Genomic DNA, 138,903 nt, shown 5'->3' with positions numbered 1-138,903 from the left:
AGTGAATGTGACTGAGCTGCAATACCACCCACAGCCTGTGGACAGGTGGGGCGCTGTTTTTTAAAGAAAGTTGTGATGTTTTTCTAATCCCGTATAATGCTTCTATAGGTTTCCATAAATGAGGCTAATATGGGAGAGCCCTAAACACGCTTTAACTTTTTATTCTACTTTTGATTCCACCTCTATCGTACAGCCATGATTCACAAGATCAGCTTTTGGGTACTGATTCATAATGTGGAGTTTATTTCAGAGTTGGTGGTGTTAATGAAAATATAGAACTTTTTTAATCCAATCATCAGCATGCAGTTTTCATATTAGAACTATATGGTTGTGTGAAATGCCAAAGATAATACTGATCTGATTACTGTGGCCACAATGCCTTTACTTAATCCTAAAACCTCTTTTACATAACATCCTATTTTTTTTTATGTTAATCGTATACAAATATATTGACAGATTGTCTATGATGCATCTAATCCATGTCCTGTGTGTACACCTGTTGCTCATTGAAACTAAAGCATTTCACATCTGTATTTTTTTATTTTTATTGGTATAAATGCATTTTAAATGCAAAAAAAAAACAAAAACATTGGATTGACCATTTAATAATAGAGGATGGTGCAGGATATCCTCTGCTATTTAACAGTATAGCTTGGCACATACAGGCTGGCCTTTTTATCGAAGTGCAGATTTTTTGCTCTCCACTTCAATAGGGTGGAGCTGTAATACTAGATACAAAGTGGCGCTCTTTCTATGGGAATAAGCAGACCATTTTTTTTTTTTTCTCATTCTGTTCACATCTGCATTGTTTTTCTGTTGGTCTGCTCCAACATAGGGGCAGAGCAACGAAAATATTGGATACCAATTCTGTTGCCCCAGGGATACCACCGGCGACCAACGGGACCCATTGACTTAATGGATTTTGTTGAGTTTCCATCGGGGTGTCCTCTGCTTTACCAGGAACAAAAGCCCAGCATGCTCCGCTATTGTTTCTGGTAATTTTGGCCGGATCTGCGACAGACTTCTAATGGAGTCCCCAATGCAAATGTGAACGAGGCTGTATCCAAAACCACTTTGGTTATGTGAATATACGTTTGTGCACTGATCCGTATGGGAATGTTCACTCTTAAACCTTTAAAGAGGGTGTGTTCCATCTATAATAATGTATTGGAGCAAACTCTCCTTTGGGCCAGGCTTACTTCATCATGGTTTCATTCACAGTTCTAAAGTTTTCCTGTGGATAAATCCTTATTCTTCCCTCTGACGTTGTTTTGGGGTAAACTACATTTTAAACTAGATGTGTGAACCTGTTGATATTTTTTATTGTCTGGTATTCTGTTGCCTTTTGGTGTTGAAAACCTGCAGTGACACTTTGCCTTAATATGATCGGTCCAAAGGACTATTTTCTTTACACTGGGCTGCAATATATACAGAGGTACACACACTGTACTACCCATTACAATTACGGCTTATGTGCCCAGCCACACTTGAGGTAAACAATATTAAGTTCACAAGTACAACCACCCTTCTACAATGGTTTTTCATAACACCTCGGTTGTTCTGCTGTTTTCTTTTGTCCTGCATATTTCTTTATGTAACTTTTTTTTATTATTTTTTTGCTTCTGTGAGAAATGCCAATAAAAATTTCAATTATTTTGTTTGGTGGTTTCCTGTTTTTGATTTGACCTATATTTATTTGTATGTTTCAATGCATTTACATGCTGTCTCATGGCACCTCCACTGATTAGTTGTTTTGGAGGGGCCACGGCGCTCCTTCATTCCTTATCTGCCTGTAATGTGAATCGTCTACACACTTGTAGTGGCGGTTCTCAGTATTACAACCTCCCATTCAAGTGAATGGGAGAAGGCGCTAATACTGTGAACCGCTGCTGCAAGTGTGTTGGTGATTCACAGTACGAGCAGTGACCGTAATTAAGGGAAAGCGGCGCTCATATGAGTGCTGCGTTCCTTTCAAGATAGCTAATCGGCGGAAGTCAGACCCCCACCGATCAGATATTGATAGCCTATCTTGAGGATAGGCAATTTCTTATGATTGGACAACCTGTTTTAACCACTAGAATCACCAAGCTTTTTATTCATATTTTATTAAGGAAATTATATGACTAGCTGTTACTAAGGGCTTATTCAGACGAACGTATAATACGTCCCTGCAACGCGCATGATTTTCACGTGCCTCGCACGGACCTTTGTTAATCAATGGGGCCGTTCAGACAGTCTGTGATTTTCACGCAGCGTGTCTGCTGCGTAAAACTCACGACATGTCCTATATTTGTGCGGTTTTCGCGCATCACGCACCCATTGACGTCAATGGGTGCGTGACAATCACGCGCAGCACACGGAAGGACTTCCGTGTGATTAGTGCAACAGCAGTAAAAAGTATGTAAGTTTGTAAACAAAAGCACGTGGTGCTTTTGTTTTCATTCAAACAGTGTCATAATGATGGCGGCTGCGCGAAAATCACGCAGCCATGCATCATACGGAGCTGTTATGTATCTTTTGCGCGCGCAAAATGCACACGCTCGTGTGAATCCGGCCTAAGAATGAAGGGAGAAGGATTACTCATGACATTACATTGTCAGGGATCATTACTATGTATATTGTTTGAAAAATATTATCCTCACACATATGTATATACATTTCAGTTCTTTGTGTAATATACTGATATATAATAAGTTCTTTGTTCATGTCGGACACACCTATGGAAGACACCGCCCCCTGGAATGCAAGAAGAGTGAGTCTGAGAACTTACAGCTGAGAAACCGGTGGGGGCTTGGGCACTCCCACATCTCTAGGGAGGAGGCATGTGTCTCTTTCTTTGTTTCTTTGTTCTGAATAAAAGTTTCAGTTTTCCTCCTGGCTGACTGAGGGAAAGATGTCTACCGACATTTGTCTGTGTGGTGTACTTCTTTCCAGGCATGCCTTCAGCTTTCAATTTACAGAGGTGGTTATTCGGTGTGAAATACAGACTTGACATTTTTGGCACCCGACGGGGACCTCACTCGAGGAAATATCGAAATCCCGATAACCGACAATCACAGGGTGAAACAGAGGACCCGAGATTGCCCACTGATAAGGAATTTGATCAACTCCGCAAGCACGGTAAGTCAGTTGATTTTTATAAATCTTCGACTTATCTGTGTTAGTGGACAGTCTTGTGGCGATCTGTAGATTTTTGTTGATTTCCTGGATTATCTCAGGCGACAGGGGCGATTATTTTCCACTGTGAAGTCGCAAACCTGTGAGACCTTAGTCGCGCCCGACTAACCATCCTCTGGGTAATTGGGGACTAGATAGAAAATATAACAGACCGGAGAGCTATAGACTGAGATTTTAATATTTCCAGCGAGTCTAGATAAAGATTGTTATATCCTAGCGAGATGTAATAATAAATACATTGCAGACTAGGAATTGTAATATTTCGGCGGACCGGAGGCTGTAGACTGAGGAATTGTAATATTTCCGGCAAGGCCTGGGAGTCGTTGACCGAAAACTGTTATATAAATTACGTGTATAATTTAGACTATTAGGCATATGATTTAGTGAAGAGAAGGGAAGCAGTATGTGAGTAAAATGAAGAAATTGATGGAAGTGTGTGGAATCCATAGAGGAGTGCGGCTGCAAGCCGGAGATTGGGCAAAAGGTATTCTGGAGAACAAAGGGAAGTTGGAAGGTAGTAAGTTGATGGAAAGTGGTTTAGAGGGATTTGCAGAAGAGGAAGTTAGGAATAAGAAAGGTATTATATTATGTTATATGTATTAGAAAACAAAAGAACAGCCCCCACCTTATAATGGCTCTGTAAGGAGCAGCCCCCACCTTATAATGGCGTCTGTACCTCATGTCGAGTGTGTTGTTTCCAATGGGAGAGGCTGCCCCCCCTCCCCCCCCCCGCCCCTGATGTGGCCACACCCGGCCCAACCAAATCAGTATGAAATAATCGCCTTTGTTAATTTTGTCATTTGTAACACATGCCTCTGCAGTGTCTTTTCTATTTTTAGGTTCCATTCTAGTGTGCGGGACGCTGTTCACTGATGAAACAACACGTCGTCATAATATAGAGATGGTGACCGACAGATTGGACTGTTACAGATTATGTGTTTGATGTTTTGAACGTAGATAATTCCTATACAATGGTGTGATGAATGTTTGCAGATACGTATGTTGTTTTGCCGGCATTGAAAGTGTTAAGATTGTGAGACTAGACGCTGTGAGTGTGTGACCCCCCCCTGCGGGATGCTGTGTTTGGGAGGAGGAGGAGGAGGAGGGGGGGCTGACTGGGTGCAGTCTGCAGGGCTGATGAGACAAAGGGATTTCAATATGCACTGCTTTGAGAGAGATATGTCTACAAACCTAAATAAATTTCTTCTCTTTGCGCATGCGCTGTTTATAAAAGTTACGATATTTGTGTTTTGATGCTAATTCAGATGTATTAAACTATAGATACTGTGAGACACAGGGTTTTGAAAATGTATGTGCTCCCCACCGTTCCCTATTTTTATATACAGTTTATTGGTTTGCAGTAATGTTATCAGATATAATATTTTTGGTTTTATTGAATAACTAACTACAATTGTTTTGTGTTTGATTTCACACATGAGTTATGTCATTGTAAAGATAAAATGTATTTTCGTCAGGAAAAAAATCATTTTTTTTGTTCCAGGCTGTTGTGTATTACAGGGGTTAAACTAGTGCCGCACAGATAGAGTGCCCGACTTTGTTATGTTGAGATGTAGTTTTGAACTCTGCTACATTACTTTCGCAGAGTCCACAAAGGGGGGAATGGTGAAGGGACTGATCAGGTACAATTTTGGTTTGTTTTGAATTAATTTGGTTTCAGGAGATCTAAAAATGTGTATGAGACCCCAATGAGTAATCCAGATTAAATGTGTATGAGAGTAACCTAAATGTTGAGGTTTTTCTGTGTACATGGTACCAGATCTTTCCACAACAGTAAATATGGCACTGTGTATGCTGTGCTGTAGTCTCCACCCAATATGAGGTATTATGTAAAAGACCATCCCCCTCCAGCAAATTTACACAGGAGGCAGAGGTGATGTCACCCACACGAGTCTTTATGGATTTAGATGGGGGAGAAGGCAAAACAAAAATTGTCTGGATATTGTTAATTTGATGTAAAGTTTTTAGGAATTTTTTATTTTTTGTTTTTGTATTAATCAAGTATTTGCAGAACCTGATAAAAGTGAGATTTTCAAAGTGTTCTGGATTATCAGATGAGTGTGGAGAAGTGTATAATATTTGGTTTTATTTTAGAGGATGAAAACGCCCCCCTTTTGAAATGTTCTATCTATATGTGACGTGGGTTTTTAATGTAAATTTGTAATGTAGAAATACTTCATACTGTATGTACAAGACAGGATACGAGGCACCAGGTAAAATACCCAGAAACCACTCTCACCTTGTTCATCTCAAGGAGCGGAGCTGGAGGTGCTCGCTGAGGCTGTAACCTGGAAGAAGGTAAGACGGCCGACATTTACACTGACTCTAGGTACGCTTTTGGCATTGCCCTCAATTATGGACCCATTGGTAGTAGGAACTTTATTGGATCATCGGGTAAGCCAAATGAGAGAGCAAGAGAAGACAGACCTGACAACAAGAGTATGTGCAGCCAGGTATCAGTAAATTGGCTTGTCCCTGGATACAATAATTCCACCGCTCGGATTGTAGCAGAGTGCATGATGTGCGCACTGCATGACATAGGTAAAACAGCAAAGGTACCTGTGAAAAGTGCAGCCCGGCCAGATTACCCGTCCCAGCGAAGGCAGAACATACAACTACCCAAGGTAGAAGTGTATGACAATGCTCCTGTGTGTAGACCTGTTCTCAGGGGGGCCCTGAAGCCCGGCCTGTATTTTCCCCACTGCAGATGTTGTGTGTAAGTGACAGGGGAACTGTTATCCCAAGTATTAAACTGATGTTTGTACAATGATAAGATGTCAGCAGTTCTCTAGACGTTGTCCCAAGGTTAGTTTGTTTAATAACTGTGTTTAAGAAGGGTTGTGGGAATATTAAATACTGAGGTTAAGTTTTATGTAAAGTTCTGGATGAGCCTCAGCATTGGACTGTTGGATGTGTCAGATAAAAGGTACAGAAGCGGAATATTCCCATTCGAAAACATATTTATTTGTTTATTTTTGTTCTTATTGTGAAAGGGACATTTTAGAGCAGAGTGCTGTGCTGTGCTGTGCTGTGCTGTGCTGTGCTGTGCTGTGCTGTGCTGTGCTGTGCTGTGCTGTGCTGTGCTGTGCTGTGCTGTGCTGTGCTGTGCTGTGCTGTGCTGATCAGTTTTAGTTACTGACCAGTGTGAACGTTTAACATAAATCTGTCATTGTTAATGTTTTTCTTCAAGTTAATTATCTGATTAGGCTATGAACAGCTTGTTCTTCACAGGAAGAGTCCAACTGGGAGCGGAAGGCGTGAGAACCAGATTCTAACAGAATGTGGATGGATAAAGGAAGGTAAACCGGTAGTGCCCAATGCATTCTTGATGGCACTTGTATTGATGGTGTATGACCTTACATATGCCCCAAGACTGCAAGGATCGATGTGGTAAGATCTAATTGGTATGTCCCAGGCTTTACAGCTGTTGCTGCTAAATTCTGTTAGAGCTGTTTGATTTGCCTACAGAACACTCCTGGCAGACCGGTGCCAACCTTATCATACCCGGCTAACACGAAGAGAACCGACCTTGAGAGGCCTTCCCAGGTAGAACGAACCAGATTAGAGTAAGAAAAATTGGTTTGAGACACTTGTCAGATAAACATGTGGAATCTGTGTATGTTTCTTTGAGGTGGAGATGTTCTAGGCAATCGGCTGAGATCAAGGTACAAATCCTGCTGAAAGTGTATCGCCAAGAGCAAATGAAATGTACCCAGTAATCACACATCTTCTAGGTGCCCTGTCCATTGTAACAAAAGTTTTTTTCCTATATATAAAGGTGTTTGATGTCATTTGAGGGCCTGACATTATTGTATGTACTTAGAACAACGTTTATAGTGTACGCGGATGATGTCATCAACAGATTAGTATTTATTTTAACAATTGACAAGAGTTGGGGGTCCCCAGCAAGTGCCAGTAAATATGAACTAAAAGACTTTTAATATGATGAACTCCATTACTGAGATGCGGCAGGCACAGCCTGAGCCACTACAACGCGTTTATCATGAACTGACGGCAGTGTCACAATTCTAAGCGGCCGCCCAGACAAGTAACTTGCCAGAGGAAGAGTACAGATGCGGTGGGTTTGTGATAGTCACAATACAACTCCACTAATCCGCCTACGTGGGATCTCACCCCAGGCTCACAGCAGGAGGTGCTATGTACAGACCGGTGACGTAAACTAAAGGAGACTATGTCGGACAGATGAGAAGGACCAAACCAAGTCCTGATGACATCAGCAAAGATCAAAGTAAAGACCTGAGTGAATCCGTCAGCAGGATCAAGTGTTTTGATAAGTGGCTAGGAGGGGGTAATAATAACTCCCCCACTGGACACCAACGTAGTCTGACTCCACAATTGTGTGGGTTACCCTGAGGGTGACAGTCAGTGAAGAGCAGAAGACAGGAGAAGAAGGGGATGATGGTGTACAGGACTGGCAATGAACTGATGGGACCTGAAACCTGAGGGTGATAGCATGAGATTGGTGATAGCATGAGATTGATGATAGCATTATGATTATTAGTTGAGGCCCTATTGTTTATAATGTCCAAGGTTTATAATTATAATGTGTGTAAATATGCCACGGTGCTGCAAATTACAATCTGAGAAGTTTTGTGTGAGGTGAAGGTCACTGTGCTGCCCATGACCTGTTATATCTTCAGGGGTAAAAGTCCCATTAGGACAGTAAGTGACAGTGCGACAATTATTACTGTTAATAAAAATGTAGACCGGATTAATTATATATATATATATATATATATATATATATATATATATATATATTACAACCAGCAGCGGTTTGTAGATTATATCAAGACAACCATCCTGTATCCAGAGGAGAATAGGGAAAGTTAGGACCACTCCGACACCTTGTAAGTCCAGGTACAAAGGGGGGTTACTCATCAGGAGTAGCTCGTCTCAAGCTGGTGAAGAAATCCAAAACCCCTACCCGCCTGGTTTGAGTGGTCAGTGGTAGGTTGCTAGGCAAGACTCAGGGATAGAGTAATAATATTTTTAGGGGGGACTGTCAGGGATCATTACTATATACAGAAACACCAAAAAGTTATCCCTACATGCTATAATGAGACCAAATCAAACGTATCTTAGAAAAATACAAAATGACTTTATTGAAGACAAAACACAGTTGATCAAGACACTTACCACCCATAAAAACAATGTACAGACAGTACAAAGACAATAGACAGTGTTGAATATAAGGCAGGGCAAACAATGGTAGTATAATGCATACTATATCAGACTATAAAATATGTATCATGAGTATAAATATACTGATATCAATCACCACAGCAAATGCCTATAGTGTGACCACAAAGAATGTAAGGTAAGTCATGGAAAAGAAAAATCACTAGGACCTCAAGATACGCATACCAAAAACCCACCATGAGCCATTCCACTGCCACAACACTGTCAAAACATCCCAACGCGCGTTTCGCACCTGGCTTCGTCAGGGGGTGCTGGAAGAGTGTGACCAGAGGATTTAAATAGAGGGTACACAGCTGAGCAGTGTACCACACTTACTTGTCCATAGGATGTTCAGCTGGCGCCTGCACGAGGAGAGGCGGCACCTCAATCACGCAGTACACGGCGTCCAGAAGTGAGCAGTGTGTAACTGCACAGAGCCGAAGTCCATGTTGCGCCGTGAACTACGTGATGAACCGCCCCGCGCACGCGCACAACAACCACAGACCACCGCATCCATCTTGGAAAAGGGCAAGGCGACCGCAGTTGCCCATGTCCAAGAATAGAAGCGGTATGTATACAGGAGCGCTATTGACAGAAAAAATATATACATTTTATACATTTACAAAATGACAAAGATATTATAGATGAGAGCATATTTGGACATTTCAAAATATAAATATATCATGGATCAAACATTGGTTCCGACAGATAGAATTCTGGCAACAGCACATCGAGCAAAAATGTAGATGAAAAGAGTGTACAGAGGGGGACCCAATGCATGCCTAGGAGCCCACTGCACACAAATCATAGACGTTTGGGGTGAAATATCACTATCTATATATATATATATATATATATATATATATAACCAAACATCATACCAAATTAAATAGATGGAACAAAAAATATATAAATAAAAATCAAAATAAAAGGATGTATAGAAATATATAAGTTAAGATGTGACATAAGTGGTTTGAAAGTATGTACGTGAAAAGTAGGTAAATATATTTAAACAAATATATATAAAAGATAAGTAATCATATATATTATAAATGCATAAATACTTATATGTGTATATGACCACATGCATGCACACATAAAAATGAATAAAGTAATATTTAATAAATGTGCATAGACGGACCAAATAGGTCACAAAGAATGTGGAAACATATGAAAAATAAAATTAGGAGTGCAATTAAAGCACAATAGTGTAGCTTCGAGGCAACAAAAATAATGAAAATAATAAAAAAATGTGAAAAGACATATGGATAGAAAAAAGCATATGATAATTAAAAAACGTGTTCGAATGAAACATCCATCAATGTTATAATGCATCTATGAAATGCCAGAATATAGAGACAATCCACTACAAAGATAACTATACCAGATCATGAGCAAAAATATCGCTGTTACTACCTAATGCGATCATCACATAACCACAGAATCATGAAAAGAAAGGTTAGAAGAACCAATCACTACATAAGAAATATTAGCAGATGATATTGACACCGGAACCTCGTTTGTATCAGAGAATATGAGATAACTATTGTCATGTGCCTCCAATGCAACCATGCACCTCTATATAAACATGCGCCTCCAATATGACCAATACAGTCCACTCTGAAAAGACAAGCAAGCAGAAGTTAGATAATCCTCCCTACACACAAAAGGATAAAACATAACAGAGGTTGGCACCTACTAGAGATTCTCATTATAAAAACGGAGCGAAACTGATCATTTCATTTAGCCCCTTAGGAAAAACGGTTTGTAAATTCACAATCCATTTACATTCACGTTGGGCAAGGATTCTCTGAACATTACTCCCTCTGTTGCCTAGAGAGATCTTATCAATTCCCCTAAAGGTGAGAAGTCTCCAATTACCTTGGTGGTGGTCACGAAAATGGCGAGGTATCTGTTTTAGTTTGCTTAACTTTTCAGGATCATCAGTTTTCATAGCACCCTTTATGTCCCTTATATGTTCAAGGATTCTCACACAAAGTTCTCTAGAAGTGAGACCCACATATATTAGTCGACATGGACAAATGGCATAGTAAACCACAGCAGTTGAACGACACGTGATGTTATGACAGATCTTGTATTCTCTTGACCCAGAAGAATCACTAAAATGCAGAGATCTAGTCATGAGGGAACATGCCCCACAGTCACCACAGGGGTATGATCCCCACTTTGGTCCTCTGGAATTAAATATAAATCCTGAGGTAGGAGCTACATAATGGCTCTTGACTAACATATCCCTTAGATTACGTGATCTACGTGAAGTCATAAGGGGATAATCTGATAGCACTACACTCAGGTCCATATCAGTATGGAGAATTGGCCAAAACCTCTCAAAGATCGATTTTCATTTCTCTCCATTGGGTATGTTTCGTTCCAACACGTTTTTTAATTATCATATGCTTTTTTCTATCCATATGTCTTTTCACATTTTTTTATTATTTTCATTATTTTTGTTGCCTCGAAGCTACACTATTGTGCTTTAATTGCACTCCTAATTTTATTTTTCATATGTTTCCACATTCTTTGTGACCTATTTGGTCCGTCTATGCACATTAAATATAAATTTATTCATTTTTATGTGTGCATGCATGTGGTCATATACACATATAAGTATTTATGCACGTTTATAATATATATGATTACTTATCTTTATATATATTTGTTTAAATATATTTTTTCATATATTTACCTACTTTTCACGTACATACTTTCAAACCACTTATGTCACATCTTAACTTATATATTTCTATACATCCTTTTATTTAGATTTTTATTTTTCTTTATATATTTTTTGTTCCATCTATTTAATTTGGTATGATGTTTGGTCATACAATCTTATATATATATACCAATGTTTAATCCATGATATATTTATATTTTGAAATGTCCAAATATGCTCTCATCTATAATATCTTTGTCATTTTGTAAATGTATATATTTTTTCTAACTGTCAATAGTGCTCCTGTATACATACCGCTTTCTATTCTTGGACATGGGCAACTGCAGTCGCCTTGCCCTTTTCCAAGATGGATGCGGTGGTCTGTGGTTGTTGTGCGCATGGGCGGGGGGGGGGGGCGTTCATCACGTAGTTCACGGCGCAACATGGACTTGGGCTCTGTGCAGTTACGCACTGCTCACTTCTGGACGCCGTGTACTGCGTGATTGAGGTGCGCCTCTCCTCGTGCAGGCGACAGCTGAACATCCTATGGACAAGTAAGTGTGGTACACTGCTCAGCTGTGTACCCTCTATTTAAATCCTCTGGTCACACTCTTCCAGCACCCCCTGACGAAGCCAGGTGCGAAACGCGCGTTGGGATGTTTTGACAGTGTTGTGGCAGTGGAATGGCTCATAGTGGGTTTTTGGTATGCGTATCTTGAGGTCCTAGTGATTTTTCTTTTCCATGACTGTTACCTTACATTCTTTGTGGTCACACTATAGGCATTTGCTGTGGTGATTGATATCCGTATATTTATACTCATGATACATATTTTATAGTCTGATATAGTATGCATTATACTACCATTGTTTGCCCTGCCTTATATTCAACACTGTCTATTGTCTTTGTACTGTCTGTACATTGTTTTTATGGGTGGTAAGTGTCTTGATCAACTGTGTTTTGTCTTCAATAAAGTCATTTTGTATTTTTCTAAGATACGTTTGATTTGGTCTCATTATAGCATGTAGGGATAACTTTTTGGTGTTTCTATGCATGGGGTCCCATATATGCAACTATACTCATCGATATATGACCTTGAATTTATAGGTATTCTTTTTTGGTTTAATCATTACTATGTATATTGTTTGAAAAATATTATCCTCACACATATGTATATACATTTCAGTTCTTATTATATATCAGTATATTATACAAAGTTCTTTGTTCATGTCGGACACACCTATGGAAGACACTGCCCCCTGGAATGCAAGAAGAGTGAGGCCCCATGCACACGACCGTGTTCGGTCCGTGATATACGGTCCGCATGTCGGCTGCATGTCCCGGACCGAACACAGTGCAGGGAGTCGGGCTCCTAGCATCACACTTATCTATGACGATAGGGGTCACTGCCTGTCCGCGGAACTACTGTCCCGTACTGTAATCATGTTTTAGTGTGTGACAGTAGTTACGTGGATAGGCAGTGACACCTAGCGTCATAGATAAGTATGATGCTAGGAGCCCGGCTCCCTGTACTTTGTACGGTCCGGGACAAGCGGCCGACATGCGGACCGTATATCACGGACCGAACACGGTCGTGTGCATGAGGCCTGAGTCTGAGAACTTACAGCTGAGAAACCGTTGGGGGCTTGGGCACTCCCACATCTCTAGGGAGGAGGCATGTGTCTCTTTCTGTGTTTCTTTGTTCTGAATAAAAGTTTCAGTTTTCCTCCTGGCTGACTGAGGGAAAGATGTCTACCGACATTTGTCTGTGTGGTGTACTTCTTTCCAGGCATGCCTTCAGCTTTCAATTTACAGAGGTGGTTATTCGGTGTGAAATACGGACTTGACAACATCAGTTTGCTTCACTACTGTTGGTCAATCACTGCTCATTGCTGTGTCGAAACCTAGCTGTAAAGTTAAAGGGAAGGTGTCATGACATTTTTTTTTTTTTTATTTTTTTTTTATCATATTGCTTTTAGTATGATAACATAAATTGTATTTATTTGTGTTCTACTTTTTACTTTTGTTTCCCTTTACTTCTCTATGGGGGCTGCCATTTTTTTTTTCATCTGTGTATGTGTCGATTAACGACACATACAACCCCATAGAGAATGCGTATGCTGCAGCGTATGCGGTCTCTGTGGGAACGGCGCATGCTCCCACACAGACCAAAACTAAGCTCGTTCGCAAAGCGAAATCCGGCGCCATTTTCATGTGGACCGGAAGCCGCTGCCGGACAGTAAGATGACGGCTTCCGGCCATATGTTCAAGGAAGCGAAGGCGCAAGGAACAGGAGCGGAGGCGGCAGCAGCAGGTAATTTATGTTTGTGTACGTGATGTGTGTATTATGTTCGTGTTATAGTCTGCTGAGCACTGTATCTAATCCTACACTGTGCAGTTGCTCAGAAAATGGCGGCACACGGTGTTGGAGGTTTGAAGATTCAAACCCCTCCCCCTGGCACTAGCCAGAATAAGGGAGGGTGGGGGGGAATTGTGTGAGGACACTAGAGAGAGAGAGTGTCTCTACCCCAAATTTGCAGCATAAAGCAATGAGGTTGCTTTACCACAGTGACCATGCTGCAATTTTGCGAACTGCTCCCTCTAGTGCCCAGCACATGGAAATGTTATAAATTAGAATCTAATTTATAATATTTCCTGACTTTAAATTAAAACAATGTGTAATCACTTAAATAATTGTTTAAAAAAATTTCGAGCGACACATTCCCTTTAAGTACTCTTCCTGCAGGAAGTGTTTGTTTTCTGCTACTTTATGTTGCCTGAGCCTGTTGAAACGTATTAACAAGTAATAAGTAAGTGTAATTACTAGAGGTGCTGGTGCCTTTATAGCCATGGCATTACATACATAAAATTCCATGAACCTTGTTTGTGCTTGATGTAAATCTCTACAGCAGATCTGCTTTCTGGGGCCATACGTACTACTGGGTAATTTTATATCTTGTCCACTCAGTTTGCAGATTTACACTTACCCTAAAATATTAGGAAGTGGTATAACTAGTAGTGCAATAAAGCTTCCAATACACATTCGATTATATTGTAGGTGGATCCGAACTGTCTCTCGATGGCAGATGTTGAGAAGGGGTGGAGAAAGAAAGGAATGGGCGTGTTGGGTTTCCACATTAAAATAAGCATAAGGAGTTTAATTATGTTAAGGCCATAATCACACGAGCGTATTTCACGTCTGTTATGCGTTTTAAAACAACGGATGTCACATAGACCTATACAATTCAATGGGGCCATTCAGTGTTTTTCATGCAGCGTGTGTCCCCTGCGTGAAACCTCACGGCATGTCCTATACTTGTGTTTTTTTGCGCATCACGCACCCATTGAAGTCTGCATCATTATGACACTCTGTTTGTAAAGGACTGCAGCTTGTGATCAATTCTGTGAAAGCTGTTTCACCAACATCTAGGGTGCCTTAGTTTGAGAAGCACTTGTCTAGGCACTCAACAGGGCTGGGTTTTGTGGGTTAGGCCAGGGTAATAGAGGATAAGGCCTCATGCACAAGAATGTAGCCATGTGCACGGATGTGATTTTCGGGATGGCCGGCTGCGGAGTGTCGCCTGCAAATCGTGGTCTGTCCATGTGGCCGCGTCCATGATTTTCTATGAGCCTGGACTGCAGAACACGGCCGTAATAAGATAGGGCCGTTCTTTCTGTGGTCCAGGCTCCTGGGCCATGCACGGACCGTGGAAACCATGGTCGTGTGCATGGGCCCATAGTAATGAATGGGCCGCAATTCTTCCGTGGCTTTTTCGGGGAATTGCGGCCACAAAAGCACGTTCGTGTGCATTGGACCTTAGGGTTAGATGGCATTATTACATTTAAAAATTCCTATTGCATTTTTGAGGATTGTGTTTCTCTGCCTCCATGGCTAACCTTTGACAGCATCTAGATATCTGGCAGAAAAATGGGGAAGCAATCTGATTTATGCCATAAATGTTTTAGATAGGAAGACTTCTTTTACATATAGTAGTGTGCCAATGTTAATCATTTTAAGGCTATAACTTGAATATGAGGTGTAGTTTTGGGAACCACTGTATTAAGGCATTAGAAGGTACTTAGAAGATTGAGTTCAAGGGTAATATATGAAGAGTAGAGAGATCTGTTCTGCACAAAGGGTACTAAAGAATGGAGAAGAAATACAAAGTCATAATAATTATCCTTTTAAACTTTCTACATAGTGTGAATGGTGTATTATGTACTTCCCTCTATAACCTCAGAAGTCTTGCTGTGGCCTAATGCTTTTTTATTTCTTTAATAACTTGAATGGTTTGGCCATTTCCTCAATTTCTCATACGCTAAGCTCGCATATCCTTTTATTCTCAAAATCGAATTCTAAATTTGGGTGGTACATGGTTTCCTTTCCCACCCACAGTAAGGGTATGTGCACACAACCTCTTTTTCAGACGTAACGGAGGCGTTTTACGCCTCGAATTACGTCTGAAAAAACGCCCCTAATACGCCTACAAACATCTGCCCATTGCTTTCAATGGGAATTACGGTGTTCTGTTCCCACGAGCCTTTATTTTACGCTTCGCTGTGAAAAAACGGAGCGTAAAAAGAAGCATGTCACTTGTGGCGGTTTTTGAGGCTGTTTTCTCTAAAACCAGAGGCTGTTTTCTCTGAAATCAGCTCCGTATTTTTCAGAAGTTTTTTGTTAAGCGTATGAACATACCCTTAGGGTATGTGCACACGTAGTGACCAAAAACGTCTGAAAATACGGAGCTGTTTTCAAGGGAAAACTGCCCCTGATTTTCAGACGTTCTTTGAGCAACTCGCGTTTTTCATGTCCGATTTTGGAGCGGTTCTCATTGGAGTCTGAGAAAACGGCTCCAAAAACGTCCAAAGAAGTGTCCTGCACTTCTTTGACGAGGCAGTCATTTGTCAGCTGTCAAACCACGGCGCGTAAATTACAGGTCATTGGCACAGTACGTCGGCAAACCCATTCAAATAAATGGGCAGATGTTTGCCGACGTATTGAAGCCGTATTGTCAGACGTAAAATGAGGCATAATACGCCTCGTTTACGCCTGAAAATAGGTCGTGTGAACCCAGCCTAAGGGTATGTGCACACGATAACTGGCTTTTACGTCTGAAATTACAGACTGTTTTCAGGAGAAAACAGCTCCGTCGTTTCAGACGTAAATGCTCCTCGCATTTTGCGAGGCGTCATTGACGCCCGTAATCTTGACCTGTTCTTCATTGAATTCAATGAAAAATGGCTCAAATTACGTTTCAAAGAAGTGTCCTGCACTTCTTTGACGAGGCAGTCATTTTACGCGTCGTCGTTTGACAGCTGTCAAACGACGACGCGTAAATGACAGGTCGTCGGCACAGTACGTCGGCAAACCCATTCAAATGAATGGGCAGATGTTTGCCGACGTATTGGAGCTGTATTTTCAGACGTAAAACGAGGCATAATACGCCTCGTTTACGTCTGAAAATAGGTAGTGTGAACCCAGCCTAACATTGCACAGCTATCACAATTTCTGTCCTTTATTTTCCTGTCTCGTCTGGGTTATCATTGTGTATAACAGTCTACTTAATGCAACTTCCATCCAAAAGAATCGGTTTCCTGCTTTCCCCTGATTGGATGTGCTCCCATTTTTGGCAGGAAAAATATAAGCTTCACAAGAAGTGAAAATACATACGTACGTGTGAATGCATCTTGGGAAGGGAAACTGTCCTTGATGCCCATGATTATGAAATTTATATTGAATTATATCTATATAATAGGGTGGGTACAGTATGGCTCAGGACACCTTAGTTGTGTGGCTTCTCACTCCCATTGTCAACAAGTGTCTGGGATTCCTGGCACTGCTCTAGAATGCCATACTTCTGCCCGATGGAATTCTTTAATGTTGAGATTGCCACAGGAAAAACCTACCAGATTTTTATTACTGCTAATTGGGTGTTAGTTGAGTAGAAAGTCGTTTAGAACAACAGTGGAGATCACTGTATTATTGAAGCACTGTCTGGTGTATTCGGGCAAATATGCGATTATTTTATTGTCACTGCTATGTGACTTAGTGTGCAAACCTGCCGTAAGCACAATGGTATGGGAATTTCATGAGGATTGTACTACTTTGTTTGCATTACTAGTTTACTTATTCCATACAGCAGTGCCCATATATATGCAAGGTGGCACTAAAATTTCAAAACAATCCAGCTATGTCATTAGGTTTAGACCATGACTTCTCAAACTTTTTCTGTTGGTGCCTCCCCAGCCCGAGCATGATGATGTGGCTTGACGACCAGTAGTCCATGGCAAATTAAGAATTTGGCTCCAATTTATCTTTCATTTGTCTCCTAAGCCCAGTATAATATTAACATAAGTATGAAAGGAGTCTATTATATTGCTAAACGAATAATTGCTCCAACCAGAGAAAGGCCTGTTCAGCTTATGATCACTTCTCCGTTTGAGAAGCACTGGTTGAACAGGGTTGGTTTTGGGGGTTGGATCAAAGTAATTAAAGGTTGGCCTTAGGGAGGTGGAGCCTAGCCACTGAAGTAGATGGCTACTTGAACCGCTCGCTCCTGAGGAAAAGTGGCTCATAACAGCACACAGCAGAGCGAACGTTCTAAAGCTTCACTACCCATTATACTCTCAGCCTGGTGACCTGTCAATCTCATGCTGACTATTGGGGTGTTTTTTCCTCAAATATATGGGAGACTTTCCATCTGCGGCCTATCCCTTGGATGCCTGCTTGCGTCCGAACTCGACCTTGCGCGCTCCAGGCAGCGCTACCGCCTCTTCACGCTGTTACGGCCTGTACTTTGTTCCGATACCACCTCTATACAGGAGGACGAGATAAGATTGAGTGGGGGCAACGGGCAACATCCAGCGGACATAGCATTCCAGAGTTTCCTTGTGCAAACCGCTGCACCAGACAGATAGGGGTCTCCCTCATCTGCCATTAACGGCTCCCTACAAAGCAAGCTGCCGTTTGCCTTTACACACCTAGGGTATATTTACAGGGCATCTCTGTGCTCTCCGATTCAGCCATTGTCGCCAGGAGAAAAGGGAAACCTGCTGCTCCCAGGAAATTGACTGAATTTTTCAGCAGCTCTAATCCTAATCTGGAGGATCCTTCTTCACAATCCCCATTTCCTCCACAACATCCGCCTGAACTTTCAACCTCACATAGTTCATCATTGAACTATATATTGGATATATAGTTCATCATTGAACTATATATTGGATATAACCTCAGGTGGTATCCATGATTCTCTTCTGGAAAAAGAAGTGTGTTCGGAGGATTACAAAAGGAAAACTGGTTTCATCTGCATCGCCACAAAGTAAAGGGCCTGCACTGAAAAACATAACCCCAGCAAGAGAGATGTCATCTTGCAACCTACTATTCTTAACCCTCAATATGACATTTCTCAATTCCCATCCTCTGGGGATCCTATTACTGTGGACACCCTCAAGGACATGCTTGTTATCCTTCAAAATTGCTTAAATACCAGCAAGGCCTTATTGGTTCGCAAACTAATATTAACCCCTTCCCGACATTTGACGTACATGTACGTCATGGAAAGTACTGACTTCCCGCATCTTGCCGTACATGTACGTCAAACGTTTGGCACCGGCTCAGAAGCTGAGCCGGTCCCATCATCACCGGATCTCAGCTGTATCTTACAGCTGACATCCGACTGTAACGGCGGGGACCGAAATTAGCTTCGATCCCCGCCATTAACCCCTTAAGTGCAGCGCTCAAACGCGATCGCTGCACTTAAGGTGTTTGCAGCTCATCGGAACCCCAGTAATGAAATTGCCGGGGTTCCGGTGGCTGCAATGGCAACCGGAGGCCTAATACTGGCCTCCCGGTCTGCCTAGCACCGAAGCCGGTCAAGATCCGCCCGGCGGCGGAGCCTGATCGGCTTCCGTAGCTGCCGGCAAGATGGCGCCGGGTCAGGAGCTGATCCGGCGTCATCAGCTGTACTGTACAGCTGACATCCACCTGTAACGGCAGGAACCGGAGCTAGCTCCGATCCCTGCCATTAACCCCTTCGATGCAGCAATCGAAAGCGATTGCTGCATCGTAGCGGTTACAAGCAGATCGCCAGCCCTGACAGGCAATTGGGACTGGCGACTGCTGTTATGGCAACAGGAGACACAATGGTCTCCTGCTCTGCCATTACGGAAGCCGATTTAGGCCCCGCCGGGAGGCGAAGCCTAAACGGCTTGCTGTCAGTGAATGACTGACAGATCTAATACATTGCACTACATAGGTAGTGCAATGTATTAGAAAAAAAAAAATCTGACCGTTGGACCTTCAAGTCCCCTAGTGGGACTTGAGAAAAAGTGTAAAAAAAGTATAAAAAAGTGTAAAAAAAAGTGCAAAAAATAAAAGTTTGAAAACAATAAAAGTTTCAAGTAATCAAATAACACACAATCCCCCTTTTACTCTTATCAAGTCCTTTATTATTGAAAAATAATAATAAACCATATGTATTTGGTATCGCCACGACCGTAACGACCGGAGGTATCAAAATATTATATTATTTATTGCACGCGGTGAACAGCGTAAAAAAACCCCGTAAAAAACGTTACCAGAGTTTCTGTTTTTTAGTCACTTTGCCCTACAAATATTACAATAAAAAGTGATCAAAAAGTCGCACGTATCCAAAAATGGTACCTATAAAAACTATAGCTCGTCCCGCAAAAAACAAGCCCTCATACAACTCCGTCGACAAAAAAATTAAAACGTTATGGTTCTCACAACTTGGCGACAGAAAAAATACATTCTTTTTACAAAAGTAATTTTATTGTGCAAAAAGTTGTAAAACATAAAAAAGTTCTATAAATGAGGTATCGCCGGAATCGTACTGACCCGCAGAATAAAGGTAACATGTAGTTTATAATGCGTGGTGAACTCTGTATAAAAAAAAACCAAAAAAAGCTGTGCCAGAATTGCGTTTTTTGGTTTACCTGGCATCCCAAAAAATAGGATAAAAGGTGATCAAAAAGTCACATGTACCCCAAAATGGTACCAATAATAACTACAGCTCGTCCCGCAACAAACCAGCCCTCATACCGCTACGTCTATGAAAAATAAAATTAGTTATGGCTCCAATAAGTCAGGAAATAAAAAAATATGCAGTTGTGCCCGAGGAGAACATTTCTTCTGTTTCAAGAGGCGATTTATCAAGGACCTAAAATTAGGGAACCAGGAAGGGAGGGCCCAATCATATCCGATGGAAGCGACGGTGCCCGTATTATACCAGGATAATACTTTCCCAGCAAAATTCCCCAAACTACAAAGGCGCGGAGTGTGGACCAAAAGGGGGATAAGAAATGACACCATTTATCAGTGCGACACCGGCCTGTGCAGAAAGGATTGCTTCACAGCGTAACACACATCTATGGATTATTTTTATTTTTTTATACCACCTGACTATGCCCCTTATATACTCCGCCCCGCTTACATGTACCCCCACATTATAAAACACCAGCAATACTCAAACAAATATAGTACCAAGCAAAATCCGCTCTCCAAAAGCCAAATGGTGCTCCCTCGGCCCTGAACCCTACAGCGTGCCCAAACAGCAGTTTCCTTCAACATATATGGCACCGTCATACCCGTGAGAACCCTTTTAACAATTTTTGTGGTGTGTGTCTCCAGCGTCATAAGCTGGGCATGACATATTTGCCACTGAATGGCATATCTAGGGAAAAATATAAATTTTTAATTTGCACCATCCGCAGCGCATTCATTTATGGAAAAGACCTGTGGGGTGAAAATGCTCACTACACCCCTTAATAAATGCCTTGAGGGGTGCAGTTCCATAATGGGGTCACTTATCAGGGGTTTCTTTTTATTATTTCACATCTGAGCCTCTGCAGTTGTGAACCAATACTTTGTAAATCGCCAAATTAGGCCTCCACTCCGCATGGTACTCTTCACTTCTGAGCCCTGTCATATGTCCAGACAAAAGATTAGGGCCACATGTAGGGTGTTTCTAAAACCGGGAAACACCGCATAATAATTAGAGAGCTGTCTTGTTATGGTGGCACAAGCCGGGCACCACATATTGGCATATCTATGGAAAAAAATCCCATTTTCACTCTGCAACATTGAGCGCACACTAATTTCTACAAAACACCTGCAGGGTTAAAATGCTTACTACACCCCTTGGTAAATGCATTGAGGGGTGTAGTTTACAAAATGGGGTCACTTCTGGGGGGTTTCCACTGTTTTGGGCCCACAGGTGCCCAGAAACCAATCCAGCAACATCTGCACTCCAAATGGCGGTCCTTCCCTTCTGAGCCCTGCCGTTTGCCCAAACAGCAGTTTATGACCACATATGGGGTATTGCCGTACTCGGGAGAAATAGCTTTACAAATGTTGGGTTCTTTTTTTCCTTTATTTGTTGAGAAAATGAAAAAATTTGCGCTAAAGCTACGTCTTATTGAAGAAAAAGGACTGTTTTTATTTTCACTGCCTAATTCTAATAAATTCTATGAAACATCTGTGGGGTCAAAATGCTCACTACACCCCTAGATGCATTCTTCAAGAGGTGTAGTTTCCTAAATGGAGTCCCTTTTTGGGCGTTTTCATTGTTTTGTCCCCTCAGGGGCTTTGCAAATGTGACCTGGCCTCCGCAAATCATTCCTGCTAAATGTGATCTCAAAAAGTCAAATAGTGCTCTTTCCCTTCTAAGCCCTGCCGTGTGTCCAAACAGCCGTTTATTACCACATGTGGGGTATTGTTTTACTCGGGAGAAATTGCTTTACAAATTTTGTGGTGCTTTTTCTCCTTCAGTCCTTCTGGAAATGAGAAAAAATTAGCTAAACCTACATTTTCTTTGAAAAAATGTAGATTATTATTTTCAGGGCCTACTTCCAATAATTTCTGCAAAAAAACTGTGGTGTCAAATCGCTCACTATACCCCTAGATAATTTCCTCAATGGGTGTTGTTTCCAAAATGGGGTCACTTGTGGGGGGTTTCCACTGTTTTGTCCCCTCAGGGGCTTTGTAAATGTAACATGGCCTCCGCAAACCATTCCTGCTAAATTTGAGTTCCAAAAGCCAAATGGCGCTCTTTCCCTTCTCAGCCTCGCCGTGTGTCCAAACAGCCGTTTATTACCACATGTGGGGTACTGTTTTACTCGGGAGAAATTTCTTTACAAATTTTATGGTGATTTTTCTCCTTTAGTCCTTGTGGAAATGAAAAAAAATTAGCTAAACCTACATTTTATTTGAAAAAATGTAGATTTTCATTTTCACAGCCTACTTGCAAAAATTTCTGCAAAAAACCTGTGGGGTCAAAATGCTCACTATACCCCTAGATAATTTCCTCAAGGGTTATAGTTTCCAAAATGGGGTCACTTGTTTGGGGTTTTCACTGTTTTGTCCCCTCAGGGGCTTTGTAAATGTGACATGGCCTCCGCAAACCATTCCTGCTAAATGTGAACTCCAAAAGCCAAATGGCGCTCTTTCCCTTCTCAGCCACGCCGTGTCTCCAAACAACCGTTTATTACCACATGTGAGGTATTGTTTTACTCGGGAGAAATTGCTTTACAAATTTTGCGGTGCTTTTTCTCCTTTAGTCCTTGTGGAAATGAGAAAAAAAATCGCTAAACCTACATTTTCTTTGAAGAAATGTTGATTTTAATTTTCACGGCCTACTTCCAATAATTTCTGTAAAAAACCTGTGCGGTGAAAATGCTCACTACACCCCTAGATAATTTCCTTGAGGTGTCTAGTTTCCCAGATGGGGTCACTTTTGGGGGATTTTGACTGTTTTGGCACCACAAGAGCCCTTCAAACCTGACATGGTGCCTAAAATATATTCTAACAAAAATAAGGCCCCAAAATCCACTAGGTGCTCCTTTGCTTCTGAGGCCGGTGTTTCAGTCCAGTAGCACGCTACGGCCACATGTGGGATATTTCCTAAAACTGCAAAAACTGGGCAACAAATATTGAGTTGCATTTCTCTGGTAAAACCTTCTGTGTTATAAAAAAAATTGTATTAAAAATGTATTTCTGCAGAAAAATATGAAATTTGTAAATTTCACCTCTACTTTGCTTTAATTCCTGTGAAATGTTTAAAGGGTTAAGACATTTTCTAAATGCTGTTTTGAATACTTTGAGGGGTGAAGTTTTTAAAATGGGGTGACTTTTTTGGGGTTTCTAATATATAAGGCCCTCAAAACCACTTCACAACTGAACTGGCCCCTGTAAAAATAGCCTTTTGAAATTTTCTTGAAAATGTGAGAAATTGCTGCTAAAGTTCTAAGCCTTGTGAGGTCATAGAAAAATAAAAGGATGTTCAAAAAACGATGCCAATCTAAAGTAGACATATGGGGGATGTTAATTAGCAACAATTTTGTGTATTATAACTGCCTGTCTTACAAGCAGATACATTTAAATTGAGAAAAATGCTAATTTTTGCAATTTTTCGCTAAATTTTGGTGTTTTTCACAATTAAATACTGAACATATCGAGCAAATTTTGCCAGTAACATAAAGTCCAATGTGTCACGAGAAAACAATCTCAGAATCGCTTGGATAGGTGAAAGCATTCCGGAGTTATTACCACATAAAGTGACACATGTCAGATTTGAAAAATGAGGCTCTGTCAGGAAGGTCAAAAGTGGCTAAAGAGGGAAGGGGTTAAAGCCATTGGAGATCGCACAGAGCACTTAGAAAGGAAAATGGAAGAATTCTCACAATGAGTTAGTAGATGCACATAATGCGCTAGAAGAGGAAGTAAAATGGCTGAAGACCAAGGGCACAGATGCAGAAGATCGGTCCTGGAGGAACAACCTCAAAATCAGAGGCATTCCAGAGGAAGTACTACTGCCGGACCAGCCTAAATTCATAAAACAATTGTTCCTCGCGATAGCTCCATCTCTCTCTGAATTGGATTTAACTATTGACAGAGCCCACAGGATTCTTAAATCCAAACAAGCACCCAGAGATTGTCTGGTAAGGGTACACTTTTATCACATAAAGGAACATCATATGTTCGCGTCAAAGAAAGTGTGGAAGCTTACCTGCCCCCTTCAACTCCATTTCTATCTTTCCGGATATGTCTGCAGCAACATTGCAAGCTTGTAGAGACCTGTTCCCGATCACCAAAGCCCTGCGTGATCACAATAGCAAATTTTGCTGGGGATTCCCAACTAAACTTCTAATCTCACAGAAGGGTACTGCTCATGTTGTGTACATGGTAGAAGACGGTATATCGCTACTGTGACGATGGAACAGCTCCCCTTCTAAGACCTAGACGTCACCTGCGACTGTGGGGTATTGCCAACATATGTTAGCACAATACATTATTTCTTCTATCTCAGGAGTTGTATATATTGTATTACATGATAGTGTTTGTTTCTTAGGTTATATACATGTTTATTTTTCTGCTTGTAATATGTTTCTGATCCCCTCCATGGCTGCTACTAGACTCACAAGTATTTGGTTAAAATTGACTTGCCATTTGTATGGTGGAGTTGCACTCCCCATAGGATGTTATGCCGCGCTGGTACTTCCATCTCCTACATCACGCATTTTCTCTATCTGGAAAAATGGAAATAAAAATGTCTTCTGATTGTTAGGGGACTTAATAGCCCAATCAAACGTAGTTTACTGTGGCATGTGCTTCTTGCGCATGAAACGCTTTTCCACATAGATAAAAGCCTCAATTCTCAAATAAAAGGTTCCCACACCTCTTCACTGCGTCCTGTCAAGCTAAACTAAAAAGGGGTACTCAATGCCGTTAAAGATACTGTGGCCGTTACTCTTAAATCTTGTACAAGACCCACAGGGCAGATATCTAGGTATAATCTGCGATATTAATAACATTACTTATACAATATTTAATGTATATTTTCCAAATAAGAGACGTAGTCCATATCTCAGGTCTATGATCTCTAAGATTAAGGCCTTTGCTAAAGGTCTTCTCCTCATAGGTGGAGACTTTAATTTTATTATTATTGACGCTTCACTAGATACCACCTCTGAATTGAGAACTTCCCCCAACTTTTTCCTCTGTACTTCATGGAAGGACTTTATGACATATGGATGTGCCAGCACGTTGGAGAAAGGGATTATTCCTTTTTTTTTCCCTCCCTACACAACTCTTACACCAGGGCTGAATTCTTCTTGCTTTCCATTAGAACACTTCTACAAGATCACTCCTCCTCTATAGGCACCATCACATGGTCGGATGATGCACCCGCTTCCTTAGCTCTAGATGAAAAATTCTCATCCCCTCCTCCTCCTATATGGTGGAGATTGAACGAATACTTATTAAATCACTCTTACCACCAGCACACCTTGAAGGAACATCTAACTAACTTTTTCTCTGGTAACACGGGCTCAGTGGAGGACCCTCAGGTCTTATGGAATGTCCATAAGGCTTTCATGTGGGGCATGCTTATTAAAGAGGCTCTGTCACCAGATTTTGCAACCCCTATCTGCTATTGCAGCAGATAGGCGCTGCAATGTAGATTACAGTAACGTTTTTATTTTTAAAAAACGAGCATTTTTGGCCAAGTTATGACCATTTTCGTATTTATGCAAATGAGGCTTGCAAAAGTACAACTGGGCGTGTTGAAAAGTAAAAGTACAACTGGGCGTGTATTCTGTGCGTACATCGGGGCGTGTTTACTACTTTTACTAGCTGGGCTTTCTGAAGAGAAGTATCATCCACTTCTCTTCAGAACGCCCAGCTTCTGGCAGTGCAGATCTGTGACGTCACTCACAGGTCCTGCATCGTGTCGGCACCAGAGGCTACAGATGATTCTGCAGCAGAATCGGCGTTTGCAGGTAAGTCGATGTAGCTACTTACCTGCAAACGCTGATGCTGCTGCAGAATCAACTGTAGCCTCTGGTGCCGACACGATGCAGGACCTGTGAGTGACGTCACAGTGCTGCACTGCCAGAAGCTGGGCGTTCTGAAGAGAAGTGGATGATACTTCTCTTCAGAAAGCCCAGCTAGTAAAAGTAGTAAAAACGCCCCGATGTACACACATAATACACGCCCACTTGGACTTTTACTTTAAACACGCCCAGTTGTACTTTTGCAAGCCTCATTTGCATAAATACGAAAATGGTCATAACTTGGCCAAAAATGCTCGTTTTTTAAAAATAAAAACGTTACTGTAATCTACATTGCAGCGCCTATCTGCTGCAATAGCAGATAGGGGTTGCACAATCTGGTGACAGAGCCTCTTTAAAGCAGGTTCTGCTCCAGAAAAGGGAAGGGGAGATTTGAGACCTATATACAAAAATAACTGATACTGCTGCGGAAAATAAAGTCACTCCCTCTCCATACCTAACTTCAGAACTCGGTAAGTTGAGATTACGGCTACAGACATTACTTGTTTCTCAGCATGATCTGATTATTACGGGGATGCAGCTCCAGTCTTGCATACACAACAATATGGTGGGTGCATTGTTGGCTAGGCAGATAAAACAGGTAAACCCTAAAGGCCCTTTTTCCCGTTAAGCGGCCGGTGCAGCGAGCGCCGATCAACGAGACATTGTTTATCGGCGCTCATTTGCTCCTGTCACACGGAGCTATGGAAGGGGACAAGCGGTCGTTACTCCGATTGCTCGTCCCCATACACTATTTTCATGTCGGCAGCTCGTCTCCCTGTTTACACAGGAAGATGTGCTGCCGACAACTATACGTTTTTACTTTTTTAAATAGATACGACCAGCAGATGATCGAGCGTTTACTCATTCTTCTGCTGATCGCTACCCTTTTTTACACCGGGCAATTATCGGCAACGAGCGTTATATGAACCGATAATCGTCCTGTGTAAAACCCCCTTAAGTCAAGGATGGCCTATTTATTAGGGCATGACCACACATGGCGGAATTCCTCCGCAACTGTCCGCATCAATGCCGCACCTAATCCGGGTTGCGGATTACGGCTGCGGATCTGCACAAAATGTGCAGAAAATTGATGCGGACTAGCTGCTGCGGACTGCGGGAAAAGTGCTTCCCTTCTCCCTATCAGTGCAGGATAGAGAGAAGGGACAGCACTTTCCCTAGTGAAAGTCAAAGAAATTCATACTTACCGCCCGTTGTCTTTATGACGCGTCCCTCCTTCGGCATCCAGCCCGACCTCCCTGGATGACGCGCCAGTCCATGTGACCGCTGCAGCCTGTGCTTGGCCTGTGATTGGCTGCAGCCGTCACTTACACTGAAACGTCATCCTGGGAGGCCGGACTGGAGACAGAAACAGGGAGTTCTCGGTAAGTACGAACTTCATTTTTTTTTACAGATACATGTATATTGGGATCGGTAGTCACTGTCCCGGGTGCAGAAACAGTTACTGCCGATCGCTTAACTCTTTCAGCACCCTGGACAGTGACTATTTACTGACGTCTCCTAGCAACGCTCCCGTCATTACGGGAGCCCCATTGACTTCCTCAGTCTGGCTGTAGACCTAGAAATACATAGGTCCAGCCAGAATGAAGAAATGTCAAGTAAAAAAAGCAAGACGCATCCGCAGCACACATGACATGTGCATGACAGCTGCGGACTTCATTGCGGAACTTTGAATCTCCATTGAAGTCAATGGAGAAATTCCGCCATGAGTCCGCCACTGCTCCGCAACAGACAGAGCATGCTGCGGACACCAAATTCCGCTCCGCAGCCTATGCTCCGCAGCGGAATTGTACGCATCGTGTAAACGAACACTGCTAAATTAAAGTGAAAGTCAATGTAGATACGGCTCCGCTGCGGATTAACGCTGCGGAGTGTCCGCAGCGGAATTTAAGTGCAATTCCGCCATGTGTGAACCCGCCCTTAGATTCTCAGGGCAATATAGCGATAGACCCAGACTCATCGCTAAGCAGTTTCATAAATACTACAACTCCCTTTATAATTTACGACTAGATGCCGAAATGCACCAGCCATCAAATATAGAAATTCAAGAATTTCTTAACTCCATCTCTTTTCCTATGCTATCATCTCAACAGAGGGAATCTCTATCCTCTCCCTTTGCTATCTCTGAAATTAATAAAGTAATTTCAAACCTTAAGCCCTTCAAAGCCCCAGGACCAGATGGTTATACAAATAGTCACTATAAATGTTATTCACAGACTCTAGCCCCTCATTTATTAAACGTATTTAACAAGTCCGCTTAAGAAGGAAGTTTCCCTATGGAAATGTTGGCCACCACTATTGTGACGCTTCCTAAACCTAAGAACCCACATCTGCCAATGTTCACCCAAATGCCTTGTTGAATTCAGATCTAAAAATTGATGCCAACCTGCTGGCTAACCGACTTATACAGGCCATCCCCTTTCTGATCAACCCTGATCAGGTCGGTTTTGTGGCCGGGAGACAGGCCCCTGACGGAACTGGCAGGTTCATTTAATTTAATTCAAAGAGCAGAGGTCTCTAGAACGCCTTCTCTGTTTCTAGCCTTGGATGCAGAGAAGGCAGATCTTAGATAAGTTTGGGTTGGGGGGCTATATCAAATCGGCTATATTGGCCCTCTATTCCAACCCATCTGCTAGAATCCTATCCTCTGGCTTTATGTTGGATCGTTTCTCCATCACGAATGGGACACATCAGTGTTGTCCCCTCTCCCCTATAATGTTTGCCATGGTAATGGAACCCTTTGCAGAAAGGATCAGATCAGATATTAACATTCATGGAATTGGAGTGGGTCATGACAGCCACAAGATTGGATTGTACGCAGACTATTTCATATTTTCCTATGTAAAAACCTCTCGTCTCCCTGCCTGCATTTCAGTCTGTTCTGTCAGACTATGTCAAAATATCATACTATAAGGTAAATTCTTCCAAATCCCAGATTTTAAACATTGGAATAGACAGTCCTACACAACTGCTACTGCCTTCGCAGTTCCCTTACAAATGGCAAGACAAATCCCTTAAAGAGGCTCTGTCACCAGATTTTGCAACCCCTATCTGCTAGTGCAGCAGATAGGCGCTGCAATGTAGATTACAGTAACGTTTTTATTTTTAAAAAACGAGCATTTTTGGCCAAGTTATGACCATTTTTGTAGTTATGCAAATGAGGCTTGCAAAAATCCAAGTGGGTGTGTTTAAAAGTAAAAGTCCAAGTGGGCGTGTATTATGTGCGTACATCGGGGCGTTTTTAATACTTTCACTAGCTGGGCGCTCTGAAGAGAAGTAACATCCTCTTCTCTTCAGAACGCCCAGCTTCTGACAGTGCAGATCTGTGACGTCACTCACAGGTCCTGCATCGTGACGGCCACATCGGCACCAGAGGCTACAGTTGATTCTGCAGCAGCATCAGCATTTGCAGGTAAGATCGATTTACCTGCAAACGCTGATGCTGCTGCAGAATCAACTGTAGCCTCTGGTGCCGATGTGGCCGTCACGATGCAGGACCTGTGAGTGACGTCACAGATCTGCACTGTCAGAAGCTGGGCGTTCTGAAGAGAAGAGGATGTTACTTCTCTTCAGAGCGCCCAGCTAGTAAAAGTATTAAAAACGCCCCGATGTACGCACATAATACACGCCCACTTGGACTTTTACTTTTAAACACACCCACTTGGACTTTTGCAAGCCTCATTTGCATAATTACAAAAATGGTCATAACTTGGCCAAAAATGCTTGTTTTTTAAAAATAAAAACGTTACTGTAATCTACATTGCAGCGCCTATCTGCTGCAATAGCAGATAGGGGTTGCAAAATCTGGTGACAGAGCCTCTTTAAGTATTTAGGCATTTCTTTGACGAGCCCCAGTTTTGAATTGTTTAGCAAAAACTACCTCTCCCTATTACCTAAAATAACGCACTTGCTTGAGGTGTTCTCTGAACCCATGATTTCTTAGGCTGGTCGCATAGCTATAGTTAAAATTATCATATTGCCGATTATATTATATGTTTTTCGAATTGTGGTTATTTCTGTTACAGCATCCTTCCTACGTAAACTTCAAAGTTTGCTTACTAAGTTCATCTGGGCTGTGAGGAAGCCTAGGATTTGCCTCTCTACCATGGTTCGACCATGGACTACTGGAGGTATGGGAGTTCCAGATGTAAGAAAATATTATAATGCCACGATTCTCTCTCAACTCAAACACTGGTGGAATGACAACAAGGACTTAAGATGGGTCTCTATAGAAAAGCATATCTTGGGAGTTCTGCTAATTTCGCTACTACATTCTAAATAACCAATATGCACCTCTAAACAACTCTACACCATTACTGCATCTGTATCAATTATAATGAATTAATTATATTAACTATAGGCGGTGTACATCAGGGCATATAATATAAGAAGTTTAAGACCCCTTAGAGGTGTTTTCTATTATCCGTATCAATTATATGCGACACCTTATGGACTCTGATGCTCTTCTCCTGTTTCAAGCTATAACAAATACTTATGGAGTTACGAACAGAGACTTAGGCCCCATGCACACGACCGTAAAAACTCCCGTAATTACGGGCCCATAGACTTCTATTGGCCATGTGTACCTCCCTGCATTCTTACGGGAAGGGGCCCATGCCGTTGAAAAAGATAGAAGATGTCCTATTTCAGGCCGTAATTACGGCACGGGCAGCCCATAGAAGTCTATGGGGCTCCCGTAATTACGGGTGAATACATGTGTGCACCCGTAATTACGGGAGCGTTGCTAGACGACGTCAGTAAATAGTCACTGTCCAGGGTGCTGAAAGAGTTAAATGATCGGCAGTAACTGTTTCAGCACCCTGGACAGTGGCTACCGATCACAATATAGATAAAGCTGTAAAAAAAAAAAAAAGACGCTCATACTTACCCAGAACTCCCTGCTTCTTCCTCCAGTCCGGCCTCCTGGGATGACGTTACAGCCCATGTGACCGCTGCAGCGAATCACGGGCCAGTCACAGGCTGCAGCGGTCACATGGACTGCCGCGTCATCCAGGGAGGTCGGGCTGGATGTCGAAAGAGGGACGCGTCGCCAAGACAACGGCCAGGTAAGTATGAATTTCTTTTACTTTTATTACGGAAAGGGCTGTCCCTTCTCTCTATCCTGCACTGATAGAGAGAAGGGCTGCCGATTAGTGCAGTGCAATTTTGCACGGGTCCGTAAATACTGGTGCAATACGGGTCGAATACGTGTGACCAAGGACCCGTATTTATGCCAGTATTTACGGGTGGACAAAAATACGGTCATGTGCATGAGGCCTTCGGCCTCATTCACACGACAGGGTCTGATTGTCGGTCGATAAAATCGGCCGTTTTGGCCCGTTTTTCCCGGCCGGTTTGCATCCGATTCCGTTCCGGGCCGTGTTGCCGTTTTTAACGGCCGATTTTGACCCGTTTTGCATCCGTTTTTTTCCCTGTCCGTTTTAAAATCTGATGAATTTCATTTAAATTTGTTGCCACACACAGGCCTCTGTAGGTAATGCCACCCAGCCCCCTGCAGGTAATGCCACCCAGCCCCCTGCAGGTAATGCCACCCTGCCCCTTGTAGGTAATGCCACCCAGCTCCCTGTATGTAATGCCACCAAGTCCCCTGTAGGTAATGCTACCAAGTCCCCTGTAGATAATGCCACCCTGCCCCTTGTAGGTAATGTCACCCTGACCCTTGTAGGTAATGCCACCCAGCTCCCTGTATGTAATGCCACCCAGCTCCCTGTATGTAATGCCACCCAGCCCCCTGCAGGTAATGCCACCCTGCCCCCTGTAGGTAATGCCACCTAGCCCCCTGTAGGTAATGCCACCCAGCTCCCTTCATGAAATGCCACCAAGTCCCCTGTAGGTTGCACCCATCCCCCCCCCCTTCCAGGAGAAGTCACTGACTTCAATGTCCATATACGGACAGTTTAGTCACTGACATCTCCTGGAGAGGAATCCCCTGCCACAGGGTCGGGGATTCCGCTTCTGAAGTGAGTGACGTCACTGTGTCCATATATGGACAGTGTAGTCACTCACTTCTCCTGTAGCGGAATCCCCGGCCACGGGTCGGGGATTCCACTTCAGAACTGAGTGACGTCGCTGTGTCCATATATGGACAGTGTAGTCACTCACTTCTCCTGTAGCGGAATCCCCAATCCCCGGCCGGGGATTGGAGATTCCGACTTCTACAGGGAGCAAAAAAAGACCCTCCTCCTCCTCCTCACATGCACTCTGCACTGTGAGGAGGAGGAGAGAGAGCACGGGCGACGGAATACATGGCCATCACTCGGGACACATTCCGGTGATTGCCGTTTATTACCCGGCCCCATAGACTTCTATGGGGGCCGGGTAAACGGCTGAAAATCGGGCATGTCCCATTTTTTGACGGCCAGGTTTCCCGGGCCGTCAAAAAATCGGTCGTGTGAATAGCCCCATTAGGGGTCTATTGTTCCTAATGCAGCCGGGTGACTGCCGATTTATGAACGGTCGTCACCCGGCCGGGAAACCCTGTTGTGTGAATAAGGGCTTACAAATACCTCAGACATCGCCATCTATTACAATCCTGGTCTTCGGAGTCCATGATTATTCCTAAAGCTGCATATGGATATTTTACAAATAACTCTTGCAAACCTAGGGCCTGTCGCTCTTCTACGCTACCCTACTTCATCCTCAAATCTCTCAAAAACCTAGACATTTTCTAACCGCAGAAGCAGGCTATCTCCATATCACTTCAAGAGTGGCAATATGCCACTTGTGGGACCAAAAAGATTTCCCATAGTTCTACACACTGGGTGATTGCTCTAAAGATTCTATTGAGCTGGTACATAACTCGATCTCAAATCTCCAGGTACGACCCATCGTACATGCATGGTGGAACTGCCCACTGGTATATAACTTCTGGAAAGCGACTTTTATTCTGATAAATACGGTTACCCAGCACCAGATACCTCCCTTCCCTGGCTTTGTACTTTATTGGATTTAAAGAGTTACCCCATCCTATCCAACATGTTGCTGGTCGTATAATTCTACCAACTAGAATTATAATTTCTAGAATGTGAAAATCTTCGACCCCTCAAGCAAACTCACTAACCATGTCCAAACAGACTACTATATGGAACGAATGCTGGCCTCCTCAAGGCTCCAAGTATAACACTCAATAATCTAGCTGGAAAGATTATATGTCAAGGGGCGCCTCTTCCTTCTTCCAGCCCAGTTCTCATATTCCATAGAGTTGTATTGTTGCTATTACAAAAATAGAGTAATTTTGAATTCTTATAGTCCACATGTTTATAGTAATATAGTATAATAGCTTCTTAATACTTTTGTGACAATACCATGTTGTATGCTAATTTCTGTTCCATAGCAGCCACGGGACCAGGTCTTGCCTACTGGATTCAGTCAACTATGATTGGGAACCTCTTGGCACCTCCTGGTACCTTTTCCCCTACCTATTTTATATGTATAGAATTAATCGTACATTATGCTTTGGATATCCTGTTGTTATGCTTTGGTGTCTCATTGTTTGTTTTGTAAAATTTTAATAAGATGTAAATAAAAAAAAAGGTTGGCCTTGGATAGCATTATTACATCTTAAAATTGCTGTTGCAATTTTTGACATTTTGCTTCTATGTCTCCATGATTTTAAGCTTTATTGAAATGGTATGGAGGCTATATGGCAGCACCCGGAGTCCTGTACGGCTTCATGCTACGAAGCATTACAGGACTTCATGTGTGCCATATAATGTTCTATTGGGGGCTGTATGTACAGAACTATTCTACCTTCGAAGCAATGCCACTAGGGGAGAAAAGTTCCTTACATACAGCATCCAATTAAGCATGGAAAAATGACATGAGCTCTGAGCCATACAGAAATACAGTAGAGGCCCCATGCACCTCTACTGACCCCTATTACAGGCTCAAAAATAATGGCTGTAAGTAAAAGATGAAATGTAAAAAAGTCTCTTTGTGAGGATGAAAATAAAGGATCATTCTCAAAATACAAAGAAGAGCAACTAAACTAATAAGGGGCATGGAGAATCTAAGTTATGAGGAAAGATTAAAAGAATTAAACCTATTTAGCTTTGAAAAGATATGACTAAGGGCGTCATAATAAACTTGTATAAATATATGACTGTCCCTGAGATGGAAGCCTGGACTGTATCATCCATTTTATAATTGTATTCTTATCAACAAAAATCCATATTTATTCTCTGATCTTAAAACTATTGAAGTTTTTACAATTTACTTATGTAACACTCTCTAACCTTTGTTCTTTAGAAAATGTCTCACCGCAAGCTGTAAAGATACTTACTCTTTCTTAGGCTTCGTTCACGTCTGCGTTGGGGTCCCGTTCTGACGTTCCTTCGGAGGTTTCCGTCAGAACGGGACCCTGAGCAGACACAAACTGACACCGACGGAAACCAGAGGTTTCCGTTTCCATCACCATTGATTTCAATGGTGATGGATCCGGTGCCCATGGTTCCCGTTTGTGTCTGTTGTGCACGGGTCGTTTTGCTGGAAGCAATAGAATAGTCGACTACGCTATTGCTTCCGGCAAAACGACTGGTCCGGTGCACAACAGACATAACCGGGAACCATGGGCACAGGATGCCTCCCAATTGAAATCAATGGTGATGGAAACGGAAACCTCTGGTTTCCGTCGGTGTCAGTTTGTGTCTGCTCAGGGTCCTGTTCTGACGGAAACCTCAGACGGAACGTTAGAACTGGACCCCAACGCAGATGTGAACGAAGCCTTAGACAGGCTATATGATGAATCTGCTCTTACATGGTGTCAAGTGTTCTAATGCCTCTACGATGCATCGTAATTCTTGAATGCTCTCCCACCATTTGAAACCAGATAGAGACTACAACGAGGTCCAGTTTATGACCTGCCTAAATTGATGTCCATAACAGGCCCATATAAGAAATATAGTGAAAACCTTTTCCATGTAAAACCCCCTCAAAAAACAAGGTGGCACTCCCTCTATCTGGAGAACAAAAAGGTTCAATCTGCAGAGGCGACAAGCCTTCTTTAGGGTATGTGCACACACACTAATTACGTCCGTAATTGACGGACGTATTTCGGCCGCAAGTCCCGGACCGAACACAGTGCAGGGAGCCGGGCTCCTTGCATCATACTTATGTACGATGCTAGGAGTCCCTGCCTCGCTGCAGGACAACTGTCCCGTACTGTAATCATGTTTTCAGTACGGGACAGTAGTTCCACGGAGAGGCAGGGACTCCTAGCGTCGTACATAACTATGATGCTAGGAGCCCGGCTCCCTGCACTGAGTTCGGTCCGGGACTTCCGGCCGAAATACGTCCGTCCATTACGGACGTTAATGTGCTCGTGTGAACCCAGCCTAACAGTCTGTTATGTATGACATGCAGTAGTTCGCAGAATAGCATACGTAATAAAATCTAATATCTTTCATAAAAAATATTTTGATATACAAAACTAATAAAAAAAATGTCATGAGAGACACAGACAGACGACTAACTGCAAAAAACAGAAGACGGACTCCCTTCACCCCTAGACGAAGCATTTATGCAAAACGCGTTTCGGGTTTGGTGGACTCCCTGACACCCATTTTCTCGTAGGCCTTTGCTTCCAGCTTAGCCTTCACTGGTATTGTATACTTCATATGTTTGTCTTTTGGCTCTTTGTTCATGCTAGCATTGCCATTATGGGTGTTGCTTTATCTGAACAAAAAAAAGTCTACTTTCCAGTTTCTATTTGTAGCCAAATGCTATATGTACCTATTTACACATGTATACTTTTATATATTTTTACATTCGGGGCAGGGGTGGAACTAGGAAAGACTGGGCCCCATAGCAAACTCTTGACTGAAGCCCCTTCCCCAAGTTCCAACAAGCAGCCCCCTTATACATACAGCCCCCCTGTAGACAGTGCTATACAGCCCCGCCTATAGACAGTGTCACAACCCCCCTTGTAGATAGTGCCATACAGCCCCCCTGTAGATATCGACATAAAGCCCCCCCTGTATATAGCGCTATACAGCTCCCACTGTATATAGGGCCACACAGACCCCTGTAAATTGCGTTACACACAGCCCCCTGTAGATAGAGCCACAGCCCTCCCCCTTGTAAATAGTGCCATACAGCCCCCCCAGTAGATAGTCCCACACAGCTCCCCCCTTAGTAGTGCCACATAGCCCCTTGTATATAGTGCCACACAGCTCCCCCATGTGTATAGTGCCACACAGCTCCCCCTTGTGTATAGTTACACACAGCCCCCCATTGTATATAGTGCCACAAGGCAATGGCGCATCCGAGAAAGTTGTATCAGCCAGGGGGATGTCCATCACACATGGAAAGGTAGGTTTGGAGGCAGGACTATGACTCTTCAGGATAGTGGCACCGCCCCATGACCCTTTAATGAGTAATTATCATATAGCGTGCGCCGTTTTTGTTTTTTTTAAACTCGTTTTATTAAAAGTAACTGTCAGAGTCAAACCATCACATACATCAGGAGAACATTATACATTCAATAGTACATATGTCAGAAGAATCAATATATACAAAGGGATTACTCGCAGGTATCCATCATAATAACCCGTGGTTCGCAGACCACACATACATAATACAGGATTCTCAAGTCAATCCAACCCTACTTTTATTACATTACATCATGAGAATAGGAATACTCCCACATTTCAATATTCTACCACAACGCCCCAATCCTCTTGTACATCATACACTGAAACACCTGGACGTGTCATCCTCCCGAATCTTTTACCCTCTCCCACCCCCAGCTTGTGCCAGAGCAGCTGCTAGCCCTTGGACTGTACAGTGAGTGAGACTCGATGAGCACCAACCTTCCCAGATCAGATCAAATTTAGCTGGCTTTCCCCGGTGTTTATACACTATTTTCTCAAATGGGAGCATGTCATTGACCATTTTACGCCATTGCGCTACTGTCGGGGTCCTCTCCGCCATCCATCTCATGGCCACCGCCTTTCTTGCCATAAACAGTGTTTCTCTGAGAAAGATCCTCTCATATATTGACCATTGCTCCTCATTTAGCAGTCCCAGTAAACACACCTCCGGCCTGCATGTTATCGTCCTCCCCATCACTGCTGTTAATAATGCAACCACCTCCTCCCAAAAGCGAAGAATCCGCTGACAACCCCACATTAGGTGTATAAAGTCTGCCCGCATCTCTCCACACCTATGACATTGTGAGGACTCCATTCTTCCCATACGATGTAACTTTACGGGCGTTAAATAACATTGGTGGATGATGAACAGTTGCACTAGTTTATTATTTGCAGCTGGTGAAACCAGCAGATGGGAGCCCTGCGCCTCCCTCCATTCCTCCGCTGTGAGTTGTGGAATTAATGCACGCCACCTATCCTCCGCCCCCAGGGGCTCCATTCGCATTTTAGCCTCCATTAGAAAAGAATAGATTTGGGAAACAACACCCCTTGTAAACGGCGTGTTCAACCTCACCACCAAGTCACAGCTAGAGTATGTCACGGAGTTCAATGGGAATTGTGCTAATAGAGCATGATGAAGCTGTATGCAATATAATTCATCCCCTGGCGGTATATTAAATGCTGCCCGAATCTCACTCACCGACATAACCAACCCTTCTTACGTTAGCAGCTGTGACATAGCAACTACCTCTCTAGATGACCAGTAACGTTTCCCCACCAACCCATGCAGATGGGAAAAGCTCGGATTATCCCACAGCGGGCTCTCCGCCACCACCCCCACACACCCCAGTAGATCTTTAGCCTGTTGCCAGACTCTTCTGGCCAACTTATGTAAGGGTAACAGGGAACGGTGTCTGAAATCATGCGGCTCCAGTATCGGCCACAAAGTTTTTAAGCCCAGTACCCGGGCTAGATGATTCTCAGCATTAGTCTTTAGGGGGGGGGGATACCCAAGAGATCAAGTACCTGAGCTGCCCCGCCAAGTAATATAGAAAAACATCCGGTAACGCAGCCCCAGCCTCATCTTTAGGTCTTTGTAGAATCGACAGCTTGAGTTTAGATCTCCCCCCCCCCCCACACACAAACGGCGCGAACAACGAATTTATTATTTTAAAGAACCTTTTAGGCACCAACACATCCATGTGCTCCAACACATACAAGAACTTTGGCAATACTATCATTTTTAATAGATTGACGCGTCCTGCCACTGACAAATGCAGGCCTTTCCACACCTGTATTTTGTCCCAAGGGTGCTACATTTAACCCATACGATCTAGAGCTATCTCTAGCAATATTAATCCCCAGGTACTTGAACTCTGATCTTACTGGCAGTCTGCAAAATTGGGTGCCCCATCCACAGTTATCCTGCCTCAAAGGCATCAGATACGATTTAGACCAATTAATTAGTAACCCTGAGTATCTTCCAAAAACGTTAATGAGGGAAATAGCCCTGGGGAGGGTGGCATTGGGGTTCGCCATGAACAACGCCATATCGTCCGCATATAATCCTATCCGGTCCTCTCTGTCTCCTATTCTAATTCCCATATATGCAGGATCCCTCCTGATGTTAAGAGCCAGTGGTTCAATGGCCAATGCGAAGAGAAGTGGCAAAAGTGGGCACCCCTGCCTCGTGCCCCTATGGAGGCCAAAGGAAGGGGACAGGGCCCCATTCACCAACACCTGCGCTCGTGGAGATTTATACAACAAGGAAACCCAATTAATAAATCCTTCCCCAAACCCAAATCTTCGCAGCACTGCCAGCAGATAAGGCCATTCTACCGAGTCAAATGCCTTTGCCGCGTCCAGAGATGCCACCGCCCAGTCCTGCTGCTCCTCCCATCCAATCTGCGCCACCACCTGTACCCGCCTGATATTTTCTGAGGTGGACTTGCCAGGTATAAAGCCGCACTGGTCTGAATGGATGATCTCTTTTATCACTCTGCAGAGCCTGTTAGCTAACATCTTAGTCAAGATTTTGTAATCCACTGTCAGCAGCGAGATCGGTCTATATGAACCACATTCATCTGATTTTTTGTCTGGCTTCAGCAACACAATTATGGTGGCGTCACACATGGATTCCGGAAGAGCGGAATTCCGATAGCTGTGTTCAAACAGGGCCAGCAATTGGGGGGCCAGCAGCTCTCCATACTGTAAATATACCTCCAGAGGAATACCATCCGGCCCTGAAGCCTTCCCCTTAGCCAATGAAGCCATTCCCTCCAAAATCTCATCTACCGTAAATGGAGCCTCAAGTGATGCCACTTGAGGCTCTATCTCCATCCACAACCCGCAATCTAGCCGGATATGCCATCGAATAAGGAATCTGCATGTCCCGTAGTCGGCGCTTGATAGGAACATAAGACGCCCTCTGTCTCTGCAAATCAGGAGAAAAATCCGGATATATGGACACAGAAGCATTTTCAAAGCGGATCCCTCCGGCCTTCCGAGCTTCCAGCAGAACCGTATCCCGATCTTTGCAGTTCAGCATCCGAGCAAGCAGAGGTCTTGGGGGAGCACCCGGAGGTGGTAATCGTGCTGGGACCCTATGCGCCCTTTCTACCGCATACGCCAGCGAGAATGATGCATCTGGGAAGGTCTCCTTCAGCCATTTCTCCACAAACTCTCCCGATCTCTGCCCCTCTGCCCTCTCTGGCAGCCCCACAATGCGAAGATTATTACGGCGCGATCTATTTTCCAGATCGTCGGCTTTCTGGCGCCACAAATCCACTTTACGGTGCAGATCTTGTATAGCCGCAGGCATATTAGCAGTAAGATCTTCCAAGGCCGAAATCCTGCCCTCCCTCTCCATCACTCTCTCCCGCACATTCTGCAGGTCCTGCCTCAATAGGCCCACGTCCACTCTCACCTCATCTATCTTAGCCGTGAGTGTCGTACGTGTCTCGAGGATGGCTGTCAGCAGCTTATCCGATGCCTCCTGCAGCGTGATTCCCGCATCCTGTTCCGAGGGAACAGAGGTGGATGTCCCTGCCACTGCCGCGGCCTGCCCAGCAGAGCACCCGCCGGCGCCATCTTGGATCACCACGCGGGCATATGATTTCAGTTTTTCCGCCGCGTCCATCGCTTTAGGCGGGCTCATCTTTTTTTTGGAAGATGTCCTTCCCTTCCGACGTAGCTGGTAAGGAATTTTGGCAGCTTTCACGGAGTACAGTACCGTCAGGAGGATATAATGCAGGATGCCGGCCCGGAGCTATCGCCACACACGTCCTCTCACATCAGTAGCTGGCCACGCCCCCCAGCGTGCGCCGTTTTAAAAGTAGATTTTAAAGATTTTGCTGAATCTGAAAAAAAACATACATTTGGAAATATTGTCAGGTCAGGTATTACCGCATGGTGGCGGTTCAAGGGGTTAAAACTACCAGACCGGTTCCCATGAAATATACAGGTAACCCACCGCTGTATATAGTGCCCCACATATAGCTCCCCTATAGATAGTGCTCCACATATAGCCCACCCCTGTATATATTGTCCCACATATAGCTCCCCCTGTATATAGTGCCCCACATATAGACCCCCTGTAGATAGTGCCCCACCACCCCACATATAGACCACCCTGTATATGGTGGCCCACATCCCCACATATAGACGCCCCCCTGTAGATAGTGCCCCACATATAGACCCCCCTGTATATAGTGGCCCACATCCTCACATATAGACTCCCCCCCCCCTGTATATAGTGCCCCCACTGTAGATAACGCCACTCAGTTTTAGTAGAATTTTTTAAAATTACATACTCACCGTGATCCCGTTCCCGTGCTGTCTGGTGGCAATGCAGATCTGCTCTCTTCTGAGCAGCTCTGCTGGAGCTGACCGACGCATGTGTCGCGTCGTTCAAAGGTGCTGATTGGCAGGACAGAATGACTTTCCCCGTCAATCAGTGCCTTTCAAGCATGGAAGCGGCGTGGCTAGCGTCGTTGATAGGCGCTGATTGGCGGGGCAAGTCATTTTTCCCCGCCAATCAGCGTCATTGTAAGGCAGTGAATGGTCGGGCACAGAACGTGCCCGGCCATTCAGCGCTAATGCATGTATTTGTACCTGCGTGCTATAGACACAGGTACAGTTACTGCAAGAGGGGGTGACTGTCGCTAGCACTGGGGTCCCCTCCAGCGACGCCTCCGGGTATGAGATGGCCTGTGTCGCCCGGCCCATATATGTTAGAGGCTCAGCGTCGCGGGCCCTGTAGTAGTGTCCCCCGTAACGGCTGCTAGCGGTGCCACCGGGAATATGGGGGGCGCGTCGGCTGGCGGGCTGCTTCAGTGGTAGTTACGCCACTGATTCGGGGTCTTCTTTGTGTGTAGGGAGTCCGCCTTCTGTTTTTTGCATTTATTCTTATGTCTGTGTCTCTCAAGACATTTTTTTTTTATTCGTTTTGTATATCAAAATCCTTTTTCTTTTAAAAGATAATCAAATATTGGATTCTATTACATATGCTATTCTATGTCCTGCATGATTTTCATGTATTAGGCCGGATTCACACGAGCGTGTGCGTTTTGCGCACGCAAAAAATGCGGCGTTTTGCATGCGCAAAAGGCACTTAACAGCTCCATGCAGCCCATGCAGCCGCCATCATTATGACACTCCGTTTGTATGTTTGTAAACAGGAAAGCACGTGGTGCTTTTCTGTTTTCATTCATACTTTTCACTGCTGTTGCGCGAATCACGCACGTCCCAAGGAAGTGCTTCCGTGTGCTGCGCTTGATTTTCACGCACCCATTGACTTCAATGGGTGCGTGATGCGCGAAATACGCACAAAGAACGGACATGTCGTGAGTTTTACGTTGCAGGCTCACGCTGCGTAAAAATCATGGACTGTCTGCATGGCCCCATAGACTAATATGTCTGTGCGAGGCGAGTGAAAATCACTCGCGTTGCACCGACGTATATCCCGTTCGTCTGAATAAGCCCTTAGTGTGTCTATACATGCATTTGGGACTTACGTTATATGGGAATACTAGTTTTATTCATTGCAATGTGCTGTGAGGCAGAAGTCTGGCATATTTATGAGCTGCGCACTCCCCCACCTCCCTGTTGCCGATTGACAGTATTCTGTCTATGCTGAGTGATAGAGCGGAAGATGTCACAGTGGTGGGTATGGAGGAGCCCACAACTTAGGAATACGCTAGACTCCTGGCTCGCAGCACGCTGTAATGAATAAAATGGATGTTTGGCTAAACTACTGCTGAACGTAACAGACACACCGCGGATATCAGCGTGCCTGTCACTTCTGCAGGCTGCTCTCAGAGAGGGCAGAGTGACAGGTTACCTTTGAAGCTAAAATTGTACACTTTGATCACATCTTCATTGCTTTGTTTCAAATCTATTGTGGTGATGTACAGGGACTAAATGATGAAAATTGTGTTACTGTGCAAATACTTCTAGAGCTGACTGTAGATTTGATTCCAGGAAGATTACATAAATGTTCGTTTTTAGTGAGAATTTAAGCAATGAGCTGGAACTGGGAAGAATACATTGTCAAAAACACCAACTTACTAATAACAGTTGGAGCTAACAATTTCCGATATCAAGATCCCCTGGTCCTGATGCATAGTTCACATAGCACAGCCTCTGTGCAGTTTAAAGGGAACCTGTTATGTCAAACATGGGGTCTGATCTGGGGGCAGTATGTTATAGAGCAGGCGGAGCTGAGCAGACTGATGTATAGTTGTTTTTGAAAAGATTCAGTATAGTTTGTAATTTATTCACACCTCCCAACCGTCCCAAATTCAGCGGGACAGTCCCGGATTCCGGGCAGAGTCCCGCTGTCCCGGGCGAACGGGGGTATGTCCCGCTGTCAACTGTATCTGCATCCTGAGGACACAGATCAAGTTGAACCCAATGTTGAAGCAGGGAACCATCAGCTCCCTGCTTCAGAATTAGTTCAGAGCGGAGGAGTAAAGGGAGCTCCTCCGCTCACTGAGGACTTCCCGGACACAGAGCTACTTTAAGTGCTGTGCTTGGAGAAGCCCTTGACGTCACTGTCCCTATATGGAGAGTGACGTCCGTGGTTACTGATTGAGCGGAATCCCCATTGCCGATGATCTGGCCAGGGATTTCGCTCCTAGAGGAAACCCCTGAGGTCACTGTCCATATATGGACATTGAGATCAGGGGCTTCTCCTGGAGCGGAATCTCCGGCCAGAGTTGGCAACGGGGATTCCGCTCAAGGAGTAGCAACTGATGTCACTGTCCATATATTTGCTGGCACAAAAATGAATTCATTAGAATGTGAACATCTTTTAGCTCATGTTACAATAAAGGGACCAGCCCCTCTAATAGTTGTTTTGGATGAGGGTGGTCTCATTACGTTTTCACAGTTGTATATACAGGGCTGGTTTTTATAGGAAATAGGCCCCTGGATGACAAGCAAAGTAGTGTCCCCTGCGTGCCACTTTTAGACAGTTGTTCTGGTGGTCTAGGGTAGTGAAAGTGTTATTCCCATCTTACAAAGTGATGGCATATTGCAGTGGTAGTCTGACCCCTGGGGCACCCTCTGATCCTGAGAATGAAGAAGCCGTGATGCTGCTCTGCAGGGAAAAACAGTGAAGGGGATGCAGGGTTGATGGGGGCCCCAAAGGGCAGACCCCTACCAATCATAAAATGATGGCATGTCTTGGTATTATGCCATTACTTTGTAAGACAGGAATACCCCTTTAATTTAAAATTCCCTGGGGGCCTAGGATAGTGGACAAAGCTAATTTGGAATCCTCAGATGTCCTAGGGCAGTGAAGAGGGCAAAGGCAAAATCAGGTTTCTCCTGGAGCTCATCTCTGTGGGTCCCTACACCCCCTGGGAATAAGGGGCACTATGAGAATTGCCTAGTTTGCCACCCCTGACTAAATAATAGAAATTATATTATAGATGGATAGATAGATAGATCTATCTATAGATAGATATAATATTACCTTGCCCTGTGGCTGCCATTTTTTTTAAATTATGTGTAGGTGGAATAGTGCTAACACGGGAAATATAATTTATCTCTCTATTGTCCTTTATGTTACTTTTAACGGCCTTGTGATCATGATGCTTTAAAAGATTTTGGAAGAAAATGTAACCTTACATCCACTCCACTAGGGGGCACCAGTTTATTCACTTACATGAATACACACATTTTACAATCGTATGTTCCTTTAACAGTACTAGTTTGAGTGATTTCCTCCAGGTCCAATAAAAAACGAAAGAGCAAAACGTCATATCCAATCAGCATCGACGTCGTGAATTTCTAGCTTGTTGGTTGGTCGACATGATATAATATAAAAGCGCTGTTCCCGGAATTCGCTCCCTTTTACCTCTCGGAGCCCTCGTGTGAGGTATGTGGCGGGTCGGTCTGATGAGCGGCTGTACGGGGCTATGAGGCCTTTATTCACATCTCCGTACACTGCTAGCTGTTAGAGGAAGACGCGTGTTTAATGTGTTGTCCGACTGTTCTGTCACAGTGGGCTGCAGCCTTCTATTAAATCGCGCCATGTGACTGGCGGCCCGGCCCTTGGTGCTGTATGTTTATGGCTTTCTCACGTCCCGCGTGTACTGTGGGCATAACCAGTGTTAACATAACATGTCGTTTATGGAGCTCTTTATTTTGTACGTTGTTGGGTCCTAATCTTTTTACAAGGTCTTATATTTGTAAAACAAAACTGTCTTATTACATCAAAATAAATCAGAAGTTGTCAGGATGTGAAAGGTCTCCCTCTTATGTGTAGGACCCAAGTATTCTAAACCCCTATTCAGACCTAGCAGAGCTGTGAGATGTCTGTGAAGGCTCTGTTCACACTGGGGACATGGCATATAACTGATCCAAATGGCGCCTGCGGGACCCCATTGACTTATAATGGGGTTCCTCTAGGGAGCGCTACATGTTCTATTTGCAGTCAAGTGATTGAAACCTAGACTGCACCCTGAGTGGATGGGCATAACGGCAGCCTAAAAAGCCAATGGGGTACAGACCCTGAGGCTTTATTCGGTTGATCATTAGAGGGTCCTAGTTTAGATGCTCGTTATCTGTCAAAGATCATAATGGAGGAGCACTTTGAGGACTGTTACGTTACCCGCCAAAAAATTGGTGATTTCAGCAGCATCCGGCTCCACGTTTACATATGGAGCAGAATAGGCAGCAACACCGTGCCCTTAGCTTTGTCCTGCACTGGTTTAGATGGCAATGCAGCTGAATGCTGTGGCATGTAGTAATGTCGCTGAGACTACCAGATAGTAGGTTGTCTGCCCTGCTGTTTGAACATCATTACATATAATCCACATATATCTGCTGGAGTTAAGGATTTTGTGGTGTGGTCTGGGGCCTCACTGCTTCCAGTATATGTAGACTTAACCTATAGATACACATATTGGGGCAGAAGTATTTAATATAGGGGGGGGGGGTTCTCTATTAAGTCAGATCAGGGAACTTCTACAAAGAGTGCTGCTGTTGATCCGCAAGCAAAGATCACACACAAGTCCTATATCTGTGTGGACGTCTGGTCAGTCTTCAGTACGGATGTTTGTAGACCTTCCTCTATACAGTATTTGGTTTACAGATGATGGCCGGAATGTACACACTTTATGGTAGTCCTTGCAAGTAGCTGCTATTTAACGTGCGCTATTTCCAACTAATCCTTTGTTGCTTTCACAGAATCATCCGGTCTTTAAACCCTTTTTGTGGCAATCCTTGGTAGCACTGACAAGATGCCCAGGGAAGACAGGGCTACGTGGAAGTCCAACTATTTTCTGAAAATCATCGTAAGTTTGTTGTTGTTTTTAATTCCATACCGTTGTTTATACATGTGTGGCCCTCCCCACTAAAGTCTATGGTAAATGTGGAAAGCGCCTCGCAGAAATTCATGACCATTCAGATACACATTTCCAAATGTTTCTGAAGGGCCTACATTTTTGTTCTAAAAAGGCAGGTTTCACTTTTTTCCCAAAGATTCCGACCTGGAGTTCTAGAAAATAAAGCCTACCCCAAATGATTTTATCTTATTTTACTTTTGGCTAGTCATTCGTTTGACTAAGGCCCCATCTCAGCCTGAATTTATACGATTATCCTTTAGTTGTGCAATAAAGGTCGATGACATATTAGCTTTAGTGTCCCTGTAACCCCTTAAGAATTACTTCATTTTGGCCTTTAAATGGGTTGTCCACCTTCTGACAACTGATGACTTATCCACCGGATCATTCATCAGTATGTCATCGGTGCGGGTCAGACACCCGGACCCCGAATCGATAAGCTGCTCCGGTGGCCTGCGGGAGCTGGATGTTGTGGCACATAATGCTATGGACGGAGCCCGGAAGAAGTTGGCTCCGTACATAGTATAGCGGCCATGCTGCAGAACTCCAGGTCTGCTCCTATTCACTTGAATAGGAGCAGACCTGCTGCTCGGCCGCTATTCCGTGGCCGGAGCTAACAGCTTCCGGCTTGTAGGTCTGGTGCACGGAAGCACCGGACCAGCTGATCTGTGCGGGGCCCAGATGTCGGACTCCTGCAGATCATGTACTGATGACCTATCCGGTGGATAGGTCAACAGTTGTCAGAAGCTGGAAAACCCCTTTAAAGGTTTCAGGACATTAATCTGGCTGCAGGATATATTATAACATATACTGCACGTCGTGGCTGCAGGAAAATAAGTTGTTTTTTTTCCTCATGTTTTTTAGTTCCAATATCATCTTGGTTGTAAATATAAATACACTGCAATACTTTACACCTAAATACTGCAATACTATACTTTACTGCAATGCAGTGTAAGGTCACACTTTGGAATTAAATCCGACATGTATTTCCGTGGCAGAAATTCAAGGCTTCACTCGTATTTCTGCCGCAGGTGTGCAGGAGATCTGCATGAGGATTAGCCCCATTGTCATTCAATGAGGCTAACCCCTGGCTTTTCGGTGCAGAATACGTGAAAATAAGTAGCTAAATTTAACCACGGCTGATTTGTTTGTTTATTTTTTTGTCGCTATACAGACGAAAGTCAGCATGGAAATGTACTGTAGCATGTGAATGGGTTATTTAAAACTGTTCACATACTTGGCATGCAGATTTTGGTGCTGAGATTGAGTGTGAATGGGGCCTTAGACTGACAGGCATCCAATATTAGTTCCTGCATTAGGCCCCCTGCACACGGCTGTAACCATAATCGCGGTCCGTGATTACGGGCACGGAGGGCAGTCACCTGCATTTGTGGGCCATGCACCCATTATAAAGTATAGGAGCACGGCCCATAAATTAAAAAAATAGGACGTCCTTTTCATGGCCTGGACGCCTTCCCATAAATATGTACGGGAAGGTGTCCGTGGGCCATAGAAATGAATGGATCAGTATTTTGATACTCAATTACGGATCTGTAATTGCAGATCGAAATTACGATCGTGTGCAAGGTGCAAAGTGATCCCGTGTCCATGCGAATTCCAGAGAGCTATTAAAACTTGTGCGTGTGCAATATGGTTTCATTGAACTCTATGGAACTGCTATTGATCATCTCCAAGGCGAAGTGAATGAGGCGCTGCCCTATTATTCTAGTGATAGAAGGGGCTCAAAGTATGGACCTCCTCTGAATCTGTTCTGACATGTCTGAATATACTTTTAAAATACTGTTTGAAGGGTGCTGAATCTGCAATCCTAAGTTTTAGATTGAATACAGATTGACTTTTTTTTTTTTATTGTTGCAGCAACTGCTGGATGATTTTCCAAAATGCTTTATCGTGGGGGCGGACAATGTTGGCTCAAGGCAAATGCAACAGATCCGTATGTCCCTGCGAGGGAAAGCTGTTGTGCTGATGGGAAAAAACACCATGATGCGCAAGGCTATCCGTGGCCACTTGGAGAATAACTCTGCCCTGGAGAAGTGAGTCATGATTTTGTTTTTTATGAGGCTGACCTATGTCTCCTGCAAGCTATTAATCTAGAATATTTTTTTCAGGCTTCTGCCTCACATCAAGGGAAATGTGGGATTTGTTTTCACCAAGGAAGATCTCACAGAAGTCCGAGATATGTTACTTGCCAACAAGGTAAACACAACTTCTAGAGCCCTCTTTAGGGTTCGTCCACACACAGCGTAAACACTGCTGAATTTTCATCCAGACTTTGTGTGTGAATTCTCTACGTTTTACAGTAGTAGCAAAGTCCACGTGCTGCGAAAAAAGTCAGAAAACGCTGGAGGATTTCTGCACAAATAATCTAGATATTCTGCAGTGTTTTCACTTTCGTCTTTCCTTTTAGGCTTTATTCACACGAGTGTCCGATTTGCGTGCACATAAAACGGACCGTATTTCCTGCATTTAATGTCCATGTGCTTTCCGTCCCGCATTAGTGTTTCTTGCATGTGGCATCCGTTTTTCACGTCAGTGATTCTCCTCTGCATGCGCCTTTTTTTTTTTTTTTTCTTTCTTTTTTTTTTAATTTCTCTTTCTTTAGCAACTGGTGTGTGAAACATGGATAGCACATGGATGTCGTCCGTGTAATTTCTTCACACAACAACTCTTTTAAAAACCGCACCAAAAATCGCTTTTCCGCAGTAAAAAATGCATGAAATGGTGTGGATTTTCTGCTAGTTGATGCGTAAATGCTGCAGAAGTTTTCCGCAGAAATTCTGTTACGTGTGGAAAAGTCCTTCAAGTCGTTCTCAGGAAATGCTAAAGTTTCTGCTGGATGTGTTCATCAAAATTGTATACAATATTCACTATAAATATATGAAACTATTTTGTAGGTGCCCGCTTCTGCCCGTGCTGGAGCCATTGCACCTTGCGATGTCACAGTGCCTGCTCAGAATACTGGGTTGGGCCCTGAGAAGACCTCCTTCTTCCAGGCTTTGGGAATCACTACTAAAATCTCCAGAGGAACTATTGAAATTCTGGTAAGCGATGGTTTTTGTGCCAAACGTAAAATATATTGCCTAGGAAGTTTGCACAAACCGCATAGTTTAGAGTTCTTAGTCCATTTTGGAGTATGTGCAGCCTAACCGCAAAAAAACTTTCTTTGCAGAGTGATGTACAACTGATTAAGACTGGAGATAAAGTAGGTGCCAGCGAAGCCACCCTGCTGAACATGTTGAACATTTCTCCGTTCTCCTTTGGTTTGATCATCCAACAAGTTTATGACAACGGGAGCATCTACAGCCCAGAAGTCTTGGATATCACAGAAGATGCCCTAAGAACTCGCTTTTTGGAGGTGTGTTAGTGATGCAAGGCATAGGGGTTACATATGGTTGCAAGCGGCCTGTGACTTAAAAGAACTCCTACTAATCCATGTTCATTCTTTAGGGTGTGCGCAATGTGGCCAGCGTTTGCCTGCAGATTGGTTATCCCACTGTTGCCTCTGTACCTCATACCGTCATCAATGGATATAAGCGGGTACTTGCTGTTGCTGTGGAGACGGACTACAGCTTCCCATTGGCAGACAAGGTAAATGAATGAATTATTTTATGGTTCATAATATACGTAGATTGATTGCGCTGTGTGATGGATATTGAACGATTCAGTAGGTGACAATAGGCCACATGCATGAAACTGTTCTAGAAAAGTCCCACTGTTGCCCTAATAAATGAAATCGATCACTTAATTTTTTAACCTGCTTTGGAAAAATAAAGCCACAATCAGATTACCTAACCATTTGGAATTAGTGTTCTAACAATGTCTCTTCTGTTGAGGTCCCTCTTCAACATAGTGTCCGTATTAAATATTCGAGGTTTCCCTTGTTAGTGCACTTGGGGACTGCAGTGGAGCTGTATAGACACTGCTGTCACCCATCAGAATTGGCACCTTTTTGCTAGGTGATAAATTAAGGCACTGCCTTAGGCTGGGGCTAGGTCTTTTTTATGTAGTGAGTGATAAATTGCTGTCCATAGGAATACCTTAAGCTAGGGCTATTTATCTCACTACAAATAATTGCTGTGACAAATCGCTGTCCATAGGAATGCATTGAGTAGCTTGAAAATCTTTTAGAAATTTCTCATGACAAGTGTGTAGCTCTAAAATCCCAGCATGTGGAAATAATAAAAAAACAAAACCTTTAGCACATCTCTTGACTTGAGCCATTTTGAAGAGATTTTCAAGCTGCCTAATGCATTCCTATGGAAAGCAATTTATCACCGTGATATCAGGTTGTTTGTTTGTTTTTTGTAGTGAGATAAATAGCTCTAGTCTGCATTCCTATGGACAGGGATTCATCGCTCACTACGAAACAGTCCAGGTCTAGCCCCAGCCGAAAAGCTTTTGTAAAAATCTGAATTCTAAAAGAGTTTTTACTAGGGTCATGTTAATGAATTTAATGGTGGTGTACCATTAGGACAGCCCCAGTCCATATTCCCTATTAGAGGCTTTTATTGCTGTGGGTTTTTGGACTTGCATTGATCAACTGATTCCCAGCAGCTCTTTATTTAGAGAAGGGTCTGTCTGGATAAGTGTGCAACTTGGGTGCTGTCCTAAAATTTCCAACCTGAACACGGTCAAGTGGAGATATTCAAAAATGTGAAAGCTGTAGGTAACCGGACTCATTGGACTGGACAAGATACAATGTTGTAGAATGACTTCTAATCCATATATAGTTAATATACTTGCTTGTTTAGCTTCAATTGGCAAACCAAATTATTTTGGTCTTCATTAGATCATGTGTTGGTATTTACTGGACATTCTGTTCTGCAGGTCAAGGCTTTCCTGGCAGATCCATCTGCTTTTGCTGTTGCGGCACCCGTTGTGGAGGCTGCTTCAGCTCCTGCTGCTGCTGCACCTGTGCAGGAGGAGAAGAAAGAAGAGTCCGAGGAGTCTGATGACGATATGGGATTTGGACTCTTCGACTAAGATGTTTTATCAGTCCAATTACATCAATAAAATTCCATTAAACTTCTATATACATGGTGATTTGAGTGGCACACTGTGCTATTAGGATAGAGGTGCCAATTTGGTTTTAACCAATGATGAGTTTACATAGCATAATACACATTGTAACAATTACACGTGTGGTGCAGACAAATGATACAGTTTACAATATACATTACGTAGTAGCCCTGCCCAAATGTGTTTAGGCTGGGAAAACATTGTGCGTCTGTTATGTTTTTGAAACGCTGCCCAAAAAAATTCTTTAAAGATTACACAGGTGTTTTAAAACTTACGCACAATGTGAATCCTGCCTTAAAATCTATAAGGAATGGGGATTAGATACAAGAGATCAGGGAAAGGAATTTGAGAGGTTGTCCCAGAATCGACAATTATCACCTATCCACAGGATAGGTGGTGATTGGTCGCTGGGACCCCCACATATTGTGATAAAGGGTCTTCAACACGTGTTTCTTCTCACTGCACCCCGCAATGAGGAGATTGTTAAAGGGAATGTGTTGCCGGCAAAACATGTTTTTTTTATTTTTTTTGTTAAACAATTAGTGTGTAGGTGATTAAACATTGTTCTAATTTTTTATTTTTTTTCACGAGTCAGGAAATATTATAAATTGGATTCTAATTTATAATATTTCCCATTGCTGGTCACTAGATGGAGCCATTCCCAAAATTGCAGCATTGCATGTGGTAAAGCAACCACATTGCTTTATGCTGCAAAATTGGGAAAAAATCCCTCGCTCTAGTGAGCTCTCAGCATCCCCCCCTCCTTTATCCTGGCTAGTGCCGGGAGAAACGAGGGGTTTGAACGGTCTAACCTCCTACACTGTGTGTCGCCATTTTTTGATCTAACACACAGTGTAGTAGGTTTACATACACTAGTAAACACACACTGAAACACAAACATACATAGAAATCACTTACCTGCTCCAGTCGCCGCCGCTCCCTCCGGTCCATCCGCTCCGTCTGCTGCCGCTTGTCCATGTGCACAAGTCCGGAAGCCGCGACCGGAAGTAGTAATCTTACTGTCCGGCCGCGACTTCCGGTCCACAGGAAAATGGCGCCGGACGGCGCGCATTTCAAATTGAACTGTGTGGGAGCGGCGCATGCGCCGTTCCCACACAGCGGCGTACATGTTAGTGGATGGAACGGGCCCCGTTCGCAGTCCCTATGGGACTGGAGCTGCCGTATACCATGTCTGTATGTGTCGTTAATCGACACATACAGAAATGGAAAAAAAAATGGCAGCCCCCATAGGGAAGAAAAAATGTAAAAATAAGAAAAAGTAACACACAAACACACAAATTAATCCAAACGTTTTTAATAAAGCACTAACATCTTTAACATATTAAAAAAAAAAATTGTGGTGACACTGTTCCTTTAAATGGAGGGGAAGTAAAACATGCGCCCACAGCTCAGTTTAATGTCTATGGAACTTTGAAGGGAGCAGCAGTGCGCTTGCTCGATAGCCGCTCCATTCAAAGTCCCCCTCACTGGTAGTACTGTGAGGAGGAATGGGGTTTTGGGACCCCTGCTCTAGGAATTTAGTGGTGGTCTCAGCAGTGGGGCCCCCATGATCAGAGCATTATCCCCTATCCTGTGGGTAGGGGATAATTTTTATAATTCTGGTACAACAAACTGGAAAGCAGTTTAAGTGCTAAGATGCCTGAGGAGTTCCATGATGGACATATGAATATTATTATAAATCTGCAGTCTTGTTTGCCTAATGTGCATTCACTGTGGGTAACAAAAATGCGTTGATAAGTGGTGGATAGTAGGGGATCTGTTGTGACTATTTTTACAGCCATGTTCAGTCCTTGTTTGAGCTGTCTAGAAGTAGGAAAACCCCCACAATGGGAGACACCTTTCTTGTCAAACACAACAAAGAACGTGACTTATACCTGAAGTGAAAATACAGCCATGTGAATGTTTAATAACTGCTGATCCTTTTTAATACTAGTTGGCTGAGTAACAGTATTTCAATCCATAAAGCTGTGTTGGAAGGTACAGATTCTCCTTGCAGAGATCCAGCTGGTAGTCTTAGGGCCCCTGCACACGGCACAGAATTGTGGCAAATTTGTGCACAAAAAATCTGCAGCGGATTACAGTACCAGATATTTTCCACATGCTGAAGATCTTCAAATCCGCAGCATGCTTATTCCGTTACACATTGGAAAGTGAAATCCATTGTGAACATGCCTAACGGGTGAAATCTGCACATAAAACATGCAGATTTTCTGCAGCTTTGTTGTGGACCAGGTTGGGGGTGGTTTTTCATACTGATGACCGATCCACAGGATAGGTCATCGGTATATTGATCGGTGGAGGTCTGACACCTGCGCCCTGCAGTGATCCGCTGCCTCCGGCACCGTAAGTTTTGCAGTGGTCGGTGCCGGAAGCACATGGCTCTGACCAGTGTATAGCGGCCCTGCTGCAACACTTCGGCTCTGCTCCTAATCAAGTGAACAGGAGCAGTACTTCAGCATGGCCGAGATACATTTTACGGAGCCATCTTATTCCAGCACCGAACACTGCATGACTTACGGTGACTGACCCCCACCTATATTATACTGATGACCTAACCTGTGGATAGGTCATCAGTATGAAAAGACAACCCCTTTAAAGGGAATATGTCGCAAGTTTTTGTTTTTTTGTTTTTTTTTAAGTACGTTACTTATTCTTATTAAATTTTTTAAAATTTTGTATTTCTGTTTTCTTCCATATGGTGGGAAGTATTAACCCTTTTGGACACAGCCTGTTTTGGCCTTGTGGACAAATGATTTTTTCAAATCTGACGTGTCACTTTGTGGTAATAACTCCGGAATGCTTTTACCTATCCAAGTAATTCTGAGATTGTTTTCTCGTGACATGTTGTAGTTAGTGAAAAAATTTGGTCGGTAAATTCAATATTTATTTGAAAAAAAAAACTGATGGCACACTAAAACATTTCTCTGAAGTGTGCTTGAGGCCTAACTTTATTTTTTTTGCAGGTTCCGCTGGACCCATTGGACTACGTCGTAGATTGGGTGGACAACTGCGATCTACGGTTTTTGTTTAAATAAAATGGTTAGCGAGGATTGTGTGGAGGAGGTTTTATTTCAATAAAAATATTTTCTTATGTCTGTTTTTTGAATACTTTATTAGCGCCTGGATAATGACAGTTGTCTGTTTGATGACGTCCATTACTAAGGCGGTGCTTAATGTTAGCCAGTAAAAAGGCTAATACTGACCCCCATTATTACCCCGGTACCCACGCCACAATGTGGTATCAGGAAGAGCCGGGTACGATCCAGTACACGACCATCTGTTGTGAAGGCGGAGTACTGTGGGCGGCCAAAGGCTGGTGTTATGAGGATGGGAAGAGCCAAAAAAACGTGACTTTTCCCACCATGGTAATGCTAGGCAGCTGCTGCTGTGTTGTATCGGGCTGGTTAACAAAATTGGGGGGGACCTTATGTCATTTTTTTTTTTTAAACAAAAATCATGTGGGGTGCTCCTCATTTTCATAACCAGCCGGGTAAAACACAGCAGCAGCTGCCTAGCATTAACAGGGTGGGAAAAGTCACGGCCCTTTCTCAGCCTAATAATACCAGCCTGTGGCTGTCCCAGTGCCCGGCCATCACAACAGATGGTCGGGTACTGGACCGTACCTGGCTCTTCCAAGTACCCCTAGTGGCGGTGGGTACTGGGGTAATAATGGGAGGGGTTAGTGCTAACTTTGTACAGGCTAACACTAAGCTCCGGATTAGTAATGGACGTCGTCAAATAGACAACTGCCATTACTAAGGTGGTAATAAAGTATTAAAAACATCACAGAGGCATAAGAAAATATTTCTATTGAAATAAGAACTCCCCCACACAATCCTCGTTAACCATTTTATTGAAAAGGTCCAGCGGAGCCTGCAAAACTAAAAAAAATAAAGTTCGTAATATGAAAAATGTCAATACTTATACTCACCTGCAGCGACTTCTGTCTTCCCACAATAAATATTAGAGGTGCCCGCAAGCATCCTGCTCACACATACGCCCTCGCAAACCATCACAAAACCCCCACCATCACACAAGCACCCTGCATAACCCCCACGGGGGGGGGGGTCGTGCGTGCGTGCGGGCAGCTGATAAGTGGCTATGAAGGATCAGCAGCGCCCGTGCATACTCCGCTGCACTAAAATAGGATGCAGCCCTGCTGCGCACACTACACACACCAGGTATGTGAGGGGAGGGGGCTGCGACGCACGCACGCGCGCGCGCGCGCCTGGCTCTCGTTCATTGTGTCCTATGCACTGTAGCTGCCATATTCCATCTGTGTATGTGTCGTTGAGACACAGATGAAATGAAACATGGCAGCCCCACTAAAGTAAGAAAGCGTTCATTAAAAAAAACATTTTGTGTGAAGTCAATATAATATTTTATTAAATAAAAACACTAATAAAAAATTAAATTCATGACACCTTTCCTTTAAGGGCAATTCTTTGGGAAAAGAGTACAAGATAGGGCCAGCAATAGGTGACTACTTTTGAAACCAGACACACCCATCTGCAGACACCACAGTTTCTGAGTCTTTGTTCCTCATCAGTACATAGTAGGGTTCTGTTTCAAGGCTCTACACAAGGGTTGGGCCTTGACTTACAAGGTAGTCACCTTTGGGTGGCACTGGAGAGCCTGTTTTCAGCCTTCTGACAGAGTTGGAAATGAATGAATGTTCTTAGACTGAGCAATGGTAATAGATGCTTAGGCTGGGTTCACACACACTATTTACGGACGTAATTTGGGTGTTTTAGCATTGAATTATGTCCGAAAATGCGGCTCAAAAGCGTTGGCAAACATCTGCCCATTCATTAGAATGGGTCTTACGATGTTCTGTGCTGACGGTTATTTTTTTTACGCGCCACTGTCAAAAGGCGGCGCGTAAAAAAAAGACGCCCGCGTCAAAGAAGTGCCTGTCACTTCTTCAGACGTAAATGGAGCCGTTTTCCATGAACTCCATAGAAAAACAGCTCCAATTACGTCCGTAATGGACGCAGCGAAAGACGCCTGCACATGCCATTACGGCTGAAATTACGGTGCTGTTTTCTCCTGAAAACAGCACCGTAATTTCAGCCGTAACGGACGCTGCTGTGTGAACATACCCTAACTCACGAATATTTTCCAGGTATTTCAGTTTACTAGAAGTCTGAACATTGCGTTTATGGATTGAAATGACGCGTCTAAACAGGAAACACACACGAGGCATCACGAAGGAGGGGATTTATCTCCCCTGGGTATAATCTGCTAAAGATTGTACACCGCAGCCCAGACCACTTGTATAACGATGACCAATCATATTTTAATAATGAAATGAGTCAACATATCGGCCGATGAGCACTAGAACATAAGTCCGGGTGAATGTAGCGCAGGCTATCCCACCGATTAGCGGCACTATATTATCGCTGCACAAGGGAAGGCTGGTAGCCCACAGCGATTGGTCACGGATAGTAAAGCAGCCTGATGTACCGGAAGTGACGTAACCGGCAGGCGACTAATTCTGGAATTACCTGGCGGAAGTTCTTCACTAGTGCTGTAAAGCAGCCTGCTGTACCGGAAGTGACGTAGCCGGCAAGCGAATCATTCTGGAATTACCTGGCGGAAGTTCGTCACTAGTGCTTCCTGGGTCAGGGCCGGTAAGATGGCGGCGGACACGCAGGTTGGTGTGGCACCGGTTGAGGTGATTGATGTGTGTATTTATGTGCATGGCTCGTAGATACCTGATGTGTGAGCTCTCGTGCAATGTGCATCTCATGGCAGTAGCGTGCGGGACTGGTTACGCCGCCATTCTCGGTTCTCTGAAGCCGCGAGCTGCAATCCTCGTATATGGGAATGATGCGTGCACTGTATGAGCTCTGCAATACCACGCGGGCAGTGGCCGTGCCAAGAGCTGCAAGTGATGGCTGCTGTGTGCGGTTCTGTAACAGCTGGCGAGTCACGAGGTTCACATGCAGCCTCTCTCTGCCGGGCTGACGAGGTGTACTCCGCAATCCTGCCACTGGCTAGACTTCGCTCAAACGCAATCCTACGGAAAGCTGGCAGTGCCAGTTATGCCACCCTCACTGGGTGCATGGCATTTACAGTTAAAGTTTTTTTGTTTTTTTTTCACGTTTTATGTAAATAAAGGTTAATCATGCAAAGGAGGAGTTCCACAACTTTCTAATATACTTTGTGTTTCACTTCCCCGCTAGCGATCGTTGGATTGCTTGTTTGATATACTGCAATACTAATGTATTGCAGTATATCGTGATTCTGACAGGCTCCTATGAAGCCCTGCCGGGCACAGCATTTTTAATTCAAGTATATTAGTAAGTTACTTAGTTTCAAATAAATATATTATCGCAATGCAATTTTTGGTCCCCGGATAACCCCTTTAAGGCTTGGGCTGGCAAGAAACTTTTTATTCCTTAAAGGGAATGTGTTGCCAGCAAAACATGTTTTTTTTTTTTAGTTAAACAATTAGTGTATAGGTGATTAAACATTGTTCTAATTTTTTTTTTTTTTTCACGAGTCAGGAAATATTATAAATTGGATTCAATTTATAATATTTCCCATTGCTGGTCACTAGATGGAGCCATTCCCAAAATTGCAGCATTGCATGTGGTAAAGCAACCACATTGCTTTATGCTGCAAAATTGGGTAAAAATCCCTCGCTCTAGTGAGCTCTGAGAATCCCCCCCTCCTTTATCCTGGCTAGTGCCGGGAGAAACGAGGGGTTTGAACGGTCTAACCTCCTACACTGTGTCGCCATTTTTTGAGCTAACACACAGTGTAGAAGGTTAACATACAGTAGTAAACACAGACTGAAACACGAACATACATAGAAATCACTTACCTGCTCCAGTCGCCGCCGCTCCCACGGGTCCGTCCGCTCCGTCTGCTGCCGCTGCTCCATGTGCACAAGTCCGGAAGCCGCGACCTGAAGTAGTAATCTTACTGTCCGGCCGCGACTTCCGGTCCACAGGAAAATGGCGCCGGACCGCGCATTTCAAATTTAACTGTGTGGGAGCGGCGCATGCGCCGTTCCCACACAGCGGCGTACATGATAGTGGATGGAACGGGCCCCGTTCGCAGTCCCTATGGGACTGGAGCTGCCATATTCCATGTCTGTATGTGTCGTTAATCGACACATTCAGAAATGGAAAAAAAAATGGCAGCCCCCATAGGGAAGAAAAAGTGTAAAAATAAGAAAAAGTAAAACACAAACACACAAATTAATCCAAACGTTTTTAATAAAGCACTAACATCTTTAACATATTAAAAAATTTTTTGGGGTGACACTGTTCCTTTAATGGAATGTATGTGACTTGCCATATTGGAGTTGTGTAGCTGAAGCCTAAGGGTATGTTCACACGGCCTCCAAACATCTGCCCATTGAGTTCAATGGGAAAAACGGCCTTCTGTTCCGATGGGCCTTTTTTTTACAAGGAAAAACAAGTGCAGGATGTTTTTGGAGCTGTTTTTCATTCTCTATTGAAAAAAAGCTCCAAAAACAGCGAAAATCGCGAGTGGCTTAAGAAAACGTCTGAAAATCAGGAGCTGTTTTCCCTTGAAAACCGCACCGTATTTTCAGACGTTTTTGAGTTTGTGTGTGAACATAGCCTTATATGAATGCTATCTATGGATGTTATGTAAATAGTTATCAGTGTACACATTCTTAAAGGAGCCTGATGTAATAGTTTAGGCCGTGGGAGGGCACAGGCTTTTACATAATGTATTTGAGAGTGCTTGGTGGAGCATAGTTATGTATAGCAACATAAATTGTGTGGACCCTTTTATAGGGCAGGCTGTTAGGGTGTAGTCACATGCGGCAGATTTTCTGAGGGTATGTTCACACGCTTAGCAAAAAAACATCTGAAAATACGGAGCTGTTTTCAGGCAAAAACAGCTCCTAATTTTTAGACGTTTTTTCAAGTACTCGCGTTTTTCGTGCCATATTTTACGGCCGTTATTGGAGCTGTTTTTCAATGGAGTCAATGAAAAACCGCTCCAAAAACGTCCCAGGAAGTGACATGCACTTCTTTTTCACAGGCATCTTTTTACGCGCCGTATTTTGACAGCGACGCATAAAATGACACCTCGTGGGAACAGAACACCGTAAAACCCATTGCAAGCAATGGGCAGATGTTTGTAAGCGTAATGGAGCCGTTTTTCAGGCGTAATTGGAGGCGTAAAACGCCCGAATTACATCTGAAACCACTGCGTGTGAACTTACCCTGACAGGAATTCCTCCTTTCATCTGAATGGAATCTACAGAAAACCATACACCTTCTGCAGCGCCAACCCCATCAGATGAATGGAACTGATTTTACGTCACAGAAAATTTCTGCAACAAAATTTTCAGTGCGCCCATTTTTTCCGCATTGGAATTAGTTGCGGAAAATCCACAGCAAATACAGTAGCAACAAAGTGGATGAGATAAAAACAAATCTCATCCACGGACTACGTAAATACGGAGCAGAAAAAATGCTCTAAATTGCTTCTTCGCCCAGGCCGGCCGGCCTTTTTTTTTTTTTTTTTTCTAAGGTGCAATTTTCCGCCGTGGACATTCCAGTCGAAAGACTGCACCACAATTTGGTGCTGTCTTTCGGCCGAAATTCCCTGCGGCACACAGGATGGATACGCTGTGTGCTGTTACGCAGCGTATCCACCCTGTGTGAACATACCCATATACTTGCCCTGGTTTTTGGATATTATAAATTGGACTTGATGAATTCTGTGCAAAAGTTAAAAAAAAAAATTCATGTTATTGGATGGACATCTGAGAAATCTGACATATAATACAGATCGTCTTGTCTGCATTAACCCCGTAAGTATGAAGCGTGCTCAGCCATACTCCACGGGTGTCAGCTGTGTACTAAAAATGTAAAAAAAAGTTTCATAAAGTTATTAATGAAATAAAAAATATTAAAAGTTTAAAAAAAAAAACTTTTCAGATTTTTTTTCTTATAAAGTAATGTTAAAAAATAAACAGAAGTCGTATTGCTGCGAGTGTAAGAGTCCGAACTATAATATACCCTTATTTAACTTGCATGGTGAACGCTGTAAAAATTTAAAACACCAAAATAGCTGTTTTTTGGTCACCTTCGCTCTTAAAATGTAATAAAAAGTGATCAAAAAGTTATATGTACCATAAAATGGTACCAATAAAAAAAATACAGCTTGTCCCGCCAAAAATAAGCACTCCCACAGCTCAATCCACGGAAAAATAAAAAAGCTATTGCTCTCAGAATGTGGTGAAACAAAACCAATATTTTTTTTTAACAAAGTATTTTTTTAGGAAAATATATAAAAAAATCCCTATAAAAATTTGATTTCCCTGTAATCCTATCGAGCCGCAGAATAAAGTTATGGTTTCGTTTTTACCGCACGGTGAAAGACGTAAAAAGAAAACAATGTAGGAATCACAGTTTTTCCCAATTTCAGTCCGCAAATAATATTTTTTCAGTTTCCCAGTACATTATATGGTACTTTAAATGGTGCCATTAGAAACTCCTCTCGCAAAAAATAAGCCGTCACACCACTCTATTGACGGAAAAATAAAAACAGTTATGACTAGGAAGGCGGGGAGTGAAAAACTAAAATACAAAAAGAGAACCTTTCACCTGCCCATACATGTGTGGCCTGTAATAGGCAGGACTGCACAAACCCTGGGGCACTTTTTACATTTTTTTTCCTACCCTCCTCCATTATTAAGATATCGGTGCCATTATATTTGGGGCACGATAATGAAATAACCACCTGAACTGGCAAGGGGGCGTGTTACTATGGCTGTGACACTGTCCAATCCGCTATGGACAGTGCCACAGCAAGTGCCGGAGAGCGTGTTGCCGTGCGCCACTCACTCTTCAGCTCTCGGCAGACAAGTACAAGACTGTGATCTCTCACAAAAGAATCACACAGGCTTGCCCTTGTCTGCCGACAGCTGAAGAGTGAGTGAGGCCTTTTTTTGTGTGGGAAAAATGTAACATTTTTCCTGCACAGTTTGAGGGTACAAATAAATTACTGTGTGATGTAATTTATTCTTGCAGAGTGTATATAGAAAAAAATGATTTTCTGTATTTTTTTAATGTTTTTTTTATACCGTTTACGTTTCGTGGTAAATAACCTGTTAAATTATGGTTGTGTAGATACCGAATATGTATAGTTTTTTGTTTTTATATAATGTATGGGTAGTAAAATATATTTTATGCTAAATAATGACTTTTTTTTGTGGACATTTTTGTTTTATAAACATAATTTTTATTGAAAACATTTTCAAATTTTTTTAACAAATATAAAGATCACAAATAATATGCTCATAGTAGAGCAACACATAAGATACATCATACAATAAAGAAAAATACATGGCATATAACCTTCTCCATATCATAAGAGTGAAAACAATCCCTCCCCCAGAACACGACTCCGGCAATCACAAATAACGAAATAAATTTTATTTAATCCCATGAACTAGGGCTGGGCGATTAATCAAATTAATTTGATTAATTCGCCCTCAAGGTCTCTGGCGATTCTGGTTTTTAACAGAATCGTAGGATCGATGCTTTAGTGGCGCCGTCGCTTCTCACCGCCGCCTCGTCACTGCCTGATCTACCCCGTCCTATCTCTGCTTCCAAAAGGAACTGCTGTTCTGTACTGAAGAAAATGATACAGCACGGAACAGCATTTCCATGGAGGAAGAAGGGACTCCTTGTATATAGCAATACAACCCCGCTGTAGATAACACCCCCCCCCCTTATAGATCATGCCGCTGTAGATAGCACCCGCTTGCAGATCGCACCACCACCCCCCTTGTACCTTGTAGATCGCACCCCCCCCCTTGTACCTTGTAGATCGCACCCCCCCCCCCTCATACCTTGTAGATCGCACCGCAACCCCCTTATAGATCGCGCCGCTGTAGCTCCCACTAGGAGCTGAATCCGAGGCCAAAGTGTCGGCAACCTCTGGCCAGGGATTCAGCTCCTAGGGGCAGCTACAGCGGCGCGATCTACAAGGGAGGGGGGTGGTGCTGCGATCTGCAAGGGAGCGTGGGGTGCTGCGAGCTACATGTGTGGGTGCTAGCTACATGTGCGGGTGCTAGCTACATGTGCTATCTGCAAGGGGTTGTGGCACTGTCGACATGGGCACTGTGGCACTATATTTGGAGGGTGGTACCATGTGGGCACTGTCACTACATGTGAGCACTGTGGCACTTACTATATGTGGGCACTGGGGTACTATCTACCCTGACAAATGAAATCCATCCTTTTTTTTTTTCTTTTTTTTTTCTTACGGCCATGATAGACGGACTGGAAACGGATGAGAATTTGGAGACACTGATACAAAATGGACATGAAAAACTGACCATTGATATGTTTTTAATGGCCATTTTTTTTTCACTGTCGTGTGACTGTAGCCTAAATGACTGATGCCAGCAGTCCCGTTCACATGTACCATGATCAGGCTGGGAAATACGGCTGAGACACAGACGGTTCGATCAGTCGCGTGAATCTGGCAATGTCGGAGAACGGCAGTGGTGGTGACTGGCAGAGAGGGATGTTAGTGCATGCAGCGCATCATTGATTATAGATTCTGTTGACCTGTTCCCTGCCGGGGAACACAAAAGTTATAATCTATTAGACATTTTTCCAATTGGATTTATGATAAATTAAAGGATTTGCAGAGGTTAAAAGTTGTGAAGTTACATACAATAATTATAGCAATATATGTTAAATAGTTAATTTAATAAACTTTCTTTATATAAATATCTCTTGGTATTACTGTTAAATAAACAGAAAAAAATAAGAAAATCGAGATTCAAATCGAAAATCGCCCAGTGTTGAAAAAAAATCTAGATTTTATTTTTTGACAAAATCGCCCATCCCTACCGCAAAGTTATAACTTTTTAACATCTTTATTTTTTACTTATAATGTATTAGCACACGCCTGTACGTTAATACATTGTACTGTGTCACTATGACACAAGCTGCTGTTAGGGTAACATATAGTAAGCACTAACCGCAGGAACACTGCACAGACAGCCCTGGGGTCCTTTCTAGAGAGAGTGGGTCATTTATCGCCTATCTACAGGATAAGTGATAAATGTATGATCGCTGGGACCCCCACCGATCTTTAGAACAGGCGTCCCCTATGGCTCCATACTACTGCAGGCAGCTCTATGGCGCCCGGGGTACAGATCTAGAAACCGCATGTGCCACCTTATGGTTCGCTAATCAGCGCCGCAGTATTAGATATTCTCCCCTAGAGGCAATGCATCAAGAGGAGAATAGTTTTGTAATACAGCATGTGATGGAGCATGGCACTATTATCGTTTTTTGGGGGATTCGTATGTGCCATATAATGGCTCTGTACAACTCAGAGGGTATATGGAGCAGTAATATGCTCGTGTGCATGAGCCCTAGGGCTGAAAATACCTTTATAACTAAAGAGTTAATATACATCAAATCATATGTAATTGTAATCTCCTTTGGACATTTACCTCTCCAATATATAATAAATCCATGTATGTAATTTAATATAGGTAACTTCTTTGTACCTCTTTACTTTTCTGGACAGCTAAGATTTTTACTACTTATTCTAGGTACAGGATACTCTGAAGAAGTTTGCAGCAAAAGTCACAACATCGAGTGTGAAAGAACGGAAGGAAATTTTGAATGAATTGAAGTTATGTATTTCCTCTAAAGGTGGGTATCATCTGTGTAGCAGTAAATGCTCTGCCTTTTATGTTTACAACAGGAGGGGGAAAAATGTTTTCTGACCACGAGGAAACCCTCTTACCTTATTTTTATGCTATAGTGACCATATTTGATACTGTATTAAAGTGTACCTAAACGTTTGACAAACTTCTGACATGTCAGAGACATGTGAGAAGTTTGGATTGGTGGGGGTCGGAGCACTGAGACCCCCACCAATCGCTAGAACGAAGCAGCTGAACCCCTCGTGTGAGCGTTCAGCTGCTTCGTGTCTGTTCGGATTTTTCCAGAAATAAATGTATCAGTGTACGCACTCGATAGGAAGTCTATGAGCCGGTACTCCGATACATCGGCTTTCCGGAAAAAGCCAAACAGACACGAAGCGGCTGAGCGCTCACAGGAGCGCTTCAGCTGCTTAGTTCTAGCGATTGGTGGAGGTCTCAGTGCTCGGACCCCCACCAATCCAAACTTCTGACATGTCTCTATGACATGTCAGAAGTTTGTCAAACGTTTAGCTACACTTTAAAGATGATGTAAACCAAGTAATCAAATATTGCCGTATACTTTGGGGTAAAATGTTGGATCTAGTCTTGTTTGGTCATCCACGTCTTTCACTCTTGATCACTGGAATGAATGCCACAGCCTACCATGTCTGGCTGGAATGAGCATAAAGTATGCATATTACACCCAACTAAATGCAGTGTTCTATTTTGAGATCTTCTAATAGTGTTCATAACAAAAAATATAGTGTACTTTGCTGTGTACAATATAAGTATATTTTTCCTTCCAGATCTGCCAGAGGCTGCCGTTAAAGGTCTCTCCAAATTATTCTGCCTGACATTGCATCGATACAGGTGAGATTTCCATTACTGCTTTAGTTGAGTTCTAACTTAAAGAGGCTCTGTCACCAGATTTTGCAAGCCCTATCTGCTATTGCAGCAGATAGGCGCTGCAATGTAGATTACAGTAACGTTTTTATTTTAAAAAAACGAGCATTTTTGGCCCAATTATGACCATATCTGTATGTTATGCAAATGAGGCTTGCAAAAGTCCAAGTGGGTGTGTTTAACCCCTTAAGGACGCAGCCTAGTTTGGGCCTTAAGGCTCAGAGCCCATTTTTCAAATCTGACATATTTCACTTTATGTGGTAATAACGTCGGAATGCTTAAACCTATCCAAGCGATTCTGAGATTGTTTTCTCGTGACACTTTGGGCTTCATGTTCGTGGTAAAATTTGGTCGATATATTCAGTCTTTATTTGTGAAAAATTGCAAAATTTAGAGAAAATTTACAAAAAATAGCATTTTTCAGAATTTAAATGCATCTGCTTGAAAAACAGACGGTTATACCACCCAAAATAGTTACTAGTTCACATTTCCCATATGTCTACTTTAGATTGGCATCGTTTTTTGAACATTATTTTATTTTTCTTGGACGTTACAAGGCTTAGAACATAAACAGCAATTTCTCATATTCTTAAGAAAATTTCAAAAGCCTTTTTTTGAAGGTGCCAGTTCAGTTCTGAAGTGGATTTGAGGGGCCTATGTATTAGAAACCCCCATAAAACACCCCATTTTAAAAACTAGACCCCTCAAAGTATTCAAAACAGCATATAGAAAGTTTTTTAACCCTTCAGGCATTTCACAGGAATTAAAGCAAAGTGGAAATGAAATTTGCAAATTTCATTTTTTCTGCTGAATTTCAATTTTATTAAATTTTTTTTTAGTAACAGAGAAGGTTTTACCAGAGAAACACTACTAAATATGTATTGTCCAGATTCTGCAGTTTTTAGAAATGTCCCACATGTGGCCCTACTGCGCTCGTGGACTAAAACACAAGCCCTAGAAGCAAAGAAGCACCTAGTGCATTTTGAGGCCTCTTTTTTATTAGAATATATTTTAGGCAGCATGCCAGGTTTGAAGAGGCGTTGAGGTATCAAAACAATGGAAACCCACCAGAAGTGACCCCATTTTGGAAATTACACCCCTCAAGGAATTCATTTATGGTTTTTGTTATCATTTTGACCGCACAGTTTTTTCACAGCACCTATTTGAATTGGGCTGTGAAATGAAAAAAATGATATTTTTTCCAATAAAATGTCATTTTTGATCACATTTTCTTATTTTCACAGGGAACAACATACCCCATTTTGTTGCCCAATTTGTCCTTAGTGCGGCAATACCCCATTTGTGGTGATAAACTGCCGTTTGGGCCCATGGGAGGGCTCAGACGGAAAGGAGCGCTATGTGTTTGTTGGAGTCCAGATTTTGCTGGATTGGTTTTCGGGTGCCATGTTGCATTTGCAGAGCCCCAGAGGTATCAAAGCAATGGAAACCCACCAGAAGTGACCCCATTTTGGAAACTACACCCCTCAAGGAATTCATTTATGGTTTTTGTTATCATTTTGACCGCACAGTTTTTTCACAGCACCTATTTGAATTGGGCTGTGAAATGAAAAAAATGATATTTTTTCCAATAAGATGTCATTTTTGATCAAAATTTCTTATTTTCACAAGGAACAACATACCCCATTTTGTTGCCCAATTTGTCCTTAGTGCGGCAATACCCCATTTGTGGTGATAAACTGCCCTTTGGGCCCATGGGAGGGCTCAGAAGGAAAGGACCACCATTTGGCCTACTGGAGCTTTTCTGGTGCTAAGTCATGTGTGCAGAAGCCCCTGAGGTACCAGTACAGTTGAAACCCCCGAGAAGTGACCCCATTTTAAAAACTACACCCCTTAAGACATTCATCTAGAGGTGTAGTGAGCATTTTGACCCCACAGGTACTGTGTAAAAGATAATGCGCAGCAGATGGTGCAGTGTGAGATTTGCAATTTTATATATGTATATGCCATTTCAGTGTCCAATATAGTGTGCCCAGCATGCGCCACCGGAGATATACACCCCTTAAATTGTAATGTGGGTTCTCCTGGGTACGACAATACCCTACATGTGGCTGTTATCAGCTGCCTGGGCATACGGCAGGGCTCAGAAGGGAAAGATGAGGGGGGTAAGCTGTGCGGAGTGCATCAGGGTAAATTAAAAATCAAGGGATGTATGATACATTTTAAAACAATCTTTTATACAGAGCCCTGGTTTTTCGGGACACGTGTCACATTGGTATATTGTGTTCTTCCTTATCCCCCTCTTATAGCAGACTCTGCACCTCTTTTGACTCTTTCCCTTTCCACCGGTTTGGGGAACTTCTCCTGGAAAGTGTTGCCCTGGTACGATGCGTGTGGCCTCGCTTCCAGAAGTACTGGGTGCCCCCCCTTCCTGGTCCCTAAAGATTAGATCTTGAAATTCCAGGAAAGTTCCCCTCTGGCCTGCACATCGACGTAGCACATACGCATTGTACAAAGCCATCTGTATGATGTGCCCGGCCAGCTTCTCATACCACACCGCATGGCATTGTAGGGCTTCAGGACTTGATTTGACAAGTCCATCCCTCCCATGTACCTATTGTAGTCCAGGATGCAGTCTGGTTTGGGGGTGGCCTTTCCTTCATATATCCTAAACCTGTAGGTATACCCTGATGCACTCTCGCACAGCTCATACATCTTCACGCCATACCTTGCCCTCTTACCTGGCAGGTACTGGCGGAATTGAACCCTCCCTTTAAAATGTACCAGGGACTCATCAATAGAAAAACACTTCTCGGGGGTGTATGCTTGGGAAAACCGGGCACTGGAACGGTCTAATAGGGGTCTCCGTTTATACAAACGGTCAAAACTGGGGTAATCTTGGGGTGGGCACGGCTCATTATCAGTATAATGTAAGAAGCGAAGTATTGCCTCATTTATTTATTTTTTTAGGTTCCAGTTCATTTCTGAAGTTGCTTTGAGGGGCCCATATATTAGAAACCCCTATCAAACACCCCATTTTAGAAACTAGACCCCTCAAAGTATTCACAACAGCATTTAGAAGTTTATGAACCCTTTAGGTGTTTCACAGAAATTTAGAGCAAAGTAGAGGTGAAATTTACTCTTTTTATACCATTTTTTTTATAACACAAAAGGATTTATCAGAGAAACGCAACTTAATACGTATTGCCCAGATTCTGCAGTTTTGATAAATATCCCACATGTGGCCCTCGGGCGGTAATGGACTGAAGCACCGGCCTCCGAAGCAAAGGAGGACCTAGCGGATTTTGAGCCCTCTTTTTTATTAGGCACCATGTCCGGTTTGAAGAGGTCTTGTGGTGCCAAAACATTGGAAACCCCCCAAAAGTGACCCCAATTTGGAAACTAGACCCCTTGAGGAATCCATTGTAGTTTTCTTGGGGTGCATGCGGCTTTTTGATCAGTTTTTATTCCATTTTTAGGTGGCGTGGTGACTAAAAAACAGCAATTCTACTATTGTTTTTGTATACTTTTTTTTTTACAGCGTTCACCGTGCGCTATAAATGATATATTAACTTTATTCTGCGGGGCGATACGATCACGGCGATACCAGATGTTTATAGTTTTTTTTTATGTCTTATGGCGTTTGCACAATAAAATACGTTTTGTAAACAATCATTCACTTTTTGTGTTACCTTATTCTAAGAGCCAGAACGTTTTTATTTTTCCATCAATAAAGCCGTGCGAGGACTTATTTTTTGCGTAACGAACTGTATTTTCCATCAGTACCATTTTTAGGTACATGCGACTTTTTGATCTCTTTTTATTCCATTTTTTGGGAGGTGAAGTGACCAAACAATTGTGATTGTGGTACGGTTTATTAATATTTTTTTTTACGGCGTTCACCGTGCGGGATAAATAACAAAATAATTTTGTAGTTCAGGCCGTTGCGGACGCGGCGATACCAATTATGTACAGTTTATTTGTTTGTTTATATATTTTTATTAATAATAAAGGACTGATAAGGGAAAAAGTGGGACTTTTACTTTTATTACTTTTAAAACTTTTATTTTCTTATTTTTACACATCTTTTTTTAACTTTTTTTTTACTTTATTACTTTGTCCCACTAGGGGACTTGAGGGCAGGAGGCCCTGATCGCTATTCTAATACACTGCACTACATGCGTAGTGCAGTGTATTAGAACTGTCAGCTACTCACTGACAGCAAGCATAGTGGGTCCTGACGTTGTCAGGACCCACTAGGCTTCCGTCTATGGCATAGCCGGACGCCATTGTTTGGTGTCCGGTTGCCATAGTCACCATCGCCGGCCGCTATCGCGTAGCAGGCCGGCGATGGCAGCTTAACCCCTAAAAAGCCGCGATCTCTATAGAACGCGGCTTTTAAGGGGTTAATCAGCGGGGACACAGCGATCGGTCCCCGCTGTAGGAGCTGTGACAGCTGCTGAACAAGACAGCAGCGTCACAGCTCCTGTATGTGTCGGGAGGACGGCCGAAACGGCCGTTACTCCCGAGACGTACTATTACGGCATGGAGCGCGAACGATACAGCTGCCATGACGTAATAGTACGTCAAGGAGCGGGAAGGGGTTAAAAGTAAAAGTCCAAGTGGGCGTGTATTATGTGCGTACATCGGGGCGTTTTTAATACTTTCACTAGCTGGGCGCTCTGAAGAGAAGTAACATCCTCTTCTCTTCAGAACGCCCAGCTTCTGACAGTGCAGATCTGTGACGTCACTCACAGGTCCTGCATCGTGACGGCCACATCGGCACCAGAGGCTACAGTTGATTCTGCAGCAGCATCAGCGTTTGCAGGTAAGTCGATCTTACCTGCAAACGCTGATGCTGCTGCAGAATCAACTGTAGCCTCTGGTGCCGATGTGGCCGTCACGATGCAGGACCTGTGAGTGACGTCACAGATCTGCACTGTCAGAAGCTGGGCGTTCTGAAGAGAAGAGGATGTTACTTCTCTTCAGAGCGCCCAGCTAGTAAAAGTATTAAAAACGCCCCGATGTACGCACATAATACACGCCCACTTGGACTTTTACTTTTAAACACACCCACTTGGATTTTTGCAAGCCTCATTTGCATAACTACAAAAATGGTCATAACTTGGCCAAAAATGCTCGTTTTTTAAAAATAAAAACGTTACTGTAATCTACATTGCAGCGCCGATCTGCTGCAATAGCAGATAGGGGTTGCAAAATCTGGTGACAGAGCCTCTTTAAGTTGAGGCTTTGACATCACTTGGCTGTGCTACTTGGGTTTATTTCACAGGGATGCCGGGTCCCGTCGAGCTCTTCAGTCTGTTATCCAACAACTGGTGGAATCCCAGCCGGACGCCACTGCTAAGAACGTTCTGCAGTGTCTTCAGACATCGGGAGTGGGGAACAAGAATGTAGAACCAAGGTAGTTTCTGATTTCTGTGGCTTTACTATTTGTAAGTTTCATTGAGAGCTAGACATTAATTTATTATTTGATGTTTTCCAGCAAAAGTAGTGGCTCCGCTGCCTCATTGGCCTTGTCATGGACCTGTGTCATTGCCAGAGTTGTGTTTGCCATCCCTGAAAAGCAGGAAGGAGAGACATTGAAAAAAATGGTGTGTAAATACTTGTCAGGTTACATGGAATGGAAATGTGCTTTAGATTGCAATTTAAGACCAGTGTTTATGTAACGTGTAACTTTCATGTGTTCAGTATTAACTGTTATTTTTTTTTTTACTTTATTTTTTTCCCACCACATTAGGTTGAGTGTCAGTCGTTTCTGTTGATGGACATATTAGGAGGCTCACATAGGCATGCAGTGCTAGGTTCCTCAAAGAAGATGAACACATTATGGAAGGAGGTTTGTGATACCAACTTTATTTTTAGGCACTGTTTAATACTTTTGGATTTGAGACGAATACCGCGCTAAAGTACACGTCAAATCCAAGGGCAATCCGCTTTCAATGCATGTGAATGACGTTTTTTTTAACCCCAATTACATGCAGCGGGGAAAAAATCCGAACAGATTTTTGTCTGCGGCACAGGAGAAAAAAATACCCCAAAAATCGTAGGATGCTACTTATTCCTGTGGATTCCACGCATAAAAAATACAATGGATTAGCCCCTTTTGAAGGGGGCTAACCCATGTTTGGATCCACATACTACACATCCGCAGTAGAATTTCCATTGTCAGCCTTGGTTTTCTGCCATGGATCCTGTAGTGAATAGGTTTCTGATTTGACTTTGGCAAATCCAACACATGAATAAAGTCCAACAGTGTCCATGTATTCCACGTCACTTTCTATTCAATATATATATACATTTACATAATCGCTTCATACACAAATATTCTTCATTTTTAACATATATTTCCATCTTCTCAGAATCCTGGCCTTGTGTCTAAATATCTGGATGCACTTTTCAGCCTGGAACCCAACCAGAAATACGCTGGCATGCTTGGCCTTGCTGTACAGTTTTGCGTGAAGCAAAATCAGACGGCCATTCTGGATAAGTACAGGGTAAGTGCAAGGAGCTTAAAGGGGTTGTCTACGTTTTAATTTTTCTATTAATTTATTTATAGAATAGGAAATAAAACAGATTTCTAATATACGTGTATTTAAATTTCTGCTCTCATACCTTTTTTACATCAGTGCAATTGTCTACGTCTAAAAAAAAAAAAAGAATGATATAGGCCAAAGTTTAGTCACTAAAAATGCATTCAGGTGACACTGTCCAGGTATATAACAGGTAAATAGTAGATTGAGGAGCAGAAGTTATAAAATATTTCTACCTCCAGCCGCATCTCATCATCATGTCTGCCAGTGTCTGTGAGGAGCAGCTCTTACATTCTTCTCTCTGTCTCCTCCTGTGTGTTGTGTTTTTTTTTGTATTTAACTTTATTAACAACATCCCCTAGAGACAGGCAGTTATTGCGCGCGCGTGCGTGCGTGTGTGTGTGTGTGTGTGTGTCGAAATGTGCCTGTATTTACCATTGTGTTTCTCACCCCTGCAGAGTAATCTTTTGGACTTCTATGTGAAAATGGTTCTCGTGAGTAAAGTGAAACCTCAGAACTATATACTGGTAAGGCATTTTCTTATTGGCTGCTTTACCTTAGTGTCCGTCACTGGCAGGCTTATTTGAATGTGTTTTGGTTGTAGGAGAGTTGTACCCCACTCCTGCAGCGTCTTTCTCATGATGAATTTAAAGAACAAGTCTTACCCATGCTTCAAAAGTCTCTCCTGCGTAATCCTGAAAATGTGATTGAAAGTAAGTCTATATGTAATAATTGAATAAGAAATACATTCATTTGGAAGTTGAATGAGTGGCTTTTAATCCTTTTTGTCTTTTCAGCGATTTCCTCCCTCTGTACTTCTGTGACGCTTGATCTGAGCCAATATGCCCTCGACATTGGAAAAGGTCTGGCTGGTAGGTATCAATAACCTCTTTGTAGTCACATACATGTGGGAACAACAAGTCCAAAAAAAGGCTCTCTTCTGTCTATAGATTACATAAATAGTTATGAATGCATTTTTAACACAATATTAACCCCTTTGCCACCGGATACAGGGAATAACGTAATTTAATTATTTTTTCAAAATTTGCTACTCATTGTTTTTTTTTGTTTTTTTTCACACACCCATATAGTGTACCTCTCCCAGACTTTCATACATCCTGCATCTTTTTTTCTTCTAGTAGACGCAGAACTTGCTGTTTATAGAAGCCTAAGGCGAAGTCCAGACATGGCGGATAATTTCCACTGCAGATTTTGCTGTAAATCCAAAATGAATTTGCAGTACAATCCACGTGTGTTGCATGCGGGTTTTGTTACGATTTCTAGCTGATTTTTTTTCCGCTACAACACCCCATACACTCGTTTTGTATTGTAAATTGCTGCAGATTTGCAGTGTGGAATCTGCAGCAAATCTGTCACATCTGGACCTGATCTAAGACACACACATTCTGCCTCCTCTATTAGATAATTTAAGTGGTGCGCAGGGCCGACACTGGGTAGATAGTTTTTGGGGCTTTTTTTTATACAAAACAATTTTAGACCTATTTAGATGTGCAATAAAAAATAATAATAATTGCACTTAACCCCTTAAAGGGAATGTGTTGCCAGAAAAACATGTTTTTTTTTAAAAAATTAAACATTTAGTGTGTGGGTGATTAAACACTGTTCAAATTTTTTTTATTTTTTTGCACGAGTCCAGGTAATATTATAAATTATTTCTAATTTATAATACTACCCATTTTTGGTCACTAGATGGAGCTGTTCCCAAAATTGCAGCATTGCAACATTGGGTTAAAAGCCCTCGCTCTAGTGAGCTCTCAGCATCCCCCCCTCCTTTATCCTGGCTAGTGCCGGGATAAACGAGGGGTTTGAACGATGTAACCTCCTACACTGTGTGTCGCCATTTTTTGAGCTAACCCACAGTGTAGTAGGTTTACATACAGTAGTAAACACACACAAACACGAACATACATTGAAATCTCTTACCTGCTCCTGCCGCCGCGGCTCCCTCCGGCCCGTCCGCTCCGTTTGCTGCCGCTGGTGCAAGTGCACAAATCCTGAAGCCGCGACCGGAAGTAGTAATATTACTGTCCGGCCGCGACTTCCGGTCCACAGGAAAATGGCGCCGGACGGCGCCAATTTAGAATAGGACTGTGTGGGAGCGGCACATGCGCAGTTCCCACACAGACGCCGTACACTGCAGTCAATGGGACGGGAGCCGTTCGCAGTCCCTATGGGACTGTGGCTGCCGTATTCCATGTCTGTATGTGTCGTTAATCGACACACACAGAAATGGAACAAAAAATGGCAGCCCCCATAGGGAAGAAAAAGTGTAAAAATAAGAAAAAGTAAAACACAAACACACAAATGAATATAAACGTTTTTAATAAAGCACTAACATCTTTAACATATAAAAAAATAATTTGTGATGACACTGTTCCTTTAAGGACACGGCCAATTTTGGCCTTGAGGACAGAGCAATTTTTTTTACATTTCCCTCTTTGCATCCCGACGCTCATAACTTTTTTTATTTTTTTGTACGACGTAGTTGCATGAGACTTTGTTTTTTGCGGGACGAGTTGTACTTTATGTAGGTACCATTTTTTGGTACAAATACATTATCCTTTAATTTCTATAAAAAAAATTTTTGGGCGAAAATGGAGAAAAAAAAGCAGTTCCGCTGCAGTTTTAATATTTTTTTTTTTTACACCATACACCGATCATCATAAATAATGTTATACATTTGTTGTACAGGTTGTTACGGTCGTGGCGATACCAAATAGGTCTATATTATTTCATGTTTTGGGACTTCTATTTTAAAAAGTTTTATTTAGTATAAAAAAATGTGTGTATTTTTTTAAACTTTATTTATTTATCTTTTTTTTTTTTACATTCATTTAACTTTTTTTTTTAATCCCATAGAGGGATTTATCATTTGGATTTTTATTTTGTAACTGCAATGTACTGGCATAGATCTATATGCCAGTACATTAGCCTGTGTACTGATTATACACAGGCAGTTGTTTGGGCAGACCTCAGTATACCCTAACAACAGGAAATATGTTCAGACAGCCCTGGGGTCCTTCAATGGACCCTGGGCTGTCTGCCCATATGAGTTGTGGGCTTTGATCTCGTCACAGTTATTTTCTGTGACGCGATCAATGTGCAGTCCCCCCTCTTTGAACGCCGTGATTAGCTTTCATCGCGGCGTTCAAAGGGTTAACGGCGGAGAGAAGATGTTTCTCTTCTCTCCGCTGTCAGAGCGGGGCCGTGGCTGTGTATTACAGCCGTTGCCCCGCTCTCGATCGCACGCAGAGATGGCTGTCGCACAGGACGAGAATGCTCGTCCTAATGCGCGAAGTGCTCGCCGCTCAGGACGAGCATACTCGTCCTGTGTCGGCAACCAGTTAAAGAAGCACTCCAGCAATTTTTTTTTTTTTTTTTTTTTTTTTTTTGCACACATGCTAACCAACTAGCAATATTCTAGCAGTGTCATTTATTTCCTCCCAGCTCCGTTTCGTCCATACGTTTTGAACCCTTTCATTATGGGCAGCTGTGTCATGTGATCTCAGTCTGACCACCTGACTAGACCATGATCTCTTGTGTAGACAGGAGGTCACTCTCCCCTGTGAAGGTGACTTCCTGTGAACTACAAGATTACAGCTCTGAGACTCTTCCCCACCCAGCTCCCCCCTCCCTGTTCCTCTGTATGTCCCCACACATAGTACTGAAGAGATAATATTTGGCCTATCTAAGGGACCAGGAGTGAAGTGATATATTAGGTGAGTCCCTACAATGATTAGCTGCAGCCTTATAACCCCCCCCCCCCCCCCCCACAACCGACTCACACCAGCTGTCCATATTATCTGTGTGTACTGTGTGCAGAGAGTCCAGTGTATTTGTATAAGATGCTGCTCTCCCCTGTCTCCTGCTTGCAAGGACTGGAGAAATCTATCACTGGCAGAATGCAGAGGGGACAAGATAGAGATACATAGGAATGGACGCAGAGCAAGTGCAGTGTAGTGAGACTCCGTCCCCTCTGCCAAGCCAAAATCATTAGGGAAACCATATCAGAGGGGGAGAAGGAACCAAGATGGTATATAACTGGTATACGCAAGAGCCTCCACATTATTCTTTAATAACAGTCTATGCTGCGCTATATGGGTAAAAACAATAATTGCTGGAGTGCTTCTTTAAAGTGGTTCTGCACTGGGAATTTGTTGATCTAGTTTTGTGGCTGGACCAGGCTAACGCTAAGTTCATAGTGGCAAATTTCCAATAGGAGAGGGAGACAAGCTGCTACTGGCATAGAAAAGGATCGGGTATGTTAAAATCCCAAATTCCTGATTTTCATATCTTCAGTAGCAGACTTCAGGGTGTAGAGTTAAGAGGCCGCCATACTCGCTGACATTTAATGTGTATTTTAAGGGTTAAATGAAACCTTGGAAAATATTTCAAAAGGTCCATTTTTTTCTTCTTAAGGGCAATTGAAGTCTAACAACCCACAGCTTATGGATGGAGCAGTGATGGCTTTGCAGAACCTGGCCCATCAGTGCAGTGACCCAGCTGCTGTTGAGGCATTGGGAAAGCATTTGTTTGCGATCCTGGGAGGTGAGAAACAAATATACATACATTTTTACTTTTTAGTAAGGAGAAATAACAATATATTTTTATTCTAATATGATATAACAATATATTTCAGGTTCAGAAGGAAAGCTCACTGCTGTGGCTCAAAAGATATGCATTCTTTCAGGTAAATCTTCCTATTCCTTTTCATGGTGAATGGAGACACACAGGCAAGTGGATTGCAAATTGGGTCTTCTGTATGAACCTGTGTTGCAGTTCATGTGTCTCCCATGTGGTGCCTCTACATCTCTGTTTTTCTGTAGTATTCTACCCTAGAGAATAGCTTTTGCGATACAGCATGCATTGCAGCAGGGGCCAGATTATTATGGGGAGCATATTCAGGATCCTAAAGCATAGATCTCAAATGAGCCCTAATTCTAAGGCCGGATTCACACGAGCGTGTGCGTTTTGCACGCATAAAAGCTCCGTATGTCAGCAGCGTATGATGCGTGGCTGCGTGATTTTCGCGCAGCCGCCATCATTATGACACTCCGTTTTTATGTTTGTAAACCGAAAAGCACGTGGTGCTTTTCTGTTTTCATTCATAGTTTTGACTACGGTAGCGCGCATCACGCTCATCCCACGGAAGTGCCTCCGTGTGCCGTGCGCGGTTTTCACGCACCCATTGACTTCAATAGGTGCGTGATGCGCGAAAAATGGGCAAATATAGTACATGTCGTTAGTTTTACGCAGCAGACGTACGACGCGTGAAAATCACGGACGGCCCCATTGACTAACATAGGTCCGTGCGAAGCGCGTGAAAATCACGCGAGTAGCACGGACGTATTATACGTTCGTCTGAATAAGCCCTAAATGTTAGTTTCTCTTTCAACCCAAAGCTTATCTTTTGTTACCTTTAGCAGGTACTGTTAAAATAACAATGTTAGAAAATGTTATGAAACCTTTATTGAGAGTCTTATTAAATAACCTTTCCCTATCAGGTATGACATTAAAGGGGTTTCACCTTTAATAACATTTACCATCCACAACATTAGGTACATAATGTTAGATGACTGGGAGCCCACCAGTGTCACCCCTACCAATCACCGGTGCCCCGCTCCTCCTCACCAACACTCCTGAGGTGAGGAGGTGTTGTATGGAGCTACATTTGAGCATACACGCTATTTCTCCATTCTTTTTTGGCAAGAAAGAACAAAACTCTTGCGTGCTCTCACTGTTTTCATGTCTCCGGTATACTTGTAGGGAGCAGCAGCAGCAAGCATGCTGGACAGCACTACTTTCAACTCCTCTTGAAACGTGCTTGTTATAAGAAACGGTGATCAGCTATGGAGCCGCCTGTTATCTAACATTTGGCATCTATCCTTTCGAATAGAAGACAAATGTGTGATGGTAGTGATGCAGCAAGCAGCTGCCCTACTATTTGAACGTTTAACTTGACACAAACTGTATGAAAATACATACGGTCCTGCTGCTACTGGAGTTTTTTTGTTGTTGAAACAGGTCTTGGAAATCCTTTTTTTGTGCAGTTTCTTTGTTATGGTCATTTGGTCATTATATGTTAAAACCATTTTGCTAAATAGTATTTCCGGACAGTATTTGTTGTTTTTGTTTTAAGGGATTGGTGCTTTAAGCCGCCATGCTGTTTCTGGCACCTCAAGTCAGGAGCTGAGCAAGACCATTTCAGAATTGTTTATTCCTTTTCTTCAACAGGAAGGTAAGAATGTTTTTATTTAGCAACATTGTGTTATTTGACTAGGTTTATTTTGCATGCTTGCATCCGCAGTGAGCATAAAAAGTCTATATATCCTTATTGGAATGGTACGTTGTTATGTTGTGAGAAACAGATAAATATAAGACTAATAAAAACCCTCTAATGTCTCCTCTGCTTTCTGGGCTTGTTTTTCCCCACATCTCAGTTTTCAGTCACTTTAATTACATTTTGTAAGCCACGGGTTGGAGACTATGAGTCTAGTGTGTTGTCTAAAGATGCCTATACATGGAATGACCATTGTTAAAAAAATAAATGAAAATGAAAAAATAAACTGTAAAGGCTTCACTATTCATCCATCTACAAGGGTCTATGCAAGCTCCTGAATAAAATAATCTTGTAGAAATTTGTCAGCGAAACGTGGGGCTTTCACAACTTGGCTCGGTCATCCTCCACTGGTGTTCTGGAAAGGGAAGGACTTAACTAGAAGACTGGGCTAAAACTAGCCATCTACGGAATGACTGGTCATTCATGGTTGATCTGTGAAGGTTCTCCTTCTAGACGACAAATCCATAAGTTAAAATTACAAATTGCAGACTTATCTCAACCTTGTTTTCTGACCTTTCCTGGACTTCTGTCGATGGAATGCAGATCTGTCTTCGGTCATGAACGACTTTCCAACGACTGCATCCGACAGCGACAGACAAACTTTTCAAAAGATATCTGATTTTGTTCGGTATTTGTCATGCATCTATACAGTACTGTGCAAACATTTTATGCAGTTGTGGAAAAATGCTGCAAAGTAAGAATGCTTTCAGACATAGTGTTGTTTTATCAATTGAAGAAATACAAAGGGAATTAACAGAAGAAAAATCTAATTTAAATCAATATTTGGTGTGATGCCTTTAGTACACTTGCACAGTCATGGATTTTGTAGGCTTATATTCAGGTGTAGGATTAACCAATTATACCAAACAGGTGATCATGATCATCATTTTCATATGTAGGTTGAAACAGTCATTAACTGTAACAGAAACAACTGCGTATGAGACTTAAAACTGGGTGAGGAACAGCCAAACTCTGCTACAAAGGTGAAGTTGTGGAAGACCGTTTCATGTCACATGTCAACCATGGCAATACTGCGCACATCAACATGACACAAGGTCATGTTGATGTGCAATACTGCAGCGGCAAGGTCTCTCCCAGACAAAGATTTCAAAGCAGACTCAAGATGTGCTGTTCAAGCTCTTTTGAAGAAGCACAAAGAAATGCGCAATGTTGAGGTCCGTAGACACAATGGTCAGCCAAGGAAACAGTCCAACAGATCAAAGACACCTCATACTAACTTCCCTTCAAAATCGGAAGATGTCCAGCAGTGCCATCAGCTCAAAATTGGCAAAAACCAGTGGGACCCTGGTACACCCATCTACTATTCCGAGAAGTTTTGCCAGAATTAGTCTTGATGGAAGAATTTTCGGCCAAAAAGCCATACTTTCGACGTGGAAACAAGGCCAAACGACTCAACTATGCAGGAAAACATAGGAACTGGAAGGTGCAGAAAATGGCAGCAGGTGCTCCGGACTGATGAATCCTAATGTGAAATATTTGGCTGTAACAAGGCAGTATGTTCGTCGAAGGGCTAGAGAGCGGTACAATAATGACTGTGCAGGCAACAGTGAAGCGTGGTGGAGGTTCCTTACAAGTCTGGGGCTGCATTTCAGCAAATAGAGTTGGGGATTTGGTCAGGATTAATGTTATACTGAAAAATACAGGCAGATACTTATCCATCATACAATACCATCAGTGAGGCTCCCGATTGGCTCCAAATGTATTCTGCAGCAGAACAAAGACCCCAAACATACAGCCAATGACACGAAGAACTATCTTCAGTGTAAAGAAGAACAAGGAGCCCTGGAAGTGATAATAGGGCCCCCACAGAGCCATTATCTCCACAACATCATGTCTGTCTGGGACTACATGAAGAAACAGAAGGATTTGAGGAAGCCTACATCCACAGAAGATCTCTATGTAGTTCTCAAAGATGTTTGGAACAACCTCCCTGTGAGTGTACTTTAAAACGTTTGGTTTCTACTTTGAGGAGAATATATGGCAATGTGAGTTTTATACTTGTACGTGTCAAGAGTGAAAATTGTCCTGGCTACCACCGATGCAGTGTCCAGAAACCCTTGCAAGCGAAAGGGTTAATCCGTTAAAGTACAAGAAAATACGGCTTGGGGCCAGTGTGCAACTAGTTTATTTTACAGCCATAACCCCATTTTTTAAATTTATGTATTATGTATAGTCTGGGAAATGCCTCTTTGTAATGCTTTTATTTATTTTTTTGCAGTTCATGAAGGAACTCTTATTCATGCTGTTTCGGTGCTCACTCAGTGGTGCCAGAAATTCACTACCGAAGTTCCTAAGAAACTTATAGAATGGTTTCAGAAAGCTGCTTCTCTAAAGACCAGCACATCTGGAGTGAGACATTCATATTGCCAATGTATGCTGGTATCATTCAAGGGTAAGTTCAAATACTTTCACCCATCAGCACTTCTCTGGATTCACACACCACTTGTAAAGGATCTGCCAGACACAGCTTCTGTGTCAACGCCCATAGGTAATCAGTCTGCACCTGCTCCTATGTCTGTGAGACTGACTCCATCTTCCACCACCCAGGATGGCAGGCTTAGGAGTGGGAGAGCCTATCACAGCCTGGCCAGACGGAGCTAGCTCCTGCCCTCTGTCTATTTATACCTGCCTTTCCTGTTCCTCCTTTGCTTGTGATTCTTCTCTCCAGGTTTCCTGGCCCTGCTGCAGCTTCTTGAACTACTGATCCTCTGCTTGTTTGACCTCGGCTAAGGCCTCATGCACACGACCGTATTTTTTCCCACCCGTAAATACTGGCGTAAATACGGGTTCGGTGTCACACGTATTCCACCCGTTTTGCACCAGTATTTACGAACCCGTGCCCGTAAATATGGGTCCGGTGTCACCCGTATTCCACCCGTATTTACAGGCACGTTTTTGGCGGCAAAATAGCACTGCACTAATCGGCAGCCCCTTCTCTCTATCAGTGCAGGATAGAGAGAAGGGACAGCCTTTTCTGTAATAAAAGTTAAAGAAATTCATACTTACCCGGCCGTTGTCTTGGTGACGCGTCCCTCTCTTCACATCCAGCCCGACATCCCTGGATGACGCGGCAGTCCATGTGACCGCTGCAGCCTGTGATTGACCTGTGATTGGCTGCAGCGGTCACATGGCCTGAAACGTCATCCAGGACGTCGGGCCGGATGTCGAGAGGGACGCGTCACCAAGGCAACGGGCGGGAGACCGGACTGGAGGAAGCAGGAAGTTCTCGGTAAGTATGAACGTTTTTTATTTTTTACAGGTTTATACTGATCGGTAGTCACTGTCCAGGGTGCTGAAAGAGTTACTGCCGATCAGTTAACTCTTTCAGCTCCCTGGACAGTGACTATTTACTGACGTCGCTTAGCAACGCTGCCGTAATGACGGGTGCACACATGTAGCCACCCGTCATTACGAGAGCTCCATAGACTTCTATGGACTGTCCGTGCCGTTATTACGGCCTGAAATAGGACATGTTCTATCTTTTTCAACGGCACGGGCACCTTCCCGTGAGAAAACGGGAAGGCACCCGTCGCCAATAGAAGTCTATGAGCCCGTTATTACGGGTCGTAATTACGACCCGTAATAACAGGAGTTTTTACGGTCGTGTGCATGAGGCCTTACTGACTACTCTTCTGCTCTGCGTTTTGTACCTCGCTCATCTCCTGGTTTGACTGGCTCGTTCACCTCGCTTGTTGCTCACGGTGTTCCCGTGGGCAATTTCCCCGGCTTCTTTGTACCCTTGTCTGTTTGTCTGTCGTGCACCTATTGAGTGTAGGGACCGTCGCCCAGTTGTACACCGTCGCCTAGGGCGGGTCGTTGCAAGTAGGCAGGGACTGCATGGCGTATAGATTAGGGCTCACCTGTCTGTCTCCCTACCCCATCATTACACAACTAGACCTTAAACGACCGCTTTATGTATATTTGTGTAAAGTTTGGATATACAGAAATAAGTGATGGATTAGAGGCTTTCCTGTTTTGCAGGGGATACACTGGGACAAGCTTTGGCACTTTTACCACTTTTGATTCAAACGGTGGAAAAGGCCGCAGCTCAAAGTGCACAGATATCCTTGTTACCAGAAGCTCTGGCTGCCGCTGTGCTTGTATGCAGGATTTCCCTCACTGAAAGTCAAATTGGTAAGATAGCATGTGTATCGTTTTCTGTCACCCTCTTATTATCTAAAGAAGCTAGTAGAGATTTCACTTCTAAAACTTGCTCTTCAGGTGCGTGAAAAGGAAATGGTCATCTTTTTGAACGCTACGTATTGCAGTTTGCCTTTTAGGCTGGGTTCAAATGTTGCGTTTTTGTTGCATTTTTAATTTAATCATGCATTTTACAAAGTGTTTCAGTTGAAAACCTATGACTAGTACACTTCAAACCAGATTACAGCTGAAACACTCTGTAAAATGCACGGGTAATTAAAATGCATGCATTTTTTTTTAGTTGCAATTTTCTCCCCAACCGTTCAAAAATGCAACATGTGAACCCAGCCATAGAAGGTAGACTATATGGACAAAGGTATTGGGACACACCACTTAATCATTGTATTCAGGTATAGCATTCCGTCCCATTGCCACAGGTGTTTAAAACCAAGCTCCTAGCCATGTAGTCTGCCATTACAAACATTTGTGAAAGAATGGGTTGACCTAGGCCCCTTAGTTCCAGTAAAGGCAAATCTTAATGCTGCAGCATACCAAGACATTTTGGACAATTGTATGCTTTTCTTTGTTGGGGACAGTTTGGAGAAGACCCTTTTTTGTTCCAGCATTAATGTGCCCCAGTGCAAAAAGCAAGGTCCATAAGGTTTGGTTTGGTTTGGTGGGTTTGATGTGGAAGAACTTGACTGGCCCGTACAGAGCCCTGACCACGACCCCATCCAACACCTTTGGAATGAACTAGAACAAAGATTGCGAGCCAGGGCCTCTCATCCAACATCAGGGTTTCACCTCACAAATGCTTTTCTGGATTAATGGGCAAAAATTCCCACAGACGCTCTCCAAAATCATGTAGAAAGCCTTCCCAGAAGAGCGGAAGCTGTTTTAGCTGCAAAGGGGGAACCAACTCCATATTAATGCCTATGGGATGTCATAAGTTCCTGTAGGTGTAATGTGTAGCTGTCCCAATACTTTTGTCCATATAGTGTGTATGCACAGACTGAATTCATTTACATGCAATGTCTTATTATTGTTTACACTAATGACTGCTGATCTCTGATCTTCAGTTTGATCTAGTGTTATAGTCTAGAGCTGCATCTACAATTCTGCAAACCTTAAAGCTGAAATCTCTAATATCCAATAACAACCAGCAAAATTGTGAATGCAGCTATAGTACCTGATGTACCTTTTGGATCAGTAAAAGATAACTAGTGCAATTTATTTTTTAAAGATAATTACTTTATATGAAGATTAATATTAACCAGTTAGTGACCGCCCCATAGTGTTTTTACGGCGGCCACTAATGCCTCTGGCATGACCTAGCAGATGCCTGTCCGTTTTACACGGACAGGCATAATACACTGCAATACAGAGGTATTGCAGTGTATTATAAATGCGATCGGATAATCGCATAGTGAAGTCCCCTAGTGGGACTAGTAAAAAAAAGTGAAAAAAAAAAAATGAAAAACCCACTTTTCCCCCTTACAAACTGCTTTATTATTAAAAAACAAAATAAAGTAAAAAAGTTACACATATTTGGTATCGCCGTGTCCGTAACGACCCCGACTATAAACCTATTACATTATTTAACCCGCACGGTGAACGCCGTAAAAAATAAAATAAAAAAAACTTGCAAAAATTGTTGTTTTCTTTGAATCCTGCCTTTAAAAAAATGTGATAAAAAGTGATCAAAAAGTCGCATCTACTCCAAAATGGTACCGATAAAAACTACAAGTCTTCCCGCAAAAAAAAGCCCTCATACAATTGCATCGGCGAAACAATAAAAAAGTTATGGCTCTTCAAATACGGAGACACAAAAACAAACAATTTAGAAAAAACTGTGTAGAAGTAGTAAAACATACAAAGTCTATATAAATTTGGTATCGTTACAATCGCAACAACCCGCTGAATAAAGTTTTTGTGTTATTTATACCACACGGTAAACAGCGTAAATTTAGGACGCAAAAAAATTGGCAAAATTGCAGTTTTTTTTCTATTCCCCCCCCCCCCCAAAAAAAAAGTTCATAAATTCTGCGTACCCCAAAATGGGGCTATTAAAAATTACAACTTGTCCTGCAAAATCCAAGACCTTATACAGCTAGGTCGACAAAAAAATAAAAAAGTTATAGCTTTCAATGAGACGATGGAAAACCGTAAAAAATGGCTTGGTCACTAAGGTCTAAAATAGGTTGGTCATTAAAGGGTTAAAGATTAATGTAAACTGTCCAATTTTGTTCATATGTTGACATACTATAACCAATAAGATGTCTAGCTTATATATTATTCTGTGATATCTAGTATTCACTAGTTTTTATTGATTTTTCAAGAAACACAACAAAAGGTTTTTTTTACAGGAAATTAATGTAATTACATCGATGACCAACGTGGTTATCTGTCTTGCTGAGAAATACAACCAGATAAAACAAAGTAATATGATCCCTTACCAAAATGATGTTTCCATATTTGAACCTACAGTTTAGTCATTTAAAGTATAGAATAATAGACACTAGAACTGAGACATCTAATGGAGAGTGAAATAAAGAATAAAAGAAAAAAAAAACCTCAAATCCCATCCCTTAGAATCAAGTATGGAATATGAGGACGTAAACATGTCCACTAGTGTGGCTACAGCAGAACAACAAACAACTAGACCAAAAGTCTTATTAAATCTATCTTGTTGTATCTGTCAATATGCTGGTGAGTTGGTCATTGACCATTATCCAGGACAGTTTTTTTTTTAACCAGGTGCATTGGAATGGTAAGTGTACGCCAGGACTTAGCTCTTTCTAAATTAGCCACTAAGCGTATATACTGGATAAGTGAAGAAAGTTTTTTTTTTTTTTTTCAATTTCAGATTACGTGCAATGAATATTTCTCTTTTTATTTTTAATACAGATAACAAGCTGAACAACTTTTGGCAATTGCTGTCTGACGATAAGAGACAGATTTTCACTTCTGATAAGTTTCTTTCTTCGGCAACTGAGGAGAGTAAGTAAAAATGAAACCTACCTGGGGTTATAGTGTTCTGACTGTGCTTGTCTGATTGAATGGCGCTTGATTTAATCTGCAAGCCTTCGCTTCCAACGGGTCTCATTTTACCCAGCTCTCCCCTTGAATTTGACGCCTTGTTTTGTGTGTGTGTTTTGCTTACGATCAATTCTAAGAATCCGTTTTCCTACTAGTTTCTCTGTAAGTTCAGTACCTCCTAGTAGTTCATAAAATGCTCATTGTATTGTAATGATTTGTCTTCCTTAGGCCTTTGCACGCTTCTGCAGTTATGTGAGAGGCTTTTACTAGACCACATCCACAGGTTCCCAGACAACCGCGCTCAGTAAGTTCCCAATTTATGGTGGCTTTGTGATCATTTGTTTTTTCTGCCATGTATGCGAGGTTTTATGTCCCTGTGGTTTTCTTTTTTAGACCATACTACCATTCTTTGATTACTGTCCTGCTGACTCGCTCATGGAAAGTACGTAAGCAGTGTCAGCAAACCATCAAGAAGCTGCTGGCCTCTTTTGGGGGTACAAAGCTGTTGCGTGGCCTCTTGTCTGACCTGAAGGCTGTCCTAAATTCAAACAAGGTAGAGTATATGAAAAATATACATTCCTCCACTGGGACTGGAGTTTAAAGACGATCTTACTAGGTTTAACAGCAATATTTCTACTTGTCGTAGCTGGTACCAGTTGATCATTTAGTCACGGATTCTGAGGAAGTACCAGAGCCTGGAAAATATCATGTATCTCCAAGAATCCTGCAGGAAGCAATTCATGTTCTTGCATATGTGCCAGGGTTGGAGACGGACTCTGCAGAAGCAGAAAATCTGGCCCAGGAACTTCTGGTGGTGGCAAACCACCCATTAGTTGGTAAGAAGAAGACCAATGTAGAAAAAAAAAAATTATGAACTGGTTCTTTACCCATTCTAACGTTTTTCATTTGTAACTACAGCCTCCGCATACAGAGACCTGTGGGTAGATCTTCTGTATAAGCTGAAAATTGACCCTGCTGAATTCATTAACAAGCAATTTGATGATTTTCTACCTGTAATCACTTCTAATACTACTAGTGACCAGGTCAGTACACATCACATCAGGGTGTATGTATATGTTTGAAGACTTTACTGTTTATATTAACCCCTTCCCGCTTTGGTCACACTTGACGTTCCTGACAGAGCCTCATTTTTCAAATCTGACGTGTCACTTTATGTGGCAAAATTTGCTCGATACATTCAGTATTTAATTGTGAAAAACACCAAAATTTTGTGAAAAATTATAGAATTTTTCTAAATTTAAATGTATCCGCTTGTAAGACAGGCAGTTATACCACACAATTGTTGCTAATTAACATCCCCCATATGTCTTCTTTAGATTGGCATCGTGTTTTGAACATCCTTTATTTTTCTAGGACGTTATAAGGCTTAGAATTTTAGCAGCAATTTCTCACATTTTCAAGAAAATTTTAAAAGGCTGTTTTTACAGGGGCCAGTTCAGTTGTGAAGTAGCTTGTAATTGTAATATTATTTTTTTTTCCAGAAATTTGTAATCTATTTTTTTATTTTTTTGTAAGAAGGTTTTACCAAAGAAACGCAACTCAATATTTATTGTCCAGATTCCGCAGTTTTAGGAAATATCCCACATGTGGCTCTACTTTGCTTATGGACTGAAGCACCGGCCTCAGAAGCAAAGGAGTACCTAGTGGATTTTGGGGCCTCCTTTTATTAGAATATTTTTTTAGACACCATGTCAGGTTTGAGGTGCCAAAACAGTGGAAATCCCCCGAAAGTGAACCCATTTGGGAAACTACAATACTCAAGGAATTTATCTAGGGGTATAGTGAGCATTTTTGACCCCACAGGTTTTTTGCAGAAATTATTGGAAGTAGGCAGTGAAAACGAAAATCTAAATTTTTTCAAATAAAATGTAGGTTTAGCTAAATGTTTTCATTTTCACAAGGACTAAAGGAGAAAAGCACCACAACATTTGTAAAGCAATTTCTCCCGAGTAAAACCGTACCCCACATGTGGTCATAAACGGCTGTTTGGACACACGGCAGGGCTCAAAAGGGAAGGAGTGCCATTTGATGTTCAAATTTAGCTGGAATGGTTTGCGGAGGCCGTGTCGCATGTTTGCAAAGCCCTTGAGTGGCCAAAACCGTGGAAACCCCCCAGAATTGACTCCATTTGGGAAACTACACCCCATTAAGGAATTTATCTAGGAGTATAGTGAAGATTTAAAAAAAAAAAAAAAAAATGTTTTAATAAAAAAAACATGGATGTGTGATAAACTTTGAAGCGCTCCTTTATACACAGGCCAGGTTTGTCGGGGCAGGTTTCACAATGTTCTCCCCCTTTTGTAACACACTTTGCACCTTTTTTGGGTCCTTCCCTTTTTATCAGTGATAAGGATTTTACTGGGAAAGTGTTGCCCTGGTACAATACGTGGACCATCGCTTCTAGAAGTACTAGGGCCCTCCTCTTCCTGGTTCCCAAATACAAGAGTCTTGATAACCGTCTCTTGAAGCTGAAGGAATGTCCCTGTCCAGCCTGCACATTGGTATAGCACGTAAGAGTTATACAATGCCATCTGTACCATGTGCACGGCCAGCTTTTTGTACCACACCTTTGTTTTCAGCAGGACACTGTATGGCTTTAGTACTTAATCCGAGAGATCAACACCTCCCGTGTACTTATTGTAGCCCAGGATGCAATCTGGCTTTGGGGTCACTGTAGTTCTAGCTCAGACGGGGACAGGGGTGCTGTCGCTACAGTGTATTGTGGTCAACATAAGGACGTCCCTCTTGTCCTTATATTTGACCAGCAACATGTTATCGCTGTGTAGTGCCCTTCTTTCTCCCTTTCTTAGGGGTTGCGCAACCAGTGTTTTAGAGAGGCCTTTCTGACTTTTGCGCACGATTCCGTAATCTGCAGTACTTCTGGTGGAGAGGCATTCAAATAATGGGATGCTGGTGTAAAGGTGATAACCCTGGTCCAGCAGTGGGTTTACCAAATCCCATACTATTTACCCACTAACTACCCAGGAAGTGGGGGCATTCTGGAGGTTCTATCCTGGTGTCCTTCCCTTCATAAACCCTAAACCTGTTTGTGTACCCTGTGCTGCTCTCACACAGCTTGTACATTTTAATTCCATACCTCGCCCTCTTGCTTGGCAGGTATTGGCGGAATTTTAGTCTCCCCTTAAAATGTACAAGGGATTCGTCTATTGAAATGTTCTTTTCGGGGGTGTAATCTTCTTGAAATTTGGTGCAGAAATGATCAATGATTGGCCTGATTTTGAATCTGCGGTACTATATGGGGTCATCACGGTGCGGTCACTGCATTATCATTATAATGCAAACATTTATGAATTATTTTGAAACTAGTCTGGGTCATTGCCATGTGGTATAATGAGGTGTTGTATAAAGTGTCCGTACTCCAGTATAGCCTAATCTCTGGCTTTTTTACTAGGCCCATATGAAGGACAAGACCACAAAATGTCATCATCTCCGCTGCCTCTATGGGGGGGTCTACCTAGCAAATGATGACGTGGGGTTTTGGGCTAAAATTTTCTGGGCATATAAATTTTGTCTGGGCCACCATTGAATTAACAAAATCCTCAGAGAAAAGGTGCTTGAAAAAGTGACTTTCTACGAAGCCTACAGTCTCAAACCAAAATCCTGAGCGGCCTATGATATCTGGAATGGGAGGATCGTAATTAATTTTCAGGGGGTGGGTTCCACATGGTATCACTCATTTGGTGGGGTTGACTCAGCTGATGTCCTGGGGTGTCTTTTGCGGGGGTTACTCATCACTGGATGAGGAACATGAGGTAAAGAGGAATGGGGCAATTTCCTCTTCTCCCTCGCTTGCCGAATCCGTGTCAGAAGCCAGGATGGCGTATGCCTCCTCGACTGTATAGACCCTTTGGTATGATTGGGACATTTTTATTAGGGTGGTATGTAGTGCTTCAACACGTGTAATACTCAATTTTATTTTTATAGAGGTGGTTGTGTGTTGTGCTTTTACACGTGTATATGAAATTTATAGGGGGAAAAAAAAAGAGCAGAAAAGATGATAAAAATTCAGGAGAGTGAAATTTACTGAAAGTTCAATATAGAACTGTGAAATAAAATTTAGCTACAACTGTGTCACTACGCTATCAAAAATTTAGTGACCGAACTTCAGTTAAAAAAACCGAAATGTCTGTCACTAACTGACGCTAACTAAAACGCTGTAAATTTGCTCTAAAACTGTATAAAAAAAAATAATTCTGCTATGTATTATTTTTACAAAACGGACGTCCGTAAATGTCCACTACTCTAACTCCCTAACACTACTTTTTTTGTTTTTATAAAACTGTAAAAAAAAAAAAAAAAAAAACCCCAAAAAAAACCTGCGTCAACAAATTACCACTGAAGCGGATTATAGACTCCGCACTCAGTGGCCAAAAATGTGGATGAATTGCGTGCGCATGCACACGACCATGGTTTACGTGGTCCGTGCATTGGCCGTGAGCGCGGACCGCAAAAAAAATAGGACATGTCATTATAAGGGCTGCATTTGCGATCCGGGCTCACTGAAATCGTGTGCATGGACCGTGATTTGCAGGCGGCCTGCAGATGACACTCCGCGGCCGTCCGTGCCGTATTGACGGGCCGTGCACACGCCTACGGACGTGTGCATGAGGCCTAACATAAATGGCCTTTCAACATTATTCTTAAATGGCCACAATGAAATACTACAATGTGTGGCTGGCTGCAACATCCCTCGGAGAGAACAGCTGATCGCTTCATTTCAAGAAGGGGTTGTCATGGTGAGATAACCACTTTAAAGGGGGGTTTACAGTTATAAGATATTGATGGTCTTTCCTCAGGCTAGCGGTTTTTGGCAAACAAAAAAAATTCCAAAACCACGTCGAACCACATGGCGCTGGTTTTTTTTCTGCCTCCACCTGCTTTCAATGAGAGGTTCAGGAGCAGAAACTGCACCAAGATAGACATTGTTGGTAATTGTGCGCCCGAGCCTGCAGTTTTTATGGACTTTGTTTTGACTATCATAGAATATTATAGAAAATGATGATAGCACCTACTTCTTAGTGCACAAGCGTCTGGTCTGATTTTGGATCAATATTTATAGACGTTCTGGGAATTTTTTTTTTAAATTTCTTTGTGATGACTAAGTACCATTACTTTTTTTCAGGCGGTCCTCAATGCAGCTGGGACATTGTCTCGCATTTCTCCAAACAGAGTTCTTCCTAGGCTGATAGGCATTATAACGGAGTCCCTGCAAAATCCATCCCTGTGTCAAGTTACCAGAGAAGAGTATGCTATCATGCAGACGCCTGAGGGAGAGCTGTATGACAAATCTATTTTACATAGGTAATGATCACTTTGAATAACTATATTAGGGGGCAGTAGTTCGTGTAAATTCCCTTTTGTCAAAGTCCTGTGGCGGTGGATACTCCGGCTCCCACTAAATGATGGATTGCTTTATAAATATACTTACATTTTTATTATCCATATTGCATTAAAACTACTGTATAATCTGTCCTGACCCTGAGGAGATTCACCCTATAGACACGTGCCGAATAGAAAATCTGGCTCCACATAATGTATAATTCTATACAATTACATTTTTCGGTAATGTTATGGTTTTGCGATTTGATAGTTTTGTTTACGTTTTGATGGGGGTTTTTTTTCAACAATGTTTTTCTCTGGTTTTTATTTTTTGTTAGTGCTCAACAGGATAATTTAAAAAAGACAAATATGAAGAGGGAGAATAAAGCGTATTCATTCAAGGAGCAAATAATTGAGCAGGAGCTGAAAGAGGTGCACAAATTTTTTTTTTCATTCGTTTTTTATTCTATTTATATATAAATATTGTTTTCAATTATATATCTTTTGTATTTCTGTTGCTTTGTATAATTGCAGGAGCAGCTATGTATTGTGAAGATAATCAAATCTGAAAATGTTGCACAAGAAGTCCAATCATTCATAATTGGGCTTATTTCTTTTATACAGTGGCCAGAATGGGGGTTGTTGGGGAGGAGGGGAATGTCGGTAGAAAAAAAGAGCGGTGTAAGAACCATGTTCTAAACGCCTAGTGTCTTGTGTGCAGAGACATTGTTAGTGTTCTTCTACAACTCTATTGCTACTCCCCTTCGTCCTGTATGCCACACGATCTGTGCAGGGGCAAAAGGATGTCTTTTTCTTTTTTTTTTTTTTTTTTTTAAACCTAGTGCTCACGACTGAGTGCCTTTCGGGCTGTTTTTTACGGCATCCGAGTGGCACCCGATAGTTTTCACAGACCCATTCACTTTAGTGGGTGAATAGAGTCATGAAAACTGATCCGACTCCGATCCGTGGAAAGATAGATGTCGGATCTTTCCACGAGTCACAGACGGGACTCGGGTGGCACACACAGTCGTTTTCAAGAGCCTTAAAGGGGTTATCTGGGGACCAAAAATGTAATTGCAATAATATATTTATGTGAAACGAAGTAATTTACTAATATACTTTTAATTAAAAATTCTGTACTAAATAGTGCAGTTCAAAGCTCGTGAATTGTTCCCGGAAGTGCTGGAGCTTTTCTAATAATGATGACGCTCCGACACGGCCCCACATGACTGAGGGCTTGCTTCATGTGCTGTTCGTGAACAAGACCGCAAGGGGCTGTCAGATTGGCTATTGCTTGAGTCCCGCGCAGAGCATGACCTATCGCTTTGCTTAGCTCTCCAGCACTGCTCCCGACATCCATATTTGGTCAATTCAGGTGTTTGCCATCGCTGGAGTTCCCGAGCAGAGCATCAGCTAATGCTTTGCCTGGGGACTACAGCACTTGTGCCAACGTCACTGTCTATATATGGACAGTGACGTCTGCAGAGCCCTGCCTCCGACGTCACTGTCCATATATGGTCAGTGACTTCAGGGGTTTCCTATCGCTGGTGTTCCCGAGCAGAGCATCAGCTAATGCTCTGCTCGGGGACTCCAGTACTACTCCGGCGACGTCATTGTCCATATATCAACAGTGACGTGGGCAGAAGTGCTGGAGTCCCTAGACAGAGCATCAGCTGATGCGCTGCTCGGGAACTCCATCTATAGCAAACCTCTGAATTGACCAAATATGGACGTCGGGAGCAGGACTGGAGTCCCCAGCAAAGTGCTAGCTGAGGCTCTGCTCGGGACTCAAGCAATAGGCAATGTGACAGCCCCTTGCGGTGATGTTCACGAACAGCACATGAAGCAAGCCCTCAGTCACGTGGGGCCATGTCGGAGCGTCATCATTATTAGAAAAGCTCCAGGACTTCTGGGAACAATTGAACTGCACCATTTAGTAGATAATTTTTAATCAAAGTAAATTAGTAAGTTACTACGTTTCACATAAATTTGCATTGCAATAATATATTTTGGTCCCCGGATAACCGTATCGCAGATTTGACCAAAAATCAAATGGTTGCTGTTTGTTAGTGTTTATGTAAAGTTTACATTTTTATGTCTGTGTATCTGTGGAAATCATTGTGTTGTGTGTTTTTACAATTTCAGGTTACTTACGGAATGAATATTTTTCACTTTTATTCCATCTAATCTAAACTACAAATTTAAGGCTTCGTTCACATCTGTCGGGGTTCCGTTCGTGGGTTCCATCAGACCTTTCCGTCAGGGGAACCCATGAACGGAAACCAAACCCTATACTATAGCTTTCCGTTTGAATTACCATTGATTTTCAATGATAATGCTTTCGTTGCTAATGCTTTCTGCTTGTCTCCGTTCCATCAGGTTTCCGTTTTTTCGGCAGAATCAAGAGCGTAGTCGACTGCGCTATTGATTCCGCCAAAAAAAGGAAACCTGGTGGAACGGAGACAGACGGAAACCCTTAGCAATGGAACAATTAACATTGAAATCAATGGTAATGCAAACGGAAAGCTATGGTTTCCATTTGGTTTTCGTTCATGGGGTCCCCTGACGGAGAGGTCTGATGGAACCCATGAACGGAAGCCCGACGCAGATGTGAATGAAGCCTATATATATATATCTTTATCATTTTTATTATTATTATTGTGATACTTTGCAGGAGATAAAAAGGAAAAAGGGCATAAAGGAAGAGCTTCAGCTAACAAGTAAACAGAAGGAAATGCTACAGGCACAGTTGGAAAAAGAGAATCTTATCCGTAAGAGACTGAAGGAGGTGAGGAAAACGTAAAATATGAACTTACGTTCTACTTCAAGGCAACTACTGATTGGAAATGTGGCATTAATGAGACCAGTTGTGAGTTAGGAGTAAATTCCGTCACCGCACCCTGTGATTTATTAAAACCTTAGTGGATGTCTGCTGGATTTAGCACACTATCGCTGCCTTCAGTAGGTTAGCTCAGAAAGATGCAGGTTCTGTATGAAGTCCGTCTAACTTGTACATAGCAGTTACAAGATGGGAAAGGTGTCCCATAATCTAGTGTAAACGTTAACTTACGCACACCAGTGCAGTATGTAAGAAATGCTGATCCTGCAGAGGCCCACTAGATGTTTTTATGTGTACAGCTCACTGGTGCAGATTCGGCTCTTCACTTTTGGGTTGGAAGTTATGTCTGTAGCCTCCGACGCGCATGGCGTCATACTTAACAGGGAAAATAGCGCTGCATGCAGTCAATGGGGTCTTATACGACAAATTCGGCACTACATTGCAGCTTCCATTACTAATGGAATCCACAAAGCAAGTGTGACCCTAGCCTTACTTTTACGTATAAAAAAACCTTTCTAAGGCCTCATGCACACGAACGTAAAAACACCCGTAATTACAAGCCCATTGACTTCTATTGACCACAGGTACCTTCCCGTTTGCTTACAGGAAGGTTCCGGGCCGTTGCAAAATATAGAACGTGTCCTATTTCAGGCTGTAATTACGACACGGGCAGGCCCATAGAAGTCTATGGGGCTCCCGTAATTATGGGTGACTACGTGTGTGCACCCGTAATTGCGGGAGCGTTGCTAGGCGACGTCAGGGGATAATCACTGTCCAGGGTGCTGAAAGAGTTAACTGATCGGCAGTAACTCTTTCAGCACCCGGGACAGTGACTACCGCTGGAGTCAATAGTATTAAAAGTTAACTTACCTGCTTCTTCCTCCAGTCCGGCCTCCCGGGATGACGTTTCATCCCATGTGACCGCTGCAGCCAATCACAGGCTGCAGCGGTCACATGGACTGCCGCGTCATCCAGGGACCACGGCCGGGGTACGAATTAACTTCTTTTACTTACAATCGCTGCGTTCCGCTGCGGAAACTCTGCCCAAAATGGCTGCCCCTTCTCTCTATCCACCACTGATAGAGAGAAGGGGCTGCCAATTAGTGCAATGCAATTTTGCAGAGAAAACAGGTCTGTAAATACGGGTGGAATACTGGTGACAACGGGCCCGTATTTACGGGCACGGGTCTGTAAATACTGGTGGAATATGGGTCGAATACGTGTGACAAAGTACCCGTATTTACGCCAGTATTTACGGGAGGAAAAAAATACGGTCGTGTGCATGAGGCCTAAAACTGTTAAGAAATCTTTGAGTGTCTTATTGAAGACTTATTGTTGATATGAAAACTAACAATTCTTATTGCTTTTTCTCTTAGTTGGACGTGGAGCTGGAAAACAACATTCGACTTCTGGACTGTATCATACAGCAGAGCTCCCCTGATCTTTCCCAGCACATTCCGGCACTGACCAGCAGCTTATTGCCTTTGCTCAAGTCTCCACTAGCTGCTTCTCGGATACATGTTCTTTTTGTGCAATTAGCCGGCTGTGTCATGCCAGCCCATTTAAAAACATTTGGTAAGCATTCTTTATTCCCCCCCCCCCCCCCTTCATGCTTCTTTTAATAACGTTTGGAACAGAAATTGTCCTTGTGCTGAGGCTTTCTTTTTACGTCTCTAAGAATTGTCAGTGATATCTGGCTTCTTTGTGTATAGGAAAATTGCTTGCCCACGTTACTCTACGCTTGTTGAAGCCAGAATGTAAGCTGGATCCTGCCTGGTGCCAGGAAGATTTGCCAGTAGCCATGAAGAGAGCAGTGAACCTCCTGCACACGTATACAGTCCACAAGCAAAAGGATGACCCACGTAATGAATGCTTTTTTTAAATTTACATTTCTGTTGCTTTTGAAATTCTCTAGTAGGTGGACAGTTCACTCTGGACCTCTCAGTTTTTTATATTATGTTAAATAAGTGAGGTCAGGGTGCAATATCATGTTGCTTGTCATTTTAGGCCTCCTTTACATTGCGCTTTCTCTTTCCGTCTGTGGTATACGTTGGACGTTGTCGTGTTGTATCCAACTGTATAGGCATATACAGAGCGCTGCGCTCATAGAAGCTCCTCACGTCACTGTCCATATGTCAGGAGATACAATTCCGGAGTCCCCAGCCAGAGTATCACAAGTGCTCTGGCCAGGGATTCCACCCCTGCAGGAGCCCCCGATGTCACTGTTTATATATGGACAGTGACATCAGGGGCTTCTCCAGTCCAGGCATAAAGGTGATGTGAATAAAAAAACAATAAAAAGTTTATGAAAAAATATATGCTTAACAATCCATTCTCCAGCATTTGGGACTGTCGGAAGTATATGGAAGTGCTAGTGACACTTTTTTCATCAGTATTAAGAGTGACACCACAAATTTTGAGATCTGGCCCTCTACCTGCTCCCTACTGGCCTGTTGCAAAGCAACATTCCTAACATACTTCTTAGAAAGCAGATTTGGGGTTTTGCCAGAGTTCCACTTAAAAAGACTTTTTTCTGGCTAGCAAAAATAATTTAAAAAAAAAATGGGCAAACGTGTAAAAACACATTCATTTTTGTTTAAAAGCAGTTGTGCCAAGATCGACGTTATCAGCTTTCCACAGGGTAGGTAAAAAATGTCTGATCCATGGGACCCTCACCGATCACTAGAACGGGGGTCCCTAGCCCACTGTTCATCCTCGCTTCATCACCACTCCATTCAAAGTCTGAGACTGCTGGAGATAGCAGAGTACAGCCCTTGGCTATCTCTGCCAGTCCCATAGACTTTGATGTGTGTGCAGTGCTAATGCAGGTTCATGACTTGCGTTACGTGACCACATGTATAGGACTACCCTGCAGATGAGGTTTACACCAAATTTGGACACTTGTGAATTGGTATTTACAATGGGGATAAGTACTTTATATTCTTGCTTTATGTGGATTAAAATAAAAGGGTGGCTTCACACACACCGTGTTTTTACTAGAAACAACATTTTTTTTGTGACGCTCTTCCTGCCGTTTTTTGAGATGAGAAATGCTGCAGCCAGATATTAGTAGGAAGTTGATGCTCAAATATAGAACGCACTGCAAACATTACAGGATCTTTTGGTAACATTTTTTGGCTTTTTTTTTCTTTCTATAAATCGCAGCAAGTACAGGTGTAGCGATTTTTATCAGCATCTTGTGGCGTTTTTCTCCTATAGACTTCCATAGGTTTAGGTCATTTTTTACTCTTGATTTCCCGGAATAAATCGTGTTGCATAGTTAGTACGGTTGAAAAAAGACATATGTCCATCAAGTTCAACAAAGGGAAGGGATGAAGCAAAAAGACTGCAGTGTTGCAGCAAAGACTCTTTGAGTTCTATGATCTTTAAATCGCATGAATTTGAAATCAGAAACTGGCATAAATTGTAGTGGAAATCTACGGCAGCTCCCGGCAGACGTAGATTTCTTTGTGTCTAAGCACATTTTTTGGCCACAATTTTTACAAAATCAGGGCACAACGCTGTGGTTTTGCAAGAAAACTTGGGATAAAATAAATAAATGAGACGCAAGTGCTTTCATTGCAATTTTCAGGGTGGAGAGAAACTATTACAGAATGTATTTACTGCGCATTGGTATTATCTGCTTATTAAGGATGGGGCGAACATTGACGTGAGCTGGGTTTGGTGTATGGTTAATATAATCGGTATTGTATCTGTTTTAGTTGGAGCATGAGATGATTGTGTACTTTACTTTACTGCAGGGACATATCCTTTGTCTGCACCAGCATTCTCCTTTGTTTTCCCCCTTTTAAAAATTGTTCTAATGGAGACCAGCAATAATGGTGAAGATAATGAAGAACTACTAGTGAAAACATTGAATATTATCACCGTTCACTGCCAACTACGGTCTTCCAAGAGTAAGGCTAAATTTATGGATGAGGTGAGTATATAATTCACAGTGATTCCTAATGGGTTTAAGTGGATATATATGTATTTTTTTATTTATTTGTGTTTTGGTTTTCTTCCTTAGAATGGACCGGAGTTGCTGCCTCGCACAGATATGTTACTGTTGTTAACTAGACTGATCGGAACGGCCACCCCGAGATTACAAGTAAGTGTGAATAGTACATAGTTTAATAGTGGTTTTCTGTTTTGGGATCCTATTTTAATGTTTCATTCTAAACATCGCATCGGCTGACTGTTTAATTTTTTTTTTTTCGCTTTAGTTTTCTGTATAGCGATCCATAGTGCTGAAGTTTAATTTTATATTGCGAACCGCCTACTTGCTCTGAGAACCATATCTAAATGCAGCTTCTGGCTTCAGCTATTGGAGAAAGGGTTCCTAGGGGATGGTGGTGGTGTTTTTGCGGTATCCCTAATATGTAACTGTGTTGTAAAATATATTCGGTGCTGGTCTTAGGCCTCATACACACGGCCATGCCCGTAATCATGGCCCACGATTGCGGGCATGGCTGGCCGCGGCCCGAATTTTCAGCCCGTTGTCTCGTACAAAGTATGGGAGTACGGCCCTTAAAACGCAAAAGAGAGGACATGTTCTATCCTTTGCGGTACAGTTCTACCCGTAGCGATACGGAAAGGCGCCCGTAGCCAATAGAACTGAATGGGTATGTAATTGCTGACCGTATTACGGTCCGCAATTACGGAGATTTTTTACGGTCGTGTGCATGGGGCCTTAGTGTTAACTTCTTTGTATTATGAGTCCTTACTGAATTGAATTGCTCACAGGTCCTGGCTTCCAATGCTCTGACGTCGCTATGCACTAGCAGTGGGGGAGGAGAAGGATGCACATATGCAGAGCAGGAGGAAATTGATGTTTTACTCAAAGCTTTACAGTCGTCCTGCTTAAACGTGCGAGATTCTGCTCTGCGTGTAAGTATTGGTCACCATTATATTCCGCTTTCTTTAGTTTCCATCTATTGATGATGGATCAGTGTCTAATTTATTCTTTCATTTAGTTTTTTTGAAAAAAATTACGCAACCCGATTTCATATTTGCTCTGTCAAATTATTATTGTTTTAGGGATTGATGGAACTTGAAATGGTGTTACCAACACCAGACACAGATGACATGAATGGACTGGCCTTGTTGCACAGGCTCTGGGTGATGAAATTTGACGTGGAGGTAGAAATAAAAGCCCAAGCAGAAAGGTGAGGTTCTTTCTACAGCGACAACCGTATGTCTCTAGTTTGGTAAAAAGAAAAAAAAAAAGTGCATTATTGCATACTAAAAGCACAGCTGTACACTTGCAGAGAAACAACCCAAAAAACTGGGTGTTACCATTCTCCTTGTCAAATGGGACTATGTCAGCACTTATTGGACAGTGTCAACTGTGTAGAGAAACACCTCATTGACAAGGGGAATGGTAACGCCCAGTTGTCCCATTTAAGCTTACGTTTCCAAGAGAAATAACGGGAACGTCATAATACAGAGTTCTAAGAAAAGGTGGTCGAGAATTGTTATTTCATGGGGAAAAGAAGTATATACTAAAACAGTTAGTCTTTAAAGTTTACCTATCACCGGAAAAGGGGTTCCTATTTTATTTGATAACCCAATAGCCCCTTATGAAATTAATCATTTTCTAAATATGTTGTTAAAAAAAAAATGCAGAAATACCCCCACTATCCGTATACAGGTGTCGGCTGCCGAACTTCCGGGCAGGGGGATCCCCGCATCCTCCATGGCAGCATCCACGCTTAGAATCCGAGATCGCACTGGTTATTGTGGGGTCTCCAGTTATATGTTTGTAAGCTGCCGAGTGGGATTCCGGGAGAAGGCAGGGGAATGCCCATATACCCCTACCCGGATGTTCAGCAGTCCGGATATGTGCATAGTGAAAGCACACTAATCATGTGTGTATTTGTGTTTTTTTTATAACTTTTATATTTAGAAAATCATTCATTACTTAAAGAGGCTCTGTCACCAGATTCTGAAATCCCTATCTCCTATCGCATGTGATCTGCAATGTAGATAACAGTAATGTTTTTTTGTTGTTTTTTTTTAAACGTTCATTTTTGGCCAAGTTATGAGCTATTTTATATATATATGCAAATGAGGTTTGAAAAGGACAACTGGGCGTGTTTTTTCCGTTATGTCCAACTGGGTGTGTATTGTGATTTTAACTGGACGTGTTTACGTGTATGACGCTGACCAATCAGTGACCAGTCAGCATCATACACTCATCTCCATTGATTTACACAGCACATAGTGTTCTTACTAGAACGATGTGCAGCCACATACACAAGTGTCCTGATAATGAATACACATGAAATCCAGCCTGGACGTCATGTGTATTCAGAATCCTGACACTTCTGAATCTTTTCTGTGAGATTTGCAGCAAGGGAAATGAAATCTCGTTTACCTCCGTAATCTCGCGAGATTTTGTTTCCCTTGCTAGAAATCTCAAAGAAAAGAGTCAGGATTCTGAATACACATGACGTCCATGTTGGACTTCATGTGTATTCATTATCAGGACACTGCAGTAACGTTAATCTCTGTTTATGTGGCTGCACATCGCTGCTGTGTAAATCAATGGAGATGAGTGTATGATGCTGACTGGTCACTGGTCAGTGTCATACACGTAAACACGCCCAGTTAAAAACACAATACACGCCCAGTTGGACATAACAAAAAAAAAACGCCCAATTGTCCATTTCAAACCTCATTTGCATATATATAAAATGGCTCAACTTGGCCAAAAATGAACGTTTTAAAAAAAAAAACAAAACACGTTACTGTTCTCTACATTGCAGCGACGATCACATGCAATAGGAGATAGGGATTTCAGAATCTGGTGACAGAGCCTCTTTAAGGGGCTAAGAGGTTATCAAATAAAACAGGCCCCCCTTTTCCACTGATGGGTACATCTTAACATTGCTAAGAGTGAAGTGTTGGTTGGATTGCACCGTGTATACTGGTCCTTTTATTCACTAGTCCTGTGTTGGGAAATATCAACACACTTACCTTTTATAACATTTGGCACCGTTTTTGATACAATTCATGTGGATTTATAAGCTCCGATATATTATAAGGAAAATGTTTCTTTTTTAATTAGATTTTGGGAAGCACTGGACTTGCAGTTACAACCCGGCATCTGTTCCTTACTGATTCAGGATGTCATTTATCATGAAGAAGCAATAAGACATGCGGGTGCTGAGGCACTTTCTCATGCAGTGGCTGAATATCGCAATCAGGCTGCTGAGGTCATGAAGAAATTGATTCAGCTGTATCATGAGAAGCTTTATGTAAGTTTGTTAATAAAATATCGTGGAAAAACGCAGCAGTAATGTCGTTTTAAAAGGACCGGTCACCACTTTTTCCTGCTATGAAGTAACAAGTGAATGGTCCTGCTCCCCTAGACGTTGCTACGATTTAACTCTTAATCAGGGCAGATGTGTGGAATTCTGGGACCGTGCCAGGAATCCAGGACTGTCTCACTGAATCCGTGCAACTTGTTCGTCATGGGTTGGGAGGTCAGAAGCCTCAGAATGTGGCTTCTGAAGCACAATGGCCACCCTGGGTACATACCGTCTATTAGGCCAGCAAATGTACCTGGTGTGGGCAGGACTATTATGCTATTATATTATTATATCAGAACAGTGCAGAATGTTTACATAGTATATAAAGAAATCAGATGGTCATAGTAACATATAATGCAGGAAGAAAGCCTAAAATAACACAATCTGCGACTATAATCACATTTTGCATGATCTTCCGAACTGCTAATCCGTGTTTAGTCTTCTGCTTCTGATCTGAAATTCCCCATTATATTGTAGTTCTGTGCTGGGTCATTAGACTTAATGGATTATGGGATACCAGATGAAGGGACGTTTTAGCATAAATGCAGAATTTTGTAACACGCACACACTTTCATTTTAGATTATTGTAATATAAATCTTTATTGCAATAGCTTTCCCTATATCATGATAAAGCTATTCATATAAGATGCTGTCGGCCGAGCGCTCATTTTGACCGACGGCTATTTGTCGTCTCCACCATAAAGGCCATGTTGTAATTGCTCTTTCCCCCTCTACTGTTGGGGGAGAGTTGGGAGACCTTTATACACATAAGAATGTTGGTTGATCCTGAAAAATTGGCGGGTTTAGCCGCCTTTTATTTTATGTATAAAGACCGCTTAGCTCAAAATTAAATGGTAGCGCAATTTATAATTAATTTCATAACTTATTTGTTTTAGAGACCACCTCCAGTACTTGATGCTTTGGGAAGAGTGATTTCAGAGTCTCCTCCTGACCAATTTGAAGCAAGGTACTGAATCTCGTGTCTGTCTTGTGTATGTTCTTGTGTGTGTATATATAAGCATTTATCAAGTTTCTACAACGGAAATGTTTTTTTCAAATTTTTGCTTCTAGATGTGGAATAGCTCTGGCATTGAACCAGCTGGCACAGTATCTAGATAGTTCAGAAATTAAGCCTCTCTTCCAATTTTTTGTTCCTGATGCTCTTAATGATCGCCACGCTGATGTCAGAAAATGCATGCTGGATGCTTCATTGTCTGCCCTAAACGCACATGGAAAGGTGAGGCAGATGTTCTGATGTTGACTGTAGTCAATGTATTGATATGATTGATACTCCTGCTTCTGTTCAGTAGCTGATAGTATTTTGGAGCTGATAGTATTTTGGTCTAGTCTGTCGGTGACAACTGTGTTTGTTAATAATCCCATTCATTTTCTCTGTTTAAAAGTTGCCATTTCTGTTTTTCAGGATTGTGTTGGCTCTTTATTGCCAGTGTTTGAAGAGTTTTTGAAAAACGCTCCAAATGATGCCAGCTATGATGCTGTTCGACAAAGCGTTGTAATTCTGATGGGTTCACTGGCAAAGCACTTGGACAAAAGTGATCCTAAAGTTAAGCCAATTGTGGCCAAATTAATAGCTGCACTCTCTACTCCATCGCAACAGGTATTCTTGATCTCAAGCTTTGAATTGGGTAGCGGTCTGTTTGTACTGTTTACATTGACATGGTCATGTCCTCTCACAGGTTCAGGAGTCTGTAGCCAGCTGTCTGCCTCCTCTAGTGCCAGCTATCAAGGAGGATGCTGGAAGTATGATCCAGAAGCTTATGACGCTTCTCCTAGAGTCTGATAAATATGCGGAACGTAAAGGTGCTGCGTATGGTCTTGCGGGGTTAGTAAAAGGATTAGGAATTCTCTCCCTGAAGCAGCAGGAAATGATGACCACTCTTACAGAGGCAATTCAAGATAAAAAGAATTTCCGTCGCAGGGAGGGTAAGAAATGATTACCGAAAATGTTTTTTCTAAGATTTCAGTGTAAACTTCATGCAAAAGGTTTAAATACTGTGTCTTTTTTTTTTCAGGGGCTTTGTTTGCCTTTGAGATGCTCTGCAATATGCTTGGAAAGCTATTTGAACCGTATGTGGTTCATGTGTTACCTCATCTCCTCTTGTGCTTTGGTGATGGAAACCAGTATGTGCGAGAGGTAAGGGTTAATCCAACATGAATATGTAAAATATTGTTACATTTATTATCCCTTAAATATTGTATTTATTTTTTAGGCTGCAGATGAATGTGCAAAGGCAGTTATGAGTAATCTCAGTGCCCACGGTGTAAAGCTTGTATTGCCGTCACTTCTGCTAGCTCTTGAGGAAGAATCCTGGAGGACCAAAGCTGGTAATTCTATATATGTCATTTTTCAGGCAGTTATGACTGAGCCATAATCTGTGGGATTTCCACAACCATCTGCCACCCTTTATTGCTGGGTTAGTTTTTTTTATGTCAAATGTGTGAAATCATTGAGACTGTTTAGTCCTGATGGTGCTTTTTCGTTTGCTTGCTTTTAAGGATCCGTGGAGTTATTAGGCGCAATGGCATACTGTGCTCCAAAGCAGCTGTCATCTTGTCTACCAAATATTGTGCCCAAACTCACTGAAGTGCTTACAGATTCTCATGTAAAGGTGCAAAAAGCGGGTCAACAAGCCTTGCGCCAGATTGGCTCAGTAATTCGTAACCCAGAAATTCTTGGTGAGTTGAATGATCTTTTCATAATGAGACTTTTATTAATTGGAAGGAAGCATAATTTTAACCAACTGTAATATTTTCTTTTCAGCAATCTGTCCGGTATTACTGGATGCACTTACAGATCCCTCAAGAATGACACAGCAATGCCTCCAAATCTTGCTAGATACAAAATTTGTACATTTCATTGATGCTCCATCTTTAGCCTTGATTATGCCCATAGTACAACGGGCATTCCAGGATCGCTCTACAGATACTAGGAAAATGGCGGCCCAGATTATTGGAAACATGTACTCTCTTACTGATCAAAAGGTAGTAGCAATATTTTCCAATACATAGTGTATTCAAATATTTCAGAGTAAAATAGAAATCAGAAAACTACATTTAAACGATATACAAGTGGCAAAAACATATCGGCGTAAACGGACAATGTGCCAGAGGTAGGGCTACATATATAGAATAAATGGGGGGGGGGGGGTGCCTCGCAGTACATGAAAAGTATGAGGGTGATGACAGCTGGGTGTAGAGTGGATGGATGAAGGTAACCGAGGGGGCCTAAGATTTCCTAGCATTCAAAGACTGGTTTAGTGGGACATCTTTCATGATCACCACCTATAGAAAAAGAAAAAAAGCAGGAAGAAAGAGTTAGATAGAAGAGAGAACGTGTAGGGTTTTGTAAAAGCATCCTAAAAACAAGATGGACATGAACAGGCTGCAGTGATCATATTAAAGAGGGAACGGGGCATGAAGAAGAATTCGCCTGCAAGGTTACGGGAGATTGATGACAACTGGGAAGAGGTCAAATAGAAGCAGGTGTTCGTGTATCAAGAGGTGAATGAGACTTCTGGACAACGAGCTCCTCCATCCTAGTCAGAGCAATCGCCCCAAGCTAGTCCTCCATATTTAGTGGGAGGGGGGCATCTATTTCCAGAAGCAAGGGATGACCATCTTGGCGACTTGTAGGAGGTGTCGTGTGAAGGATCTTTCATAGGTGGACTGAGTCATGGTTAACGTAAAGAGGAGGCAGGCCTCTGGATATGGGGGGGGGGGGGTAACTTCTTGAATAACCTGGAAGAAAGCGTACCAAAACCGCTGCAAGGCAGGGCACCCCTTGCAGAATTGAGACATGGTGCCACCCGCTGTACTGCAGTGCCAGATGATGTCCGGGACAGAGGGATACCACCAGGGAAGGACTGCTGGGGTGTGATACCATCTTGCCAGAATTTTGCAACTGGTCTCTTGGGCCTTTTGTAATGATTACAGCTTTCTGAGAAATAAAAACTCTTGGTCCATTGGGCATCTGTTAAATGTATATTCAACTCGGACCTCCCAAAACTAGGGAAGCTGTTGGGAATATTGGGCGATAAGAATTTTATAGATCACGAAAACATTGTGGGGTGAAAGATGATGACCGTCTCATGCATTTAAAAGCTGTCGGGGAGCAATGGGTGGCATAAGCATTTTGAACTTGATTGTACATAAACATGGTATTAGTGGTGGAGGCAAGATCCGGGAACATAGATGAGAGCAGTAGAAGGCAGCTATAAGAAAAGACATGAAAAAAATGCCCAAAAAGGAGTGTCATGAATGACGAGGGGGAGCAAACGGTTATGGGTAATTGGGAGCAGTGGTCCAGTAAGGTTTGTAAAAGAAGCCCCCTAGTCTGGAGAAATGAGTCATGGGTATCTAATCAATTATTGGGTCCAGCTCCAAGGGAAGGGTGGTCAAGGCCAGAAAGCACATGTCCTGTGCCAGACTCACCAACAGCATAGTCTAGATGTTGTGAAACAGGTCAAGGAGGTGGGCATTAGCTGCAGCCAGGTAAGATAGGTAACAATCAGGCAGACCACCCATAATCGCTTCTTTTTGTCATGCGAGGGCCTCTCATGTGAATTCTGGGATGGCTGGACTCAAAGCCAAAAAGATTATATCCTGTGGATGGGTGTGTTGGCGGTAGGTCTGGGGAGAAGGGTCCTTTCAAATTCATCCAATATCCTTGGTGAAGCGAGACAGCAGGGAAAGAAAATTATTAGCAAACCGTTGGGAGAGAAGCGATGATCGTTTTATGCTGAGGTAGGAAATACCAGGCAAATGCGATTCAAAAGGAAAGTTGGATTTGAGGGCTGTAACGACGGATTGGGCAGGGGGGCATTAAGGGCTTCTGGTTTAGAAAGGTTGATTTTAAAGTTGGACCAATCCCCAACCCGGGAGAACTCTGACATCCGAGAAGGACGAGAGGGCAGTAGCATAATTAGCCATTATGGTTCAAGGCATTATAAACTTTTTATACTTTTATTTTTGTCTTTGGTCAATTTCTTGTTCATTTATGGGACATACACTCACCACATTTAGCTGCCTTCTTGATTTCTTATATAGTGAACACTAGTGTGGGCAAAGCTCTCTCTCCTAATATATCTCGTTTACGCGGTTTGCCTGTGTCCTGTACACCATGTCTAGTAAGCATTGGTGAACATATATGTTTGTAAAACATTTACAGGTAATTACTGAAGGGGTATAAAATGAAATACAATTCTATACGGGGTAGTCATTAAAAGACTGATATCATTTCTATCTTTCAGGATCTTGCTCCATACCTCCCAAGTGTCATACCTGGACTTAAGGCTTCTTTGATAGACCCTGTTCCTGAGGTACGTTTTATAGGATGTTTGGTTCTCTTGACCTTTAATGATCTGGTACTTTCAGAAACACTTTAATTACACTGAATGTTTTCTCACCGTGTAGGTCCGCACTGTAACTGCTAAGGCACTGGGTGCGATGGTGAAGGGAACAGGGGAGTCCTGCTACCAGGATTTGTTGCCTTGGTTGATGGACACTTTAGCGTCCGACTACAGCTCAGTGGATCGTTCTGGTGCTGCTCAAGGTAAGAACTTTAGTTAGTCATAATTATAATGTATACGATATGTAGTGTATCATATAAGAGTCTATAAAAAGCTCTCTAATAAAGATGGTGATCAGTGGAAAGGGTAATTGATTTCAGTGGTGATGTATCAGTCCACGGCACACAAAGGTCATGTATAGTGTATAATATATGTATTCTTGTATGTATTATTTGAGAATTATACTAGTTAATTATATGATTTTAGTCCATAAATAGTGAGATAGTGGAATATAAAATAAAATGCTAGATGTTAATAAAAGCTTCTCATTTGTCTTTCAGGTCTCTCAGAAGTGATGGCTGGTTTAGGTGTTGAGAAACTTGAAAAACTGATGCCAGAAATTGTATCAACAGCCAGCAAAGTAGATATCGCTCCCCACGTCCGTGATGGTTATATTATGATGTTCATTTATCTGCCAATTACTTTTGGTAAAACACTCACACCATATGTTGGGCCCATCATACCCTGTATTCTAAAGGTAAGATATCACCTAGGTTGTAAATAAGGATGCAGTTAAGGTCAGAATTTGTATGTACGTATTTGCAGTTACATTCTGGACCTGCTTGTTTGATTTTAAGGCTCTGGCAGATGAAAATGAATTTGTGCGTGACACAGCTCTGCGTGCAGGTCAAAGAGTAATCACTATGTATGCCGAGACCGCCATTGCTCTCCTCCTGCCACAGTTGGAGCAGGGCTTGTTTGATGACCTATGGAGAATTAGGTAAATTTCACTTAAAAATCCCAAATGGCCAAACATCGTACATATATGATGTAGTGTCTCATGGACTGTACCATGTGTTCTTTTGACATCAGGTTTAGCTCTGTTCAGCTTCTTGGTGACCTACTGTTTCATATATCTGGAGTGACTGGAAAGATGACCACAGAAACTGCCTCCGAAGATGACAACTTTGGGACTGTTCAGTCTACCAAGGTAATTTTCACTTTAAGTTCTGTGCTTTTCTGCCATAACAAGCCTGGTTTTAAGGTCTGTGTCTTTTATTGTTGGTCTGTAAAGGTTGTTGTTTTGACCACCAGTTAAAATGACAAATCGCTGATGGATCTCTGCCTTGATCTGTGGCCTTGTCTGGGCTTCCATTAATGGGATTCAGATCTGTAGTTTGGCATGAACAACTTTCCAATGACCGTACCTGACAACGAATAAAAAAAACAACAACATGCAGATCAACTTTTCCATAGATATGTCTTTGGTCGGCATCTGTCACACTTGTCCGTGTTTTAAAAAGGTGCCGACGGCCATCATTAAATGGTCTAAACTGGCCTTTTCGGAATGACCAAAATCTTTAGTGTATGGCCAGCTTTACATTTTCCAGTCTCTTTCCTTAATTTTCTCTTCTTTTTTTAGGCTATCATTTCGGCCCTTGGAGCTGAAAGGAGAAATCGTGTTCTTGCTGGACTGTACATGGGACGCTCCGATACACAGCTAGTTGTTCGGCAGGCTTCTCTTCACGTTTGGAAGATTGTTGTTTCAAACACACCACGCACACTTAGAGAAATTCTGCCGACTCTCTTTACATTACTGCTAGGATTTCTAGCCAGCACTTGTGCAGACAAGAGAACGGTGAGCACCTTTAAGGGTCTCATATATCACTATAATATCATATATTGTACGACTTGCTGAATAAGGATTGGTTTGTTCTTGCCTTAGATTGCTGCCAGAACACTTGGAGACCTTGTCCGAAAACTTGGGGAGAAAATACTTCCAGAGATAATTCCAATTTTGGAAGCTGGTCTTAGATCTGATAAAAGTGACGAAAGGCAGGGTGTGTGTATAGGCTTAAGTGAGATTATGAAGTCAACTAGCAGAGATGCGGTAAGTTGTAGAACAAATATTTTCCATGATTTCTTTTGCTGCTTGTTGGAAACTTCCTGCCCATCAGCAGTAAACCGAGCTTATTTTGCTTTTCTTGTCCAATCCATATTTACTCCCCTGCTTCTTACAGGTGCTCTTTTTCTCCGAGTCCCTTGTCCCGACTGTGAGAAAAGCATTATGCGATCCCCTTGAGGAAGTCCGAGAGGCTGCAGCCAAAACGTTTGAGCAGTTGCACTCTACCATTGGTTTCCAAGCCCTGGAGGACATTCTGCCATATTTACTGGAGCAGTTGGTAAGCAGAATTTAACTGACCTTAAAAGCAGACCAGTCCTATAAAACCAAAGTTCAAAAAAATAGAACGAATCGAGACACTCACCAATGCTGGCGATTAATTTCTTTATTCAAGATCTTTTGGTCTATTCAATGTGGAGCAAGCCTACGTCCATTTCACGTACACACACGCACACGCTTTCTCAAGGCCCCATAAAACCAAAGGCTGTTCAAGTTTTAAGCACTTTAGTTCCATGCTTTGATATATTTTAGTATTTATATTGTAGCATAAACAACACTTTTATATCTGAAAATTGTAATGAATTTTTCATGCTTTTTACAAAATCTAATTTTCTCCTATTTAGGTTAATGAAGAGATGTCAGAGTTTGCCTTGGATGGACTCAAGCAGGTTATGGCAGTGAAAAGTCGTGTTGTACTTCCATACCTTGTTCCTAAGGTGTGTTGCTTAAAACATTTCGTACGAGTAACAGCAAACGGACGGAAGTTGCCTTGGCTAACCGGAATGAATTATTTACTGGTTTTTTTTCTGTTTTTTTTACGTAGCTAACAAGTCCACCTGTCAACACTCGTGTGTTAGCATTCCTTTCATCAGTGGCGGGTGATGCCTTGACTAGACATCTGAACGTCATCCTTCCTGCTGTCATGTCAGCGTTGAAAGCTCAATTAGGAACAGAGAATGAGCAAGTGGTAAGTGGATTGATTAGTTCTACTGTTCCATAGGTTGATCGTGTCTGTACCCTTATAATGTGCTAGCTCTGCCGAAGAGGCCTTATTACGGGCCTTGTTTGTTCTTTTTTATGTTCCTTTCTGTGGGTTGTGAATAATACAAAATACTTTTTAACATTTTGTGGTTTTATATTTTATCTAAAAAAAAATAAGATCTTTAAATGCCTATTGTGTAAACGGACTAATTTATTAGAAAAACTTGATTGATAAAAGAAAGTTCCACTCACTTTCTTACAAAAACAAGACCCCTTGATAATCTGTAATCATTTTCAATCTTTTTATTGTGTTCATCTAATAGGAACTGGCGAACTGTCAAGCCGTTATCTTGTCTGTAGAAGATGACGTGGGTCAGAGGATCGTAATTGAAGACTTATTAGAAGCCACTCGCAGCTCTGATATTGGAATGCGTCAAGCAGCGGCCGTTATGCTGAATATCTACTGTTCAAAAACGAAAGCCGACTACTCGGGACATCTCAGGAGCTTGATTTCTGGACTTGTGCGTTTGTTCAATGACACAAACAGTGTGGTTTTGAGTGAGAGCTGGGATGCTCTAAATGCTATAACTAAGGTGAGCAAAAAAGCTTAATTTTGTATATGACTAGCAGAGCAATTTTTTACTATAAGATTATTCTCACTATTACCCTTAAAACTTTTTTTTTTTTTCACTGCTCTGTAGAAATTGGATGCTGGAAGCCAGTTGTCATTGATTGATGACCTTCATAGAGATATACGGATGGTGGGAAATGATGCCAAAGGAGAGAATGTGCCTGGATTCTGTATCCCAAAGAAGGTACAAGAATTGGCATGCGGTTGTAATGAATTGCCCATAGAGAAGCATGTGACCTCAAACTTTCCTGTATTGTTTTAGGGCGTAACATCGATTTTGCCAGTGCTGAGAGAAGGTGTTCTTACTGGGAACCCAGAGCAGAAAGAAGAGGCCACCAAGGCTTTGGGCTTGGTCATTAAACTGACGTCTGCACAGGCTTTACAGCCTTCTGTGATTGGCATCACTGGACCCTTAATTCGTATTCTGGGAGATCGCTTCAGCTGGAGTGTGAAAGTGGCTCTCTTGGAAACCTTGAGTCTTCTTTTAGCTAAGGTAAGAAGGGCTTTTTTTTTTTTATATATTTACAATAAGTAATACTTTTCTTTAACACTTGTAATAGTGTATATATATTAATGTTTCTCTCGTTTTCCTAGGTTGGCATTGCATTAAAACCTTTCTTGCCACAACTGCAAACCACTTTTACTAAAGCTTTGCAAGATTCAAATCGCGCTGTTCGTCTTAAGGCGGCGGATGCCCTGGGGAAACTCATTGTTATCCATACAAAGGTTGATCCTCTCTTCACAGAACTGTTGAATATCATTCGTTTGTGTGAAGACTCGGGTGTAAGGTAACATATTATCTTATTACTGATGTAAGGTTTAGTGTTTACATACTGCGATGTATACGTCAAGTTGCATGAAAAATGGATGCTGCTGGACTCAGTAGGTTTTGCATATGTACTAAATTCTTTGTGTTGTTTTCAGGGAGACCATGCTTCAAGCTGTACGTTTTATTATCCAAGGTGGTGGAGGAAAGATAGATGCAGCAATACGGAAAAACTATGTGACCATGTTGATAGGGATGCTAGGACATGATGAGGTATTTATTTTTACAGATGGGAGATGTATAGTTGTAGTATTAATTTAAGAGCTATAAAGAAAAAAAAAATCTAACTTTTTTTTTTGTAGGATGCTACACGCATGGCGTCTGCTGGTTGCCTTGGAGAGATTTGTGCCCATCTTCCGGAAGAAGAACTTTCTGCACTCATGCAGCAACACCTCCTAGGTTTGTAGACCTATCCAGCAGTCTGCTGTAGTTCATGGTTATAATGTGCAAATTTAGAACGACAGTAGTATAATGTAAACCCAGTTTTAAAATTAAAGGGAAGGTGTCATGATTTTTATTTATTTTTTATTATATTGCTTTTAATGCAATATTAACAAAAATTTTAGTTAATTGTGTTCTCATTTTTTACTTAATGTATTCTTACTTTTACTTTTCCATGGGGGCTGCCTTTTTTTTTTTAGTCTCTGTATGTGTCGATTAACGACACATACAGAGATGGAATACGGCACATACAACCCCATAGAGAATGCGAACGGGGGACGTTCCATTCCCAGTTGCGTGCGCCGTCTGTGTAGGAACGGCGCATGCACCCTCCCGCACAGACCAAAACGAAGCTTGTTCGTAGAGCGAAATCCGGCGCCGTTTTCATGTGGACCAGAAGCCGCTGCCGGAGAGTAAGATGACTACTTCCGGCCGCGGCTTCCGGCCATATGTTCAATGAAGCGAAAGCGCAAGGAACAGGAGCGTAGACCAGCGGCGGCAGGAGCAGATAATTTATGTTGTATCTAATCCTCCTACACTGTGCAGTCGCTCAGAAAATGGCGGCACACAGTGTAGCAGGTTTGAAGACCTTCAAACCCCTCCTTCTCCTGGCACTAGCCAGAAGAAGGGAGGGGGGATTGTGTGAGGACACTAGAGGAGAGTGTGTCCATCCCAAATTTGCAGCATAAATCAATGAGGTTGCTTTACCACAGTCACCATGCTGCAATTTTGGGAACTGCTCCCTCTAGTGGCCAGCACATAGAAATGTTATAAATTAGAATCTAATGTATAATATTTCCTGACTTGTGGAAAAAAATAAATAAATAAAACAATGTGTAATCACCCAAATACTAATTGTTTAACTGAAAAAAATAAGCGACACATTCCCTTTTTAAGAGTATTATCGAAGTGTAACGTTTTACAGTGCCCATTATTAAAATAATTTATCTTCGGGTATGTTCACACGGCTTATTTACGGACGTTAATTCGGGCGTTTTCCGCCTCGATTTACGTCCGAAAATGCGGCTCGATAGCGTCGGCAAACATCTGCCCATTCATTTGAATGGGTTTTACGATGTTCTGTTCCGACGGTCATTTTTTTTACGCCCCGCTGTCAAAGGGCGGGGCGTAAATAGACGCCCGCGTCAAAGAAGCGCCTGTCACTTCTTGAGACGTATATGGAGCCATTTTCCATTGACTCCATGGAAAAACAGCTCCATTTACGTCCGTAATTGACGCAGCTAAAAAGCGCCTCAACATGCCATGACGGCTGAAATTACGGAGCTGTTTTCTCCTGAAAACAGCCCGGTAATTTCAGCCGTAACGGACGCTGCCGTGTGAACATACCCTTACTATGGCGACATAGTTGTCCCATCCTCCAATGTCTAAATCAGTGTGGACGCCAGTAACCAAGCGCTGCATATCACTGAACTCAAGGAGTGTATTTTACATAACGCTGGCATCAAGGCTGGATGATTAAAAAAAAAAAAAAAACAATAAAAGTTCATAGATCTTAACTTTTGGAGCTACAATAAAATTCTGGAGTAATTACGAAGTTCTCATTCTGATATACAGCGGATTTTACTGGAATTGATTGGATGGTTAGGCATGGCCGAAGCATGGCTCTTTCTGTGGCTATAAACGTTGCATCAAGCAAACTATGCAAAGCAAAATTCGCTAGTAATGTTGAGTCTGTGGTCTACAGCAACGCAACAGCAGATCGGGTAAGAAAAATATTTCTATTTGATTGAAATTTGGTGTGCTAAAATGGTGGAAGCAGATTTATTTAGTAGCACTTGCATAGCAATGATTTGTTTTAGTATGTGAAAAGTGAGCACAGCTTTCATGATATGATATGCGCATTTTCATTATGTTTCTTGTAGATTCCCATTGCTGTTAGTGGAATCAGAGCAATTGGTTACCTCATGAAATATTACATTGAGGCTGAAAATGGAAACCTTCCATCTAAACTGGTTACCCTGTTAGCAAAAGTAGGTATAAAACATAAATGGCTTGTACAAAAAGATTTTTATCTGTTGGAAATGTGTAAACCCTTTGTTTTATGAATAATACTGTATTCTGGATCCATTACAGGTAAAGAAATAACAGAGCTCATAGGTTACTAGGAGGCCCATGGAGGCTCTTCTGTTCGCTAAAACTAGTGGTCGCTTTGCATAAGAATAAGGTGTTCGGCAATACCTACTATGATGTTCTCCCACACTGCACCCTGTTTTCCTGCCCACAATTCTTTGCCTGCTTCTAATGAACTAGCAGAGAATTCTGATCTGTGTCCTCTGTCAGCTCCCCAGGTTCTCCCTGCCTCAATATTGTGATCAATCTGCTCCGTTATGCCACATGAGAACTGGCACAGCCCCGCACCCACTGGTCTCACAAATACAGCAGCATAGTGTTAAGGACATTGTGATTATTTTATTTTGAAAAGACTTTAACAACAAGCCCTGGTGTGATCTAGTATAAAGATATGTTCAGGGGAATTGTGTGTACGTACGCAGGCTACTTTTCCCGCTCTTTCTTTCACACAGTGTCTCTGCTGCACTGCTCTGTGTAATATGATCCCTCACTGAGATTTTAATGGCTTTCATCCATAATAGTTGACTGTGTTTTTCTGTGAGTGCAGATATCCTGAACGGTTGGCGAAAGCCTGGTATAGAAGGAAAAATGTCTGAGTTTAACTTTGCATACACTAGTGATTTATGAGGAAAAAAAATGTAAATGATAGGTACACTTTTTTGCACATAATTAATAGCCACACTTTACTGCATTAGAATAGTTTGTCTGTGAGAAACGGCATGCAATTCTTTTCATATATTTAGTACAGTGGTTTTTCCAGGCACTAGTCCCCTGTTTCTGTGTCTTGGTGTCTTGTCAATTTTTTATGATGTGGTCTGATATAAATTTTTTTGTTCTTTATAAAATAACCGGCTGTATTACAAGTGTTTCATTCCTTCCCTACAGTGTCTCCAGAACCCATCAAGTGATATTAGGCTGATAGCAGAAAAGATAATCTGGTGGGCAAACAAAGACCACTTGCCGCCACTAGACTCTCAAACAATTAAGCCAATTCTCAAAGTGCTACTAGACAATACAAAAGACAAAAACACAAGTGTGCGGGCATACAGCGACCAGGCCATAGTCAACCTTTTGAAAATGAGACTGGACAACAATCTCTTTCAGGTATGTATACACTTAAAAGGGTTAGGCTTCACATCTGCACTAGGGTCCCTTTCCGTCAGAGCTTTGCGTCGGAATGGGACCCTGACTGATACAAACGGAAATCAAAGGTTTTTAGTCCCGCTAGTGGTCTTAAACATGCGATTGCTTGCACAATACAGTGTGATACCTCTGGCAGGGCTTAATAGAAGGATGGAAGACCTGGGAGCCTTCATTTGGCTCTTGGCTGCCATAACAACTCAACAGCACTTGGGGTGACCGAGGAGGTCCCCTCCGTCTAATGGCTATTGATGGTCGCTAGCGAATAAATGGCCAGGATCAGCGTGATCTCTGACGTCGGTCGTTAGAGCAGGGTGTCAGCTGTGAAACGAACCCAGACCGTGAGCCCGATTCATACGTTTAACTCCAACTTCCACAGCACATGTACGGGGGATGTCGGGAAGGTGTTAATGGAATGTTATTGTAGAAGTTCATTCGGGACATGTCTTTAAGCATTTACAATTTTTGATCAATTCTATAGCAACTTCAAAGGACATAAAAATAATCTATCAATAAGCACACGCAGTTGTCTTACCGAAGCTCAAAGGGGACTGCTCCCCAAACTGTATCACATGTAAAAACAATAGCCTTATGGATAGTTTTGATAGGGCCATTAATGTTTAGTCATTGATACTGTACTCCTGCGTCACATCGAAGATAAAGTGAATCAAACTAAGGCTCTGTTCACACCTTGCTTTTTCCTGCTATTGGAGGTATATGTCGGACAGCTGCAACGTATGCCAATGTATAGGCATATGTCGTCCATTAACTCCCATTGTAAAATAAAAAGTATGCTGCGTGGTATAAGTTTTTTTTTACTCTATGCCTCCTGTATAGGAAAGCACAGCAGACTACCCTTCCCTGTTGCATACCACATGGCATATGCTGAGTGCATGGGGCCCCACGAATACGTTAGGCATATGCGCCAGGAGCTTCCCTTGCGTATTCACCTAACGTAGGGCAGAAACTAAATGTCAACAGCGCCTAACCTGGCATTCCCTGATGATACTGACCTTGAAACAAACCGTTCATGCTGGGCAAGAAAACTGAAGAAAAAAAAGCCTTCCTGGTCATGAAATTACCAGACACCAAAATGTTCATTTTCAAATTTGTGCAAAATCTTGTCCGTTTCATATATGCCAAGGCAGTTCTGTGCTCTGTTATCTCTCCCTTCTTCTCACCCTTCCCGTACAATAAAGTATCTAAGACCAAGGAGGTTCAGTACATCGCTCTCTCTTCAGACATTTTGCATTTGGTCGTAGAACACAGTAGTGCAGCTGCCCTCCGACTGTAGTGACTGTTTTTTAGTGACAGTTTGCATGTCAGGAGCTCTTGTCTCATGTCACATTTTCATCTATTTGACAAATTATTTTAATGTGCTAAAGAGTTATTAAAAAGCCAACTTGGCAATGCTTGGTGTCATGCGGAGTAGGGCTCTGCTTGAAATACTAAATCTTTGTCCTTATTTGGCCTTGGGGAAAAGAGAGAATCGATTTGATCTGGTGGTTTGATATATATATAGAACATACATAGCTTTTATTAATTAGATGAGTTTTAATTTTTTCCCAGGATATAACAAAGATACTGGACACAGCCAGTTTAGAAATGCTGAATGAAAGCAACAGGAGGTCCCTGAAGAAACTTGCAGCGCAACCTGACTCCAGTGAACAGATAGATGAAACAATCCTAACGTGAACAGGAATCCTATTGGCTGCATCAGTATTTCACCTCTGAACATCTTGATATTTTTGTTTCTAAAAATGCACTGATTATGTAGTGCATCGAACTAAATGAAGTTTAATTTGCTGTAACCCTTCCAAAGGTTGTTAAAAATACACTTGAAATCCTTCATGAAACAATGTGTTAACAGAAAGTTGGTACTGGCCGTGGCAAAACAAACACAAATAGCTTTATAAGGCAGGTTCAGAAACCAGAATCAAAACTAATTTGATGTGTAAACCGTTCTAAGGCTGCCGGGCTAATGCCGTTGATAGCATGAGGGGATACTGATTATATGATGTATCTTATAACTATTTTTAGAACAAAATTAAAATGTGCAAATCAGGACATAATATTAAGGCCCCCTGCACACGCCGCAGATTTTGTTGCAGAAAATTCTGCACCTGAAAATGTATTCCATTCATTTGAACAGGATTTTCTTTTTTTTTTTTTTTTTTTTTTTTTCGGTGTGGATTTCTGCGGTAAAATCTGCAGCGTCTGCGGGGGGTTTAAAGGATCACTCCCGACACAACTTAAACACTGCTGTGCCTAGTGCAAGGCCTGAGGGCCAAAGACACCAAACAGAATTCTTGTGTCATGTACCATGCCCGCAGGCCATCTATCATTTGCTTTGGAGTATTCCTTCAAACCATTGGTCTTCACGATGTGCTTTACAGTTGCAAAATTAAGGCTCCCAACTTTTGCGGCTGTCGGGGCATGCCGGGAGTTGCAGTTTTGCAACAGATGGAGACTACCACTTTAAACGAAGCCAACATATTTTAACCCTTTTCATGAGCTGTAAATACAAAATTGTAGAGCATGGCACTATACTTTGAAAATATTGATGGATTTGGTGGCTTTCATAGGCAGTTTTTATGTTCAGATAAACCTGTTTAATAGATTGCTTCCAGAATAAAAAAAATCCATGCTCTTTACTAATTTATCAAAGGTTTAAATTATTACGAACGGCAAATAGTGTGCCGTTCCACATATTTTATTTAGTTATATATAACGCTTTATGACAGACATGACTTTCTGGTCTTTTCTGCTGGTTGGCCAATTAAATGGCTATTAGTTGATCAGATCTTATGGAAAAACAGAATGGTTCCTGACAGGAAGCTTTGCTACTTACCTTCTGATACAGGGAGAATCAATTTTCTGCTTTGGGTGAATTCTATGTACATTTAGCTTTTCTGATAGAACATGTTTTTTTTTTTTAGTAAAGGTCCTCTTAAACGGCCCAATATTGACCATGAAAATGAGTGCCGATATAGCACGTTAATCGGCGCTAATTAGCTCCATTCACAAGGAGAAATAATCGGTAATGTATGGAAACAACCGATTGTTCCTACATTTGCATCATGACGGCAGAACATCTGTCTGTTTACACAGGGACATGTACTTCTGAATAATGACCATTATTTTGTTCACATAAAAGATGCGATCAGCCGATGAAGGAATGTTTACTCAATTATCAGCTGATGGTTTCCCCTGTTTACATGGTCAAATGATTGGGAAGGAGCATCCGTACAAGCACTTGTTCAACCGATTTAGTGGCCTGTGCAGAAGGACCTTAAAGCGTACCTAACTTTTCCGGAAATTTTCAGAAAGAGCGGTCAAGTGTGTACATGAAGAATAATACGATCTCTGGCCATTATGTGACTTACATTTTGCATCATTTAGCAGTTTTCCCCTCTGCAGGCTCTCTCTCTAATTCTTAGTTGTCTCTGAGCTAGTGGGTGGAGCCTAACTGCTATCATGTCTTCTATACACTGCACAAATATGGCTAGTTCACACAGAGTATTTTGGCGGTTTTTGTTGTGGAAATCGCGTCGGAAATAACGCCCGAAATAGTCTCCCATTGATTTCAAGGCGTTTTTTTTACCCGCGAGCGGTAAAAATCACTCACTGGAAAAAGATGCAACGTGCCCTTTTTTTGGGCTTTTCAGTCTGACCTACCATTGACATCAAAGGGAGGCAAAGAAAGCGGTCTACGCTGTTTTGTTTTTTTTGCCTGCGGCGCTCAATGGCCGCAGCCAAAAAACGCGGCAAATAGTGCAGTCAGGTGAAAATCTGCCTCAAAATTCCTGAAGTAAAAAAAATTCCGCCTGTAAAAAAAACAAACCTGTGTGAACAGGGCCATAGAAGAAGAGAATCTTGTTCTCCTATCTCTATCACATATATAGAAGCTGCAGCAGCATGGAGGACATTATACAGCAGTAATGAGAAGTGCAGCTGAGAATCCAGCACTGGGGGAACATAGAAATCTTCACATCTGTGTCTCTCTCCATTATCCTCCTTCCCTCTCTGTAGACTTACATGTAGTGTGTCTGTGTGACTTACTTTCTCTCTGCTCCCCCCTCCCTTATCCATAGGCTTGTATTGGCAGCATGTCTGTGTCACTTTCTCCCTCTGCTCTCTTCTCAGGCAGTTAGAGGCACGCACGCACGCACGCACGCTGCAGTCAAGCTCTTCTCTGTAACAAGGGACAAACAATACTTGACAACAGAGGGTGGACAGCAGATTACAGGAACGGAAACACCTAGTGGCAGTAACTTCACACAGAATTTGCATGGATAAAACATACATTTTAATAAAGTAAAATACAAATATGATCTATATCAGGTATACTGTTAGATCAACATCATAAGTTGTTTGAAAAGTTAGTGTCCGTTTAAGGAGGATCTGTCACCACATTATAAGTGCCCTATCTCCTACATAATGTGATCGGAGCTGTAATGTAGAGAAGTGTTTTTATTTTGAAAAACTATCAAATTTGAACAAGTTATGCACAATTTTAGATTTATGCTAATTAGTTTCTTAATAGAAAACTGGGCGTTGTAAAGAGAAGTGTATGACGCTGACCAATCAGCGTCATACACTTCTCTCCATTCATTTTTAGCTGTTCTAAATACCCTTAAGGTGCAGTTCACGGCAATCAATGGCCAATTGCAAAATCTGTTCTCCAACCAACAGTTGGTGAAGACCTTCTTCAAGGCTTTAAGAAACCTTAGCCCAGTCTCTCAGGTACCCTCTCCTTCCTGGGTCCTTTCAATAGTGGTGTTGGCTCTAACAAACCCACCGTTTGAACCCATGCAAGAGTCGTCCATCAGATTTCTCTCCTTCAAGGCCTTCCTGGTGGCAATCCCGTCGGCCAGGCGCATAAGCGAGAGTCAGGCCCTCTCCTTCAAAGAACCTTATTTAATAGACCTGGGAGATTGTCTTCTACTGCGTACCATGCCTGGGTTCTTGCCTAAAGTTCCTTCCTTTAGGAAGATAAACCAAGAGATATTATTGCCAGTTCTTTTCCCTCATCCCCAAGGTGAAGATCAGGAGAATTGGCATACACTGGATGTGAGAAGAGCTATCCCGCCCATATAGCTATTGCTTGGCAAGTCCCATATGTGTTGTGCTGCCAAGGACGATCAGGAAAATGTACTCACCAAAATTTTTATTTCCTGGAGTCCGTAGGCAGCACAAGCCCCCCCCCCGGCAGAACTTATGGTTATTGCTTCGTAAAAATACGCTAGGGCCCGGTTTCCGGTATATACTTATAGGGGAAGTCCTTAAAGAGGCTCTGTCACCAGATTTTGCAACCCCTATCTGCTATTGCAGCAGATAGGAGCTGCAATGTAGATTACCATAACGTTTTTATTTAAAAAAAACGAGCATTTTTGGCCAAGTTATGACCATTTTTGTATTTATGCAAATGAGGCTTGCAAAAGTACAACTGGGCGGGTTTAAAAGTACAACTGGGCGTGTATTATGTGCGTACATCGGGGCGTTTTTACTTCTTTTACTAGCTGGGCGTTCTGACGAGAAGTATCATCCACTTCTCTTCAGAACGCCCAGCTTCTGGCAGATCACGCTGTGACGTCACTTCCCCAGGTCCTGCATCGTGTCAGATGAGCGAGGACACATCGGCACCAGAGGCTACAGTTGATTCTGCAGCAGCATCAGCGTTTGCAGGTAAGTAGCTACATCGACTTACCTGCAAACGCCGATGCTGCTGCAGAATCAACTGTAGCCTCTGGTGCCGATGTGTCCTCGTTCGTCCGACACGATGCAGGACCTGTGAGTGACGTCACAGCGTGATCTCTCGAGAACACACTGTGTCTGCACTGCCAGAAGCTGGGCGTTCTGAAGAGAAGTGGATGATACTTCTCGTCAGAACGCCCAGCTAGTAAAAGAAGTAAAAACGCCCCGATCTACGCACGTAATACACGCCCAGTTGTACTTTTACTTTTAAACATGCCCAGTTGTACTTTTGCAAGCCTCATTTGCATAAATACAAAAATGGTCATAACTTGGCCAAAAATGCTCGTTTTTTAAAAATAAAAACGTTACTGTAATCTACATTGCAGCGCCTATCTGCTGCAATAGCAGATAGGGGTTGCAAAATCTGGTGACAGAGCCTCTTTAATGCTTATTGCCAATTAACCTGTCTCTGCTTAATTATACCTAAGGGACTAAAACCCATATGTGTGGTGCTGCCTACGGACTCCATGAAATAAAAATTTTGGTGAGTACATTTTCGTTATAGTGAAAGAAAAGTAGTCTTGCTATAAGGCATAAAGAAACAGGAGGTTTAGCTGACAGGATTGTATAAAATTAATAACCTATTAATGCTGCTAATTGCCAACTTAAGCAGGGCGATCACACCTTTTTCAGATGTATTCGTGATGGAAAGAAGAAAACTGGAATTACCAATATTAAAAATGCGGAAAGTTTACCTGAAATTTTCATTTCTTGGAGTCTGTAGGCAGCACACTTTAGGGTATGTTCACACTTAGAGTCAAAAACGTCTCAAAATACGGAGCTGTTTTCAAGGGAAGATAGCCCCTGATTTTCAGACTTTTTTTTAGCAACTCGCAGCGTTTTTCACGGCCGTTTTTTGGAGCTGTTTTCATTGGAGTTTGAGAAAACTGCTCCAAAAACGTCCCAAGAAGTGTCCTGTACTTCTTTTTGACGAGGCTGTAATTTTATGAGCCGTCTTTTGACAGCGACGCGTAAAATGACAGGTCGTCCGCACAGTACATCGTAAAGCCCATTGAAAGTAATGGGCAGATGTTTGCCGACGTATTGGAGACGTTTTTTCAGACGTAATTTGAGGCGTAAAACGCCTCCATTACATCTGAAAATTGGTCGTGTGAACCCAGCCTAAGGGTTAAGATACTTCATCTGACCGGATAGGAGAGACATATTACTCAGCAGTAATCAATTAAACAATTAGGAGGTCCCAGATAACCTAAGCGTAACGTATGCAGCAGTATATATATATATATATATATATATATATATATATAAATAATAGGGTGGGGAAACTTGTGCTGCCTACAGACTCCAGGAAATGAAAATTTCTGGTAAATTTTCCACTTCCTGATTGCCCTACGGCAGCACACTTAAGGGACTTAACAAGCAATGAGAATATGGGGGGGGGGGGGGGCGGGGTTTAAGCTTTGGACGCTCCCACTAGTGTTTTTTTTGCCAAAGGCAGAACCTTCAGAAGTAAATAAGTCAAGCCTATCATTTTTAATGAAGGTCGAGGGGAAGAAGACCAAGTGGCTGCTTTGCAGACTTGGTTTAAGGGGACATAGCATCTTTCTGCCCACGATGTAGATGTGGATCTGGTGGAGTGGGCCTGAATATCTATGGGGGACTCTAGGCCTTCCAATGACTAGCAGTCCCTGATGATTTCTTTGAGCCATCTAGCTAGTGAAGCTTTGCTGGCTTTTTTCCCCTTATTTGGCCCCTGGAATTGGAGAAACAGCCCTTTGGATTGTCTAAAAGGGACCGTTATTTCCAGATACGCAAGTAGGGACCTCCTTACCTCTAAGCATTGTGAATAAGTAAGGCTATTAGAGGCTGAGTCTACTGGTAAGACTGTCAAAACTATCTCTTGATTCAAGTTGGAGCTGGATGGTACTTTTGGTAAGAACCCTGGCATTGTTCTACGGATAAGGGTATGTGCACACACACTAATTACGTCCGTAATTGACGGACGTATTTCGGCCGCAAGTCCCGGACCGAACACAGTGCAGGGAGCCGGGCTCCTAGCATCATACTTATGTACGATGCTAGGAGTCCCTGCCTCGCTGCAGGACAACTGTCCCGTACTGTAATCATGTTTTCAGTACGGGACAGTAGTTCCACGGAGAGGCAGGGTCTCCTAGCGTCGTACATAAGTATGATGCTAGAAGCCCGGCTCCCTGCACTGTGTTCGGTCCACTACTTGCGGCCGAAATACGTCCGTCAATTACGGACGTAATTAGTGTGTGTGCACATACCCTAACACACTCGGGTAAGATCCTAAGATAAGGCTCTTTACAGGACAGAGCTTGCAACTTGCCAATCCGTCTTGTGGAGGTAATTGCTATCAAGAATAGGGTTTTATATGAGAAAAGCTTAAGGCTTATACTGTGAAGTGGTTCAAACGGGGCACGGCTGACGTGTTTCAAAACAATGGGCAACTCCGTAAAGGGCAGAGGATTGTGATAGTATAGCCTTCATTTTTGAACCGCTTTCAGGAATCTGGTTATCAGAGGATGGTTGGAGAACCTCTCCTCTGAATTGGCATTAATGGCCGTCAAATGCACTTTTAACGTATTGGGCTTGAGGCCTTTCTGCTATCCCTCTTGTAGAAACTGCAATACTGTGGACACTGTGTCTGATAACCTGTCATTGCCCTGACACCATTTAAAAAAATAAGCCATATTCGAGAATATATTTTCATTGTACTGGGTTTCCTGGAGGCTAATAAGGTAGTTACTACTTCATCAGAGAAGCCCTTATTTTTCAGAGACTGTCGTTCAGTTTCCATGCCATTAACTGTAACCTGTCTAACGTGGGATGAAACCAACCCTCCTGCAGCAGGAGATCTGGACGTAATGGAAGTTCCCAGAAGTTGCCGTTCGAGAGATTCAACACGAGCAGAAACCATGCCGTTCTCGGCCAATGAGAAATGATCGCTATGGCCTTCACGTTCTCGTTCCTTATTTTCCTCAATACCCGAGGAATGGGGGAAAGATATATATGAAGGTCTTTTCCCAACTTAATGATAGGCTGTCTATGGCATATGGGTGATCCGACCTGTTGAGGGAGCAGAACTTCCTTAATTTTGTATTCTCTATGGTTCCCATGACGTCTAAAGATGGTTTGCCCATCTTCCTGGTGATTTGAAGAAAGACTTCCAGATTCAAGCTCCACTCCCCTGGGTAAGTCCGATTCCTGCTCAGCCAATCCGCTTTCAGATTCAACACTCCTCGAATGTGGATTGCGGATATTGATCTCAGATTGTGTTTTGCCCACCGCATGATCTGACTGCATTCCTTTTTGAGGGAATTGCTTCTGGTGCCCCCCTGTTTGTTTACATAAAATACTGCAGGGAGGTTGTCTGACTGAATTTGGACATCGTGACGATGGAGTACAGTCTGAAAGTGTAATAGGGCTAGTTTGATCGCTCTGAGTTCTTTCATGTTGGATGAAAGGCAGCTGTCGTGTTTGGACCATTTCTTTTGCACCCATGATGTTCCCACATGTGCACCCCAGCCTGAGCCTGAGGCATCCGCAGTGAGGAGTATCCGATGAACTGTTCTCCGAGACCTGCCTCGATCGAGATGGTAGGGTACTAGCCACCACTGGAGGTCCCTTCTCACGTCAGAAGACCTTGACATTAGGGTGTCGAGAGACACTATTTTCTTGCCCCAACTTTTCAGTATGTTGGATTGTAACATTCGGATTTGTGTGCTCTTGCCCAGGGTACCGCCTAGATAGCCAATGTTAGAAGGCCTAACACTCTCATGGCCTGACGGATGGAGCAGTGATATAAGTCATTGAACTCCTTGACGGATAGAGTAGATCCGGCCACTGGACAATGTCAGCAACATTTCTTGTGTGTCTACCGTGAAGCCTAAGTATTTCAACCTGGTGCATGGTGTTAGATGAGACTTTTGGAGGTTTATCATTAAACCGTGTGAGATGAGCATGTCTAGAGTGACTTTTAGGTGCTTTGTAAGGATGTCTTCTGACGGGGCTCTCACCAGCCAATCGTCCAGGTAAGGACATACGAAGATCCCTTTCATGTATAGTACTGCAGACCATTCCACCGCTACCTTCGTAAACACTCGGGGTGCTGATGTTATCCCAAAGGGCAGGCAGGTGACTGAAGATGTAAGACTTGATGATGAAGAAGAAATTTCCTGTCTTTCTTCAGGACCGGGCTATGAAGGTATGCACCTTACAGATCGATAGTGGCTAGAAAATCTCCTTCTTGGATAATACTTATGACAGATTGTATAGATTCCATTTTGAACTTTCTCTTGTTCAAGTATGTCAAATCTGTCACTAACCGCCACTTGTCTTCCTTTTTTGGAATGGCAAAGATAGGGCAGTATACTCCCTGACTCCGCTGATGATACGGGACTTCTAATGCTCCCTTCCTTATGAAGTCTTTAATGAGACTGAGAACCACCGGATTTCTTCCTCTGTTTATACAGAATTTCGTTTTTTTGAACGGTGTTTAGTTCCAACGAGTAGCCATTCTGGATGGTGGATCTGACCCTGGAGTCTGTGGACGGTTTTAGCCATAGGGGAACAAACATTCCTAGCCTTCCACCTACTAGACACTCCTCTCTTGGCGTCATAAGTTAGGATTTATTTGAAAGGGGGATTTCTTGCTTGCTTTTGAACCTACGCTGCCTGTCACCACCACGAAAATATTTTTGACCCTTAGGGGACCTTTTTGGAAAGGTTTTGAAAGGTTTTAAATGGCGGCCTCATTGGAAGGTGTGGGAAGGAAATCCCTCTTTCATCATTTATCAACTTAAGAATGTTTTCCAGCTGAGGGTCGAAGAGAGAAGAGGGATGAAATGGTAGGGAACAGAAATGATTCTTGGATGGCACGTCCCCTGTCCATGAAGCAGAGGGTTCTACGCGCCACATTAGAGAGAGCTAGGGATCTAGTAGAAAACTTCAAGACATCCAGCGGTTCGTCACACAAAAACTCTGCAGCAGCTTTCATGAGAGGCATAGTATGTAAGATCTCTCTTGATACGCCATCTTCTAGATCTTGTGAGAGCTGACTAAGCCGTGTACGAAGGGCTCTGGCAACTGGAATGGAGGCTGATGCCATTTTACATGCTGCTACCGACGTAGAGTAGGCTGTTTTTTTTAATATCGAATCCGCTCTGTGATCTATTGGATCCTTTAAGAGTGAGGATTCCTCTGAAGGAAATAGATTTCTTTGATAATCTGGCGACAGCCAGAACAATCTTGGGCGGAAAATCTCAGTTAGAACTAAACTTGTGTTCTGTTTTATAGGTGTGTTTAAACCTCGTCCCTTGATCGATACGTCTCTCCGGCTTATCCCAATCTTTCTGGACCCAATCTGTAGTAACAGGATGGGAGGGAAGGACTCTGTTTTTGTTGATCGGAAAATAATAAAGTTGTTCCTTTTTGCGTTTTTGAGACACATCTTTATCGGTCTCGACGGTCCGTTTGACTTCTTTCAGCAAGTGTGGGACCTTGACTTTATCTAACAGATAAATATTATCTAGAGGTTCCCCATTAGCGTCCTCTGAATCCAGATCATCCTCTGATATATCATATCCGGAAAGGGAATGTGGAGAGGGCGTCCGCTTTCTACCTTTGGATTTTTTCGGCATAGCAGCCGACTTTATCTCCTGAAAGGTATCCGTAAGCTGATCCTTAAACCAGGGCAGAAACCCCTTGGCTTCAGTATGGAGGGATTGTTCAGGAGGCCTGCAAGAGGAGCAGAAACTCTGGTCCCAATCCCCTGGCAACGGTTGCTGACAACCTTTACACATATTGTGTTTGGATTTCCTCTTGCGTTTCCCTTGAGATGTAGGACTTGCCATCTGGGAAAAGAGGCATGCAATTTACAATCTAACCTGCAAGTGGCCTCAAGGAAGAAATCCCCTCTAACATTAACACAATGAAAGCTAGTTACCTTAATTCTTCAGGGTCAAGCAGCTTAACCAGCGACGTAGCCCCGGATTCGCGGTCCTTTCTTGAACCGCCGGGATCCCGCGAGACTTCCGTTCTCGCGGATGCGCAGTACACACCAAGCCGGGAGACTGCACGGCGTACACCTTACTTAGGCGGCGGCCATCTTGGAACACCCGTCCGGAGGTGTATGGGATCCATGTCTAGGAGCCGAGGTACAGGTAAACTTGTATGCTGCTCCAGAATGGAAGCGTGGCTTCTCTTCATCTCCAGGCAATGTCTTAGAAGCCAGGCCGTGGGACTGAGGAAACCCAGAGTATACAGCCCCCCTTGTCCTCATGGGTCGCAGCTTAGGGACAGAGGAAACACTCTGTTTAAAGCATTCAGTATAGAGGTCTTCAGCTATCCATGTTCATAGAAGAGACATAAAAAATACGCTTTCTGAAGGGATTTGGGCTCTATTTAACCCCTTCCCACCGCAGCCCTTTTTCAGATTTTCATTTTTGTTTTTTCCTTCCCACCTTCCAAAAGTCGATATAGTCCTATGAGGGCTTGATTTTTGAGGGACGAGTTGTAGTTTTTCGTAGCGCCATTTATTGTGCCATATAATGTACTAGGAAACGGGAAAAAAAATATTTGTTAGGTAGAAAATGAAAAAAAAAACTGATTCCTCCATAGTTTTTTACATGTCGTTTTTACGGAATTCACTGTGCAATTAAAACAACATGTTAACTTTATTCTGTGGGTCAATACGATTAAGGCGATACCACATATATATAGTTTTTTCTATATTTTATTACTTTTACAAGTAAAAACCGAAGTGGAAAAAATAAAAATGTATTTTGTGTCGCCAAATTCCGAGAGCCATAACTTTTATATTTTTCCGTCTATTAAGTGGTATGAGGGCTTATTTTTTGCGGGATAAGCTGTAGTTTTTAATAATACAATTTTGGTGTACATGCGACGTTTTGATCACTTTTTATTTCATTTTTTGTAGGAGATGAGGTGACCAAATAACTATTGATGAGGATAAGGCTGTTGCTGACTCTTTGAATTGGTACTTTTGTTCACTGTTTTTTTTCCCCTGTATTTTTACTTCATTAGAAGTCAATGGAATCCGTTTCAAATTTTAAATTATGCACATGTATTTGCCGGCCATCATCTGTCTTCAGGAGAAGCGTTTAAAAAAGGACAAAATTAATTTTTTAAGCATAGCTTCCATGCCACATATTCTGGATATACCCATGGTGTGAGTGTCTTAATTCACAAATCTATACCCTTGGAATGCTTGCTGTCTTAACGTGACACGGAAGGCAGATACATATACATATATTGTAAACTATATGTTAAAGAATATCTCCTAATCGCGGTCTATAGTCCCCCTCCCTATAACTCCACTTTTATGAAGAAAATAATGGAGTTTGTCAATAAAGTGGTGGGAGTTTCCATTTTGTTGATGGGAGACTTCAATAATTTTATTCATCCATACTGGGACGAATTTAAGGTGGATTTAGCCACGGAACATAGTCCAATATCGAAATTTAGGGAATTACTAGGGGAACTGTCTCTATTTGATCTATGGCGTATTCACCACCCTCAGATACGACAATTTTCTTACCGCTCTCGTACACATGACTAACTGTCCCGTATTGATTTAGCCTTAGGTTCAGAACAGATTGTGCGGGTTCTTTCCTCTATAAAATATCTACTCATGGTACTATTCCCTCTGCTTCTAAAAATTAAGTTATTGCCTTCTGTTACCTATATTCACTGAATTTTGAAAATTTACTTACCTGATTTTTACATTTCCTGGAATCCAAAGGCAGCACTAATCTTTTGCCTGGACATTCGACCAGGCTCAGGAGTGAAAGCGTACAATGCGAAATTGAGGCCTAATTTGTCGATTTACAAAGTATTGGTTCACAATTGCAGAGGCTCAGATGTGAAATAATAAAAAGAAACCCCTGAGAAGTGACCCCATTTGGAAACTGCACCCCTCAAGGCATTTATTAAGGAGTGTAGTAAGCATTTCACCCCACAGGTCTTTTCCATAAATGAATGCGCTGCGGGTGGTGCAAATTAAAAATGTATATTTTTCCCTAGATATGCCATTTCAGTGGCAAATATGTCATGCCCAGCTTATGCCACTGGAGACACACAGATTAGAAAAAATTGGTAGAGACCCTAGCAGCTGGCAGGGATAATTTTAATGAACGAACAGATAAATGTGCATAGGCACAGAGAAGTCCCAAATTTCCCAGCTGCTATCGAATTAATTAAAATATAACTTTTAATGTTTAGATTAGAAACAAATTGGAAACAAGTTGCAGTAAATAAAGTAAATAGTTGTACAATAATTGTTTGATTAAAATTTTTCTTCAGAGCTGGTTAGTCTAACGTTGGAGATCTGGAGTATATTAGGATCTCAATGTGTCAGGCATGGACGGCAGCTGCAGACTGCTCGGGCAGCCTCTATTATGACACAGTGGTAGGATTAATTTGTTAGACCAGCAATGATTTTAAAAAAGAAGAAACGCTAGCCCCCCCGACATGTTTCACTGCTTCAGCAGCGTCCTCAGGGGATAATTTCAGGGCTATGAAATTATCCCCTGAGGACGCTGCTGAAGCAGTGAAACATGTCGGGGGGGCTAGCGTTTCTTCTTTTTTAAAATCATTGCTGGTCTAACAAATTAATCCTACCACTGTGTCATAATAGAGGCTGCCCGAGCAGTCTGCAGCTGCCGTCCATGCCTGACACATTGAGATCCTAATATACTCCAGATCTCCAACGTTAGACTAACCAGCTCTGAAGAAAAATTTTAATCAAACAATTATTGTACAACTATTTACTTTATTTACTGCAACTTGTTTCCAATTTGTTTCTAATCTAAACATTAAAAGTTATATTTTAATTAATTCGATAGCAGCTGGGAAATTTGGGACTTCTCTGTGCCTATGCACATTTATCTGTTCGTTCACTGGAGACACACACACCCCAAAAATTGTTAAAAGGGTTCTCCCGGGTATGACCATGCCATATATGTGGAAGGAAACTGCTGTTTGGGCACGCTATAGGGTTCCGATGGGAGGAAACGCCATTTGGCTTTTGGAGAGCGGATTTTGCTTGGTAGTAGATTTGTTTGAGTATTGCTGGTGTTTCCATTTATAATGTGGGGGTACATGTAAGCCGGGCAGAGTACATCAGGGGCATAGTCAGGTGGTATAATAATGGGGTAGAAAAACAATAAAATGATCCATAGATGTGTGTTACCCTGTGAAGAAATCCTTTCTGCACAGGCCGGTGTCGCACTGATATATGGTGTCCTTTCTTATCCCCCTTTTGGTCCAGACTCTGCACCTTTGCAGTTTGGGGAATTTTGCTGAGTAAGTGTTGTCCTGGTATAATACGGGCACCATCTCTTCCAGCGGATAGGTTTTGGGCCCTCCCCTTCCTGGTTCCCTAATTTTAGGTCCTTGATAAATCGCCTCTTGAAACAGAAGAAATGTTCCACTCGGGCTGCACAACTGCATATTTTTTATTTCCTGACTTAACTAATTTTATTTTTTCATAGATGTAGTGGTATGAGGGCTTTTTTTTGCGGAACGAGCTGTAGTTATTATTGGTACCATTTTGTGGTACATGCGACTTGTTGATCACCTTTTATCCTATTTTTTGTGAGGCCAGGAAAACAAAAAAACGCAATTCTGGCATAGTTTTTTTAGTTTTTTTTTATACAGCGTTCACCATGCGTTATAAATTACATGTTAACTTTATTCTGCGGGTGAGTACGATTCCGGCGATACCTAATTTATAGAACTTTTTTATGTTTTACAACTTTTTGCACAATAAAATTACTTTTGTAAAAAGAATGTATTTTTTCTGTCGCCAAGTTGTGAGAACCATAACTTTTAAATTTTTTTGTCGACTAAGCTATATGAGGGCTTGTTTTTTGCGAGACGACTTATAGTTTTTATAGGTACCATTTTTGGATACGTGCGACTTTTTGATCACTTTTTATTCCAATATTTGTAGGGCAAAGTGACCAAAAAACAGAAACTCTGGTATAGTTTTTTACGGTTTTATTTTTACGCCGTTCACCTTGTGCAATAAATAATATAATATTTTGATACCTCAGGTCGTTACGGTGGCGGCGATACCAAATACGTATGGTTTATTATTTTTTTTGCAATAATAAAGGACTTGATAAGAGAAAAAGGGTGATTGTGTTTTATTTTATTACTTGAAACTTTTATTGTTTTCAAACCTTTATTTTTTTCACTTTTTTTTTTACAATTTTTATACTTTTTTTTACATTTTTTTTCAAGTCCCACTAGGGGACTTAAAGGTCCAACTGTCTAATGTTTTTTTCGAATACATTGCACTCCCTACGTAGTGCAATATATTAGATCTGTCAGTTATTCACTGACAGCAAGCCGATTAGGATTCACTGACAGCAAGCCTAATCGGCTTCCGTAATGGCAGAGCAGGAGGCCATTGTTTCTCCTGTTGCCATAGCAGCAGTCGCCAGTCCTGATTGCCTGTCAGGGCTGGCGATCTGCTAGTAAACGCTAAGATGCAGCAATCGCTTTTGATTGCTGCATCGAAGGGGTTAATGGATCAGCACCTGAGCCAGCGCTATCTTGCCGGCGGCTACGGAAGCTGATCAGGTTCCGCCGCCGGGCAGATCTTGACCGGCTTCCGTGCTAGGCAGATCGGGAGGCCAGTATTAGGCATCCGGTTGCCATTGCAGCTACCGAAACCCCGGCAATTTCATTGCGGGGGTTCCGATGAGCTGCAAACACCTTAAGTGCAGCACTCGCGTTTGAGCGCTGGACTTAAGGGGTTAATGCCGGGGATCGAAGCTAAGTTTGGTCCCCGCCATTATAGCCGGATGTCAGCTGTAAGATACAGCTGAGATTCGGCGATGATGGCACCGGCTCAGCTTCTGAGCCGGTGCCAAACATTTGGCATATGGATACGGCAATTTGCGGGAAGTCATAGCTTTCCATGGTGTACCCATATGGCAAATGTCGGGAAGGGGTTAATGTTTTAATTGTTGATGTTTAGCATCTGCATGAAATTACTCTATTCTTCACTAGTACCCTGCCAGATTAATAGTACTTCATCGATGTATCGAACCCAAAAGTGTACACGTTCAATCAATTGGACCGGAGCAGTAAAGAAAATCAACCTCTCCCACAGCCTCAGAAACAAATTGGTATATGGAAGCTCTACAAATAGGAAGCTCTATCAACCCTGTTTCAAACGGAGCATGCGTCGCCATAGAAGGACCTGATGACGCAGGCACCGTCCGCAAGGGCGGAAGGGGTGGGACAGGTGGAGGAGATCAAGTAGCCAAGGTGTAAACAAAAATGGAGTGGGTAAATTGAGAAGCGGTACCATGGTAATCAGGACGTTCATGAAATAACAGTGGAAAATTAGAGGGCAAAGGGAACCACTGGCATAGCAATAGCAGAGACCATGTAAAGTGCAAGTTCAAAGTTAAAAACAAATATATGGGGGCGTGGCTTAGCTATGGAGCCGTGAGCACGCGTTTTGGGGGAGCTCCGCACTAGCAGCTGAATACCAGCCATCTTTCCCGGGTAAAACCGGCAGGCGATGCCAGGAAAACGAAGGGGAACCTGCCCTGGAACTTCCCGGTCCTTACCTCGCTCCTCTGGCCGTTGCAAGAGCATGGAGCGTTTTCTTTCCTCCTCACAATCGGCCGCGGACGAACGAGCAGCAATGGCGGACGCATTGCCGCCACATCCGGCCTCAGACACTCTGGCTCCTTCTCCTCCTGCTCCCCTGTTGCAGTCAGCACAAACGGCCACGACTGCTGATACGAGTCCTCCCTGCTGCAGCACTCAGGATGCGGTAAGCCTTGTCTCTCCCCTCAACATGTCATCAGTGAGAGATTTGCCCGCCATTATACCACACACATATGCCCCTGAAGTTCAGGCTTGGCCATCGGGCTTACATGCTGACCTACAACTACTGAGGGAGATGATACAAGCCCTCCCCACCCGACAGGATCTTGACTCTTTGGTGTCCAGGGTTGAGCAGGCACATCAGCAAGACATAGCTGACCTGCGTCAGGAGGTGGTCAGACTAGACTCTAGGGCGCTTACATCTGAGAATACTGTGTCGGCCATTGACTCTAGAGTAACTGCGTTGGAAAAAGCTGCCACGGATACTAGAACACATTTACAATCCTTGGCGCTTCAATTAGATGATCAGGAGAACAGAGGACGCAGAAACAATGTACGTCTGAAGGGCCTTCCAGACCTCGGCCCACGAGATGAGCTGGTGTCTAGAGTATCTATTATATTCAACAAGCTCACTAACCGACCATCAGAAGCGACTTTTCTCCTAGATCGAATTCACAGAGTTTCGCGCCCAGGCCCGCTCGATTTGTCCTCTCCTCGCGACGTGCTATGTCGCCTTCACTATTATACCGACAAAGATGCAATTATCCGGGGGGCATGGTCACATGGACTCCAGAACAGGAAAGGCACCTGGCCCAGACGGATTTACAATTCAATATTATAAAAAGTTTCTGACGTCCCTAGGCCCACATTTTCTAGCCTCCTTTAATTCATACTCGGCCTCCTCCCCCATCCCTCCTGACGCCCTCAGGGCGCATATCGCGGTGATCCCCAAACCTGGTAAAGACCCTACACAATGTGCCAGCTACAGACCCATATCCCTCCTCAATACAGATATCAAATTGTTTGCTAAAATTCTAGCGGATCGTCTCGCTCCACTGATTGGAGGAATCGTACATACGGACCAAGCAGGGTTCATGGCAGGTAGAGAGGCACGAGACAACACAACTAGAGCCATCAATCTGATCCACAAGGCCAAAATCTCCAATATACCTCTTATGCTTTTATCTACAGATGCGGAAAAAGCGTTTGATAGAGTTAACTGGACCTTTATGGAAGAAACCCTCTCACGTCTGGGCCTTGGATCACATATGCTGGGATGGATAATGTCGCTATATTCATGCCCATCCGCCCGAGTTCGAGTAAATGGCCTTCTCTCAGACGAATTTGCTATACACAACGGCACCAGACAGGGTTGCCCCCTCTCACCCTTGATATTTATATTGAACCCCTTTTACGCCATATACGTGCAAACACGGATGTGAAGGGACTAGAAACGAATACCTCAACTAACAAGGTGGCGGCCTATGCAGACGATCTGCTATTTTTCCTGACCAATCCAACTGTCTCCCTTCCTAATCTCATGCGGGAATTCCAACGGTTTTCAAGTTTATCCAACTTTAAAATTAATTTCTCTAAGTCCGAGGCCCTGAACATCTCTCTTTCACCTCATCTTTCCACAACCTTAAAACAATCTTTCAGTTTTAAATGGAACCCAACAGCGTTGAAATACCTTGGGGTTCGCTTAACAGCAGACCTGAGAGATCTCTTCCAACTAAATTTTCCTCCACTCCTTGCTGAGCTTAAGGCAGATTGTGCCAGATGGGCCAAAGGTACCTTTACTTGGTTGGGCCGTTGTAACATCTTCAAAATGAATGCTCTCCCTAGGCTACTATATTTATTTCAAACCCTTCCCATAGCCATCCCAACACAGTTCTTTAAAACGGTCAATTCTCTTCAGATTAAGTTTGTATGGAATGGTAAGACTCCACGTCTGTCCCGCACGTTATTATGCCGATCTAGGGCATCGGGGGGTCTATCATTACCTGATGTCCCCACTTACTACATTGCATCTCATCTTGCTCGGGTAGTTGATTGGTGCAGACATGCGACCGTTAAGTCTTGGGTGTCTTTGGAGCAGAGTTTTTACTCTATTCCAATATCGGCCCTTCCATGGCTGCACCGTAGCCAACTCAGACATCTCCATCATCACCCTACTATAGGCCCAACACTAGTATGCTGTTCTCTCCCCTCGGTAAGGGCATCTTGCTTGCCAGTCCCTTCCTCTATGTTTCCGATACTGGGCAATCCATCCTTTCCCACTGGCTTGACGGACCCAATTTTCCGTATATGGCAATCCTTGGGATGGTATCGTGCAGATCGGTTCTTAAAGGATGGTGAATGGCTTTCTGTTGCAGACCTGGCCCAGATTGCTGATCTCCCTCCGTTGGGACAATGGCGTTCGCTGCAGCTGCGACACTTTTTGACGCCTATCCCAGCCCCTAGGTCCTACCAGGAGGAAAAAACTCCACTAGAGACCCTCTGCACAGGCTCTGACCTGATTAGACATACATTGTCCGCTATTTACAGAATTCTCATGGACCCCCCAGATATGCCCACTCCTACATACATGTCAAAATGGGAAGAGGACCTGGGGATATCCTTCTCCCCCGCACAAGGGCAGCGTATATTCCTTATGGCTCAAAAAACCTCCATCTGCTCAAGATACCAAGAGGCAAGCTTCAAACTACTCTCACGTTGGTATAGGACCCCAGCCCGCCTACATAACATCTTCCCCACAGTGTCCCCTATGTGCTGGAGATGTGGGCAAGACAGTGGTACCCTCCTCCACACCTTCTGGTCATGTCCTCTCCTTACCCCATTTTGGGAAGGTGTAAAGAGGGTGATAATGGAAGTTACAAATACAAATGTAACTATGGATGCGGCCCTTTTCCTTCTTCATCATTGCGACATTCCAGCGAACAAGTATAAGCGTTCCCTGCTTCACTTTCTAGTGATGGCAGCTCGTCATTGCATCCCACTAAGATGGAAGGATCCATCTCCCCCAACACTATCCCTCTGGGTTTCACAGGTTAACGACATCATGCATATGGAGGACTTGACATCCGTTATCCACGACTCAAGCTCCAGGTTCTGCCAAACTTGGGCCCAATGGATGGTTTTTCAGGATTCGAACTCCTATAAAGACATCATCTGAGAACCGCATCCTTTTAATCGGCCGCAATAACACCCTGGTCTGTGGGATGCTGTGGAGGGTCCCCCCCCCCTCTCCTTCTTCTTTCCGCTCTCCCCTTCTTTCTTCATTCTCTTGTCTGGGAGCTTAGCTCCATCCACACTTTAGAGATTCGTGTTCCCTTGTCGTTATTCCCTCTTTTTCATTCAGTATGCCATTATATAACAATGTACTTATTGTTTTTTCTGTACATTTGCCTTTGGATTATGTATTCTAAATGTACATTACCTTGTTGTATGTTCCCTTTATGTTATAAAATGGACCTCATGGGTCAACAAAAATAAAGAATTAAAAAAAAAAAAAAAATATATATATATATATGTACGTACAAACAGAAGCATTAAAAGATAGTGACACGGCCAGACAGCAAAAAGTCAATATATGTGTGTATATATATATATATATATACACACACACACTACCATTCAAAAATTTAGGGTCACTTAGAAATTTCCTTATTTTTGAAAGAAAAGCAAGGTTTTCTTCAATGAAGATAACATTAAATTGATCAGAAATACACTCTATACATTGTTAATGTGCTAAATGACTATTCTAGCTGCAAACGTCTGGTTTTTAATGCAATATCTACATAGGTGTATAGAGGCCCATTTCCAGCAACCATCACTCCAGTGTTCTAATGGTACATTGTGTTTGCTAACTGTGTTAGAAGGCTAATGGATGATTAGAAAACCCTTGTGCAATTGGGTTAGCACCGCTGTAAACAGTTTTGCTGTTTAGAGGAGCTATAAAACTGACCTTCCTTTGAGCTAGTTGAGAATCTGGAGCATTACATTTGTGGGTTCGATTAAACTCTCCAAATGGCTAGAAAAAGAGAGCTTTCATGTGAAACTCGACAGTCTATTCTTGTTCTTAAAAATGAAGGCTATTCCATGCGAGAAATTGCCAAGAAACTGAAGATTTCCTACAACGGTGTGTACTACTCCCTTCAAAATCCCAAGGTAAAATCCCTTTTACCTTGTACAAATCTCCCACTTTACCAGCACCAAAGCAACCCCAGACCATCATATTACCTCCACCATGCTTGACAGATGGCGTCAGGCACTCTTCCAGCATCTTTTCAGTTGTTCTGCGTCTCACAAATGTTCTTCTGTGTGATCCAAACACCTCAAACTTCGATTCGCCTGTCCATAACACTTTTTTCCAATCTTCCTCTGTCCAATGTCTGTGTGCTTTTGCCCATATTAATCTTTTCCTTTTATTAGCCAGTCTCAGGTATGGCTTTTTCTTTGCCACTCTGCCCTGAAGGCCAGCATCCCGTAGTCGCCTCTTCACTGTAGACGTTGACACTGGCGTTTTGCGGGTACTATTTAATGAAGCTGCCAGTTGAGGACCTGTGAGGCGTCTATTTCTCAAATTAGAGACTCTAATGTACTTGTCTTGTTGCTCAGTTGTGCAGCGGGGCCTCCCACCTCTTTCTACTCTGGTTAGAGCCTGTTTGTGCTGTCCTCTGAAGGGAGTAGTACAAAAAAGTCAAAGGCAGGCACAGCATAAATATTGCCACATACCTTGGTGGCTGAAAACTGCTTTTGTTATGAAATTCCAGACTATTCAGACAAAAGCCACTATCCACATCGTTATGATCAGTGTCTACATCCCGTGCATTAAACCATACTTTTAATTTTAAACGCCTAATGAAATTATACAGGTCTAACTCTAAACCAAACCAATCCATAGTTTGGCTTGGGCAAAATTACAGTCCTTTGGATAAGACACATAATTTCATCGATGTCAAAACAGTGAACGATATATTTACCACTGTTTCTGGGGATATTTCCCCCTGTTGGGAGTGTTCCTCATTCCTTGTGGTCGCAAAGTCCTCCGATGGCGCGTTCTTCTTTGTTCTGTTCCTCCTGCAGCCTGCTCTCCTGGTCCTCCTTCTGGGTCCTGTGTGTTGGAATGGCATAAAAAAATCACCAGTGTTGGAATTGGAATTTTGTTGATGTAGATCCATATCATTGTCCGTAATTTTATCAAAATCGCGTCTTTTAAGAATGGCCCTTCTTTTCTAGTTGTTATACGTCATCTAGTTTGTAGAGGTGTGCCATTGACCTCTTACGCCTACGCAGTAAACTATGCATCGTGTAGTTGCTATGCAACATGACACTTCCGGGGTGACGACACGAGCATGCGCAGTGCTGTTTAGAAGACTCCATATAGTCAGACTACACATGAGTCTGGCATGAACATGGATTAGCATATCTGATTTGCATACAAGGTCAGCGATTTGTGAGTGGCCTGATAGCTCTGCCCCTACACATGAGTCTGACATGAACACGGATTAGCATATCTGATTTGCATACAAGGTCAGCGATTGGTGAGTGGCCTGATAGCTCTGCCCCTACACATATGGTCACATTTTTGATTAATATGATAATCAGGTTACAATAAGCTTGTTTTTAAATGTATGTTTATTTTTACACTGGATTTTATCACTGTACACACAGTTTACAATTGTAGCATATATTTTTTATATGATTACTTATATCTTGTACAATTTTTTGTCTGAGCACTATGTTAATGATTCCTCATTATGGTAATGAGGCACATGTCTTATATACCTGCATGTATTGCTGTGTCACCATGCTTGAAAAAGGTCCTATAGCAGGACGGAAACGTTGCAGCTGTTGACTGAATAAATCACATACTTTTTGGAACCATCGGAGTGCTGTGGGATTTCTTTCGTTTATGTCTTAAAATCCACGGATCCGGATTACCTGCTTGCACCCATTACCGTGTTGGAATCCGTCGCAGAGTGCTGCTTATCTCTACATATATATATGTGTGTGTGTGTGTGTGTGTGTGTGTGTGTGTGTGTGTGTGTGTGTGTGTGTGTGTGTGTGTGTGTGCGCAAATCATTGTAACATCATCCAAGTGATACGAATGCATAAATTACAAATATAGAGATAATATCAGAGAAGTTCATATATAAACATAGGTATGTGAAAAATGCAAGCGCTAAAAAATAGTAATGGAATAAACGGTCACGCATAACCTACATGACCCTATAAATACATACATTATTGTGAATAAACAACATGAAAAAGACAAATATATAGTACCAAAGGTTATTATTATATGAAAGGCGAGACAAGGGGAAGAAAGGGGAGAGGAAAAGGGGGACACAAGGAAAAGTATGATTACAGATCAGAAAGAAATACAGTGCATGGTGCATGAGAGCAAGGAAAAAGTGGAAATGATCCAAATAGGTGAGTGAATGAGAAGAAAACCCATTGTTTTCAGAAAATTATGCCACGATGAAATCACAATAGTATAGAAGAGCGGAGCCGCGATGATCATGTCTGCAATTATGGGTCCATGCCTAAAAGAGATAGGGAACATTTATAGTTAATATAAAGGAGAAGAGGGGGGGGAGAGATAAAAAAGGATTAGGGAAAAAAGGATAAAAAGGGCAACTACAAGGAGTTACCCGAGAGCCACTTGCCTGTCATAGGAATCGCAAATGAAAAAAGGAGACTATAGATACAACTCATAAAAAGGGAACGCAGCTGTTATGTCCGTTTAGCCCCTTAAGAGTAATGGTATCTAGTTTATGAATCCTCATAGACTCACGTTGAGCAAGGAGCTTCTTCAAGTTACCCCCTCTTGTACCGATGAATATCCGGTCTACTCCCTATGCTCGGAATTGTGAGCTGTCGCAATTATGGAAAATTTTGAAGTGACGAGGGATGGTCTTGAGTGTTGATGGATCTGGTACATCAATTACCGCCTCGATGTAAAGGATATGTTCTCTTCGTCTCAATTACCGGGATGTCAGGCCCACATAAATTTTGTCACATGGGCAAACTGCAAAGTAGACGACACTTGTTGTTGCACAATCAATGGGGTTATTTTCTATTCTCGGCTGCGGGAGAAGTTCCAGAAAATGCCATTAGGTTCAATAATCGTATATGACAAGCATTTACCGCAGGTAAAACATATTTATTATTACTGCTTCCATACATACACCGTGTTCCAAATTATTATGCACATTGGATTTAAGTGTCATAAACATTGAATTATTAGTTTTTCAATTAAACTCATGGATGGTATTGTGTCTTAGGGCTCTTTGGATTATTGTAATCAATCTCAGACACCTGTGATAATTAGTTTGCCAGGTGTGCCCAATCAAAGGAAACCTACTTAAGAAGGACGTTCCACATTATTAAGCAGGCCACAGGTTTCAAGCGATATGGGAAAGAAAAAGAATCTCTCTGCTGCCGAAAAGCGTGAAATAGTGCAATACCTTGGACAAGGTATGAAAACATTGGATATTTCAAGAAAACTTAAGCGTGATCATCGTACTGTGAAAAGATTTGTGGCTGATTCAGAGAACAGACGGGTTCGTTCAGATAAAGGCATAATGAGGAAGGTTTCTGCCAGACAAATTAATAGGATTAGGAGAGCAGCTGCTAAAATGCCATTGCAAAGCAGCAAACAGGTATTTGAAGCCACTGGTGCCTCTGGAGTCCCGGGAACCTCAAGGTGTAGGATCCTCCAGAGTGTGCATAAAGCTATTATTCGGCCACCCCTAAACAATGCTCACAAGCAGAAACGGTTGCAGTGGGCTCAGAAATACATGAAGACTAATTTTCAAACCGTGTTGTTTACTGATGAGTGCCGTGCAACCCTGGATGGTCCAGATGGATGGAGTAGTGGATGGTTGGTGAATGGCCACCATGTCCCAAAAAGGCTGCGACGTCAGCAAGGAGGTGGCGGAGTCATGTTTTGGGCTGGAATCATGGGGAGAGAGCTGGTAGGCCCCTTTAGGGTCCCTGACGGTGTGAAAATGACCTCTGCAAAGTACGTAGAGTTTATGACTGACCACTTTCTTC

At 42.6% G+C, this 138,903-nt stretch overlaps 2 protein-coding genes across 3 annotated transcripts; both read left to right on the top strand.

Moving 5' to 3' along the window:
- Nucleotides 1-44,110: 44,110 nt before the first annotated feature.
- On the top strand, nucleotides 44,111-50,731 carry RPLP0 (ribosomal protein lateral stalk subunit P0). The gene is made up of 8 exons (XM_075831182.1): nucleotides 44,111-44,213; nucleotides 45,527-45,633; nucleotides 47,560-47,735; nucleotides 47,811-47,898; nucleotides 48,597-48,743; nucleotides 48,872-49,057; nucleotides 49,150-49,290; nucleotides 50,530-50,731. Exons 2-8 carry the CDS (start codon nucleotides 45,580-45,582, stop codon nucleotides 50,683-50,685), a joined length of 948 nt encoding a protein of 315 aa, XP_075687297.1. The 5' UTR covers nucleotides 44,111-44,213; nucleotides 45,527-45,579; the 3' UTR covers nucleotides 50,686-50,731.
- A 5,577-nt stretch (nucleotides 50,732-56,308) lies between these two features.
- On the top strand, nucleotides 56,309-116,103 carry GCN1 (GCN1 activator of EIF2AK4). Of its 2 annotated transcripts, none has more exons than XM_075831174.1 (58): nucleotides 56,309-56,398; nucleotides 63,320-63,422; nucleotides 64,222-64,285; nucleotides 69,567-69,698; nucleotides 69,780-69,888; nucleotides 70,035-70,133; nucleotides 70,657-70,791; nucleotides 71,286-71,354; nucleotides 71,432-71,540; nucleotides 71,625-71,699; nucleotides 75,268-75,396; nucleotides 75,488-75,538; nucleotides 76,988-77,086; nucleotides 79,428-79,601; nucleotides 81,191-81,343; nucleotides 84,257-84,349; nucleotides 84,617-84,692; nucleotides 84,782-84,941; nucleotides 85,035-85,224; nucleotides 85,307-85,431; nucleotides 89,553-89,731; nucleotides 90,088-90,181; nucleotides 92,424-92,537; nucleotides 93,965-94,163; nucleotides 94,301-94,450; nucleotides 96,350-96,528; nucleotides 96,619-96,699; nucleotides 97,335-97,478; nucleotides 97,629-97,756; nucleotides 99,661-99,850; nucleotides 100,801-100,871; nucleotides 100,976-101,141; nucleotides 101,328-101,522; nucleotides 101,602-101,848; nucleotides 101,938-102,059; nucleotides 102,136-102,250; nucleotides 102,422-102,601; nucleotides 102,687-102,907; nucleotides 105,175-105,243; nucleotides 105,338-105,476; nucleotides 105,774-105,970; nucleotides 106,071-106,213; nucleotides 106,306-106,423; nucleotides 106,856-107,071; nucleotides 107,159-107,323; nucleotides 107,454-107,615; nucleotides 107,959-108,051; nucleotides 108,159-108,302; nucleotides 108,640-108,909; nucleotides 109,018-109,131; nucleotides 109,210-109,440; nucleotides 109,542-109,735; nucleotides 109,872-109,986; nucleotides 110,076-110,172; nucleotides 111,790-111,938; nucleotides 112,098-112,205; nucleotides 113,191-113,409; nucleotides 115,015-116,103. In XM_075831174.1, the coding sequence occupies exons 1-58, from the start codon at nucleotides 56,381-56,383 to the stop codon at nucleotides 115,138-115,140; spliced, it is 8,007 nt and encodes a 2,668-aa protein (XP_075687289.1). In that variant the 5' UTR covers nucleotides 56,309-56,380; the 3' UTR covers nucleotides 115,141-116,103. The 2 variants fall into 2 exon arrangements, with proteins under 2 accessions (XP_075687289.1, XP_075687281.1); XM_075831166.1 differs by having other exon boundaries at nucleotides 56,349-56,419.
- Nucleotides 116,104-138,903: the final 22,800 nt, after the last annotated feature.

The sequence above is a fragment of the Rhinoderma darwinii genome, chromosome 1 (genome assembly GCF_050947455.1).
Source record: "Rhinoderma darwinii isolate aRhiDar2 chromosome 1, aRhiDar2.hap1, whole genome shotgun sequence".
NCBI lineage: Eukaryota > Metazoa > Chordata > Amphibia > Anura > Rhinodermatidae > Rhinoderma > Rhinoderma darwinii.
Note: the sequence above shows the minus strand (reverse complement) of the source record. Positions and strands in the feature narration are given on the sequence as shown.

Bases quoted from the DNA above. Each gene is read 5' to 3' on its own strand.
- RPLP0 (XM_075831182.1), top strand. From the start codon at position 45,580: ATGCCCAGGGAAGACAGGGCTACGTGGAAGTCCAACTATTTTCTGAAA. The intron at 45,634-47,559 runs GTAAGTTTGTTG...TTATTGTTGCAG, and splicing joins ACTATTTTCTGAAAATCATC to CAACTGCTGGATGATTTTCC. The intron at 48,744-48,871 runs GTAAGCGATGGT...CTTTCTTTGCAG, and splicing joins GAGGAACTATTGAAATTCTG to AGTGATGTACAACTGATTAA.
- GCN1 (XM_075831166.1), top strand. From the start codon at position 56,381: ATGGCGGCGGACACGCAGGTTGGTGTGGCACCGGTTGAG. The intron at 77,087-79,427 runs GTAAGAATGTTT...ATTTTTTTGCAG, and splicing joins TCCTTTTCTTCAACAGGAAG to TTCATGAAGGAACTCTTATT. The intron at 100,872-100,975 runs GTACTGAATCTC...TTTTGCTTCTAG, and splicing joins CCTGACCAATTTGAAGCAAG to ATGTGGAATAGCTCTGGCAT.